The following is a 138,265-nucleotide window of genomic DNA, read 5'->3' as shown; positions in this document are numbered from 1 at the left end:
CACCGCAGTGCAGCTCACCAACGTGTCCACACTAATGACAAGGAGTCATTTAGACTATGGGTGGCTTTGGGAGTGCCTGTTGGTCAAAGGAGGCGACTGAAATGGCAAAACGGAGATTAGTGGAGATTTTAGGAGAGCTAAACTCAACGTGAACACCTTTATATGAACGAGAAACGAAGGGAAAGCTGGTGTTAGATGTATGAGGACGGACAGAACACTTCCTTAATTCAGTCTTTTCTGAAAGCAGAACTTCTTTTCTTTACATTAGTTGTTTTCTGATCAACACCAGCTGGAAGTTACACATGCGTACTGGCTGCTTGTTTTACCTTCAGGTCAATCTTTTGTCAGTTTTTACATATAGGCGAAAAAAAGCAGCTTTTCTTATGAGGTTTTGCAAAAAGAAAAAGTTACAGATCAATTTCTTTACTTGATATTGTTGCTTTTCTTATAATGAAGTCTTACTTTAGCCCCCATTTGCCCTTTGATTGTTTTCAAACTTGTTTTATCTTCAGATCAATCTTTTTTTCCACTGTTTTATTTGTGTAGAAGAGCGTATGAAAAGCAACTTTTCTTATGAAGTTTTGCATAGAAAAAGTTTCAGATCCAGTTATTTAGTTTACATTGTTGTTGTTTTTATAATGGTCTAACTTTAGTCACTATTCTGTTTGCCCTTTGATAGTTTTCAAACTTGTATTAACTTCATTTCAATCTTTTTAAAGAGCAACTTTACGTTTGAATCTTTTTATATGTATTAATTATTATAAATAAATATACATGTATTACTCTAGCCATCTTTCTGTTTGCCCTTTGATTGTTTTCAACTTCACATCAGTTCACTTTTCCCACTCTGTGTGTGTGTGTGTGTGTGTGTGTGTGTGTGTGTGTGTGTGTGTGTGTGTGTGTGTGTGCGTGTAGAACAGTACATGAACACAAACAGCAGCTCTTCATGTGGAGCTTTGCAAACGTAGTGAACCTGGTGTAGGCCTAACATAAATGTCAGCTGGCCTGTTTTCAGATCAAATGAGAACGAGTTGTTTCTTTCAAAATTGCCACGAACTAGAAGTCAAAGTTCAGCCACATTTTTATTTACTTTACATCAATCATTTGTCGTCTAATCAACACCGACAAGAAGTGAAACTTTGACCACCTTTTTTATTGCCTCTATGCTGCAGAATGAGATTGTTGTCAGACTCGTTTTAACTTTTCATCAATCCCTTTTTCCACCTTTCTACCTGATTCTAGTGGAGAATCACTTTTAAAAAGTCGATTTTTTCATATGCATAAAAGTAAAGAATTCATATTTCTAACATCACTATGAACTGGGCCTATTTTAAAGTGAGTTAACAAAAAAAAGTTGTTTCATCTTATTATCACCAACTGTAAGTCATACGTCATCTACCTTTTCATTTGCCTTCATGCCACAGGATGAGATGTTATTAAACTTATTTGAACTTTGCTCTTAATTTCCCCCCACTCTTCCACGAGCATAAGAACAAAATGAGCAACTTTTCTGCAAAAAGTTAAGCATCTCAGTCTTCTATGAATCAGATAAGCTGGTTTGACAATAAGATTCTGCTCTCATGTTAAGTTTAGTGTCAAAAACCAGCCTTTATGACAACATATCATCCACTCACTATTAATACAGTGACGTACACATGACGGTAAACTGCTTTTAGTAACTATACTAATTTGCCATGAGGACAGACTTGTGCAAACCCTCTCAAGGCAATATGAGTCTCTATTAGACCTGCATGAAATTTAGCTTTGAGTTAAGACAATGTGTATATTCTTTGGTTTGGTTTGTTGACAACATTTGGATATATTCATAAAAAAACACATCAGACTTTTCAGGCATGTATATAATATTATATAATAATAATTTCATAGCTTGTGTATCCCAAATGAAGCTATTGGGTCTTTCAACTGTGAAAAAAAGACAGAGAGAGGAAAAATAACACGGTTCCCCTGTTAATAATGTAGTAATGGTTTGCTGCAGCGAGCACCAACTGGAGGTCATAAATTCTATTCAAGCCATATCAATTTTTTATCTCTACAGCATTTTCTTGATTTTTAAACCAACTATTCAACCCAGCCACAATCGCTTCTTTAGAGAGGCGACAGAGGAAAATAACTGCAGTGGTGTAATCAGTCAGATTTTTTTCTTTTAAAGCAGTTACTTGTCTGGGACCAAAATAGATAATTATGAGCATTTAACCTCATGTGCAGAAGCAGATTCCTGAGCTGTTTGAATACCAACTTTCAGAGCAGACTTTGGACTCCCTCACCCCAGCTAACCTCACCCAACCCCCACTCGTCACCCTGTAGGCTCCCAGAGGAAATTTGCCTTTAGCCTGCTTGCTGTCAATGCAGTTCAAAGAGTTCATTGAGTTCGTCTCTCCCTTTTCTCCTTTCTTTTTTAGTGAAGGGCATATTTTTTTTGTCGTTTACTTCATGCATTCCTGCCACCAAATTCTTCCCTTTTTTATGCCCTTTGCAGGGGAGTGTAAACAGTGTGTGCAGGGCAGGTCGTCTACTCTCAGTTATTTTTTAAGAACTGGAGGGAATGCACGTGTGAAAGGTTTTACACGCAATTCCACAAATTATTTGATTCAAGTTGAACGCTGAACTCAGGCCACTTTGACTGCACTGAGCTTTAATTCACATTCTGGAGGATTTCTGCCTCTGTCTCTGCAAAAGACCAAACAAGCAGTGGTTTTTGCGTTTTGCTCAGGCGCTTCATTCGACCTGTGCACAGATTTCGTTAAGGAATATTTCGAATCAACGAAAAAAAATACACAAGTCTCACAAAAGCACACGTAGGCCATGTGCTCCTGAGTTCACCACAAGAGGAAACCCAAAACTTGTAGGGCATTTGCTTCATTTTCTCGCCTAATTTCATAGAAAATGGGACTAAATTGTTCATTTAAAATCACATTTGATAGCTGTGCAGGCGTAATAAATGTTTTTACATTTAATCCGACACATTTTCAAGAGCCTGTGGACTTTTTTATTTTTTTTGTACCACTTCTTGACCCCAGCAGGACCATTTTCCATTCATTTAAGGAGAGAACAGCACGGAGAAAATATGAAAATGAACTTTTTTCTTGTAAATCGTGTGGTCTTAACTACTGTTTCTCAGTCCGAGTAAGTCGCCCCCCCAGCAGGAGTAAACAGGGTGAAAATATGTGAATGAAATATCGGTGACGTCAGAGAGAGGGGGAGGTTGGAGAAGAAGCGCCGGTGCAGCCGGTGCGCCAAAAACTGCGCACAATGGGACAAAATATCTGTTTACGCCTCTCGCATTCTCACCTGTATTCATTCCTAATATTTGTCTGTGGGGACTCTGCGGGTCAGTATGCTTTCTTTTGCTTCTCCTTGGTTTCATTTCACCGTTTGAAGTTTTCCACCATTTGTTAATCACATCACGTGAACAGCCTTCTAACCTGATACATGGATTTCCTGAACGTGCTAATATTCCTAGAATATTCCCACAATGATGTGTGAGGTTTCCAGCAGCGATCGTTCAGCTTTTTCCTCATTATTTCCTCATATGGACTTATGTTTTACTTTTGATTTCATTGTCATTTTTTTCCCTAAATCACGGGCTTCGATTTTGGGCATGTGCGCGCATCTTTAACTCCATAACTTTATCGAAAGGCCGTGATAAAAGAGCCGATCCGTCACTTTGGCATGTTACTAAAAGCCGGTCATTTCAGGTCAATGAAAAGCAGCTCCTGCAGCACCTCAGAGGCGAGCTCAGCTGCAACCAAATGCCACATTCACTGCTTTTGGAGGGCATTTATGCTGGGGAAAAAAGAGAATAGTGTGCGCAACGAGCGCCTTTTCTATAGAGAGTCCAAAAAGCGACTCACCTGTAGGAGAGGGAGCGGACATCCTCCTTTTTTTCACCTCCGAGGACGAATGAGATGGCACAGGCGGATGAAGCGTTTCTCCCGGTGTTCCTGTGAGGGAGCAAATGTGGAGCAAAGCAGAGTTCAGCCTGCTGGACCTGCAGCCCGCCGAGTCTGAATTACATGCTGACTTTAACCTGCTGTATGAAGCGGAGTGACCGGCTGGAATCAAAGAGATTTTCCATGGATGAATATTTTATAGTGACACTGTAACATAAGCTGCGGCAGCGTGAGGGCCAGGGCAGATTTGTTTTTTCTCTTAAATGTGTCCCAGTGAGCCAACAGATTGCTGGGAGCCCGTGGCACACATCTGGAAGCTCATCTCCAAAATGATCCGTAGATGAGGGACATTGCTCATCGTCAGCTCCCAGTTTTTCACAAAGGGGCTGCTCCTCAGCTCAGGAGGTCAGTCTACTGCTCCTCAACATTTAGCATTTCTCAGAAAAGCGTCCTAGAGTTGAATTAGAGCAAAGTTTTAGCAGCTCGTTTTTAAAGTTTTCCAATGGTCCAGATGATGATAAGTCAAAGCCAGCCCTCTGCCTGTCTCAGAGCTTTATCAGGGCTCTTCAAGCCATGTGGCACCCATGGCCTCCCCCATCAGGCTCCCAGCCTTCCCCCATCTCTTTCTCTCTTCTTGATAAAGGATCCATACCTCACAACCCCCACCCAGCTTGTTTACAAGCAGCATTCAATCCTTCCAGACCCTGAAAAAATATAGTTTCCTTGAAAGCATGACAAGAAGTGATTTCATCTGAGTCCACAGTCCCTTAGAAGGTCTGATTCTACACCTTAATGCAATCACATGAATTATTTTCTCCCCAAGCAGCCCCAAACTCTCCCTACTGATCTGACATCTGCTCTTCACTCACTCAGCCTCGTGTCCTCACTGTGCAGTGCAAGTAAACTGTTCCCAGACCAGTGATTGGCAGCTGATAAGCTCAAAGAACTGTGGGGGTTGAAGTGACATAAATAGCGCCATCCGTCGGTTCATTACGGACCGTCACCCGCACGAGAAGACAAGGTTCCCACGAGATCTCTGTTGAATCTGAACGAGATAGGTGGATAGATAGATTTTATTCTGTAGATGTTTTAAAAGTCAGTTATCTTTATATGAATGAGTAATAAGGCCACTGCAGATATAATGTGTATTATGGATGTAGAGGTTTCATTCAGCAAAATTTCCATAAGTTCTGGGAAAAGGCCACATGTAATACAAACCATGGACATTTGATTGACATTTATAACAAGCAAGGGAGGAAATATTGATAATGAATGGAGAAGGGGAAAAAATTAGCTGTTTGTATTGATGCTGGAGGTGTGTTTACTAATTTAAACACACTGCAACCCTCAGAATAAATCATTTACTCTCACTTTTCCTGTCAGCAAGTAAAAGTACACCAGGTGATGAATCCACGGTAAAACGTTAAACCAAAACTGCTGCCCAACCTGTTCCTTATCTTTCCCAATCTACTGTACCACTGAGATGAAATATGTCTGAATCATTCAATAACCAGGGGTCTTGATCCATGTGAGGGGTTTTCCGTGCTGTTTGTTTGAGAGCAAGATACACAAAATTATTATTTTTTTAAAAATGTTTGATGCTGTTGACTCTTTGCCCCAGAAATCAGATTTCAACAACAACAAAAAAAAAGCTCAAAAAATGTAATCATTCGCGGTTGTAACGCATTGTTTACTTGCTCTTCCGCCGAGTAATATAGTCCCCCAGCAGCGGCTGAGCAGCGATTTCCGGTTGGCGCATTAATATTCCAGTATGGTCACAGGTGTGTGCTCATTGGGTGCTTTAGAACGTCTTCAAATGTGGCAGCCAATCAGGAATTAGCACCCGTTCCACCGGTTTAACGAGACACTTTAGGACATAAGTGGATGAAACGTTAGTTTTATCGGACGTGTCGGTGATTTTCCCTCCGCTAGAAAGTTGTTTCATATCCGCGGTGAACCGCAGCAGCTTTGTGTCCTCGTGCAGCAGAGAACGTGGAACAAAACTCTCTGAAGCACTGTCGCGCGCCCTCTGCTGGTTCAGTATGCCCTCGCGCACGCCCGCGCGCACGCCCATACATACATACATACATACATACATACATACATACATACATACATACATACATACATACATACATACATACATGCATGCAGAATTAGCTTGTGTTCGGTGGTGAGGTGATCTGAAGCACATTGAACCTTTGCTGACTTTCTTTTCCCTCCTACTCACTGAGGATGTGATCAGCCTCTCTGCACTCATGATGGATCTTATTTATGTCACATTTTCTCCTCAGACCCTGTCAAGTTTGTTCAGTGTAGCATTTCCGGTCTTACTTTTGCTTGTTGGCTGGAGAATTATTTTTAGCAAATTTAAGTCATGTTCATACTATGTTTGCACTTTGAGGAGCTCACTGTGATGTGAGAGTCTGCAGGTGTATTTTGTATTTTTATTTTTATTTTTTTTAAATTGGCTTGTTTTATACATTTTTGACTGTACATATTATTTTGTCCACTTACTGTTCCTTTAATTTACTCTGATATTTGCTCAGTGAGTCCCAGAGACTGAAGCTGGGGGATAGCTGGTGGAGTAATATCCATGTGCAGCTGAAAATTTCAAGAAAATAACTTTCAAAGTTTGTAGGGAAATTGTTACTTTGCAAAAAAGTTTGTTTAAAGAATTATAAGTGATGTAATTTGCCTGATTCAGAAGAATTGGTTTGTTTTCTGGCTTCTTTTCATTTTCTTTAACTTTCAGTTTCTTATGCAGAAGCTGAGAAAACATAATGACACTTTTAAAATTTACATGTGCATTAAACAGATTCATCTCTTGATTTTTATTTAGTTCCAAAGTTTGTTTCACCACAACATTTTCCACATCGATTGATTTTAATTCTGCAGATCTTAAGAATCTGAATACTTTCATCCAAATATTAAAATCTCAGTCCCACAACTTTCATTAAAATGAACATTTCAGTTAAGATTTTTCCACTTTCATCTTTTAGATTCAAATCCAATTAAATATAACAAGCTTTTAAACTGTCCTAATTCTCACTGCCCTGACTTAAAATTCCCTAAGAAAGAAAAAACTATTTACTTACATTTATTGGACTGAAATGACTTTCCTCATGCAGTTGTAAAAGTTATCATATTGTCATGATTTGTGTCTGTTTGTTGTATTTCTAACCAAACAAGTTTGAAGTGAGCAATTAATTTATTTTTATAAAACTTTTCTGTGAAGCATGTGTGAAAACTGGCTGTTGTTTCATGTAATCAAAGTTTATTTGTGTGTTGGTTGTAAAGATCTAAAGAGCTTTGATGCCTTGACCTCTAAAAACTCAGCCAACAGAAAGAAATCATTTTGTCATTTCATCATTTTGTCGACTTTCATCCCTCCAGATTCTCCACAGCTGTCGAGGCCTCACAGCCTTTTCTCACGGGCCCAAAGTGACTGAAATGTTGTCATTTGAGAAAATGATGTCTGACTCAAGGGAAAGAAATCAGAGGGACGATTTTGCGTTTGAATACATTAAAATGGTGAGTTAAAGTCTAATTACTTTTTTGTTTTCTAAGCCTTTCACCTTTTTAATGTTCAATTTATGCTAGAAGACAAAGAGGAAGTTCTGCTTTTTAAAATGAAAAATAAATAAATGTAACACTTGTGAAAAAAAGTTATTTTGTTTCTTTTACTTATTACTATATTTTTTTGTGAATTTACTTTCCAGTTTGCAAGATAAAATAACTTTAACATGTAATTTGCGGACTCTTTCAAAAGTATTTGTACTTTAAAATTTCCTCCATAATCATGAAAGTGGGACATCAGACGAGTTCATGAACATGGAACATGTATGTTGAGTAATCCACATGGGGCCCTCTGTCAGACCACCCTCATTTTCTGCTCCTGCTGCACGTGTTGGTCGTTTTCAGACAGTCTGCCCCCTGCTGGACACTCAAAGACTCGCAGCAAGAAGCTTCAGGCGCTCGTGCTCACATCACTATTGTTGTCTGTAAACAGGATTTGTCACAGATTTAAAAAGCTTTGGGTAACTAAAAAATGCAAATAAAAGATGCAGATTTTAACTGATTGTTTAGTTTATGTTACAAATTTAGCAGAAAATGTGTATTTTCAGCATCGTTCTCATATTTATGACAGAATAAACTCACATGATGTTTAAAAAGTTGTTTATTGTTGTTGTGGCATTGTGTTTTGTTCCCTTTAAAAAGGTAAACAATCAGCACATGTCAAGAGGTAGAAATCATCATCAGTCTGACAGAGATTTGGGGACTGACCCTTAAACACACAAACACACACAAACACACACAAACACACACACACACACACACACACACACACACACACACACACACACACACACACACACACACACACACACACACACACACACACACACACACACACACACACACACACACACACACACACACACAAACTTTCACACGCACGCACAGTTTCCACACTCACATCCACAGCAATACTGTCGACTTGTAGCATCATTTGCTCTCGGTCTCATCAGAATTACACTCGCTGAAATCGCTGGACGTCCCGTAGCCTCCTTTCTGGGCACAGAGGAAAAATAAATAACATGCGTCGCGCTGGAGCACCCAGAGGAGGCACAAACGATCTCCAAATACACTTTTGCCACTTTGACCTCATGACTTTAACTGCTGATTGGCTGATTACTGTAACAGTGAAGGTACCCCCTCTCTTTACACATCCATTACTGATAATGTAGTCACTTTCATCTCATCAGGACTACAAACATGGCCTACAGGAGGAGAAGGAGGGCAAAACAGATTAAGACAAAAGAACAAGGTAGTGTGATGGGAGCTGGGTAAACATGAGAAAAAGGTTCCTGTACTAAGTGTTGGTGTAAAGTTATAAAGACTGTGCACACCTGTTATGAACAGTATACCAAAGGTGATTTGAGGAAAGGAAGAAAACAACACAAAAAACAAACACACACACACACACACACTTTAATGGGAGGAGCTGGTTATTTGACCCAGGAGATGTTGAGACAGCGGGCGATGAAGGCGTAGGTGTCAGCCACCTCCTGGATGACCTTGCTGGTGGGCTTGCCGGCGCCGTGGCCCGACTTCGTGTCCACGAGGATGAACAGGGGGTTCGTCTGCTTGGGGCTGCGGCCGGCGATGTGCTGCAGGGTGGCGATGTACTTGAGCGAGTGGAGAGGCACCACCCGGTCGTCGTGGTCCCCAGTCAGCAGGAGCACCGCGGGGTACTGGACCGCGTTGCCCTCTGGGACGCGGATGTTGTGGAGCGGGGAGTATCTGGAAAGAGACGAGAGTAGGGGAATATAAATAACCTGTGTGATGGTTTGGGCTGCGAAGCACAAACATTTGAATTAGTAACCTGCAGATTATATTCTTAATTAAGCAATTAATCATCATTTTATCAGCCAAAACCCCTAAAATACTCAATTTACTATCACATATGACAGAGAAAAGCAGCCAATTCTCACATGTGAGAAGCAGAAACCAGAGAGACTAATCATTGGATCACTTGTTTTCTTCTGCTTGGCCAAATGTTTTCCCTGTTTGCCTCAGTGTCTACTAAATCTACTATCACCTAGGGCTGGGCGATAAAAACGATAACGATACGTCTCGTGATAGACACATAATCAATATCAATAAAAAATGCGTTCGATAAAACATTCCATAATTTTTTTCAGCGTCGGAAGAAACCAAAGTTGCTAAGCGAGGTTGTTTGCATGAACAAAGGCACTCGCTCTCAGGTAACCGGGCAACGTAGGGAGTGATCACTGATCAGTGGGAGTGACACGCCGACGCGGTCGACGAAAATTGTCGATAAAACAGGGAAAGTCAGCTCGCCAGTATGGAGTTTTTTGGATTTTATAAGTCGGACCGTAGTTAGACCAATGTGGTCTGTAACTTATGCAAGACTGTTGTCCCCACCAAGACCGGTAACACCACAAACTTGTTTAACCACCTTAGCCGCGCTCACTCTTTGGAGCGCAGCCGTATTCGCCAACGTTTGCCAACCGCAGCACCACCGCACAAGCAGCAGACTTCAGTGCCTGATGACAAATCATCTAAAAGGCACGAAGACATAACGGAGGCAGCGGCATATCATATAGCTAAAGACATGCTTCACTGAGCACTGTGGAGAAGCCAGGTTATAAACATCTCTTACGCGTGCTTTTTTTTTTTTTTTTTTTTAAACACACTTGCAATAAAAATATAATTGAATAGTTCATGTAAGAGTAAGAATGTTTGTTTGTTTGTCTGTATGTTACTGATGTCAAGTCAACCTCAGTTTCTGCTATGTTTACAAAACACTGCACATATCTGAAAACATTTTATTCAGCAGAAGGTGAATCAGCTTGTGAACTTTCTGCACCAAACCTCCAGAAAAAAAGTTCTCAGGTTTCTCTCTGTTTACATTTTAACACTTTTTTTACATTTATTATTTGAGTGTTTTCCATGGTTGTGTTGACATTTCCTTTCCGTTCTGCCTTGATAGCTGAGGGGAAGGTTCAATTTTAAATAAAAATGTTTAAGTTTAGGCTGCACAGTGGCGCAGAAGGTAGTGCGCGTGCCTCACAGCAAGAAGGTCGCAGGTTCGATTCCCGGGTCGGGCCTTTCTGTGTGAAGTTTGCATGTTCTTCCCGTGCATGCGTGGGTTCTCTCCGACCAAAAACATGCTCATTAGGTTGATTGGTGACTCTAAATTGCCCCTAGGTGTGAGTGTGAATGGTTGCGTGTATGTGCCCTGCGATCGGCTGGCGACCGGTCCAGGGTGTAGCCCGCCTCCTGCCCATTGACAGCCGAGATAGGCTCCGGCCCCCCCGCGACCCCGAAAGGGATAAGCGGAAAATGGATGGATGTTTAATGTATTTTTCTCTTCTCTTTTTCTTTAATAGGTCATAAAAAATATCAATAATTATTGATTTCGACCGATATAAAACACTTATATCGTGATACAGTTTTCAGCCATATCGCCCAGCCCTACTATCACCCATATCCAGTATAGCCGAGAAGTGCGGTTCACCTGAAGGATCTTTTGCCACTGTGGGGGTGATTTTGGTTCTGCGGTCCTTCTGGAGCCCTTTCATGGCTCAGCTCCAGTGTCACAGCTTAGTCATCCCTTTTATTTAGGTCATTAAATGAAGACTGTCGGCCGTAAAGGCTGCTGCAATTACGTGTGAAACTCGCCGTCTCCCGCACTGTTTTATAGCAAAGGTGGAGCACTGCGCCTGAATCAAAGACCACCTCCACGAATATCATAAAAAATGGATACGTTTGTGAAATAAAACATTAAAGGGACAGCTCGGTGGGTTTTTTTGAAGTGCTGCTCATGCGTCGGTTTTAGCTACAGTAGGTGGCGGTCGGCATGAAACCAGTTTGTAGAAGCAGAGCTAATGTGCTGCTACACATGAGGCCAGCAGCAACACATGTTTCATCCACCTAAAACAAAAAGGCCTATTCAAAAAGAAAAAGGTTTAAAAATCCCAATCAGTTTAAGTGTCCAGTATATTTAGAATATTTTCAGCGCTGCGTGCCATATTATGCTGCAGATCAGCTGTTTGGGTCAAAGGTTCAGCAGTTTATGGAAGAGATGACAAATATAAAAAATAAAAATGAGTGATCATGACAGCAACCATGAAATGAGTATACAGAGGAGGAACTTCTCTGTGGTTGAGGAGATTCAAAGGAAAGTAAAGCTGGTAAAGCGTGGAAAAATTCAAAATATGGGCTGCACATAAACTGATATTGATTTCTTTTGGTGGACCTTTTTCAAGTGGATAAAACAGGTTTCACTGCTGATCCCGTCTACAGCAGCTCTGCCAGTTCTGTTTGCACGCCGACTTACTGTAGGTACTACACTACCTCTGTGTAAGTGCTGTGTGGCACGTTGGACAGTGGTCACCTCACAGCTAGAAGGTCCCGGGTTCGATTTTCGGGGCTCTGTGGGCACCGGGGGAATGTCTTCCACCATGCCTTCGATGCATGCTGCTCAAGGAAAAGGGGCCTTTCTGTGTGGAGTTTGCACGTTCTCCCTGTGTTCACCCGGGGTATCCTCCATAAAAACTCCCACTAAAAACACGCAAGAAGATCACCACCTGACCTGACCTGACCGCCTGAGAAAAGAATTTCACTAAGCATGGCGTGTGCAGTTTCCCCCTGTAACTCTGCATGTTGCGTAGTGACAATGAAGGGATGTCTGGGAGGAACCCCACAATCGCAAAATTCGACAATAAATTGACGAATCAACTGTGGAATATCACGGAAACTAAAACTACGCTGCTATATTTTGGCGTCTCTCTCACACACACACACACACACACACACACACACACACACACACACACACACACACACACACACACACACACACACACACACACACACACACACACACACACACACACACACACACACACACACACACACACACACACACAGTCATGTCAAAGCTCAACCACAACAGCAGAGTACATCATGCACTTACTTGATGAGCCAGTCAAACTGCTCTTTGTCTTCAGAACAGCCGAAGTCGGTGGTCCAGGCGTGGCCGATGGTGAACTTGTGGAACTTCAGCATGTCCATGACGCCCACCTGAGCCACAGCACAGCCGAACAGCTCAGGCCGCTGGTTCACGCAGGCGGCTGAGAGAGGAAACACACGGGCTGATGACTGCGCAGCTAAAAGGGTTTGAGGCTCGGCCTGAAAAGGATACAGCACACATACCTACGAGCAGGCCGCCGTTGGAGCCTCCATTTATAGTCAGTTTGGAAGGAGAGGTGTAGCCCTCTTTGATGAGATACTCAGCTGCACACTGGAAGTCTGTGAAGCAGTTCTGCTTGTTGGCCAACATGCCAGCTAAAGGGCAAACACAAAGTGTTGAATATGTTAATAAAGCTAAAAATTCTGCTCGCCACACATCATCAGCTTTTATTTTATTCGGTTACATGACGAACCCCCTCACCTTTGTGCCAGGTCTCGCCGTACTCTCCTCCTCCTCGGATGTTTGCAACAGCGAGCACGCCCCCAAGATGTCTGACAAAGATGAGTCTGGAGACGCTGTAGCTCGGCGTGATGGAGATGTTAAAACCGCCGTAGCCGTACAGAAACCCCGGGTGGGAGCCGTCCAGTTTGATGCCCTTCTTGTGAACGATGAACATGGGGATCTGAGTGCCGTCCTTGGAGGGATAGAAGATCTGGCGAAAACATGGCGAGAGACACACACACCCTCAGGAACACAAACAGGACTGGAAACAGAGCCAGGAAATGACAGGGAGCGGAGATATTGGACACAGATGGGAGCAGTGAAAATGGCATTAGCACACAAATGATTTTAATCAGTGTTCACCCTGGTGCTGATGAGGATTTAAAGCATTTTCGTTATTGCTGAAGGACAATGAAGCTGTGCTTGAATCCTCGTCTGTCCTTGTGTCTGAGCCAGTCGAGAGACAGAGAACAAAGGAACTCTGGTATAAAACTCTCGCTTATATTCACTTAAACAGTGTAACATCTGGGGTCGCCGTCCTCAGAACAGGACAATAACTCTCTGAGACTCTGCACCAGCAGGAGCTCGACTGCCTTTACTTTAAAAATAAAAGCATAAAATGTCGCATTGAAAACAGTAAGTTGTCAATATGTGACTTTCATCAAATGCCTGCAGTCACACCTCAGCAGACTGAGAAGGATTTGTTCTAGTCGAGCACACACCTCAGCTGATTCTGCTCTCGACAGCTTGATTAATACCTGTCATACGCTGGTTCAGTACTTTAACAACAGGGTCAAGGTTGGGCAGTCAGGCACAGAGAGATGAAAACGGAAAGAACACAAGAAGAGTTTCTTGTTAAAAGCATGGAAATTGCGCAAACTAAGGCTGTCAAGGAATAAATATAAATTAAAATCGACTATTCTTTTTTTCCATCCAAACGTTCAATTGTGAAAATGAATATTTGAATTTCTGTTGTCTGGTTTTTGTTATTTTTTCATACATGTGGTATTTTTTACGGCAACTTTTTTTAAACGGCAAAATCTGAAAATCCTTTAAGTTTGACATGTTTAAACCGCTCCATTCACAGTGTCTGGTGTTTAATTCAACCAATCCAGAGTTGGTGATGATTGTTGAAACAGTGGAAAGACGAACCAAGAAGAGTTTTATTTTGTTTTTGTGTTTTACGATGAGAAAATGACTGTTTCTGTAAATGGAGTCTGGTGGCTTTGGCCAGAGTGATGTAACAGCTGTTTCTGGTTTAAGAGAACAGATCTCACTCTTTAACAAGAAGGTATTTCTGTAGAGATCATTTCCATAATGTTGTCAGACACTTATTTTAACACTCTGAGCCTGTCAGGGGTCGCACATTGACGCTGTGCAAACACAGAGATGGATTAAATTGCATCGTTTTGGGGCTGCTGGCTGCAGCGCTCTCGCTCAACACTGTAAAAATGTTAAAAATTGTTGTCTCTAATAATCATTTGGACTTAAAAACATGGGAAAATGGGTCCATAATCAGACAATGAGTAAGTAATATGTCACGGGAATTCCTCCCGTTTGTCCAGGACACTGAAATCACCCAGGTCGTGTGGACCTGCACAACCTGCACACGGCGCGGTCGTGTATTTGTTTATTCTGAAATGTGTGGCTATTGGGCTCTTTTTGTATGTCTCTCTTTGTATTGGTTTGCCCTCTGACGGACATAAAGCACAAATACAAATATTTAAATGCTTTGAATCTATGTGGGGTTTTCCGAACAAACAAAAAAAATAAAATGAAACACTGAAGCTGCTCATTCTAGTTACCTGGGTGGTCTGGTAGTCAGAAGGGTTGAAGCCTTTGACAGTGACCTCTCTGAAGATGTGGGGCTGCAGCAGCTCCTTCGTCAGGTCACAGTGGTAAATGATGGCTGGATGCAGGAGAAGAAACGCTGTCATCTCATTTGTTCAACAAGCTTTAAATCACTTTGATAACATGCGGGGAAATGACATCAAATGTGCTGAGCGCTGCAGCAAGATGCAATAACAACAATTTGACAGCAGATTTAATCCCGTGGGACTAGTTTCACAATCATATCACAGAGCATCGTTAGCAGCCTCAGTCACCAGCTGGTGCATTTGAAATCTCTGGACATTTTGCAGCACTGAACTCTTTAAAGTTAAAGCATGCAGCATCTGCGACCATGGCAGGAGTTAGTCTCGTACCTGGGGAGAGGAAAGAGGTGAAATAGTAGAAGATCTCAGAGTCCCTCTTCCGTCCTGTGAAACCCACCACGGAGCCGACGTCAAGAGGGAAGGTCTTCAGCTCCTCCCCCGAGCTCAGGCGGTACATTTTCAACACATTCTTCACGTCGTGGAGGAAACACACAAACAGGTAGCTGGAGTATGTGCAGGTGGCGAACACTGCAGGGGGAGACATGGTGAAGGAGGCAAACAGAGGTAAGCAAAAGACCCAATCTAATATTTCAGTGGTAGGGGTCATGAGTGTTCGCCGCAGCTCACCAATAACGTCCTTGTCGTGTTGAGGGATGAGCTCTTTCCAGTTGCTTTGAGCCGGAGAGGCGAAGTCGATGTTGATGAGGCGGTAACGTGGGGCGTCCAGGTTGGTCTTGAATGTGAACAACGTGCCCTCGTTGGTCACGTACTCATACTCAGCGTCGAAGTTGTCAATTAGCTTCACCCATGGCAAAAGTCCTAATGTACGAGGAGGAGTGAGTGAAAGAGATGAACATGTACAGACAAACTGAGGATATCATGAACAATGAGGAGCTTCTTGGCTCTGATTCTCAAATTCATTCTCCTGTTTTTGTGGACATGTCATCTCAGTTCCAGTATAAAATTAGAACTTAAAACCCATCAATCTTACAATAGTTTCATGCAACTGCAAGTACAGCCCTGCTTTCCTTTAACAAAGTCACAGAAGTCAGATCCATAAATTGAAACTAATAATCAAGAGCGGAATACCTGTAATACCCTGAGGAGTGGTCTGAAGGTCACAATACCACAGTCTGTTGACCGGATCACAACCTTCCCTGATAGACAGCAGCACGTAGCGTCCATCATCTGACACCTGCAACACACATTCAATCACTAAACCGCATCTGGGTATCAGTTAACACGAGCACTCTCAGTCACTTTCTAGCATACCTCAGCTCCACTCATCCATTTGGGGTGATCAGGGAACTCAGCGCACAGCACGTCTTCAGACTGCGGAGTCCCCAACACGTGGAAATATAGCTTCTGGTGCAGGTTGGTCGAGGTCTCGGTGCCTAAGAGAGAAAACATTTTACTGCCATTATCGCCCCCTAGTGGTGACAACAAAACAGAATTCATCTGGGGGAAGAGGAAGGGAGATGTTGAGTGGGTGGGTCTGGACAGCAGAAACAACACTGATGCATCAAAGTTGTAAGAGCAGAGGGGGGCAAAGTTATACATCTATCGGACAAAAAAGAGGCAAAGAAAAACACCTAAATGAAGCATACAAAGCATTTTTTTCAGAGGATTTGTCTCTGAGGGATGGTGGGAGCAGCTAAGGCAACGTCTAGGATTTAAAAATGTCTGAGCGCCGTCCGTCTTGACCTCACCGTCACTCTTGCCTTCCTGGTCGGGGTAGGAGTTGTAGAAAAGTCCCTTCCCATCATGAGTCCAGGACATGCAGCTAAACTTGACTTGCTCCAGGCGGTCCTCCAGAGGCACGGCGTCTTCAACCCGCAGGAAGTGGATCTCCACCCAGTCTGAACCACTGGCACTGGTGCCATACGCCAGGTACTCCCCGTCCTCGGAGAAAGCATAGCCTTGAAGGAACCAGAGGATCAGAAACATAGAAATTAACAAAAACATCGGGGAGAGTTTATATTGTTTACTGAGCTGTCAATGTGGATGCTATAAATAGCACATGGACACATCTCTCGTACTGGCAATCTGTTCCACTGCGTTTGGCAAAGACATTACACAATGTAGGAGTTAAAATGAAATGCATACTGCAAATGTATAATTACTGCTTGTAGAGCAAAGAGTGCAACGGAAGAAGAGATCCCATGAAAGCAACAACCGTCTTCTTTGATACCTCGCAGGGCGACGGTCCCATCGTCAGAGAACGTGTTTGGGTCCAAGAAGACGGTGGGCTCGGCTTCCAGGCTCTCCTGCACGTACATCACACTCTGGTTTTGGAGACCTGTGTTGTAGAAGTGAAAGTACCTGAAAGTGAGGGGAGACACTGTTAAGATACAACGGCGCTCCACAGGTGTGAAATGGATACAATGGATGCCCATTAAAGCTTTGATGTCAACTTAAGTAACTTTTCCGTGTCTTTTCAGGTGTAAACCTGGCAGAGTCATGACTCTGCTGTGGCTCGCCTCACCTGCTTCCCCTCTTGAAGGGACAGCTATACTTGGGGTAGTCATACAGCTCAGTCATACGCTCCTTGAACAGGTCTCGCACCTCACAGCGCTCTAAAAACGGCAACGTCAGCTGGTTTTGAGCGCTGACAAAGGCCTGGTGGAAGAAGACAAAACGCCAGCTCACAGAGGTTTTCCACATCAATGTGTTATCATCTCTGCGGTCAGTTCCAAGAATCTGCTGTACCGACTTCTCAGAACAGCTTTGCTGAGTAAAACCAGAACAAATGTTTTTACATCACACCCCAGATTCAGCGGGGTCCCAGCTTTTACTCAGCAAGTTATACAGATCACTCAGCCAGCGGGCTTCTTGGAACAGCCCCCTGGTGCTATCAACAAGGCTTTAGGTGGGTGGTGGTTATCCGTGCCACGGATCATCAGGTGCTTTGGACACAACCAGCAGCAATGTGTTGTACGGCAAGAGTGATTTGCACCATTAAACAATTACAAAACAAGAGACTAAATAAGTATCAGTGCACACATTTTAACATTTACACACCCTATCATGTGTGCCTCACACATGCTAGCTGAATGGCAATGAAAAGAAATAAGGGCAGAGCTCTACCTGCGTCTTCTCACTGTCCGGGTCCTCCAGCCAGCTGTATGGATCCGGTACTTTGCAGCCATGATAATCATCCACCTGAGTCAGGTGAAACAGTGATGATAGTTATTTAAAATGTGTGCTAGCTAGGTGTGGCAAACACACAACAGACTTGTGCCACCTAGGCGGCACGTCCAGGCTGCTTAGCGCCGTTAGCCAAATAGCAAAGGAAATGTCATCTTAATATGAGGGCTGTAGTAAGTTACGGCTGACCGGGAACGTCTGCTCCTCCATTTGTCAACAAAGTCAGTCTGGGTGGGCTGACCAGGCTAAGCTAACTAGCATGCTAACAAAGCAGACGCCCATGTCAATGAATGAAAAAGCATGATGATTAAGCATCCCGGCTTGTTAGCACGCTAGGCTAGTTAGCTAGCCACATTTACTTACAACTGCATCGTCACGGTACGCCTGTGGGTACTGAAAAGCCATTTTGGAGGTCAGTTTTCGGGGACTGCGTAACAAAAAAAGCTGCCTCAGTGACTGAAATAGTGGTTTTGAAATGACTCTCTGGATCCTGTAAAACATCAACTTAAGGCGTTGAGGCTTTTGGCAGAAAAGATCCCTGCTTACACACAACCAACAAGCACTTTGAAGAGGTCACCGCTGGCTCATGTGGGGCAGCTAAAATACTATTGCGCCCTCTATTGACATAAAACAAGAACAGAACTCACGGAAGACCAGCTGGCAGAGTGCATTACTTTACTTATAAACTACAAGTGACATAAAAGTTATACTCCAAATTCTGATTTAATTTAACCAGTATAACAGCCTTGATGAGTTTATTGAACTTAATTCAAAGTTTTAATGAGGATAATTTGAATTGTCTGTGATGTGCAATGAAGCAAAAGGTGGAGCAGTAAGCACTTCAATAAAATTGAACTCATATAGGCATTCTCCTCTCGTTACATATACAGGCTTGCTTTTACTCAGCAAAGTTTTTATTCCCCTATGAATAAAATGAGAAACAAATGAAAGTGTCTGTGGCTAATTAACCCGTGTTTCTTCTACATGACAACTTTATGATACTTTACTCAATTCAAGCCAAAATGGAGACCGAGCTATGCAAAAGCACTTTTTGGAAAGTGCTGCAGCAAATTTAAAAGCTCCCTAAAATTGAAAGAAAGTTTAGCTTTTTGCATTTTATCCATGATCCAACATCAACCTGTAGTGACGTTGCTCTATAGACATTTCAGTAATTTATTATTAGTCAATATTTTGTGAATAATACCTATTTGATTAGTAATTATCTGACTTAAAACTAAGTTTATACAAGCAGCAGTTTTTCTCTTTACAGTTCATTTTAATCATCCAACTTTCAGATCAGAAAATAAACTCAAGCTACATCCCACCTCACTGACAAAGTTGTGAAAATAAACCATGAACACTGAGAAGTTTTACTTTCTGAAATGAGAACAAAACTAGAAAAAAAACTGAATAAAGCTAAAATATTTATGGCACAACTATGACCAGTTTCCAAATTTCTAGTCATACAGAGAAAACAGTGAAGTTGTAAATAGTGACATTGCACCTAAAGGTTATCTGGGTCCATTAGGAATCTCAATCATCACTCTTATCTATGTGACAGAAGAGAATAGAGGTCAACCCTTCGCTCCTCTTTCTCTCTGCTCATCACCCCCCCCTTCCTTCCTCTCCTTACTTAATCAATCAATCCTGATTTGACCACCATTATCACCATCAACTACTCTTAAACAATGACTGATAGCATGAGATAAGCCACCTTTAGGTGGCAGCTAACTTGAGGAAATATCTCCAGCTGTAGTCTATGATACTGAATGGTTACGATTCCTCTGTGACGCCACACTGTGACTCCAAGTCACTCTGCAGCTATGCAGATAGGAGCCTTGAGACCGGCCTAATTACACAGCAGCGTTTCGGTCGAACAGAAACACATTGTTTGGATACCAGTGCTGATCATACAGTCAGATGTCCTCCAGGAGATTTCAAAGTGCTGTTACTTTCAGATTCAGCTTGAAGCGTGTCAGAGCTGTCACGCCGCTGAGCCGGATTTTAGAGGAAGACAAGAACGTTCTCAACCTGTGGCGTCCTGTCACGCGTGAGCGCACAGTGAAAGTGGAGGAAAAAGAGGAGCTGAGTGCAGATGGAGGGAAAAATGGTTTTCTCGGAGAAGAGAGGACTTTTGTCAGGTGCTGATCTCAGGTCGTTACATTCTGCCTCTGATCCCAGGAATGACAGATTTCCGACTTTTCGCATCGGAAATGTTTGTAGGTGGATGTTCTGGGTCAAAGCATGGTCTCTGCCCCCCTTCCCCCACCCTCCATTCTTCTTCCCTTCCTTAAACTGGAGTCAGGAATACCCCTCTTTGCGAAGGGGATCTCTTCCTGTTTGCCTATGTCAGGCTCAGATATGGGTCATGGAACTATTGTCCTCTGACGCCTCTGTTTCCCGAACAAACCAGGGCGAGAAAAACACTGACAGTTTGAATGAGCATGTTTGTGTTTGTATTGAAATATGGACTTTTTATGCTCATAGAGTGGGTGGGTTTATGCATTAGTGTGTTTGACATAGCATTGGGCTGGGCTGGAGGCCACCACGCATGAATTAGACCTGCTTGTCCCCCTGTTTTCCCCCATTGTCCAGAGTCAACAGCGAATTGTCCCCCGTAGTCGGAAGCACCTGTCTCTGTTGCGGCGGACAAAGGAGGATGACCACCTGCTGTGTTTCACTGCGCAGGGTTAACACAAGGTTAACTCCTTCATAAATCTCTATGGCTTCACCATGAAGCGTTTTTTTATTGTTCTGCATCTGATGAACTGATAGAAAGGAAGGAAGCTGCTGATCACGCCAGTCAATGGAGATGACTCTAAATTCATCCCGGGATTGGAAAAACCAGTTTAACATACCAAGATGAAGCGATATGCCCTGTTGGTCAATCGAGGGCCTCTTTTATGCACACAGGAACCCTTTCTTGTCAGCCGATGCGTGTTCACATGTCTTGTCAGATCAAATTTGGAGGAACACACTGATGAGTTGCCAGCTCTCTGAAATCAATCACACTTTCGAAACACGTAGCCTCTTTCACACTTTCGGTGTGGCTGTTCAGACTCACACACGATTCTGGATCCATTATGAGTTCAACATCTTCAAGAGTCTAATCCAAATGTAACAGGCAGACAATGAATGCACGTCACTTATTACACTTAATAACCTCTTTATATTATAAGTTATTAGCTTAATAATACTTTCTGTGTTTCCATATTGCATGTTAATGCCACTTCTGTCTAATCTGTATATTCGTCCATCCTGGATCCCTCCGCTGTTTTAGCCACACATACAGATGCTAATGTCCCAAACTGAATGGTGGACGAATGGATTACCGTGAAACTCTGTATGGACATTCATGGTTTCCAGAGGATGAATCACGTCCTCGAGTTTTCATCTAACATCATTAATTTGTCCGATACTAGATAAAACTGACATTCCCATTGTCCTCAGCTTGTGTTTGGTGCTAATTAGCACATTTTAGCCTCACACAGCAGCTAGCGTGGCTGTAGATCCACCACCACCTCTGTGTATATCAATCTATGGTCAAAGGATTGAGGCTGTCCCATGTTGCAGAGACTGTATGGCTAAAAATGTGGTTCAGGGCTATATACTGTAAATAAATTTGACTTGATTTGAGCATAATGCCCCTCTTGTAGACTAGCAAAGATAACTTGCGCAACCTTTTCTGCCACCGGTTTACGCACAGCATCCGGGAGTCTGGGTTGCACATAATGTCCTTAATGTGGCAATTTCCTCCAGTAATATGCAATTTTATTTTTAATCACAAGCACTATCATCAGCAAAGGGGTATAACCATATTCCTTTTTCAATCTCACAACAAACCCCATCAACAATCTGCCAGAGTCAAGTCACAGTCCCACAACTTAATAACAGTAGTCTAAAGGGATCCCTGCGCGACAAAACAATACACAAGCAATAATAAGGACGCTTTTAAATACAGAGATCACAGGACACAGCTTCCTGCCTCTTTCTCTCGTTCGGCTGTCATTAGCCGGGGCCTGGATAATAGTCTCTGCTCTGTCCTGTGTGTGATGTGGTGGAGGGTCAGTCCAACCTAGCCCCTCAGATGTGCTCAGACAACAGGATGTTATTGAGGATCCAGTCAGGGAAATTACAGCATGCACGGAAGACGGATGTGATTGGTGCACAAATTATAGGAAATGCTTAATGCGTTTGTCATCAGGTATATACGGTATGTTTGCTCACTGAAGCAATGTCGGCTCATGTTCGAGGCTGTGCCAGTGTGGTTAATGCTCAGGTTAAGGCGAAATACGGTGACTAATATCGTCTGTTGATCATTGACAAAAGAGCAGTCATTCATTTTTATTTGAATTGTGCAAACAAGTCCAATGTTGTCCAGTGGTGACTTCATTTCTGTCTGTGCCAGGATCTAATGAGGTTCTGTCAGTATCTATTCAGACACACAGTCATGAGCTCTTTCAGCAGCAAAAACACATGATAGGAGCAACAATAAGACCAAGTCAGTCACCCTGTGCAGAAGGGAAGTTTGTCATTGTTTGTACTGATCATGTTGAAAAGGGAAAGAGAGTGCTCAGGTTACCTAAAGCCAACTTGGTGAAAGAGCCGAGGATAAAAGGACAGTTTTACAACAGCACAACCTTCAGGAGTAGAGTGTCTTTGATTGCTTGTGCGTGCACTGTGGCATATTTATACTAACAGTAAACCGATGGCACAAGCAACTCCAGTGAAAAGAAAAGTTGATGTCATCGCCTGAAAAGAGATCTCTATCTTTCACTCAAAGCAAGCTGTATCTCTGGTGTTTTTCCTCATCGTCAAACTCGTCTGCACGCTCTTTTCGCCTACACTCTGATCTCAAATCTGGCCAAAGTCTGACTGACACTTTTCTACACCCTCACCACAGACATATGGGGAGACTTTCTTGTCTTAATTAGCTAGGCAAGAGCGAGCTAAGTGGGAGAACAAAGCTGAGATCTAATGACACTTTGACTTCAGCTGGAGACGTGGCTTGTGATCAGCGAGGTAAAATCTGCGCTGGCCATAGAAGCAGGGCTGACAAACACGAGTCCCCCTTGTCATTACACAAACACACACCGCCAGTCTGCGTCCATCATCTCGTCTCTTCGCGTCTTTTTCTCTGGTTTGTCTTTGAACCTCACCTGCTTTGTTTTCTGGGTTTGTCCGCGAAAAGAAGAGGAGGAGGAGGGTGCAGGAGAGAAAATGAACGTATCGCTTTGCGTGCAGACGGATATTACCCTTTTAAAAGCAAAACAAATATGTGTGTGTGCATGCCCTGTAATTTTGCTGTTGACATGTGCACTTACAGTGGGGATCCGGGACCCTGGTAATGACTGGGGCAGGTAACACTGGAGACAGGTGGAGGACAGTGCTGTCTGACGGGTCCGAAAATAGAGAGAGTGTGTGTGTTGCTGCGTGAGTGTGTAGGAGTGTCACACACAGGCTGAGATGTGCAGACAGACATGGTGGCACCTGGTGATGTCATTGATATTGTCACTCAGTGGTAGTAAAGTTCCCCTTTTATGATGGACACCATTCCTGAGCAGGCGACTCAAGCCATTTAAACACACTGTATTGTGCTCTTGCTCAATGAGCAAATATGGCACAGGGCCTCCAGCGACACACGGCACATGAATGCAACACATATGTCTTAAAGGAGTAATTCGACATTTTGAGACTTACACGAGAAGATCGATACCTCTCTCGTATTTGTCATCGTATCGGCTGCAACAGGGAGAAAGCTAGCTTAGCTTAGCACAAAGACTGGAAGCAGGGGGAAAGAGCTAGCCTGGCTCTGTCTAAAATACCCCTTTATGCATTTTAAGCGCTCATAAAGTGAACTTAACGATCTGTCTACATGATGCTGAAAGTATCTCTGTAGGTGAAAACTCTTTTATCTTCTGGAGCCATCACGTTTGATGCTGCGGTACCGCTTTGCTGAACAGGTTTCACTTGACTCTCTGTCCGATAAGGTTTATTTGAAGAGCGGGAGGAGATCGGTGTCACTCACACAAGACGAGGTGGCACACAGTAAGGAATGTGCACGCATGAATACGCATAGACACAAGCATATTGCATCAAGACATGCAGGGGTCACAGTCTGCCTTTCTGTGTGTCTTTATTTGGGATGCCAGGAAGTTGTGTGTGTGTGTGTGTGTGTGTGTGTGTGTGTGTGTGTGTGTGTGTGTGTGTGTGTGTGTGTGTGTGTGTGTGTGAGAGAGAGAGAGAGAGTTAAGGGAAACTCTACCCCGTGCCAGAGTGTGACAGCATGGATCAGGTTTACCTCTGTTTGTTCAGTGGCCGTCCAGAAATATGGCAGGAATCTGAGAACAGCAAGCTACCCAAGGCTGACTGAGCTGAATCGGCTTGCTGCTCCTGAGAGACAAATGGACACAGACAGCCACATATATAAAGACGGACACGCTCGCACACACACTCTCAGAGGAAGAATGTGTATTTCTACCGCGTATGTCACCATTTCTCACTAGATAGTACCAGTTTTTTCTTCCGTCGGATAAAACATCTTAAGCTCTGCAGGAATTGTAGGAGAGAGTGTGTGTTTGTCGGAGTGACTGAGTGTGTACGAGTTTGTGTGCATCCTTCCCGGATGATGCGTCTCACTGGTGGTCATTATTACAGTCTGCCTTAGTAATCAAGAGGAAGACAAAACAATGTGAGGAGACTTTTAATGCAGGCAGGTGTGGCTCCTGGGGGTCAGACACTTCCTCAGCTGCACGGCTGAGAATCTGGTGTTCAGTAGAAAACCTTATTTATTTTACTCCTTTTAAGTTTTCAGGTGACTCACATTTATTTGAGAAACCTTGAGCTGGTAAAAAGCAGAAAGGCAAATAATGGGTGTGCGGTAAGAGCAATAATTATATGACGTGTTTGGGCCGATGGTTTTAAAGTGCACAGTCTCTACAGTATTTGTTATTAAAGGTCAGTTAACCAGACAGCTTACATCAGTATTAGTAATCTGTTGAGAACGGCTGATAAACAGGGCTGACAGAACCGAAAGCAAGTGTGGGAAAAAGGAAGCACTTCACTCGAGACCAAATAACCAGAAAGGATGTTTTTCTTGTTACAGTAGCCATGATGAAATCGAGGGTCAACCGCAGTGGGTTGAGTTCTCAGGGCAGGACGGTGGTGCTTTTGTGTGTCTTAAACACAAATACATCTTTTTCTCATGCTCCAAAATTATTCATTGATATAAACTTTTAATTGTCACTGGTGTACTGCGCAGGACAAATACAAGAGATGAAGCTGTTTGAGGATACGTTTCATTTTACTCAAAATTAGGGTGAAAAAGTTGTGTGTAACGTTTTCATTTTATTGTGATAATAAACAATTAATCTCAGATTATTATCATGGAAGACCAGGCAACCAGAAACAGTGGCCTTGGCATCTTATACAGTGGTGGGATGTAACTCAGTACTATACTTAAGTACAATTCTGACATGCTTGTACTTTGTTGTTACTTTATACCTCTACTAATATTGTACTTTCTACTCCACTACATTTATTTGACACTCAGTACCTACTTCTAACTTAAAGAAACATAATATGATTATGTGATATAATGCAGTATTATGCTAGTATTACACAAAGTATCTAAAATTGGTCCCACATTGACGAACTACAACATTAAAAGGCTCTTACATGCATCCCTTGGTGACAAAAACAGAATAATATAATATTTTACAGTAAGAAATTTTGTATTTCATGACAACTATGAAATCTTCCTGAGGACCAGAGTGAGAAACAACTGTTTCCGAGCTCATTATCTCAGGATCAGAACCAGAAAAACTTAATTGTCCACTACAAGATGATGTCGAGCTTTGTAGAGTAAAAACACACAAGATGCTCAAAAACAACAACATGTCTGACAGATGGGTTTCATGGTAAAAGGGTAAAATCTGTCTGCACGAGTGAACAAACAGCTGGAAAAACATCTCCACTGACCGTGCATGTGGTTACTATGACATAATGATTTCTATGTCACATTTGTGGTCATTGTACCTGATCAGTACAGCAGCAGCTGCTCACCCGGTTCATCCAGACAGACGGTCTTCAGACCTGATCCCAGGACAGCCTGTGTGTTGTACGGTGTGTTTGGTAACTTTCTTCTCTGCCGCTCTCAGACTGCGTGCACACAACCCATCTTCACCTCGCACCAGTGTGAAGCCTACAGCGCACTCTGCCAACAGTAATTACATTAAATTAGACCTATCTAATTTAAAACCTGAAGAGGTAGTGCCGGCCTCAAATTGAAGTAAAATTATAAAAAAATACACCCAAGGTGACTGACTTGATTACATTTCCTGGCATTAGATTAGCATTTTAGTCTACTGGATGGACATTAAAATGTAAACACGGTTTGTGCAGGTGACCGACCAACCTTTGGGCATCCATGTGTCTGCAGGCATGGACATGTCCTTATTTTGTCATCAGTGTTGGACATCTATCTGCCTATCGTCCACAGGTTGCAGACATCTGCACTGTGGGTCAGCTGAGTACATTGATGGCGCTTTCTCCTCATCTCTGTGGGTGGTTTTGTCGGGATTTGAATAGACATCTGTTGTGAAGCGCAGTAGCATTCCTCTTAGCCCTGAAACCATGATAATAACCCTTGGCCTGTCAACAGGAGATCATCCACCAGTTGAGTGGAGATCGTCGGAGGACTAGGTGGGTGGTGGCTGCGCCGCAGTGCTGACATTTATTCACACTCGCAAATGAAATGGAACATGGGGGAAAAGCAGATGGAGAAAGACAAATTACATCTCTGTGTTTCTGTATTCATTAAGTTCATATTGCTCCTGTCATATCAATAGAGCGTCTGACCTCAGTGGAACTGTCAGACAGGAAGAAATGCATGTCTGTGTGTGTGAGTGAGTGGTTTCTCCACCACAGACTGAACAGAGTGCAGTGTAATGCACAGCAAAGGAACATGACATGGACGGGGAGGCGGATGAGGCTGACAGGTTGATAACAGCACAGCATGGCGGGGGGAAAAGTGAGGTGAGAGTAGGGGGCTGTGACAACAAGATCGTTGTGATAGAATGCGAAACATTTCTCCTTGAGTCGGCCATAAAACTTTCGCAAAGGCAGAGGTGGAGGCAGCATCAAGGATTTCAGCTGTAATGGGTTATAAAATGGGCTCAGTCGCAGCCATCTCTGCCAAAGATCATTGTCCTCGTCCTCGGGGGAGGCGACAGGGAAGGAGTGGTCGCCTTTGGTGCCGCTGTGAGAAATGACCCAAGGCAGGTACAGACTCAAGCCTGGAAATTACAGGGCTTAAGATATCTACGTCATTTACAGAGGCCCCAGAGGCATCCATAGTATGTATACAAACAGCTCTCTGTCTTCTAGGAAGACAGCTACTGTTGGCTAACTGCACGTTCTGCACAAAATTCCCTTTCCTTTTTAAGATATTGTTAAAGTAATGAATCGAACAATACAAAACCCCCATATTCATATTTAATTGCCCAATATTTAACACAGCCCTCCCTGAGATTTCGGCCTTCACCCCAGTGCGATGGGGTAACAACATTTTCTTTCCCATAAAAACTATTGTCCTCACTACCCTGGATAATCCACAGAGTACACTGTGGATTACAGTTTTCTGAGGGACTATTTATAGAAAGTAGCTCCACTGAAGCCTGCTGACGTTGAGGTCTGTGGATGATTCAGAATTACAACGTCCCTGTCAAAGAAAATATGGAAATTAATAAATGTAGTTTTTAAATATTATGAGCACAAGATAAGAAAGTCCATTTAATTTCACAGTGTTGGGCTGAAACACAGTAATCTGGACGAGAACATGACGTGAATAACGGAACAGCACAGACACTCTCTTACGAATGATTCAATACCCTCAGCTACTACACTGCTAGTATTCACGCACGTGCACATGCACATGCACGCACTTATGCGCACATCATGAGCATTTTCATCAGGATTTTATTTTAGACCTAGTGCAGCCATGTACTGCGGTGCATTGTTTTTGCTTTAAAATGGTAATAATGAGAGGGACAGAGCATGACAAATGTCTGTCTAAGCACTGAAGAGAAGTATAATGTTTTAATTATTACTTTAATTGTTGTAGTGAATGTGGAAAACCAGGACATTTTAGTGTTTTACAGATATTTGTCGTGACTTGGGACACCCAGCTTGAAACTGGGACAATCACGGACAAACTGGGACGCCTGGTCACCGTATCGCAGCATTTAGTGTGATACGGTGTGAAAGTAGTGTAAAAGAGTTTCCTCTTTCAAGCAAAAATGGAGGTGCTGCCTCGCTTCAGTGGGCATGGGCACAGCATGTACACGACCTGTGTTGCGTGCCACCTTTCTTTTCTGTCACTGTCGACAATGCGAACTAAAAATACATCCCAGTGTATCAGCATCTGAGCCACTGTCTGCTTGTTCTTCTTGTCCCACATACAAGTAAACTACATTTCTTCCTCCGTGTGCCTACTCATCGTTCTGCTATTCTAAGAAGGTCATGTCAAATATCAGGTAGTCAACTACCAGCTAGCCACGTACATGCCCACGCATCAAAACATCCACCCACGAGTAGCCAAAGTTCTGAGAGCAGTTTCTGGCCTCCACACAAGTCATACGAGAAGCCTTGTTGTCATTATGTGAATTACTCACACAGCTCATATGAGTAAAAGATGCAGTAAAGAGACGCTTCTGATAGAGAGGAAGAGGAGGAGGTGGAGGAGAGAAGAGCTGAATGGAAGGTGATGAATGAGATGACTGAAGGCACAAAGGAAGAGCGACACAGCCTGAGAGAAGTGGATTTTAAATTACACGGTGGCTCATGTCAGCAGCCGTAATTAGTAGTTTGGTCAGGTGTGATGAGTGGGACAGGAAGTATGAAAAGAAGGACAAAACACCGCAGAGACGAAGGAGAGTCTGCATGGAGCAGAATGCGCTTGACGCACAGCAATGCAATGCGAACTTCTCTGAAGTGGAGAAAGTGAATGAGAACAGTGTCCCTGACAAACGCAATGGAAACAAGCACACAGATAAGCATTCAAGGCCGTTGTTCGCAGTACGTCGCGTGTCAAGCGCGTGGGTGACGGCTCTGAAATCTCAGGCAATTCTTACACTGGCTGGCGGCGTGCCAAGCCAAATGTTGCCTTTGGAGAAAAGAACAAGGGGAGAGCAGACCGGGGTGAAAGCAGGGCTACAGATAAACTTACAGCATGTCACAAGTATCAACACATTCTGGATCTCACCCCCACTGAGCACTACAGAAGGACAGCTGGACACATGTGTCCTGAAAGGCAAAACACAGGATGAAAACACGCCTGCATGCACCAGAAAACAGACCGTTCCTTTCTTTTATTTTTCATTTCAAGTGATGGCATGTTCCAGCTCTTCTCAGCAGCTGAGCATTAGGAGCTCTTTTTTAATAGCGATGCTGAATGACTTAATTAAGACCAAGATTAACCCAAAAGCCTGAAGGCCAGGAGATAAAAGTTCTTATTTTAGCTTAGTTCAATAGTCTAAATGTTTTCTGGGCAGTACTACAAAGTATAAACCTCCTCTCACAGTGTCCTAATTATGCACTTGTGTGTTTAAACCAAAGGAAATTCTTATTATTGTCAATTTCAACAAGAGCTGCAGTCAGTAGAAACAACATTAATCAGCTAGTTTTCAGGTACAAAAGAGCAAACATTTGACAGTCCAGCATATTAAATGTGAAAATTTTCTTTTCTCTCTCTCTTAAATTGAATTTTGGGCTGCTGATGGCATCACCTTGTGCTCTATGATGTTGCGATGCTTCATCAACCAAACAATTAACTGAGAAAATAATCATCAGAAAGGAAAAAAGAAGGAAAATAAACATGAGCCACAACCCTAATTTTCACCCCAAATTTTTGTTGTTTATACTCGATTTGTTGATTTACAAGAGACTAAAAAAAGTGCCTCTTTTTTTTGGTAGACGATGTGTTCAAAGACTTCACACTTTTCACTGTATTCCAAGTATTACTCTGATGAAGAGATCATTTTGGTAAATTTCACACAGATCCGTCTTAATGCTCTCCTCTCTGAAGCTCCACAGTTTCTGTAGCAGTGAGTCAAACAGGCAACACTCATACATGGAGTGGAAATGTTGCAGCTGTTGCTGTGATGAACAGTTGGATATTGAATTTCTTCATATTCGCAAAGTGTCACTTTACAAGCTGCATTTTAGTCATTTTGAACTGACAATCTGATCAAGCTGCAGAACATGCAGAGGAAATTGGCCAAACTTGACTTCTCAAGCACGACAGTCAATTATTCCAGGAAATGTCTTCATGTCTATGTGGTGACAATACAGTCTGCTGCATTTAGTCCTGCACAAGCTCTCGTATTTAAACCTTAAATTGAGTTGATTTGAAATGCTTCCTTCACGCTACACAAATGACCTCATCTCCTCTGTGCTGTGTCCTTGACATCCAATCACAACACAGGTATGTCCAAAGATGAAGTGGGTGACTGTCAGAAAATGAAGATGTATTTGTCTGATCCGGACATAGCTGTGTGACAGCCACTGCACCCCCCTGGAGAAAGCCTCACGCCCCGGGGCAGGAGAATGACACACACACACACACACACAAAAACACACACAAGCAGTCCAAGGAGGAGTCATGGGGCAAAAGGGGAGGAGGGGGAGGAGGGGGAGGGAGCACTATAGAGGAAAAGGGAGTGTATTTCTCTCTCTCGCTCTCTCTCTGTCTCAAACACACACCTTCCCTCCTCCCATGCAAGAGGCAAGAGAAAGAGACACACATTCAAGTGTTCAGTCACGCCGTCCGTCACACACAGGTAGACAGGATACCGAGGCTGGACGAGAGAGGACAAGAGACAGAGAACAGCCACTGGTTGCTCATAGTCTCTCAAGCTTTCAAGGAGGGCACTGACAGCCTGCCCTATGTGTGGCTCCTCTAAAGGCTTCACGGTAAGTGTGCAACATCCTTCTCAAATCATCTTATTCTGATGTGGAATAGAGCTTGTGCTAATTAGGAGTGTGAATTGAAGTTTTTTTTTTTTTTTTTTTAGTGATTTATTCATTGGTATTTGCATGACAACACTGTCCCACGAGAGGTAACGTCAAAGTAAGAGTGCTTTCTAGAGTCAACCTGTTACATGGTAGTCGTGCGAGCCACAGCTGGGCGTCTGTGACTCATGTCTTGATTTTGAAAATATATTTTATGCTGTGTCACTGGGTTTGATGGTTTCGCACTGAGCTGTCATGCTTGTGACAGTCATTCCGAGTCAGCTGCGGTGACACACTTCAGAGAAGAATAGGGTGAAACATCGTCCATAAATCTCATCTCTCTGCACTTTTATTTGCCTTCTTTTTGTTTTTTCTTCTCCCCGCAGAATAACTTTCTGTTACTGCATATGTATGTTGGATTTTTGAGTGAGTCTTGAAGGATTTACCTCTTAAAGGACATCAAAAGGGGACAGCTTGGAAAAGCTTTGTTCACGTGTAATTGTGCAGGATTTAGGAAGTTTTCAGTTAAGTTTTGAGTTGAGTTTGGTCTCACTTCAGGAGGGAACACGAGTCACATGAGCGCTTACTAAATATTACCAGCCGCAGACCTTATCTGTCACTATCTGAGAGGCAAACTGATGAGTCTGAAAAAGGAAGTTCTGAGCATTGTCTTCTAATCACAAGTCTTCTTCTCTTTCACTCTTCACTATTTCACTGTTTCATCCCGTCAGTCGGGGCGCTCAGCCTTTGTCAGGTACCTGACAGCAATCTTCCCGAGAAGGGAGGGACAGTAGCGGGGTAGACAGAAAGAAAGAGTTCGGACCTGGCTGAGAGCCAAGTCCCAGGCAGTTCAGAGGAAGTCTGGTCGATTCACTGGGAGCGCTTATTTCCTTGTGAAAGTGGTCCTGCTCCGGGGCTGACGTGCACAGGAACCTCCCTTATAGCCCAGGGGCTGTGATTTGGAGAGTCACAGGATGTGTGAGACAGTGGGGGCAATGGGGCAGCAAGCATGAAGGTTCCACTTTGAAGTTTGTTTGTCCGGTGGTAGCAGTGGATGGGAAAGTTAGACTCTCCGCCACTTCTCCTCCTCCGTAACATCCCCATCTTGCGCGCTGCCTCCTCTGTGTCACATCTTGCACTCTGGAGTCTAATTTTAGCTCCATTCAAAACTTGACTTCCCTCAGTCCTTCAGCTGTTGCTTGTATTGTCTGTGTTTTTCCCTTAAATTGCGACACAAAGGGAAAAGGTAAAAAGTTGTCTCCCAAAGCCGGAATCATCTATTTCACGACACGTTTCCCTACTTTATGTCTCCATCTTTTGTTTAGGCCTCGCCCTCTCAGTGCACCACAGCGATGCTAACCTCAGAAAGGTCACCGCCAAGCTCAGGGATCATCACAGCAGCGATGGCAGAAACGCAGGACGTAGACATGACGTCATGGAGAGAAGCAGACTTTGAGGAAAAGTGCACTTACATCGTGAAGGACCAACCTCTGGAGGAAGAGTCTGAAAACAACGGCCGGACACAAGCTGAGAGGTCCTTACCCAGAAACCTGGCCCTGAAACGCTGCCACAACTCCGCAGAGGTAAGCACACTTCCTTGTTTGCGTGTTACTCAAATTGTCCAAGAGAGCGGAGCATAAAGGAGTTGTTTTTTTTACAACCAAAGAGGAAAATGATGCAGAAAAACAGACCCCTTCTATATCTAAGTGGTGCCTAAGCATTTGCTGTAGTTGTTTACATTTTGTGTAACCCGCCGACTCTTTGCGTCACGCCAACATCCTTCCATCCACTCGTCCATCCTCAGGCGGGAAGTACTTGACATGTTGTTGTCTAATTTCAGCCTTTCCTTTTCCAAAGAGAGAGAGGCGAGCCCCCCTCAGCACACAGCCTGGGGTCTCTATGATTAGTAGCTACCTCAGATTCCCAACCCTTTGTCCCAGGACACAATTACACTGTAAAGTGGAGCACCCTCATGGATAACACCATAAACAATCTTCTGGATTGAATGTGTGGCAGTTACAGCAACTTAAAGTGGATGTTAGTTCATGTTTAACTGGATGGACAATGGCTAGGAAATCACAGGTAGTGCGGGAGATAAATGATAAAAGATTAACCCAGGTGACTATTCATGAAAAGGAAACATTCAAGTGAGATTCAGGTCGAGCCTCTGGACTTGAGGAATGGCAGTCAGGCGAGATCAGAGGAAGCAGACTAAACGTCTTCAGCAAAATACCTGTACTACCACTTTGACCTTCTAATGAGGACTGTCTGGAGTCTTGTTGAAGGAAGAGCAAAGGGCAGGTTATGTTACAGTAATCTGTGACACAAGGGCACCTCAAACGGAGCTCAGACAAAGCCACTGAAAGCAAGGGTAAATAAAAGTGGAGAAACGCTGCGGCTGAGCGTGCAGCGGTTGATACAGCGGCATACACCATGCCAGCATTACTTCAAGATGAAAGAGAAAGCACATTAGTATTGCTTTAGGGGATCTGAGGACAGAGCTCAAGGTGCAGTTGACTGGTCCGGGTGTGCCCGTGACACCTTATACTCTCTTCCACACCCTGGAGGCTTGAGGCAGAGGGGTGAGTTTCACACCTGGAGGTAACCGAACAAGAGTAGTGGTGAAATTTTAATATGGCAGAGAAACTAAAGATAAGTCGGGCTATTGGCTCATGAAATATTCAGCGTGTGAAGGAACGGACACATTCTGTCACAGCCTATTTTCTCTGCGGGACATTTGTCTTTGCAGCCAATATATAATAATAACAACATGTAATTGCTTGGTTAATTATTTCATTTTTCTGGAGACTGTCATTCTCTGGGGACAATTTTCCAGTGAATTGACCTGATCCTTTTTGTTAATCACCAAGAAACAAGCCAAGGGTGGAGAGTCAGATAAGAAAGGCTGTATTCCCAAGAATCTCATCCCTCTAATTATGTTTTTCAACCCTGAGTGCATCCGACTGCTTCCTCAGGCCTCCAATTTGTGAGCTACTCTGTTGTTTGGTGATTTCATGTCCTGCTCGCTGAACAGGTGCTCGGGGTGACCAGCAAGGAGCTGATTCCAAAGGGGACGCGTTTTGGCCCTGTGGTGGGCGAAAGCTACACCAATGAAACGCTACTGAAAGATGCTGACAGGAAGTACTTCTGGAGGGTAAGTGGGCTGCATGTGACTCTCTGGATTGTGTATGTGTATGCATGTGAAATTCATCAGTGTTTGTGTGTGTTCAAAAAGCGCTCACATCCTGTATCTCCATCTGGAGACGCTGCTGTGGCTGTGGTGTGGCACGAGTTAGCAGTTGTGGTCAGCGTCTGACATCCTGTGAAAGTATGACTCTGCTTGCCAGTGCTGGCCTATCTTTAAATGCAGCTAGATCAGATGGGTTTAATGTGCATGCACGCTTTGCCAGTGCTCTGCATGGCTGTCTGAGGCCACACAGACAGCTGTTTGGTTTCAGTGACGCAGCGGTCCTCCTCTCTCTCCGCTTCTCTCGGCAGTGGTATCACTGCCAGTAAATACACCATGCACATGTCCGCACTTCTCCAGATTCACAAACTCTCACACTGACTAAGCAAGGAAGTGGCTTTGAGCCTGAGAACTGCTGTGTTACAAGTCAGCCGCATCAGGACATCTTCCATTACACACAAGCGCCTGTGACCTTACAGTTTAGAGTCAACAACCTTGAAATCATGCAAGTCCAACCAAAACTTGCAACAGCCATAACACAAACTGTTAGAGCTAAGATTTGGGTGAAGAGCAGACAGCAAAAAGTTCAGTTTTATAGACCTAAAGAGAGGAAAGGATGATTAAATAAGCTAGATTTAAATTGCTTTTTAAAAGGTCAGCAGATGCAGTGACGATTCCACCGCTAAGGCGACAGGTGAGAGTATCAGTGGGCGAGATAGTAAACCCAATACTACAATCCAGTCATACAGTGATTTTCTTGTTCAGGGTTTCATACCTCTAGATGCTACTCTCAGCTGAAAGAACATACAGTATTTACCATAAAGGCTCCAGGAAACCTGACATCATGGTTTCAGATTCAGAGCATGTCACGATGATGATTTGTCATCGTCAACTGAACGGACTCTCATCGTCTTACCTCTCACACTGCAGGTCTTCTTGGAGGGGCATTTACACCACATCCTAGATGGTTTGAATGAGGAGCGGAGCAACTGGATGCGCTACGTCAACCCAGCTTGTGCTGTGGAGGAGCAGAACCTGGTTGCATGTCAGAACGGGTTGGATATCTATTTCTACACCATCAAACCGCTTCAGCCGGGCCAGGAGCTTCTGGTGTGGTACTGCCCTGAATTCGCCCAGCGCTGTAGCTACCCTCCACTGGGCCAACTGGCTATTGACAGTGCTGGTAAGTATGTGAGTCGCATTAGTGTCAATTTAGGAAGGTGCAAGGACTGTTTCTGGACACCTTGAGGTAACAGGAACTATTCTTGTGCCCAGGCTTTGGGACATATCTGTCATTGTGGAGCAAGGCCCCAAATCAAAGCGCCGGCCGGCCGACGCACTCTTTGTGTGGGTGTTTAAGAAGCTGCTCAGTCACACCCACAGCCCTTTTGTTGAGGCTGGAGACAAAGGAGGAGAGTGGGGTCCTGAAAGCAGAGAGGCTCTGGATCCAGGTATAGCTATAATACCTGAGTAAGATGAGCCCAATTTCAGGACTTTAGGCACTGTTTCAGTTTTTTCTTTAACGCCACATAGAAACACAGCTGGCAGCTCTTTGACACACAAAGCATTTGGCTTTCATTCACAAACACAAAGAGCGCACATGCTAGCAGAGAGACCGCATGCACACACCAAAATACTCAGGCTCACACACATGCTCGCACACAAGAGGCTGCCTGAGGTGCTGACAGCATTCTGGCACGACTCCTCTTATTTATTTGGCTCTTAAGGAGGAAGAGAGGTAGGAAGCGCTCCAGTGACTACTTGAACTTCCTGACAAGGCGGCCTGCTGACAGATTGATATCTCACTGAGTGCTGGCTGTTTGTTTGCTGAGAGCTGGCCTCTCAGGAGAGGGGGATGGGTGACACAGGGGAGTACACAGTTGATAGGGGTTACTCTGTGTTTGAGTGGGCTGTGGTTAATTCATCCAAGAGTAGGTGAAATGTACAAGCATACTTCTGTATTTTGTTTTCCTCTGTTTGTCAGCTCGTGTCCTTTGTCTCTATTCTGAAGTCAGTGAAGCAGAATCTCTTCTCGTGACTTTTTGGGTATAAAGTTGAAGGATTTGCTCAGATTAAATCCAGATTTGGATCAAGATTTCATAAATGTGACTCATGTGTACAATTCAGGGGGAAATAAATAGAATTTAGAGGTCACTGAATGTGCTGTCAGTGGTATATTTTCCACTCCATGAAGCATCTTTTAGGATTATTTATGTCGGGGTGAAATCTGTGGGTCATCAGTCACTTTCAGATAAAAAGCAGTTTCTTATTCTGTGTATCCTGTCCTGCTTGTGATGGAAAATACTTACATCTGGCCAGCTCTCTAATGCAAATAACATACTGTACCGGGTAACTCCACACTATCTGTTTCCTGATCAGATGCCTTGTGTTTCACATGCAGTGTCTACTTTCATAGAGAACCAGGGCACGTTTGGGAGACTGATCACAGATCTTATAGTCTTTAAAGCATAAAGCAACAAGCTGGACTGCAAGTAAAGATGCACAGTGACTTCAACTAGGAACTTGCGTGATCACGTCAATGTCATGAGTGTATGCATCACTCAACTGAACGATGACACTGTTGCTAAAATGATTTCCCCTGTTTCTGATATCATGTCTCCACTGTTCATTTGTCCCACAGAACAGGAGAAGACAACAGGGAAACGAGGACACAGCGTCTCTGAAATTCTCAGAAAGGAGCCTTCCAAATCCCTGTCAACCTGCCCCAGAAGACCTTCGTCTCAGACCAACCGCTCGGCTGTTTTTCCCCTGTGCCCACGTGTTGTCTACCCAATCCAGCCACACTCAGAACCTATCCATGGCCACACATATGCAACTCTACCATCTCTGCCATGCGGTAGCCCTCCAGCTGCCAAAAGGCCAGCTTTAAGTAGTCCTGTCCCCTCCAATTTGCACTTCACCTTTCAGCACGGTCAAGGCCCTGTTACAGCCAAACCTTACCAAGAGCCATCTGTGCCTGATCGAGTCCATCCCGCTCTGAGGCACGCCCCCTATCTGCTGCCTCACTACTCACTCGGCCTTAACAGCATTCTACCTCACTCATACCCATACTACAGCGATCGACTGAAGCCTCACTTAGCACTCTCATCTCATTTACTGCCTTTTGACGGCTATGCACACTTCCTCCATCCTCTGGCCAATGCACACAAAGACTTGGCACTTGCACTATCCAACACCAAACGAGACCTCATTCTTTCACCAACCAGTGAGCACAAAGACAACAAGGACCTCACATCCAAAAGGACAAACTACCTCAGGATGCCCTCAGATGACCTCAGAGATTTCAAACACTGTCCTCCCAGCAATGTCAATGCAGACTTCCCCATACCTGCCACATCCAGTGCCTCATCCATGGTCACCTCACTCCGCAGAGCATTGCCTTCCCTCACGCCCGGAGGATGCTCACCACCAGTGGGCATGGCAGCCTTTTCTGACTGCCTCCCTTCCAAACCCACCTCTGCCGCTCAGAGAAACACTGAGGATGCAATGGACCTCAGGAAGACCAAACAAGGGGGGCAGAATATTGGCTATAAGACCCTGTCTTACCCCCTAACCAGGCAGAATGGAAAGATCCGGTATGACTGCAACATCTGTGGGAAGGTCTTTGGGCAGCTGTCCAACCTCAAGGTTAGTTCTTCTTCATCATATTAGGAGGAAAAGATGGCAGCCTCCAGCTAAACATGTGACTGCAAACTGACTTGCACAATATTTTGAGTTTAACAGATGAAATAAATGTAAATGCTCATCCCTGACATGCTGTCCTCAGGTCCATCTGCGAGTGCACAGCGGAGAGCGTCCCTTCAGGTGTCAGACCTGCAGTAAGAACTTCACTCAGCTGGCCCATCTGCAGAAACACTACCTGGTTCACACAGGAGAGAAGCCTCATGAATGCAAGGTATGGCTAAAGCCGTAAAAGACGTAGTTTCACATTTGTAATATGTAGTTGGAGCCAGCAGTCAGTTATCTTAACTCAGCGTAAAGACTGGAAACAGGGGGGAACAGTACCAAAATCCACCTCTAAAGCATGTTATTAACACGTTATATCCTGTTTGTTCAGTAAATGTGACTGAGACCAAATCTAAAAGGGTCAAAAACATGTTCTCCTTGGCTCTGTTTCGACACAGGTGTGCCACAAGCGATTCAGTAGCACTAGTAACTTGAAGACCCACCAGCGGCTACACTCAGGTGAGAGGCCGTACCAGTGCAAACTCTGCCCAGCCCGCTTCACACAATTCGTCCACCTCAAGCTCCACAAACGCCTCCACACCGGAGAACGACCTCACAGGTGTCCTCACTGCCCCTGTGCCTATCTCCACTACTGCAGCCTGCAGGTGCACCTCCAAGGCTTCTGCCCTCTCTCCCCCTCGGCCTCCCACAGACACTCGCCGGAGGAGCTACACAGAGTCAACTCAGAGATTGAGAGGTTTGACATGAGCGAGGCGGCAGAGCAGCTCGAGGCCATGGCTGCAGAGGCCGAGGACAAGGGGAACGTTGTCGACCTAATAAAGAAGATGGAGGCTCGTACATCTGACCACCAGGAAGGTGTCAGAGAGGAGACTGAGCGGAGCATCTGCAAAGCAAAGGAGCGTTCTGCCGTTCAGCTGCATCATGGCAGCTCTCTACCTCTGCATCCAACCAGCATCAAGCTGGAGTCACGCTGCATATCAGAGCCCTAAGACAGCCTTGCTAATCCAGCTATATAATCCTTACAGGTCAACTCAGCAGCTGTCTGTTACTGCCCTATTTGAAGTAAAGCCTTATTTCAATCATGGATGCCCTAGACTATACTCTACGGAGGCTGCAGTGTGTGAAGAATCAAGACTTTACCAGCACGGCCTGGGACCAGTGGCTTGATTGATTTATTAATGTAAACGACTTTGTTAATTTATTCCGTTGCTAATAATCTAAAATGCATAAAAACAGAGATTTGTGACATTTTATGCTATTTGTTTTGTATCTCTGGAACATCAAGGAACAGCAACTAAATATGTGATTATGCATAAACAAAGTTTGTCTTTTTTTGTGGTTTCACCGTGCGAGACTGTGGGTTTCTGTGTGTGTGTCGTAATTACACTGACACTCAGCGTACAGGCATGACATTGTAGTGTTAGTGAGCGAAGTGTTCAGATAATAACACAGAGGAAACCTCAGATGTTTGTGTGCCACATATTAACTTGCTTTCGTGTGTGTGTGTGTGTGTGTGTGTAGTGTGCTGGTGTGGGGAGTTGGTGACGTAGATAAACATCCTGTTATGAGTGTGGGGATGCTCACCACCAGTAAGTGTGAACCTTTCACCCCGTAAAAAAAAGCAACACTCAACAGAATCACCTTCAGCATTAACAAGGTCCTGCTCCTAATTTTGTTCATGCACTTCCATATTTTAGTTTCAGTATTAATAAGCTGCCAGATAGTAAACCCACACCAGATGACTGTGCTGTTTATTCCGAGATATAAAAACAAAGGTGTTAGATTATTTCTGAGAGGCGTTTCCAACCGTGTCTAAGAGAAACCTGTGAATGCTGCACAGGCACAGCATATTGCAACACATTGTGACAGAGGGTCGGTCACGCTTGGTGACTTCCTGTGCAGGCCTGGGATCCTCAGATTACAATTTAAACAGGGTGTCAGGTGGTGTATTGTTCAAAGCAGTCATCAAAAGAGGAGATCACAACTTACAGGGGATCTTCAACGGCGATGACACACTCCTGATCAGGTCACAGCGTGCCTACCAGCTGGCCTGGAAGTGACCACGGCTATAGTAGAATGGGAGAAGAAAGCTCCAACAATAGAATATTATTTATCTGTAAACAGAGTGCTGAATAATAATTATAATTATAAAAAAAACACACACACACATACATACACCACACCCTGCAGACCCTGAGCTGACCTTTATCTGTATGGGAGGACCTTCAGACTGATCAATAAGTATCAGTCTATCATGAGGAAATAAGTACCTCCAGCGGAGCATTAGGCCAATTATGACTTGTTCAGAGGTGGAGAGGAGGTACAGTTTGCAGGTGGGAGGAGGTGAGCTGCGCGCGGTGACGGTCTGCAAAGCGACGCTCCTTTCAACCCGCGCGGTGACGTCATGCATTTTGACGGGGGGCAGGCAGCGGGAGAAAGGAGGCAGCGGATGTAGCCGAGGTGAAGGATGCCCAGGATAATGTCACGGCCGCGCTCGCTCTCCCGCCGATCCCGACCATGATAAACGCAGTCGGGGCGGTCGCCCGCAGGATGCCGTCCGCGGCTCGGCGGAGCGGATGCTGGATAGCGTGGTGCCAGGCGGCGCTGCTCGGCGCGTCGGCGCTGGTGATCGTGGCCGAACGGAGCGCTCGTAAGTGGGCATGGAATCCCCGTCGCTAGCGGGCTGCTAGTGGGCTGAAATGTGAAAACAGGGCAGGGGGGTGCTGTATGTGCGCGGGGTGTTTTCACTGAACGTAACACGCTGTTGCTCGGCCATGATGCTTCGTGCTGGATCTTTCCCGGAAGCAGTTCAGGTCAGAAACAATCTAAATGGTGATGCTACAGCTCAGGCGTTACTGCTGAATTGGCAAACCTTGCTTGTTCTTTTCATTTGACATCGGCGCTGGCTAGAACAGCTGTGGTGGCCAAACTGGGGCCCCAGGACCCCCCAGAGGTCATCCAGAGGGGTCATAGAGCCGAAAATGATCAAATTTAACAATTAACCTCTGCAGCAAAAAAAACTGTCCTTGATTTCGATAGGAGTGATATTTTAGATTTCTCTTGCAGCCATGCACCCTCTAAAACAAAGAGTGTATTATAGGAATTATAACCAATGCTCTTATTATTGAAGTATTTCAGTGAGTGCACATCTGGAGTCTGCACTGAGGTGTGACGATTCCCTGACTAAGCAGATCAATGGGGCAAGGGCAGGACACAAGAGACAAGGTGACTGCATGGGTACAAAGTGTGACTTTGCCTTCGGCAGGTACACCGTTCCCAGAAGATAAAAATAATGTGCTGCTGCATGCTGGAGTCAGCCTGTCACAGAAAAATGAAGCGTTAGTTCAGATGATTGATGCAGCGAGATGCACTTTCTGCTTGGTGACAAGTCATTATTTTCACGGTGCAGGACGCCTTGTGTAACTAAAGACAAATAATTGCAGGCTTTGTTGAAGCCAGGAGTCTGGCCTCGTCTTGGTGGAGCCTGTATCATCTCATTAGAGCGGCCTCCTCTTAAATTAAATTCACACAAGGTGCTCTTTCATTCCTCTGCAGCTCTCCGCAGATTTGATGCCGGGTTTTATGTGCTGTGTTTCCTTTAAAAACTGCATGACTTTACAATGAATCAGACTGGACTGAATGGTGTGAATTCTTTGCTGAAAACAAACAAATCCCACTTTACACAGAAACACAAAGTACTTCCACCACCCTGAATCTGCGTGTGTGTCTGTTGTTTGTGTTTGTGTGTCAGTGATCTATTGTATAGGGTTTTACCTTTGGAATGAGGAGACGCAGTGGGCGGGCCTCACTCTCGGCCTCTTTCTACCAGGGACGGCAGTTCAACTGCTCAGTATGAAATGGTACTATGATGATGGCGATGACAGGCGATGCTACCTCTCTGTCATACACATACTGCACTTGGGCATCTTCAAAAGGTAAGATCTGTGCAGCTCTGAGTATTATATTATAAAATACTGCATCGTTTACATATATACAGGAACACAAATAATTCTATTAATATCAATCTGTCATTGAAAGCTTCACCAGGAGGTTACAGCGCATCCCGTCTGTGGTATCTGTCTCCCTCTTCTGGCAGGTTATGGGACTGCATGAGGGCTGTGTTGCGCAGGCATGACTCCGTGGCCGAGCTTGGAGCTGCCGTCATGCAGCAGGCAGACGTTGCTGCTCTTTGGCTGCTGGAGGCCCTTGTCCTCACGCTGCCTCAGAGCCTGCTGCAGGCATATGTGGTTGTTTCCACTGATGTGGGCATCATGTCCCCAGGTAAACTGATCTCAGCGTGGCTCTATACGTCTTGTTTGTCGCAAAAATTGTTCAAGGCGGTGTCTTAATATGAGATAATGTATTTTTTCCGCTCCCTCCTTGTGTTTTATACCCTCAGTGGCCTATTGCTGCGGCCTGTGTGTGCTGTCCATTTCCTGGGCCCTGGTGCTGTACAGCAGAGCCTGCTGCCTGATACGACCGGGCCACCTGGCCATGCCTCCGGCTGCCCTGTTGTGCCAGCTGGTGTGGAGGGCGGGCATGCTGGGTGCAAGGGTGACTTGCCTCATGTTCTTTGCCAGAGTCTTTAACTGGTGGGTCTGCGGAGTGGCAGGTGAGCAGCAAGCGCCGTGTGTGCTTTTGTGTAGCTGACATTTAAGTTTGACGTCTTGGAAGAGAAGGGCTGCAATTAATAAGAAATTATTGCAGTATAGTAACATTACGCAGATCACATTTTTACTCATGTACACTGAAGTTAATGAGCGATTATCCTCAGTGTGATGCAGCATGTCCTCCTAATCCAGTTTTTCCACTCTGCATCAGTGTGAAACACTGTACATGGATCCCCTATGTGCTCTCCTAGTCTATTTTTACGTTGACCTCCAGGTTTCCACTGGCTCACGGCCTCCTTCTGGCTGGTATCGCAGCAGCCGGACATCTGCACTGGCCCCTGGTGTTGGCGTGCCTTTAACGGCATCATGGGGCTCGTCCACGTCTTCGTCTTCCTCAACGTCAAAGACGGACCCTCGCGCTTCCGCATGGCCAGCTTTTATGCAGTAAGGATTCTGATGAAACAACTGTCTCTCATCTGCTTTTGTATTCCATGTACAGCACTGCCTCGTCAACTTGCACACAGGGGAGCTGCACACACACACAGATATACAGTACGCACGCACGTGGGCAGACAGTTTGCGTTGTCATCCTCACCTCTGCGTCCTCAGCTTACGGTGACGTAAAGCTGTCCGCAGAAGACTGATGGTGTGACCTTCTCTCCTCCTTCAGTTCATGCTCATAGAGAACGCCACTCTGCTGCTGGCCGCCTCTGACTTCCTCAGCGAAGCATCATGGGACAGCATGACCCTTCCCACCACTGTGCTGTGTAGCTTTCTCCTCGGTGAGTCACTCTCTATCTGCCTTCCCTGGGTTTTGGATTTGTCTCCCGTGTTTTGATGTTCAGCGCTTGTAATTAGACTCATGTGAAAACGCCTCATGGTTTCTGTGGTATCTGAGTAATACATCCCCAATGGTGATTCAAAGGGGTTAAAAGTGAGCAGCATCACAGCTGCCCGCATCACTGTACTATGCATATATTAAGTGCTACTTGTTAAGTAATAGTACAAATGTAATTGGTGATATGACGAAATTTAAGATCTTAAATTCAGGATATTCATGCGCAGGATATTCTGCTATTTCACTCATTTTTGCTCAAGTTGAATATGATGGTAAATAAACAGTGAGGCGCAGGATACCAAAGGATCGCAGGATATCACAGGAGAAGTGAGAAGGTCAAATGCTGGTAAATGCTATGCAGTTACTGTTCTTGTCCATATCCAACACCGTAATTTAATTCAGGCAAAACCGGAGTGGATGCAGCGCTCTGCTGCAGCCCTACGCTGTGATTTGGACTAAATATATCTCCATGTTTTTCCTGACATCAAAACCTTGTACTTAGAAACTGTTTATTTGCCTCAGCCCAGCTGATGGAAACCCACCAGGTTTGAATTCTTCTTGTTGTGGCGTTTCTAATGCTTGCCAAGTTTCCACATGAAAATCTGAACCGAATTTACTGAAAATCAGTCACAGAAAATGTGAATTAATGCGTGCTTCCATCCAGTACCATTATGCGAATTTTAGCAGTTGAGCAGATCGAGATAAACAGCTGGAGGCGCTAATTCTCCTGTCAGGTGCCGTTAAACCGTTGCAGAGGAGGAGGGCACGATGAGAGCGCTCCAACTGTGGAAAACAACTTGGAATATGGCATCTAAATTTGTTAAATGTATACAAAAACATCCTGAATGTGTGCAAATCAACTCATTTCTGTTCCCTGCTCCCCAGGCGCTACCTCTCTTGTCCTATACTACCGGTTCCTCCACCCCAAGTCAACAGAGATCTCCCAGGGGACCAACCACAACCACATGGGCAGCACGTGTATAGAACGAGGGGAGTCCTCCTTCTCTCTCGGGGACAAAAGCCTGCCAGCTCCCTCCATTCAAAACCACGGCAGTTTCTCCCTCTCAGGTGTGCCTGGTTCTCTGCTGGAGCACCCCGGAACCTGCGGGGGCCGGCCTAACAGCTCCTGCCCCTGTTACCACCACCACTGGCTCCTAATCCGCCTGGCTCTGAAAACGGGAGACCTGGGGAAGATCAACAGAGCGTACGGGGCCGGCGGAGCGGCAGCCATACTGGACATGGAGGAGTACAACCAAGAGTTTAAGAGCAACGAGGGCATCACCATCACAGCAGGAGGCAGCTGCGGGGGCGTCTCCACCTCCGAGTCTCAGGGGAAAGGCCTGGCACCTCTCTCGGACTGCAAAGACGAGTTCCAGAGCGTCAGCGAGCCCACATCCACCGAACAACCGGAGGAGGAGGATGACAGTCTGGAGATGGAGAGCCCGCTGGAGTCGCCCGCATCAGATTTCAAACGCAGCTCACCCGAGGGCAAGTCTGTGTTTGGAGACAGTCCGGAGCCGTACTTCTGCCCTACAGAGTCAAGTTCAACCTTATATTTCAGCGCTGATCCTCAGTCTCCCAGCAGCGCCAGTAACCCCCGCTTGGACCGGGACATTGGGGGTCTGGAACAGGGGGTGCGCCTCAACTCGATCCCCAGCGATCCGGCCCTTCACAGAGATATCCGTGGGCTCATGGGCCGGGTTGGGCCACGCTGTACTTCCACTCCTAAATTAGACTCTGGAGTACCGGACTCCCCGTCGTCTGTCCCTCATCTCACAGGTCCCAGGAGGCAGCTCATAATGTCCCGAAGAGATGACGACGATAACTTCTAACTTTTAGACAGCATCAGGGAAATAGCAACAACTACTCGTCCAACGTTAAAGGAGTACACCAGCTTTTTGAAAGGCGGCTTTTTCATCTGCTGTAGGCATTTCGCCTCTGTATGTCCATATATTTAGTACACTGTGGGGCATTTGTGGTATATGCAACAGTTCTGGGATAATGCTAAGCTAGCCTTCTCAAATCATAAGCTATTTTCTAAAAGCTTTGCCCAAATGCTCGACACAAGGAGGTGAAACCTTCAGCGGGTGTTTTCATCAGACACTAAGGAGATCATTAAAGAGCCACAGAGGTGGTGTATGGAGCTCAGACACACCTTCTACTTCTCTACATCCAACATTTTTCCACTCTTTTGGCAGCGATTAACTTTAAGCCTCACGAATCATACTGTGCAAAAAAAAAAGCGAATACTGGTTCTGCCAGATTGTAAGTACATATTAAAGAAGTAGCCAGGAGTTATATCAAAACGTAAGTAATATGCAGCTGTTTTATGATCTCGGACAACTGTTGATCACTATATCACATGCTGAAACTGCTGTTATTCATGTTAATAATTGCCAGCAGTTATATCTAAAGGGGGCAGGAGTGTGTGACCAGCGTTAAGCCAGAGCTTTGTTGGCTTCTTACAAGCACAAGTATCTTCTGTACCATACATCTGTTGCTGTGATTATTTTTTTTGTTACTCCCATACAAAAAAAAAACTCCCCGGTCCCCTCAGAGAGTAATACACTGTATTTTTTGTATAATCACATCAACTGGCATTGCTTCCAGCAGGGCTAGTCAACCTGGCAAAACTGTGTTTGATGTTTTACTTTAATTTACATGTTGATCATGTAATTGCAAAAAAAAAAAAAAAAAAGTTTTTTGGATTTACATTGTGTTTGAAAAAAAAAATATCATGTCTCAGGCACCGACTTTAAAAAGCTTTGAAACGTCTTCTGTGTAACAAAATGAAAAGATGCTCATGAGGTAATCGTGGTGACTTTTTTTATGTGCTCTTGATTGCTATTTCTAAGGGGACAAATGTTTTTGCTCATTACTGTTCTGTAAAAGGGATGAAATCCACTGACAAAGCAGTGAGGTGATGCTGGGTTTCTCTTTCCCAGGTGACTGCCTATATATGAAACTTTGAACTGTGAAGTGCAAGGCCACTGGTGGCTTTAAATAAGCAATAAATAGCCTACATATTGAGGTGGCTGGAATATGAATGTCTCTTGTTATTTGATCAGTGTTTTTACATTTATGGTATCAGTCAGTGAGCGTTTAACACGTGTGCTTCAAACTGAGCGTATTGTGTAAATGGCCCCATAGAAGGTATTTATGGCACTCGCCCTTTAAGAGGCCGCGCATGCGCAGCTCAGTGAGAAAGTTAACTCCTGAACTTCGTAGTCAGAAAAATTCTGATTTATAAAATAGCAGGGAAAACAGCACTGAGTTGACATGGCATTTCGCCGAAGGAACAAGAGTTACCCTTTCTTCAGCCAGGAGTTCTTAATTCAAAACCATGCCGACATCGTCTTCAGTTTGGTGATTTTCATTTTGATTGGATTGATGTTTGAGGTGAGATGAACTCAGATTCTTTTCTTCCCCCCGTCTCACTCAGCTGTTTTAAGATGGCAAAGCCTGCTGCACGTTCAGAGATGTGACCTGCTGTGAATTTGGCTCTCTCTCGGTCGACAGGAGCTTTTTTGCCTTTTGGGGAAAAAGGCGCTTGCATGTTTGACTGCATCTGTGAGCAGTTTCGCGGATACGGTGGCCGCTTGCTGCAGTTTTTACAGGTTTTGTGAACAATGAATGTTGCCGCTCTGTTCGCAGTCAAAGCAGAAACGTAGGATGTTATACCGAGCCGGAAAGTTGCTGAAAACAGCAGGGAACAAACTGAAACTTTACACGTTAGTTGCTAGTTTGGTTACAGTTTTCGTTGTCCTGCCACGCATACTTTTATTTTAAAGGAGGTTCTTTAACCGGAATGCAACTGAAAATTCCTATCGTGGCGTACACATAAGTGGCTACTCAAAAACAACTTAAGGTCACTTATTTGTTTCCTAAAGGTCACATTTTTTTACCCTCTTGACAACGACTTGTTCCAGTTTCCAGTCCGCTTCAACATTTGATTTCAAGATTTGTCAGTTAGCACAGACAGCACAGTTCATACAGGAAGTGATGAGTTTTCAGCTTTCAAATTAAAAGCATCGCAGTTGCTTTAAGCGAGTTCTGGCGCACGTCGCAGTTCAAGGACGGTTTATTTTGAAAAGCGCATACGGAAGCGGCTCCCCTTTTCGTCGCGAGCTCGACGGTTGTAGTTAACTGCCACGTCTCAATCTTTGAGCCGATGCTGCTGGCTGCCGTAGGCTCAGTTGAACTAAAGAGCGCTTTGACCTGCGGGGATTTCACCGCTGACACACAGGGACCGAATTCATTAATTGATTAGCTGTCTCATTAGTTAACAGCTTCCCCTGCGTGCGCACAAACACTCGCAGGTCGCCCGAGCTTTTAGCGAAGTTTCAATCCGGAACCGTGCTTGTGATCACACAGCTGGCCGAGTAAAAAATAAGAAGGGGATTTCCTTCATATTTCTCGTTTCAGGGGAAAAAAAAAGAACAACTGAGCTGTAGCTGCTTGAATCCGGCGTTGACAGGCCACCTGTGGCCTCGGCGCGCAGGGAATGACTGGTGACACCGTGGTGCCCAAACTGGGGCTAGGGGACCATCAGGGTCCCGTGAGGGGGGTCTCAGGAAGGATGACCCTTAAATCATTATGTGCCAGATCGTATCTAATAAGATGGGATTGCTTGAGATTAAATGTTTCAGCTTCTCAGATGTGATGATTTGCTGCGTTTCATTTTGCTGTATAGTGAATATTTCTGGGTTTTCTGACTGTTGGTTGGGCAAAACAAGCCATTTAAAACATCACATCGGGCTCTGGGAAACTGTCCTGCCCATTTTCTTACACTGTAGAGGCTTAACAATGAATCAATTAACTACAAAAATAACAGATTCATCAATAATCTGTTGAAGCTTCAAATATTTAGCCTTGTGAGATAATGCATAGCTCTACCCCTGCAAACCGTGCCGAGCGGCTGCAGCTACAGTTCATATTGCTTCATTTACAAAAGCTGGGAAACGCCGCTGTAACGCGTGTCTCTGCGGGGATGCTCCACATCAAATAATCTGGGAGGCTCTGTGAGGCCAATGCAAGCCTTGTCATGCCAGATTTTTTTTCCCCCCAGCAGCATTACTGAAGGAATTCAGCTCCCAGCAGGCAATTACGATGCCATGACGAGGATTTACTGGCATTAATCTAAACAGCTTTATATATTCTGAAAAGCTGGGATCCTCACCCTCTCTGGCCCTCCACACAGTCAAACACCTGCCACTCACAGACCTCTTGAGGCCGCATTCACACACTGAAATATGTCGCTAATTACCCTCTTGTCTAATTTCCAGGCAACAGCCAAGACGGCCATACTGTTCATTCAGCCTCAGTACAATGTCACCACACTATCACCAGGTATGCAGTGCAGTTGAGGAGATGAATTCAGTTTTCCGCACTTCATACATGTCACAGTTTCACTTCCTCCCCTGCTGTTCCCGCATACTGCATCATCATATTACTGTCACTGAATTGTGGGTGCAGTGCTCCAGGGTGTTTTAACACGCCCTCTGACTGCAAACATTTGCTGTGTGTGTTTGTGTATGCATAGAGGGAGAGGTGACGTTTTACCATTACGGATGGAAGGACTGCGCCACCATCCTCTTCTATTTCTTCATCGCCATCATCCTCCACGCTGTGGTGCAGGAGTATCTCCTGGATGTAAGTACCCAGTCACCGTGGCACAATGCATCAGTACATACTGCGATTACACTGGAGGCCTGAGAGCGATGTACCCTGGCATCGCGTCGCTGTTTTGTCACAGAACCATAATTTCCCAGGAAGTTTCCATGTAATTTGGTGCTAATCAGAGGGAAAATAGGAATTTCCTAGAAAGAAATGCTCAGTTTAAACTCAAGTGTATATGTAGTAACGGTGGCTCAGCGGTCTGCACTGTCACCTCACAGCTAGAAGAAGGTCCTGGGTTCACTTCCTGGCTGGGGCAGAGCATTTCTATGCTGGGTGTGTGTGTGTGTGTTCTCCCTGTGCATGTGCAGGTTGATCAGGTGCCCTTACTGGTGTTGCATGTTCAGCTGACCTGATGTGCACTGACTGAACGTAATTAATTAGGAAAAAAACATTTACAAGTATACAAATTAAGCACCGTCTCTATTTCCATGTAGATGGTGATTGGTAATGAACCAGAAACAAATGAAATATCTATTATGTCTTATCCTCTTTACCATTTCCTCAGACACATGAGAGTATTTTATTATATATTATATATATTCAATTAAATCAGAATCGGCTTTATTGGCCAAGTATGTGTGCACATACAAGGCTCCAGTTTAAACACTGCACTCAGTGTACATGCTTAGGAAAAAGAAAAAGGGACACACAAGAGACAAAAAAACCCCAAAGACTTAACAGTAAGTTAAGGAGTGCAAAAAGAAAAATGGAGATACATACAATGTGTATGGTGTTTGCATCCAGCTGCACTTTCTGGAGCTCAAAAGGACATTTTGAACAGAGCCGAGCAGCATACTGAGTGTTTTTCAGGCGGAATCAGACAACAGTCTGACATTGCTCCAGTTCTCTTAGGATAGAGCTGTGGAGAAAGGAAGAGAGAGTAGCATTTAATCCATCTGAAAGCATGAGCCCTTGTGTCATTGTTTAGAAATAGGCCAGCGAGGAGGAGTGATGTTTTATTTTAGCGCCGTCACGGCGGTTTCCAAAGTGTCTTGAGCGGAATACTTCTTCAGAGGAACGTTTTCACAGCAGCCATAAATAGTATCTGCTGTCTTTTCTTGTCCTAGTTATATTTGTAGTGCGGTGACACTTCCTTGTGCACAACAATGACAGAGTCAACATGCCACCCATTACGACTGGATCCAGCTGCATTCACATGATCTGTTGTTTTGTTCACGTTGCAGAAAGTGAACCGGCGTCTCCACCTCTCCAAGAGCAAGAATACCAAGTTTAATGAGTCAGGCCAACTGTGTGTGTTTCACTTGGTGTCGAGCGTGTGGAGCTTTTACATCCTCATAACAGTGAGTGAGACTTTTAAATCGTATTCAGTTTCAACTTCCTACTTCAGGGAGTGTCACCTCAGTGCTCAAAAGTTATCACCCACTAAAGAGCGACAGTATAAAGTGTCCTTTTCTCTGACTTCTTCACACAGGAGGGATATCTCCTGCATCCCAGCAGCCTTTGGGAGAATTATCCCCACGTACACCTCAGGTATGACTGATGTGGATTTAACTCCACATATTTACATAAGGTTTAGAGCTGTGTGACTACAAGAATACAGCAGTGTTTGTAGATTGTTTTTTTTTCTAGGTCAAAGATGCACTGGACTAACATTAGAAGTATCCACAGATACTCCTTTGTCCAGAGAATCAAATGTTTTTAGTCTAAAAAGTAAATGTATTCAGTTTAATATCATAGAAATACTAAAGAAAAAACAAAAATGTTCACATTTGAGAGGCTGAAAGCATCTTTTTTTGCTCAAAAACATTCAAAAAATTAACAAACATTATCAAGAGAAGGTTAAGAAATAAGTGAAGTTAGCATGCTAACAGCTAGCCCTGGCCCATCCTGTCTCATAACACCACTCTGTACCACAACAAGCAATGCTCTGACAGCAGAGCTCCGGTGGTTTCAGTTGGGAGATGTATGTGAGCGGCCATCTTGTTACATTTGACAAGCTGTTTCAGTTTTTTGTTGTCTAATAAATAAGCAAAATAAACTCATGAAATGTCAAGAAAGGACATATTCTCACACCTGTTTTCCAACAACAACCGTAAACCTTCTTTCACAAAACTTAAATGCGCTGAATTGCCAGGTCAACGCATCTTGACCATCATCAAACACACTTCATTCAAACTCGACAGAAACAAAAGTAAACTCACCCAAAACTCCTCGTGTTGTCTCTCCACTGCTCCACAATCACCGGCTCTGGTTTTGTCAGAATAAACCCTGAATTCACTGAGTTAGATGTGAAAATATTCTGTCTCTACACGCTGCAGATGTTTGACCTGCTTCAGTAAGCTAATCAGGCCACTAGCTGCACAGCTAACTGGGCTAACTAGCAAACAGCAGCTAGCAGCTGCAGCCAAAGACAGCTACAGCAGTGAGCAGCAGTTAGAGCTTACTCTGGTGATATGCTGCCCCCTATTTGTTTGGAGTCTTATCTTATGCTTTGCACCTTTAAAACACACCTGCCCTTGTGTGCTGACATATTTTAGTCACTTTAGAGCACAGTGATGACTACTTCCTGTGTGGGCCCCAATTTAGACACCCCCCCACCCCCAGTGATTTAAGAATATGCACATATACACTTAATATCGACTTCACAGAGGTCGTTTTAAACCATTAACAACTCAGTTTATTGTACTTTAGTGGTTCAGAAGAAGTTGAAATGAATCAAAGTGCTACAAAATAATCATCATTTCCTTACATGTACTGCGATCTAAACAGCCAGAACCTGCACATACACACTAACCAGCTGTGCTAACATGCACCGTACAGTTCACAGTCTGATTATGCTCCAGTTTGGGCAGCCACCTGATTTCAGGTCCATTCACGTAAATGGGGAAAAGCAGTTTCCTCTGTAAGCTGAGGGGATTAAAATAACTCATTTCACACTGTTAAACACAGATGTGTTTGCTGGGTCACTTGGCTGTGTCTACACTTAACAAGGTTTATTTCTTTAACAGCTTCACAGTCAAACAAATCAAACCAGGAATGTGTCACTGCGGCCGTACTCAGCCTCTCCCTCTCGCCTTTTCTCCTGCTTTCCCTCCGTCTGTCGGTGTCTCTGCTCCAGGTTTCAGGTGAAGTTCTTCTACCTCACTCAGCTGGCCTACTGGCTCCACGCCTTGCCAGAGCTCTACTTCCAGAAAGTACGCAAGGTCAGTAAGCAGGCCCTGGGAACTGGAGGAGTGCTGGAGTGTGACTAGATAAGCTGTGTGTGTGTGTGTGTGTGTGTGTGTGTGTGTCTTGGCTTGTGCTCGTTCTGCATATTATGTGAGGAAGAGCAGAGGAAGTCCAGGATTTGTGAGTGCCGTACCTTTCCAAACGAAGGCTGTTTTTGTTTTTCAGGAGGAGATTTCTCGTCAGCTCCAGTACATCTGTCTGTATCTGCTGCACATCTCTGCAGCCTATTTGTTAAAGTAAGCATCCAGCTGCAAATTCAAAGGCCTGTCAAGGAAAAATGCACGCATAGTGAGACAAGAAACGCCCTCAATCAGTTGCTGATCTTTTGCAGCTACTCAGCTTTACCGCTGATATTACATAAAATGATCTGGAAACCTGACATGGACTCTTTTCTTTTGTCACCCTCATCTATCGGCTGCTTCTCTCTCCTTCCTTGCGTAGTATGAGCCGTGTGGGTCTGGTGCTCCTCTTCCTCCAGTATGTGTCAGAGCTGGGCTTCCACATCGCCAGACTCTTTTACTTCACTGATGAGAACCATCAGAAAATGTGAGTCTCCTTGCTGGTTTTAATGGTCTTGACTTTTTTTTTTTTTTGCCTCTGCGCCTTCTCTGCTCACCACATTTTCACTGTGCCGTGCCTCAGGTTTGACATGTGGGCCGTCAGCTTTGTGTTTACACGGATGGCCACGCTGACCCTGATGTTCCTGGCTGTCGGGTTTGGTTTGTCTCGCGCAGAGAACCAGGGCCTGGACTTGGAGCTGGGCAACTTCAACACTGTACTGATAAGGTAATGACCTCTGTCCGACGTCTGTGGATAATGATTCATTTCACGTAACGCTTTTTACAGCTACTGTAACAATTGTATTGTAAAAAAAAACACACTTTCGAGCGTTTTATTGCTTTACAACATAAATTCACCGTGGATGTAGCCAGGAATTTTGACAATGATTGACAGGATGGGACTCAACTGGACCAAACTAGACTGTGCTCCACTTGTAGTCTGAGGTCGCACTGACAAATAGACCTTAATATAAACACACACATCAGGACCATTAAGTCATTTTATTAATTCAGCACGCAATGGCAAGTCCTTTTCCCCAAACATGCAATTGCACTAATCTTCTTACCTTTGTGCCCCTTCAGGATGACTGTTCTACTGCTGGTATGTTTGACCCAATCTTGGCTCCTGTGGAAGTTTATCCGCTTCCAGCTGAGGCGCTGGAGGGAGTTCAGACACGAACAGGCCGTTCGCAAGAAGGCTGCCACGAAACAAGCCCTGCGGCCGCTGAAGAGAGACTCACGTGAGTGTCAACGCCTGCTCAGACATGTTTCATAACGTGCCTCCATCAGCGTTAACAGCGGTGTGGCTTCCTTACCTAAAACACTTTTCACCTCTGTCCCTCCTGCTAGTTGGTCACCATGAAAACGGAGTTCTCAAAGCGGAGAATGGAGCCTCTCCTCGGACCAAAAAACTCAAGTCCCCCTAAGACGGTGCACTGACTGGCCTGAACAGTGGCCTTGGCCCTCGGCTGAGGTTTCTCATCAGCACAGCAGGGAAGCTGGCGGCCCCTGGCCACCGTGCTCCGTGTTGAGTGTGTCCTGAGCTGTTACAGGGACTCAGTCACTACAGACTTAGGCTTGAATGCTGGAAAATGAAATCCAAGGAAATCCCTCGAGCCCAACAGACATTTACTCCTCTCATCATATCAGTATTTTTTTATACACCCATGCAGCCTGCTATCCCAGCCCAAGGAGCACCATTGTATGCAGAATGATTAAAATGTAAAGTGAACGCAGCGTGCGGCACGCGCGTTACGGCGTGTCCGTGTTGAATGTGTCGATGCGTATCCTCATACATAAGTACTGTACTGGTTGTAGCGTTGTCTGATGTTGCAGCTGTTTTCAGCTCTTCCCATTGAGCCGGCTTTGCTTGTTTTCTTGTCTGGTCCGTTGGAGCAGAAAAATGTTGCTGATGATGTGGTTTGATATGAGCTTACTGTATGCAGGCCTTAATATTATCCCTCCACTGTGTCAGGGAAGGGATTTTGGCCAGCCAATAGAGTGGTCACCTGGGCTCCTCCCAATGAATTCTGTCTGTTTAAAATCCTACATTTGTCACTGGTCACTTAACAGATAAGCATCGAGTATGTATGTTGGATATTAGCGCATGCCATTCCATGTTTTGTTTTTTGTTTTTCTTTTATTTGTTTTGTTAATTACATTATTAAATAATGCAATTTTCTGAAATAAGTTGTGACTTTATTGTAACTGAAGTCATTTTTGCACAACTTTGATTCCAAAAGTTGAGACTTTTAGCTGAATGCTAACGGCAGCGTGCTAAAAGTGGCCGTGGTCTGGTCTTCTGTTAGTTTTACGTGGCACAGGGAACATAAATGTTCTTGCCTGATTGCTCATCTCCTATGTGACTGGACGGCTGCTTGATATAAGATAGAAGAGTATTTTAAGGTCCACAACACCAAACAACTGTTGTATTTGATGAATTTCCACAAGCTCTCAGATTCTGCCAAACAGACCACCTTTCGTGCTTAGTGTTTATTACGATCAGAAACATTCTGCAAAGGCTTTAATTCATATTCTTGAGGTCACACACAGCAATCCGGCCTTGACATCATGAAGATGGCTCTGAATGACAAAAGAACAGGCAATTGCTGTGTAAGTCCCAAATTTTAAAAGGGTGACATCTACTGGGATAACTGCATTATTGTCGGACAATTACAGAGAAGCATGTTTCGCTAAATAGCTGTTTTAGTTTTTACCATTTTGGTCAGATGGCTGATTATTTGGCGTCTCCACACCCAGCTTCTGCCGCAAAGACTCCAGTGTCTCACAAGGGATCTCGCTTGAGACGGACTCCAGGTACGTCAGCACATAGCGGTCAGCATCGGTCAGTACAAAGCGGTGGCTGAAAACTAAAAAAACAGATGAGAAAGATGCTGAGAGCTGAGCTGTTAGGCTTTGTTATCTCTTAATCCCCGACTGGAAAATGAAATTTTACTTTAATGAACAGAGGCTGGTAAAAGGAGAACGTTACCCTCCACAGTGGCTCCAATAGCAAAGTCTGCAGGTGAGTAAAACTCAGGATTGTCCACTGTAGAGCCCGGCTTGGGGACACGTGTCTTTTCCAGGAATCTGCCGCCGAGGATGCCCGAGTTGCGAGTGGCCTTTTCAAAAATACTGATCATGTCATTGGCCAGGAAGTAGGACAGTATGAAATGTCGGCCCTCATCGAGGGGATTCTGGGAGTCCTGGAATGTGTTAACACAGAACAGCTTCAGCGAGAGGAGAAATGATGTCTTCATATGACCAACCAATAGTCACAGAGGGTTCACTCACCAGCCTGGCAGTGTAGCGCAGCACTACGTGGCTGTTTTCTAGCATCTTTCGCAGGTTCTTTTTGGGAGGCTCGGGAATTAACGACAAACAATTCTGGAGAGAGTCTTCAAGTGAACCAAAACCATTGTAGGGAGGAACCTCCTGGACAGATGTGGGCAATGAACGAGAAATAAACAATGATTTCCAACAACATAAAGTCACACACCCTCAGGTAATATGGTTTGCATCAGCTTCTCACCTTCTCCCTCTTGAGGAACATGTCAGTCTTCTTTGGTACCTCGATGGGTTTCATCTCCATGTCAGGGTGGTTCTGCTGGTAATACTCTTTAGTGAAGTCATCACAGTTGTACAGCAGGAAGCGGCGACCCATCAGCTTCATCGTTTGGCCCAGCTGGAAGTCTTTGGGGGAGTAATACTCGTCCACTTCCTCTGCTGAAACCTCCAGCACGCTGCTGGGAAAGGTCTCTGGAAAGAAATAAGACAACAGCAGCGAGTTAAGGGAATGCAGAGGGCGCTCAGGAGAGGCAGATGTGCTGCTAAGAAGCGTCCCCGGTGGAGCTCGGCCGTAGAGAAATGGTTCACAAACATGGCAGTTATGGTGGCCATAACCACCGCTGGCCACCTTCTGTATAGAAAGCTGACACAGTGTTGCCTCTCACCATACTGTGGCTTAATTTTCTTGGGCAGCTTCTGTCTGCGCATCAGGACGGGGAAGGGATCCCGTCCGCTGTTGGGCTCGTGGACCTCTCTGATCTCCACCGTGTCGTTCGCCAGGAAATACTGGATGGTAACACGCCTGATGTCCCCGAACAGCGAGTCAGTGTCGTCCCACATGGCAAAGAAATGCAGCACCTGACCAAGGAGAGGTTAGGAGCCTGGAACCAGACTTGGTATGCAATGCATATATTTCCTGCCATCACAAGATCACTTACTCGATTACTTCGTCTACTAAGAGTGGAGACTGGTATTTGCTTAAGTGTAGGGCATGGTAGGTGTAAAACCTATGTTATCGTACTCCTGCTTCTCTAATGGTTCCCCATTGAGTGTGGAAAGGAGAGAATTTCCTTTACCTTACGATCCATGGTGAGAAACTGGTGCGTGGGGTTTAATCCGGAGGGTGTTGTGTAGACAGGCGGAGGGTTTTTGTGGTGTTTGGTGTAAGGATCCACAGGCATCGGCTCGGGGTCGTTCACAATAATGCCCTCCCTCTCCAAGAATTCCTACACATGATGAACGAGAGGCACAACAGAAAGTATAGAGTATATTTAAGACCGCATTTCCATGTTTTTATGTCAGCGAGAGCATTCATACAGGTGAGTGCTGTACCTTTGTAAAAGCGTCACATTGTGTGATGCGGTACTTGACCCCGTACACCTTCAGGTCCATGCCAACGTTGAGGTCTTTCCACAGGTAATGCTCTCCACGTTCATTCTTTGGCAGACGCTGGCGTTTGAGCCGTTTCCCCTGCGGTATCCCAGAATTCTCCACCATGGGCTCAATGATGCACATGCTGTCATCCTCCAGGTAGTAGTAAATGACCACAGGGCGCATGCGGCAATCCTCATCAGGGGAGTACAGGATATTTTCCTCAAAGTATGCATTGAAGCGCAGCACCTACAAACAAGACGATCAGACAGTGATACAGCAAAAGAGAAATCTCCAGATGCTGCTCTTACACTTCTTGGTGTTATTGTACCTTCTTGTCGAACACCACGTGAGCTGGGATGAATTCTTTGACCAGGCTCTGGTCACGGGAGCCATAAGTAATGTCTGCTATCTCACAGGACAACTCGTCCATCTCCTGCTGGATCAGCTGTTCTGACAGAAGAGGATCCTGTCCGATGCCCACAGTGGGGCGACGGGGCAGAGCGTAGCCATTCTTGAAGTACAGCGTCCGGGGACGATGGAAGGCAGACTTCTGCAGACAAAGATCATTGAGGAGGGAGTAAATTCACTTTGGTACATCACAACAGGAATACACATTTGGGTATATTAAATATTTTACACTGATGCAGGTGAACTCCGCTAAAAGGGCAGTTTTCCTGTGAGTCTTCTGTGCTGCAGCAAGTATGTGAGACGTAGAGGTGGTCAGAATAATATGAACACCTGAGCATGACAATGCTCAAAACACAACCGTGGAATAAACACCTGAGAGTATTTTATCTCACATATCTTACTGAAAATACATTTCAGAAATGCATCCTAAATAAGGCCTGAAAGTCACTTAAGACTTCGAGTTAGTCGACATAAAGAAGTGGAGGAATGCAGGAATTACATCTGCAATACACACAGAAAACTATGGAGCTAATGTCAGTCAGCCTAACGTAACTTAACTTATAAACACCTTAAATCAACCTGGCTAGTTTTATCTCCGTAACGTTACTAACTTTAATTGTATTCTCACCGTAACATCCCGAAAAGTGTATCCTGGTAAAAATGGTAATCCATGGCTATTCCAGTTCCGAGACATTGCTGGTCCTGACGTGTGTTTTTCGACGTCCTCCGCTCAGCAAGACGTTAAAACGGGTTTTACGTTATCGGGCTAATTTGAGGATTTTTTACAGGAGGTTTTGTTTGCGCGTGAAACGACACGACGGCTGCGCAGCGGTAAGTTTGTGGTATCCATGGAAACGGCACGAGAGCAACGATTTCATAAATAAATAAATAAATATGTAAATTTCTGAAAACTAAAACAAATTACGAATGAAAACTCAAGAAAATTTAGTAGTGTCAAAATTGGTCAGAAATTGATTGACAAACATAAAAAAAAAGTAGAAAAAGAAAAAGAAGCAGCATATCCTTGAATATTTCGGAATGTTTATGTTCAGTAAAGTTCTGTGTCGCTTGCTACAATCAATAATCAATAACTTATATCTGGAAAGGATTTGTCATAACTATAAATAAATATAAGAGGCTGATTTTTATTCATACACTCAATTAACACAAACTGAAGCGCTCCCATTTCACCACCAGGGGGCGAGCAACACCAATAAATCTCACTGACAGACTTCCCACAGGTCATCAAAAACACACAATCTAGTGTTCATGATGATCTTATTGTAGAGTGTTAACTCAATATTTGTAGTATTAGATTATCATGAGATTAGAGCTTTTCCTTTTTTCTACAGTACAAACAAAGTACTGTGCACATCTGGGCCCTGCTACAAGTGTTGTGCACATTTTGCACAACACTGAAAATGCAAAACACAACATCAGGAGAAAATGTGCAAGACCAAACAAAACAGTGGACAAGTTATTTTTGAACACAGTTTAATCCAAGCACAGGAGTCATATTTTGGTCTCACTTTACCAGCTATTGGAACATTGTAATCCCATCCAAATTTAAACACATCTGAAACTGTCTTTATGAAGACTATATAGAGTGGCGGTCTGTATGTGGATGACCCTAATATGTCCTGTGTCCTCTCAGTTAAACTCTCAGTCAGGAAAATACCAAGCTTTTTCTGAAAACTCTAATAATTTCTATGCTTGAATCCAGGGCAGCACAAACAGAACTGGACTGACAATAGCTTATTTCATTAAACTGGCAACATGGTTGAAGAGACGCGGTCTGCACGTCCTCTGCGAACCTTTATTCAGTGCTGGTTCCTTCTCCAGACGGCCATGAGCAGCGATCACCACAAGCATCTGGTTTAGCACTGGTGTCTTTGAAACAGGGGCACAGTTGACACAAGACGTGAAATCTTTTTTGCAAATCCACTGGTACAAAATTGCTATATTCTGGTTATGTACATTTACACGTGGGGAGACAACAAGTGCAACATGTGACAAAGACAGTCAGATTTTACAAACGCTCCACTTCAGCAAAGCAACAGTAATAATAAAAGGGAATAAATATAGAATAAGATAAATTTGAGATATCCAATTGATAAACCATTTGACCACTTACGGAGTTAAACGCCAGCTGCACTCTTGACAACAGTGACTTAATAGCTAGAGAAGGCACTGCACTGTGAATTAAACATACGGTATCAAAAATAAGGTTAAATCGCTAAACCTCTTTGAGGCTCTTTATATGATATTTCTAACTCTTCTCTTTAAATGCTGACATCGCTGTTTAAACGGGCCGATCCCCTTCTTTAGGAAATACATCAACCAAACACAGAAACACTAGGATTGCATCCCTGAGGTGCCAGACAACCTTCGCCAAGTATAAAAATATCTCATAATAAACCATACTTGAGAACAAAAATACACAACATCAATAAACTATTAAATATTATAAAATAGATTTCATAAGGGTTGAGATGAATTCCCCCCAAAAATATCTTTTGGTTTCATGAAGTTCAAAAGGCAGCATGGTTATTCACTGTGGAGAGATTGTCTTACATTGTCCCACTGTCCCAGCTCACGTCTTCCTGCTTCATGCTGCAAAGTCCACACTTGAATACTGGAGGGCGATGGGCATAAAGCTCTAAGTGTCACAGTCTTTTGCAGCTGCCTCACGTTCTGCATAAAACAGCCCCGTCTGAGGCCTTGGTCCTTCAGTCATGTCGTCTCTACAGGCCTGTGTGTGTCTAAGGCAGCCTACCCATAAATCCCCACTTCAAAAAGGCCCGTTGAGGTCACGGGCGAGGCAGTGTAGCCTTTCACCCCTCGCTTCCGGCAGAGAGAGGCAACTAAGAGGTGAGCTTACCATGCAGAGCGGGAGCTTATTCTCGAACTGAACGGGGTACAGCTTATGATACCCAGAGGAATATGCAAACCAGCAGAGAGGGAGGACTTTCTTTGCAAGTCTGCAATGAGTCACTTTTGCATGCTTGCTTGTAAAGCTTCATAAGGGTCTCTCGGCCCTCTCCAACCCAAGTGCGTCCTAAATTTTTGTTCAAGTCATTCTAGATAATAAAAGCCCCTCAGCAGTCCTCAGTAATACCGGTTGAGGCTCCGTGTCCCGGGGATGTCCGGCTGCCCGTTCATCCAGATCTCCCGGATGATCCGCTCCCTCTCCTCCAGCCTCTGCGCTCTCTCCAGCTCTTCCGCCGACGTGAACACGTTCATGTTAAGCGTACGTTCGAATCGCCGGTGCCGCCGCGCCGACAGGTCCGAGGTGGTGTCCCAGTCCGAGTCCGAGTCACTGGAATCGGAGGACGAGTCGGCGGGGCGCGCTCGTTTCTTGGCAGGAGGCCGCTGGCGGGGCTGGCAGTCAGTGCGACAGGAGATCTGGACCACCAGGGCGAAGAGGGTAAGGAAGAGGCCCAAACACACGCCGCAGACGAAGAAGAGCGCTGCCCTCTCTGGGTGGTCTGTCATGAGGGGGGGGGAGTGCTAGGTTTAGTTGATTCTTACAGAAAACATGTCAAACATTTAATTGGATCTTTGTGACTGATGTTGGGTCTCTTTTATTTCCCTCTGACCTGTTCAGCCTGCTTTGTTATGAAATATTTCACTTGATGGCTCACTCTCTCTAATGAACACTGACCGCACACTTCCAGCTCATGTTACTCACTTCCTCAGCTGGGTGCTTTGGTTTGGCCAACATGTCTGCTAACCCCAATAGGTCCTGCACTCCTCCCTCCCCTGGTCTTCAGATATGTCTTTCTGCATGTTGTTAATGCTGGTTAATGTGTCCCACCACCTCAAGCTCCATGTGAGCAAGACTGAGCTGCTCTTCCTCCTCGTCCTCCTCTCAGTAAGACTTTTCTTTCACGACTGACAGAACCAAAGTGACACCTGTTCCTTTCATCTTTGGTCTGATCCTACGAGGCCCTTCGTCCAGCCTTAGAACAGGCATTGTAGGACATGACCCTGCACACATTACAACGGAAACTCTTTCAACTGTTCTAGTCTCATAAATATGGCTGCAGTGCATGTGCAGAAGGACACTCTTCACCCTTCGTCTTGGTCCCAACATGTGCTGAGCCCCCGCAGATTTCAGTATTTTTCAATATTTTCCACCACTTTGATATCTTAGCACTTTTTATATGTTATAGAGGAGACTTTTATGACTAATAAACATTTGTCAGGTTTTCTGCTGCAATGTGTGGAGGGCTCACTCCCCCTTTATCCTCACAAAATGCCAGTACAGGATCAACTGCAAATATCAGTAACTCATGTTTTAAACAGACTCAGTTTAGATTTTTCTAAGTCAACGCTTAAAGGTCGTACATTATTTTGATTGGTGTAATATTCCTCAGTAAAATACTGTCTATAAATGCAGATCTTAAAAGTTTATAGCAGCTTATGTGTGAGTTCAGAGCTGAAAGTTGAGCTAGCTTCCATTACACATTCCAGTGCATGCACTGTATGTTTATTTGACTGCATGACGTGCGCATTTCACTATGTAGAAACTGTTTATTTGAGGTAATCGAGCAGGAAGTACCCGAACTACTGCAGCGTCTGTGCTAGCAGCTGGCTGAAGCAGGTGACTGACAGTGTGTGTTGTGTGTGTATGCAGCCGTTTATCTTTGCCTCACATCTGCATTCCTCTGGCCCACATCTACCCACCTTTCAGTCCCAGGAAAAAGGAAATGGGGGATATTACCCGAAAGATAGCCACACACGTACAACACATGAAAGCGTGCACTCAAACCCTGAAGTCACTTACTCTGAGAAGTAACCGCCCTACTTCATGTGATTGGACGTGACACAAGATTTTATGGACGTTGTCTTACCTGATATGTAAGTGTAGGCGGCCAGTGCGTTGCTGATGAGGGCCATGCTGCTGCCAGAGGTGGAGTTGATGATGGGATTCAAGCCTGGGGGCTGCAGTGGCCTTTCTCCTCCTCCTCCTCCAGCCTCTGAAAGTTTCTCCTCGTTTGGGTTTGTCTCCCGAATCTTCTTCCTATCTGCAAGATACGAGAGCAGGAAAGTTCAGTTTAACAGCACAGAGCAGAGGAGAGTGGGTAGATCATTTAGCATTCTTCTTAAGACAGATGTTTTTTAAATGTTCCACTTGTAGAACATGACTGAAGTATGAGATCCAAATCTGTGGGCCCACATGCAATGACACACCAGGAGTGGGCTCATTACCGCATGTACAGTCAGACACTGACGGCGGTGATGGGGTCATTTACAGTAAAATAGGAGCGTATTGTCTCTGAGGTATTGTGACTACAGCATGCAGACCACTGAGTCATCCGCAGCCTCTCAGCGGTTTCCAGTTTTTAGTCGATACACTTCTGTAAAAAGATGCATCACGCATAAACACACACACATGTTCACAGAGAGCTGTGTGATTCAGATGATAACACAACATCCGCTTCTGTCAAATTCATTCTGACTCAGGCCATTAACAAACAGAGCACCACATGGGAAATGTTTGCACTTTGGCAACATTTCAAAAACTCCCCCCCAAAAAATCTCAAAAACAGTCTATTTATAGTTGGGAACAACTGTTTCCTCCTCTGGATTTTCAGCGCCGTACGACTCCTCTCGGTGTTTACATGCTGGCTTGTGTTGAGCGGAGGAGTCGAGATCAGAGAACAGAGTGATTTCATTCCTCAGACGCTCGTTTTCTGAGCGCAGTCGCCTCTAGTTAACCTGTAGTGTAACTACTGTAACTGTAGTTCTATGAATAAGCGATGCGTCACACACGATGAGGAAAAAAAAAACAACGTGTAAGCTAAAAACAAACAGGACCGTTCAGTTCAGTGACCTAAGCCTCAACTCTGGGCGCATGTGTGCACAGTCATGTTTACATGCTTGATTCCTTGTCAGTGTAAGTAAGCATGCTTCGGTGAGCTGTCACACACACCAGTGACCTCTAATTGCAGAGGCTCTAAGGTGTGTCGGGCTTCTCTTTATCTGATAAAAGCAGTTTAGGCTGGGATTGCTCACCGGGGAGGTAAATGTTTCCACCTGGGCCCACGGCTGTGGTGCACACATCAGCTAACATTCAACCAATAGACCACAAACTCTCGTCCTAGCGTACGTTAAAATAGGCAGATGAATCGGCATGTTGATCATATGTTTTCAACACAAGGTGAAATTACTAATAATCCAATTACTATATAACATCAGTAATCCCTGCATCTGTGGCAGACATAACTGGAACTGGGCAGTTAAAGCTGGGTTTACAGTATACATCATGGCTGAAGGGATAAAAAAAAACAGCACTTTAGTGAAAGAAAATACCAGGAAGAAGACAACTCCATTGTGGCCAAACAGTCTCTGGGAACTGCAGCACAGAAACGCCACAGTAACAAGCAGTTAGGACCAAAGATGGAGACAATAAAAAGTCTGGATCTTGTGGTTTCTGACTTTAACCTCCGTGGCCTTTCTAATGGGTGGGACAGTTTCTACAGAACCATCTCGTCCTGCCAAGTAATTCACTCAGGTTTATTTTGAATTCTAGACGAGATCCTGATGTTTTCAGAGATAAAAATAAATGAGACAGTCAGTTACTTGTTTCCTTGCCGAGAGGTGGATGAGATACCAACCAAGCGGCTGATTAGCTTAGCTTAGCTTAGCTTAGCATAAAGACTGGAAGATGGCAGAAACAGCTAGCCTGGCTCGGTCCAGAGGAAACAAAACTGAACTACCAATACCTCTAAAACTCCCCAATTAACATGTTATATCTTGTGGTTTTATGGGGGTTATGTACTGGAATACTGGCAGAAACCCACCTGAGAAATAGTTCCTCATATGTCCCTGTCCTTCTGACAGAGCCAGGATAACTGTTTCCAGTCCTCATGCTAAGCTAACTGGCTGTTAGCTGTAGCTTCATATGTATTTTCTGATCTGTATTTCAAAATGCGGAACTATTCCTTTAAGACACACAGTATGTGAAAGTATGAAACTGGTGACCCAGCTGTTTAGTCAACTGGCAACATGCTGGTCAAGCAGAAAGATCAAATCTGTTTCTTTATGCGCAGCCTTTTGTCGAGCTGAAAAATAAACAAACACCAATGAGACGAACGAAGCGAGAAGATCAGGATACCGACAGCGCGTTTACAGTAAAATGTTTCTTGTTCCGCCTTCATGCTCGTCCCTCATGTCCCTCCTTCTTGTGTTTCATCCCCTATCAGTGCATCGCAGATGGAAACAGGTTCTAGACGGTGCGAGGAAGTGAAGCCATTCATGCGTCAGGAGCCGTCAGCACAGCGGCACACATCTCCTGTCCGCTCCCTCTCTTAACTCCACACTCGCTCGTCCGTCCTCCTAATTAGTCCGGAGCTGGTAGCAGAGCAGAGTGCTGAGCCTGCTGGACGAGGGCCACCATTCCCCATGAATAAAGCTTTGTTTAAGTTTCTGTCCTTGCTGGCGTCTCCTTTTTTTTTTTTTTCACCCTTTCATTTCATTGTTCTCGCGCCATCTTCTCCCTCTTTCCCTCCATGGGACTTTGACCATATAACACTGATTTAGACTGTGGTCGCATATAAGTGCAATCACTGGAACGCAGTATATTTTTAAGAGTGATGATCATAAATGGTTCAAACCGATGGCTCTGCTCGGATACATATGGAAACAGTTGAACCGTGTCACTTTAAGTATATATATATACATACATACTTGCCCTGACTTGAGACCTGAATTACTGTTTCTCCTGATGCCTGGGAGGCCTTGGGACTGTTTAGTGTTAACTGCTCTCCATGGGAGGCTGCGAGTGTGTGTCAGTGTGTGTGAGAGTGAAAATGCTTATATCCTCACCTGGGACAGAGTCAGGGCTTTTGACTGAGCTCCCCTCTGGAGGGCTGTCTCCCACTATGTTGGGGTCATGGGCGCTGGGCGGAGGGGAGTACACCGGCGGTCTGGGTCCCTGCTCCTGGAGCAACTTCTTTGGGACTTCGAAGAGGAGGATGAGGGGAGCAAAGAAGGGGAGTTTGGGGACGAGGGAATCAAAGAAAGACACAGAAGATAATTAGCAGCTGATTCTCTGCTGTGTGCATGTAAAGTTGTGTTAATTTCTCACACATTTCACTGAAAAATGAAAGTGAAAATAGTTAAACTCGGTGTAAATTGTGACGGGACAGAGAGCAGGAGTTGTAAACAGCAAGACGGCCGTGATTCACACGCTCCTCCTGAACTTGCACTCTGATTCCCGAAAGTTATGCCGCCCCCTCCTCCTCCTCCTCACCTCTCCACATCCCCCAACCTCACAGTGTCCTTTGAGTCAGGGAGTCTGCACTCTTTCCCCCTGACACAAACCCACAATGCAGTGGGCTATACATTCCTGCCCGCTCACATGTGGTTTTGGAGGCCGGGCCACGCTCCGGTCACTGTGTTCGTCTGCCCTGTCAGATCAGGGGTGATTTACAGCTCAGCAGATGACTGCCCGTCCAGCTTTCTCTCCCTCTGCCGTTCTTGCATTTTCATTGCTCCGCACAAACAAACAGGCAGTGACGGATAATCAGCTGCCCGGTTTTGCTGACACCAGTAGCACTAATAGTGAGACTGTGACATGTGATTTAGGGTAAAAATGGACCGTTTGTTTGAATAAACACACTGATCAGATTTCCAGAGGCAGTGTTTTGGCAGTGGTCCAGGAGTCGATCAAAGCGCAGGAAGCAGCAGAGCAGACCCCACAAAGCTCCCCTCCTCTGGAGACGTGGATGAGGCCGTCCGCGCCAGAAAAACGACCGTACAGGTCGACCTTGCAAGTGGGTTATTACAACCCATATTTACATCGATCATTCGGCGGCGACCTCCAATGGCTGTAGTAATTATGACAGGAGCAAAGCAGGTGACATAATATAAAGAGCAAGAAAGTCTGCATGTGGAGGACGGTGGGGTAACATATCGTACTTCGGTCTTTGGTGCCTTCACCTGAGTGACATGAGCACAAAGTTTCAGTACAACGAAGACCCGCCAACAATAACTCAATGGCAAGGAAGGAAGTGGATGAACGAATGAAAGGGAGAGGCTGTGTTTGTTAATTGGAGCATGCACAGCTGCATGTACACTAAACCAGAGCATTAGTGGAAACAGTCATTGTCATCGGCCGTGTAAACAGCTCAGTAGGAACAGCCTTTTTTGGGCAAGAACCTGAATAGTTTGTGCATGTAAACGTAGTCAATGCGAGCAGCGACTGATCAACCTTATTAAGAAAGAGCCTTGCACACTTGTGCTCTCTAGCTGATTTCACCATGCAGGTCATATTATCGCCTGCCATCTGAACGGAGGGAGCTGTATGGAGCGATGCACGCGTGACAGGAGTTTCTGATGCTATGTTACTGCAGCCAATCAACAACGCTGGTTTACTGACAGACATCAAAGAGCTCCGCTGAAGCTGGTTCCAGCTTTTTGCTTCTCTTCATGCCACGAGCTAAAGGGCTGCTGCCAGACTAATAGAAGCAGCAAATGATTTCTCATTCCCCAAATGTGCTTCGACAGCTTCGCCTCCCTGCATCAGGAGAGTTCAGATGGTGGCAGGTCGCTCGCTCCCTGTGGAAACATATACTCTTACATTTAAATACCTGCCTGTAATTGCATCATCTCGCATGGCAAACCGCACCAATCTGTCGCCTAAATGCCTTAAAAAACCAAGAACTTGAAACCCCGTTTTAGCCAGGTCTGGTTGGCACAAACTAAATAAACAGAGCTCCCCACATGTGGAGGTGAAAAAGGCAGAGAGATGAAGAAACAGGATTCAGCCTGGCAGCTCCCCCTGTCCCTCCTCATCAGCCTGACACACTAATCATGGGTCTTAAAACTCCCCCACTGCCACGCTGCCACCATCCCCACGCCACGCCCTGATTACAGCCCTCTGATTGGACATAATTGGCTGCACATGTGGCCCAGGGTCACAGCTGAGAGACGCCACGATGTGACACACACACACTTTTTTTTTTTTTTTACACAATCAAGGAACATATTTCTGAGATACACCCTTGCATACAATGCCCGCACAGGACACATATAGACGCATGTCCTGGCACACACACACAGTCCAACACACTTGTTTACCATCAGAATATCTAAGAGCCGCTTCTTAGGTTATGTTTTTCTATGGGCTTACTTTGTTGGCAAGAGCGAGTACAGTACAGCAAATGCTGTTTGTCTAAAAATAATTGTCAAAAAGCTAAAACCTCTCGAAGCAAACGGCCGCAAACCACGCGTAAGGAGCCAAGCAGTAAAAAGTGTACCAGTAAAAGAGAGAAAGAGGGAGAGAGACCGCAGACATAAATCACACTCTGCAGCCTGCATTATAATGGCACGGTCACATGAACGCATGGCGAACGAGCCCTCGCGGTTCTTAATATAACCTCCACGAAAACGGGACCCGTGCCATCGCTGCACCTCTCAGATTGCTGCATCGCCACGGGGAGCGAAGATACGAGGCGGGAAAAGAGTGCCCATAACAATGGGCTGTGTTTACACTGGCAGAGCCCGGCTTTGTTTTCACTCGGCTCCGCGGGCCAGAGTGTGTGTGTGTGTGCGTGCATGTCCGTACGTGTGTGTTTGCGGGCCATGTGCTGACCGCTGCAGAACACAGTCGGGACAAAGCCCCTGTAAGCCAGAGGGGATAGAATGAAATATTAAACCACGCTAAATCTGAGATGAGATCAGACCTGGGCCGATAATTTGAACAGACTTTAGCCTTTATGAGTACACACGGGGGGCTGCTGGGGACTAAATATTTTGAGGATTGTTTGAGGGTATTCTTTAACGCGCTCTGAGATTTTGGCCCTTAAAAAGATCGAGCTTAATCGACACTATGACTGTCTGTGACGCGCTCTAAGCTGTCATAACGTGGTGACCGTCATCTGAATTATCTCGGGCGAAGTAAAAGTCAAGAATTATGTGAGCCGGGACAGGGAGCGTGTGAGAAAGTGTCTCACACTTTTGACAGCTGATGGGATTCATTTGCAGCTGCGTGAAGAAAGTTCCAAATCAGATATCCACTGCTTGACAAAATTAATTATGTCGTGGATAGGCGCTCAGTTGACAAAATGCATAACACGTTGGGTAGTAATTTCCCATTAAAGGGGCATTAGGCATTTTGGAAAAAAGGGTGTGCTGAAGCAGTGTGCTGGTATATGTGTGTAAGAAGTCTGAGCAAAAGCGTCTGGTTTCAATCAGCACACAGCCAGTGCCGACTTAATCTACAACATTAAAGTGCTGTCTAAGGCCCGGCATTCACTTCATACAGACACACACACACACACACACACACACACACACACAGAAAAGGCAGTGCCTCAGAAACTCAAATCAATGTTTACAGACACACTTAAAGTCATAAAAATGCTTTTTATTCTGCTTCAGCTCTTTGCCGTTTCCCCACTCAAACACCACACAGGGAAGCATGCAACCATCTGCCTGCCCCACACACACACACACACACACACACACACACACACACACACACACACACACACACACACACACACACACACACACACAACCATTTTTCACTTAGCTAATGGCATTCCTGCAGAACAACATGCAAGGTGAATAGGGCAGGAGCTGAAGGTGTCGAGATTGCATTCCTCCTCTTCCTCCTCCTCCTCCTCCTCCTCCTCCTCCTCCTCCAACCCCCAGCGTAAAGCCCTAACAGCATCCAGCTGACAGTAGCTGATTGGACTGTGTGTGTGTGTCAAAGTTTGTGCACGCAAGAGATGGAATGTGTATTGTTTAGATGAGGATGGCACAGTAGAGGGATGTGAGCGTGTGTGTGTGTGTGTGTGTGTGTGTGAGCGGCAGAGCCAATCGGAGGCATTACCCTCGTGTTTATCTTCCCTAAATGAAAGCACAAGCGCGACCTCACACTGTGCAAAGTGAACGGATGCATGCAGTGTCTACGTATCTAAGCGTGCTTGTGTGACCGAGAGCGTTTGTGTCACAGGACATGGTTAACACACTCATTCGTGTCTTGTGTATACAAAGTGGACCAGGTTTAAGGTCTGGTAATGTGAACTCTATCGAGGGACCGGTGGTCTGAGCTGAGGGCTTTTTCTGGTTCTGCTCCATTTTTATGTTAGTTTGGGCAATCTACCTACTCTACTACTTCATGAGGTTTTGTTCTGTGAGTGTGTGTGTGTGTGTGTGTGTGTGTGTGTGTGTGTGTGTGTGTGTGTGTGTGTGTGTGTGTGTGTCTACTCGAGAGTTACAGCATACACTGGGACTGTGGTAACCTTAAAGGAGCCTTAAAGGAGCATACCGGTGGCTTTCAAAGTTTTAGCTCATTAACTATAAATGACATCTGATTTACATGATCTGTCTGCAATTTCCCATAAGTTTTAAATTTAATTCCCACCTTCAAGACAGCCATCGATTTACTTTCTTTTTACTGCACTAAACGAAGCACAAGACATGCAGAGAGTTGCCTTTTTCATCTAATACTGCAGCCATAAAAGCATCGGGGGCTTGGATCAGCCAGTGTGAGCATCTTAGCGCTTCGGTGAATACAGATACAGAACATATGGATGATATTTCAACATACTTGTCTGACAAATTAAGACATACTTTAGGGAACAGTTAAGGGGAAAATCAAGAGGTTGAAGTTATAAAAAAAAAAAAAATGGGAATGAACCAGTAGGCATGCTGCCATCAATGTGTCCTTAAGCAAGACACTTAATCCACCCAAAAGCCCTCCTGGAGCTAATCAAAGGCCGCTGGTGGAAAACTGGCTATGTTAGGAAGTTGGGTACAGTGGTTGTTTGTAATTGTATGAATGAGAAGCAGGCACAGCTCAGAAAACCTTTACAAAACATTATGAGAACCAAGCCTCAAACCCTGGAGATCCAGGAAAAGTTCAGCTTTGTCTTCTGGCCCAGATGCATGAATGCTTAATCAAATCAGCGGTCTCAAGTTATCCAGTCAGCGTGGACTGTGGAGGCTAGAAAAGCCCTTAGCTGGCAGGAGCTTCTTGTGACAAGATCTCTGTGTTAAAGAGGCTTGTGCTCATGCAGTATTCTTTAATATAACACAGTTCTTCTGTATGACGTTCACGCAAAGCGAGACATACATAGCTGGATGGTGACACAGTCTTAGTGAGGGTTGGGAGTGCATTCCAGGATGGAGAGAGTGGAACGGCTCAACCCCCAATCCCGCCTCACTGAGCCCCCTGCCCTACATTCAGCTGCAGAGCATAGACATTTTTTTTCCCCCCATTTACTTTAATGGATAACACACATCCCTCTGCTGTGAGACATCCACAAATGCAAATGTATGCACACACACACAGAGATGCCACAGCATGGGTCCTGAACATAATCACTCTCACTTCACCACAGCCATCAGTTATGCTCCAAAATCCCAGCTGTTTTGGCTATTTAAACACTGCTCACACACCGCACGTGTGCACGCGCGAACACACACAGACACACACACAGTTGGCGTTATTAACATAGATGCAGAGACAGGAATAGATGCTCTGCTGACAGTGTGGGGTCAGAACAATCAGTGAGAAAATCACTCAGTTCTGGAGCTCACCCTCAGACCCCACACAGATGCCTCAGCCGCAGCTTGAAATATGTGCAAACGGGAGGTGCTGAGCACGATAATCGCGTTACACAAGCAAACATCCATTCTCTCCCTGATTTTTATCATCAGTGAATCAAACCTAAGCATCTGACGGTCGTTTTGTTGGCCTGTAATATCACTGACTGTCAGTTTGCATCCGTCTAATTCTGCGGTTACTGGCTGAACGCTTGCAAAAATCACTAACTACAGCTTCCACAGCTTTGTCGGAGTATCTTACAAAAAAATCTGGGCTCATAGTTTATCAGCGTTCAGTAAAACTCACTGCTATATATCTACAAGGAGTCCTTACTATAATATAAATCTGAAAGTCTTCTTTCCACGCCTAAACATGACCTGTGGTCCTGCCTGCTTGAACGCTGCCCTCAGATAGCTCTAATGTTTGCGTTTCCACGTCTTTATCGGCTGGACGTGGGAGAGGCGGGCCCGCTGCCGAAGTCAGCACGGCCTCGTCATTATCTGATGTTCCACTGGGTCAACAGGGATGAGACCAACGCTGATTCATCAAACCATGCCGCCCGCCTAAACTCACTCCTTCATATCAGAGTTATGAGGTAATGGGACGCTGAGTTTTGATTGGGTCAGAGAGCTGCTGAGGTCGTCAAATGACTTGTGAAAACAGCCAAGCCAAGGCAGACATCGTCATTTGCTGTCGCTGCCGTGGAGCAGAGAGGGAGAGCAGATAGCGGCAGGACTTGTCGAGATGCAATCATGCCAGAAATAAAGGCTGCAGCATTCAACAAGCATGTTCCAACATATGTCACGGCCGATCTAAACAATGGTGCTATCTTTAGCGGACGGCAACAACTGCTCGTACGCGGCAGTTCATAAAATCAACACTTGGCAGCATTAACGTCTACTGGGACCTGAGGAATGACTGACATGTTAGTGGGAGATAATATACGATTAGCTTAAAGTAGCCCAGTTCTTTCTCCACCACTCATACCAATACGTAGGTTTACCTTTTCTGTGCAGTCACCTTTGTTAATGCGAGACAGTTACGAGCATTGAGATGAATGTTGACTGTCGACGTTCTTTCTCTGTCGATCTCATGCGTGGTTCAATACATCAAAAGGCTTCTGATAAGGCTTTTGATCGCTAGTGACTGACAAAGCTCTGAAGTGACAATAAGGTGGAGCAAGGTTCATTCACATCTCTGGTGTGATACCGAAGTATCCATACCACCTAGTCTTGTTTTGAGTAGCCATGCTAGCGCCGATAAGACTGATACTAAAACAATGTTAGCTCCTCTGCTGCTGTTGTGTGTACACATGCAGCAATCACCTCATTAGCTCAGATAATGCAAACAATTAACATTTGTTATTGACTAAAAACACTTTTAACTGGTTAGAAAGTATCTGTGATTCTGGCCCTGGTGTTATTTGGTACTGGCTCAAAATCTAATTCTGTGGCCTCAACCAGCCCCTAATAACAACAAAGATGTGGGTCATGTTGAGACACTTGAGATAGAAACCAGTAAAGATGACGAACAAAATGTGGAAAATCAACTTTCACTATTGATTAACCGATCCATACTCGAGTTCAGACCAAAATAACTGAACCAAGACCCCTTGGAGGAAGTGGTCTCGTTCCCAACCGGACCACAAATTGTGGAGCGGTTCGTTTGCGGCGGGAACATGATCCGATCCGACTACGAGGCATACTCTGTAAGTTTGAGCAAACGTCAAAAGCCTCAAAAATGATTAAGTACGTACGTGCCTTAAAAATGTAACTGAAGCAGGAACTTCACTGTGATACAACTTCACAATTCAGAAGGTTATCACATGATCAAAGTGCAATATCCAGTCACTAAATAAGAAAGCAAATACGCGATGTCGGCGATGTCAACAAAGCAACGAGTGGACGAGAACGAGCTGGTTAAAAATAACTTATGACAAGCTCTGATTCACTCTGTCCAATAACAGAGAATCGTCATGAGGTTCAGGTTTAGGTCAGCACCTAACTTGCTGAATGGGTTCTTTGATAAAGCTAACTTCTTCACAGAACCTAATTGAGAAGCGCAGGGACACAGATTAGACGAAGACAAAGGCGTGGTTGTGGCATTGTGACGTACATGTGCTACCCCAAATCCTAAAAAGACTGAGAAAGTTGTGGAATGCTCCAAAAACACCTGTTTGGAACTTTCCACAGGTAAACAGGTTCAATGGTAACAGGTGATAGCATCATGTACATTTCAAGTGCTGCGTTTCCAAAAGAAAAACCAAACATATCAACTAGTTGGACAGTAAAAACTGTTTTACCACAGAGCTTAAGCACGGTCGAGATACTGCAACAGCATGAGTCACATGCAGTGTTTAAGACCCTCTCCATAACAAACCGGCTTTTCAGTAAACAGCAGACATGACTAGATTAGATTATGACCCATTGTACAAAATGACGGAGGATATACTCGTCGCAAAATAACACCGTAGAGTCTGTTTTAGCATCTGTGTGTCATTCCGCGCTCTGTGATTTGATGCATCCGTCGCTCCCTCTTTATCATTTTGCTAAAACACTACCACCTGCCTCATGTAGCGCTCGTCTATCATAGGTGCTCCTGCGCCCTGTCATTGTCAGGTAATTAGACAGGGCCTGAGTGAGAGTGAATCACAACCAGTAAAGTTCTGTCTACGTTATTCCTCGCCTCTTCCACAGAGGAAGAACTGATGAAAACCTAAGCAGTATGTGGAAGCTGGCGTGTTCAGATGTGTATAAGAAAGGGAGGCATGTTTTTTCTCCATGTGTTGACAGGGCGCTGGGCCGTATTAGCGGTCAGGCCTGGACAGAGGTAATGATGGAGAGGTCTGGGTCAGCCTAAGTCTGTCATCACCACAAATATACATGGCACACGCAGACAAGCATATTACCTACACCTTTTTTGTGTCTGCTACCACAACGCTGGACTCTAGCTTGGTATTGTTTAATACCAGACTTGCAGGACTTTGAGAATAAGCACGAATGTGATGAAGCACTTGATTCGAGCAATTTCTGACACTCAGTACTATGAACACAATTCAGCTAGTCCCCAAAAAAAGCACTGAGGTTTGATAGCCAGCCCTGCGCTGGGCTGATCCTGTCCCATCTGAGCAGACTTTTGACATTATTCTGCGATGAGCTATTATTAGAACCACCTCTGAAAATAGACATTAGCAGGCGGGCGCTATCACGGGCTACACAGAGCAGCTGGTTGTGATCAAGAGAGAAGACAAAGGGTGATGAGAGAGGAAGAGAGAGGAGAAGCCTGCATAAACATTTCCTTTCACCCCTTATGGCTTGGTTTTCTTGGCATACAGGAGCCTTGAAGACATGCAGTGCACTTGCTGGGCTTCTTACATACACACATACACGTGCTGCAATTGTGCAGACTTTCCACGTAAATTGCAGTACTCTTACAGGATCCAACTGTGTCCCATGTGGGTGCAACGCTTTGGCATTTCCATCTGAAGACTTCCTGGGCGCACATGGTTATCTGTTTGTCCTGCTGTGTCCTGTCCTCTTCTTCTTCTTCTTGTGCCCCTGTCAACTTAGACGTGGTCTTAAAACGGCTTGAGCTACAACAGATGCAGATGCACGTCCTCAGGGTTAAGAGCGGAGAGAGAAAGAGCACGAGAGAAACAGACAGAGAGAAGAGTGACAGACACAGAGGGTACCAGAGACTCTTTTACAACGGCCTTTAAAACAAACACCTGCTGCCGTGTCTGAAGCGCCTGGACAACGTCAGAGGTCCTGCAGCCTGTAGGCACATGGCTGTGATTAGATAATAGATAGAGCAATCAGAGTTACGCACTGTCTCTCAAGTCCTCAAGTCTCATTTAGATATACTGCATGAGCACAAGGAAATGCACAACTCTGGAGGGTATACGTGCACAGCGTTTACACCGCCAAGGCCAAATGTCCTATTGCACAACGTTAACAAAAGTGAAAAGTAATTCATGCATCCGCCCTGCGATTCGGACGTGCTCCAAAATTGAATGGCTTCGTCCTTGGCCAGTGCGACATCCTTCCACCAAGTTTCGTGAAAATCAGGCCAGCAGTTCTTCCGCAATCCTGACAAAGAGGCGAACAAACCGACAATCATCAAACCGAACCGAAAACATAACCTTCGCGAAGGTTATAACTCTCTACGCAACAGGAATCTAACCCTTGTCGCAGTTGGGAAGATCTGTCTTCTCAATCCCCAGGCCAGCCTGCTGTGTTTTCATTCCAGCTGTGCTGTAAATCTCCCTGCTATCAAACGGCTGTAGTAGTCCTCCGACACCGGGCCAACTGTAGCTTATAGAGTTAGAAAATGCAATTTGATCCCAACGGTCGTGTCTTTTTTTTCAAACTGGATGGCTGTGGGGGGGTTTGGTGCAGATTTGACATGAGGCAGACTCACACAAGCATAACCTGACACACGGGTCAACACTTGACACTTTAACTTGCGCACACATTAGGCAGAACACCTTTCCAGCACAAATATTCAACCCTGAGACAGAGAACGACAGGAAGTAAGAGTGGGAGGGATGGAGAGAGATGGAGAGAGGAGAAAAATGATGGCTTACCCTGAGGCCTGATCAGCTTTAACCCAAGCAGGCCAACACATTTGTATGTATTATGTCAACTACTGAGAGAGAGAGATGAGGAACATGCAGACAGAAATTTAAAGTAATAGTTCAACACTGTGAAAAATAAGCTTATTGGGTATCTCGCTGAGAGTTTAGATTAGCCGGGAGTAGTTCCCAGGCAACCAATGGGGATTCCAGGAAGTTCCTGCTCCCTGCCAAGAAAGAGTCCAGCTCATAACCCCCCGTCAAACAGCAAATGGTTTGTTTTTAGACTTTAGTTTTTCCTCGGATTAGACAAATGAGACGACATGTTAATTAGTGAGCTTTAGAGCTGCTGCTGGTTGGATTTTGTTATACTTGGACAGAGCACCGCAAGCTGTTTCCTCCTAATTCCAGTCTTTACGCTGAGCTAAGATAACCTCCTGACTCCATCTACATATTTATCTTTCAGACGCGAGAGCTATATCAATCCTTTTGTCTCGCAAAATGTTGAAGTATCCCTTTAAATATGTGCTATACATCGCAACATTCATGCATTTTAAGATTATGTGCAGCATATTGTGAGATGGATCCGGCAGGGTCAAGGATATGCTAACGTTTTGCGGAGTCAGAGATTAGACTGAAAGCATTCTTCAGAGGTAGAAGACCACCCATGAATTCATCAGCACTGACCTTTATAGGGCAACTGTCATATTAACACTGACAGGCATTTTATTAAACAAATGAAAGAGGAGAAACCTTGTGATCAAAACATAGAACATGTGGTTGTGTGTAACATTTCTGAGGTGGGTCTGTGGGTCCTCAGAAACTCTTTGTTCTTTTATCATGCAAGAAATCACATGCAGTTATTGGAACCTTTGTTCTGACATGTCTACTGTTTCTCTGTCGATGGCGGTATTTTTATTTTTGTTCTGGAACTATTATTAACTGCATTCATCCATAACAAACATCTCAGAGCCACACTGTCCATCAACTTTGCTGAAAAGGGCTTAATTAACTCCACTTAAATGCATGTTATTTAACAAGCAGAATGCTACTTCCCCATGATATGTCAAACAGCTCTTGGCAGTCCACTGGTAAATGATTTCTTCTCCGCTTTGCGCTTCCAAGCAGCCTACCCTGACCTGCAGTGGATCAGAGCCCTGATGAGTGTTTGCCTTCATCAAGAAGCTATCAAAAAATTTGGGTTGCACAAAAGTAGCATCCCCAAAATCTGACTGGTTTGGCTGAGGCTGCAGCCAGACCTACAGAGGCCTGGATCAACAGTGGCCTCGCTAAACAAACATAACTTGGAGGTCTGGCTTCGCTTTAGCTGACGAACGTCATTATGCACATCGATTAAAAACAAACACACTGGCAGAGAGAGGCGTCCAGCTTTTCAGTGTGGGCGTATGGGTGGAAAATCCCCATCTGACAGGGTGAGACAGGGGAAAAGAGAGTGAAAGAGTGAAAGACAGAGACTAAGAACTGAAGCTGCTTCTGGCCGACGGACAGGACGGTCTAATTTTTCTCATTTGTTGCTTTAGCTGTCTAAAGCACAGATGCCAACTTACCACTTAAACAGAAACTGAGCTGACAGTGAAGCTGAATGAGTAGACCTTCATTTTCCCTCTTTCGCTGTGCTAGACAGCAAGTGAAAGAAGAGAGTGGGGATTATCCAGGTTCATCCAGCCAGCTCTATTACTGTTATTAGTGGAGAAAGGCCAAGATCCAAACAGAGACTGCCCCCTCAAGCCAACACAGGACCTAACACTGGTCAGACAAAACAGCCACCATCGCCAAACCTGATTAGACAACCGAACACTTCGAGAGTTTAGATATTAATTACATTCTCTGCATCGAGTAGACAGATTTCGATTTAAGAAACTGGCAGAAAGAGCGTTATTTCAAGCTGCTCCACACAAACAAGGGTGAAAAAGACAGTGTGTCTGCATGAGATGCTAAGACAGAAAATAATGCATTACCACATCACATCAGCCACTGAGAACATTCAATATGATTTGATGTTACAGCAGTCAGCGGTTCCCACACAGCGCGTCTGCTATATCACACTCCAATCACATGAGAGCACATGGGCCCGTTTGTTCCAACATAAATGACGAGCTGTATTAGCATAGAGGCTAATCATAAACCCTGCAAAAGCACACGCACACACACACACCTCAGGAGCACCAGAACCCAGTCGGGCACTGGTGTCATGTTGCAGACAGGAAACAGATGGCCTGCTGGGAAAAAAAAGCAGAAAAAAGCATGCCAAAGTGGGCCAGGGAGAGAGCTTCCCTCCCTCCATCTCTCCCTCCATCATCCCTTCATCCTCGGTTGGAAGGGAAAGGAAGACTGAGGCCGTGGTGGTGTTTGGAGGCTAGATCAGCGGGCTCTGGCTCGAGATCAGAGTGATGGAGTTCTCTGGGAGATTTTTAAATAACAGCCCAGCATGGCTCTACTGTACCGGGCTAAGCCGGGACTGCAGGCTATTTAAGAGAGGACACATCCCAATGGGTGAGAATATATTTTGAGCCTTCAGGAATTAATATTGCTGCTTTAATAATTAAGTGCTGCATTTCACATTTACACTACAAATATAAACGCCACATTTGCAGTATGTGTGAGTAATAAAGGCTTAAGTTAATTAAGTTTATGTTAAAGGTACACTGACACTCTCACTGCTTCCTTGCAGGGTTAGATGAGTTGGTTGACGCCAGTCTCATTTCTGTATTTTAAGCTAAGCAAGAGCCAGGAGGTGATTAGCTTAGCTTAGCATAAAGACTTGAAACAAAGGGGAAACGCTAGCTAGGCTCTGTCTAAAGTTAAAAAGTACACCTACCAGCACCTATCTTGTTTCATCCCTCCACAAACAGAAATGAGCATGGCTGAATATTCACATTTTGGCCAAAAATATTACAGTTCGGCTGCTTTTTTTCTTTCAGCTCAGTTTGGCTAACCTGGCGGCTGGTGTTTCTTGCATCATCTGACTTTTTTTTTTTTTAGCTTTCTCACCACATTTCCAGTGATTAACTTGGTGAGTGCAATGTTACAAAAGTTAGAAACAATAGCCAAAGCTACTAAAAGAGACCCAAGGTATCCTTTAATTGTACACAGAGACAAGTTGCACATATCAGAGGTACCTGACCACTACCAAACACATCCAACAGATATCCTGTAAAGTTTACTTCCTCCTAAAAACCTCCTGACCTTTGCCTGGTGCACAGAGCTGACTCATCAGCAGCTAATGACAGATAACCTTCGACCCTTGAAACAGCAATCAGAGATCAATATTGTCTTGAGTGAGGGCTGACCCTGGCTGATAGAGGTCGTGATCCATCACATGCTTGCTTGATCTCTGTGGCCTGTGTTTTCTGAGTGTCCGATCTCAGATCTTAATCGTTGTGAAGCATCTCATACTGAGACCTTGACAGATCATCTGACGTTCAGACAGCCTCCATAACATTTGAAGTGTAATCGATTAAATTCGACTGATATCAAGTTCCTCTACTTGATGCTTGAGCATATAATACAACTTTACTCCAAGTAGACGATTTTAAATTAAGGCCTGTTGCTCAAATATGCACAGAAATGTTAGATTTTTTAAACTTTCCAGGTCATGTATTCTTATTATTATACTTCAAAGCATACTTCAAGCCAACAGCAGCAGCTATTTCTTTTATATAAATATTACAAATCTTGGATTTTAGACAGTAATACGATCAAATTCAGCCCTGAAAGCTCACTGCTTTATTAGATATCACTTACACAAATCACAGCAGATGTGCTTCCTTTAACCGGCAGACATCTGAAAACCTGCCTCACATCTGCAGCTACTCATTTAATGCTTCATTCAAAAACCCTGGGCTGTAAAATCTACAGACATCATTAAGCATGTCTGCTAATTTCTAAAACCTGAAATACAGCAGCGATAAAACTACTAAGGCAACGCGACCCGAAACACATGTTTACTGTATATTCAAACCTACTAAATGTGGGCCGACGTAAAACACATGTTTAGATAGAAACCTCCTCTCAAAGTCTCTTCGTTGAGATGTGGAGTCTTCATTAAATTTGCACCCTGTAATCCTGCTGCATAACATTTCAACCTTTATTGGACGTTTTGCAGGATTGTTGAGGAGTGTTTGGGCTTTTTGAAAGTCTCCAGACTTCTAATAAGGAGTCAAGCAAGCCAAAACATAAAAAAAAAAAACCCTTCTCTGTTTCTCTTTCTCTTGCTGTGTTTCTCTCTCTCTCAATTCTGTTAGTTTGTAAAAAAGACTTTAAGTTGTTGGCAAGTTAGCCAAAGCATACCAACAACAGTTCATAGTCAAACTATATTTTGATGATTAACTGCTTAAAAATGTACGCTATAAATGTCTCCCCGTGTCTTCTGCCAACCTCTGTCTCCACCTCTGAGTCAACACTCGTTTCTTTTTCCCCACTATGCCACTAAATCCTCCTTTAAGTCAAGTTTCTCTGCCTTCTTGCGCCCGTGCAGCACATGTTTCAGGACTCGTAGCCTCTCAGAACAAATTGAGTTTAATGGGGGTGAGGCAGGGTGAGCCGAGGGGGAGGAGAGGGGAAGGCGAAGAGAGGGCTGTAAAAACACACCACATGCTACTCCATGCCAGTCCCTATGAGGAGAACAGCAGCATTGCTGCCTCTGACATTAGTGCTTACAGCAAACAGTAACATACGCTAGCATGGCAAAAACCAACACACACTCGCGCAGGCAGCCGCTGAACGACACATCTTAACGTCATTGAATGAGGGATTTAGTCAGTTTCTTGAGTTCTTTTACACTAGTATCCTTCGTTTTAGATAAATACAGGATTCTTTGCATTAATCTAAAAAGAAAACAATCGTTTGTATTCATGTGTGCGGACACTGTTTGGGTAGTCACTGCATTACGGCAGCTGTCTGACTTTCAAACCGTCTCAGTATAAACAGTCTATCTTTTCTTCCCAGCAGGTTATAACAGTCACAGTTGAGGGCAGATACCAGTTCAACCACGTCTCGTACGCACAAATCCGGCCGGACAGGCATGTGAGCAAACATACACACCTTTGGCGAAACTGGGGCATGAACGCACGCAGTCGGTATGCACCTGAACACTGCACTTTCTCTGCCCCGCTCACGGTGCAATGCTCTGGTTTAATTAACTGACCCACTGTAAAGTTTCTTCTCAGGCCAGCACGCCCAGGAAAACACGCACAGTCAGAGGTGCAGCGTTCTTCGCCCTGCCTCGTACAGAAAATTAATTTTCCTGGGTCGGCATGGCTTGCTAAAGGGCAACTAACAGGGCAGAAAGCCTGCTGAATCAGGCCACTGAAGAGCTTCTCTGGCATCTTCCAGACCTGAGCGTGACCCGGCCACTGCACGCTGCAGCTTCCAATCTGCTCGTATTTGCTTCTTATCACTGCAAATAAGACGAGCAAACACACATACAGAGCATGTTAAAGATCCCCCTCCAGACACGTTTTACGACATATAAAAATACTCTTTGATACTTGAGGTTCAGTTACCTCATTAAAAATGATTAAACTTACATTTACCCCTCCCCCATTAAAATATCCAGAGTTTAGAAAGATGAAGACATTGTTCATTTCTTCAACTACTAACACACAATGTTCCCATGTCATGTTTTAATGACTCTGGAATAAACACTTTGGCTGTTTGTTTCTCTGTCGTATCTCGACTAAAGCGTCGCTCAGTGTGTATCTTCACAGCAGGACAGAGAGTGAATGTGCAAGTGTGTCTTTTGGATCTTCGTGTGTTTATTTCTGCGCCCTCGGTCCCATGTGAGCGACCCTCTGGCGTTTTTTCCCCCCTCTCCCACCTCGCTGACCTTTTAAATCGAGCAGGATTCAGCGGGCTTACCCCCAGAGTCTCGCTGGGAGATAAATGACTCCCCACAGCTACGAGGCTCCAACAAATCCCTCCATCCAGGACCAGTCCGGGCCATAACACAGACATCAGAGGAGCGATAAAACGCTGCTCCTCCAGGAGAAAAACTTGGCCCAAGAGGAAAGGAAAAGTGAGTTGTTGTAGATGAACTGTACAGTAAAGGGCTCTATCTTTTGGAAGCAGAGCGACGGTCTGCAGAGTCGGCTTGTTAACAGAGAACTGTGGTGTATAATAATTGAGACTGAGGGCGCCTGGCAGCTAGAAGAGACGGGGGGGCTGGGGCCAGAGCCATACAGATAATGTGAGGATGAGAGGCATTACGGAGATGGTGGTGGGGTGAATACAGGGTGTGATATGGGGGCCAGGAGACCCCAGCACCCCCTGCAAGCAGCTGCATGTTCACGCTAAAGAATGCCTGGAAGTTTTTTTCTTTTTTGGGGGGGGGGGGGCACATCTGCTTTAGCTATCAAGAGACCCCCACACCCTCCCCATGGACTTCAAAATGACTTTTATTTTAGATTTTTTTTTTTTAGAGAAAGATTAAAGGAAGTAAGGAGGGAAGGAAGGAAGGGCAGTGGGAAGGAAGGAAAAAAGAAAACACCCCTCGAAGAGAACTGAAGCCATTAGGAATGCATGCTGAGTTTCAAAAACAGAGAACAGAGAAGAAAAGGATAAAAATCAAATCAGGGGTAGAGAAAAAAGACGGGGGTTGGAAAGGAAAGAGGGCTTTTGCTTTTCTGTGAGAGAACCGGGCCAAAGCTCAGAACAGCGCCAGGTTCCATTCAGACTAGACAAAGTAAATAAAACCACTTGATGAAAAAGAGCAAAAGTAAGCCAAAGGATGGCGGAAAGAGCGCTCCGAGCAGGGGGGTACGAAGCTGCACGGAGTCATAAAGATGCAGGGGGAGAGAAAGAGAAGGTCTGACTTTCTGTTTTCACAACTAAGCAGCCGGCTTTATCTGATGGCCGGACGCAGATTTACACAGATTATCACAAACCTGTCAAACATGAAGTCACATCTCCGTGTGTGGGGTGCAAACGAGAGGAAGGGGAAAAACAAGGCGAAAGAGGGAGAAAGACGGCCATTAATCATTTCTACTGTCACTTCAATCTGTCCCTTCATCTTCAGAGCACATGCAGACCGCTAATCTGGAATAATAAACAAAAGCGTTAACATACAGCTAATCAAAATGAGCGCTGGAGCGGGCCGGGCTTATTCCCCTTCCTGTTCCTGCGCCGTCAGCCTCTGGCCTGCCCTCCCTCTCGTAACCCAAACCACACACTAATTCATAAATTACAAACAAAGAGTCCCTTGTGGTTTGGGAGGGACAGGGCCGGCACTGCAAACTGGCGCTACAGGGGAACGGCAACGCGTCAATTAGAGGGAAACCTGGCTGACAGGGAGAGGTAGGTGTGGATGCATGCACACACTTAACACTAAGTCGCACACTGACAGTCTCAGGAGCGCAGGCCTACTGTATGCACGCGTCCACAACAGGCAGGAAAACACACACAGCATTCGGAAACCATCTAAGCAATCATTCTGGTGCCCGGGAACTGACTGCGCCATTGTCCGCCGCAAGCCGCTCGCTGGGCCCGCTTTACGAGGGGTGGCGCTCAGGTGTTGTGCACACAGCGCTGGGAGTTAAGCCTGCAGCTGAGTTGAGCTCGAGGCGGGCTCCTGTGGAAAAACACGTGCTGAACGGCGGGAGCCATCGCTACAATTGTGCAAGTGGATTGAACGGGAAGCATATTTTGAGTTCAGAATCAGATGACGATGATAAACAAAGTTATTGAATGACCACATCTCTTTAATGACTAACGTTTTCTCATGAGTTTGCAATTTTACAGGAAGTACAGCAACCAGAGACAACCACCAATCAGCCTAACGTCTAGTCCAGAATGTTTAAAAGTAATTAATCCAGACAAACATATAAAAAGGAAGGCGGCGTAAGAAAGGAAATGTACATAACTATTAAAAAAACTTACTGTTCGAGCTAAATTGTGGCATAGATTTCCTCATATAACAGCCCAAGTGACCTTGTCAGATCAGAAATGCAGCATGGGAGGTGAAACAAGTAATCGATTAACTGTTGGCAGAAAAATGATCACCAATTAACAATCAATTCATCGGTTTAGTCACTTTTCAAGCAAAACAAATGTTAAGCGTTCCTGCTTTTTATCACCGTTAACTCAGCATCTTTGGGAAACTCTGGGAAACAGCTTCTCTGACAGTTCACAGACCAAATGATTAATTGATTAATCAAGAGAAAAATCAGCAGGTTAACCGATAATGAAAACAAACGTTCACAGAAAGGGGCGTCGTGGGGCTTTGGGCTTCAGTGACATGTTTTGGCTGAGCCGAGCCGAGCCGCCTGCTCTGAGTCAGCACCAGTATTTGCAGTGTGTGAACGACTCGCTGGCCCTCTTAGGTTTACTGTATTATGCACCCTGTGGTTAATTAGTCAGACTCCTGCCAGCAGGGCTCATTAGGAAAAAGCACTGACCATCTATGGAAACACACACACAGGCAGACACATGGAAAAAGGAGTTTCGCTGCTCCTGCTAAAGGTGGAATACAATACTGAGGGTTGTCAGGTATCAGTCTAGCATCTGTGTGTGTGTTTGTGTGTGTGTTGTCTGTATCTACGTGATCTCACGCGGTTGTTGTCCACACATGATCGGTTCCCTGTCCAAGTCTAATCCAGTCAGTCACCCTGGTACATCCTGACATTTCACAAGAACCCTAACACACACACACACACACACACACACACACACACGTCCAAATACCTCACACACACACCCATCTACCCGCTCAGACCTTCCTCACATCCTCAACAGCCAGAGCTGAGGCAGCGAGGACATTCCTGAGGGCAGCACAAGGTGAGGCATTTAAACTTCCACACTGAGTCTTATGACAGCTTAAACATGCGGAGAAATGACTCCTAAACATCCAAAGAGCAAAAAGAGATAACACAAAACTGTGACAGAAGCAGCCAGACTACAGCGGAGATTTAAAAGCGTGTTCAGGCAGAAGGCGAGATGACACTTACAAACACATTGCTGAATGGAAAATCCTCCGGAGTCCAGCCAGTAACTTTCTCTCTGACCATGTGTTTGTGTGCGGCTGTCTGGCTTGTCAAACACTGCCCTCCTCCTCCACCTCCTCCTCCTCCTCCTCCTCCTCCTCCTCCTATCCGTCCCGCCAGGAGAGCTGGGACCAGCTTTGCCGTGAAAACAAGCGCTCACGTGAATAGTCCACCGTGGGTCCGACCAGAACGAGAGAGCGCGGCCCAAAAAAGGAAAAAGAAGGAAGGAGGGAGGGAGGAAAGCGAAAAGGATAGCCCCTTTAAGAAGGTACGCTCCTTTATGGTGACTCCCCCTTTTCCCCCTCTTTTAGCTTCCCCTTCCTTCCTACTCTCAGGGAGAGAGAAAGTTAAACCCGGCTTTAGACAACTGGAATGTGACAGCAGGAGAGAGCGAGAGGGAGAGTATGAAGCGGCGAGGGAGGGAGTGTGTGTGAGAGAGAAAGAGAGAGAGAGAGAGAGAGAGAGACAGAAGCAGTGTCCACCTCCACAGCCCACTGCTGTGTGAGGGAGCAGTCAGAGAGAGGTAGAAAGGGGGAGGGAAGGAGCAGGCGAAGAGGAGGAGGGGGCTACCAGTGAGTAGGAGAGAGGGAGGTGGGAAAAAAAAAGAGAGAACGAGCGCAGCTCCAGGAAATTACATGAGAATTTCATTCAGCTCAGTTTGGGAATCTGGGAATGTGGTATGTGAGAGCAAGGCCAGCAAAGATCCCAATGCAAAAATTCCCATTCCCACTAACACCGTGACTGTGACAAAATAACCGCAATATGATATCTTTTGTCTTTGCATATCACTCAGCAGGATTTTACAACACGGGATGGGTTAAATTAGGCCGCTGTGTTGTAAATCAACAAGCAGGACTGCTTTATTGCAACACTGGCTTTTTATGGAGAAGTGCATTGATTTGTCAGGTGTTCAACTTGCTGCATTAGCTAAAGACAGACAATACTGTCAATTAGTTCTTGATTGATTCACTGCAAAATCTAATACATTGTAACATACAGTACATCAATATTTCAAGATAGAGGACTGAAGCCGTCAGCAGGACTGCCGCGTGCATGAGATACAAACAAACAGGAGCCCGGGGAAAGCAGACGCCATCTCCTCTTCAAAGAACAGTAACGCCTTTAAAATGAGATTAGAATGAACTCTACATCACGACCCCAATTCAAGTTTCACCTAACCACCTTCATTGATTGATGTAATTTGATGCAGCAACATGTTTCAAACAAGTTGGGACAGGAGCAACTAAAGACAGAAATATGTGGAACGCTCCAAAAACACCTGTTTGGATCGTTCCACAGGTAAACAGGTTGATTGCTAACAGGTGAGAGTATCATGATTGGGTTTGAAAGAGGCATCCTGGAAAGTCGATGGAGCGAGGTTCATCTCTTTGTGAACACATGATGACAAACGATGTTAATACATGCACTCAGATCACTTGTTAAAACCGTTTGTTTGCACCCTGTTTTCATTTGTGTTTCACAGCGTCTGACCTTTTTTGGAATCGTCGTTGTGCGTCTTTGTATAAAGGCTTTTCTTCTGGCCACTGCTCATGAAAAGTCACTGTAAATACAGCTGAAACAAAAAGATTTAGGAGGCGTGCGCGCATTGACTCCTCTGCAAGCCCATAGTTACACCCTTTGTCTGCATGGATCCACACAGACATTTAAATGCATCCTGCCGGACTATAATTCCAGCTTCAGATGCCCTGGGAATTTCTCCCCTTGGTTCCCACCCCCTAGACTGCCTCTCCACACACACACACACGCACACACCAGCTCTCCCCTCTCCCTTTCTCCCTTCCTCTCCCTCTATCCTCGTCCACCGCAGGAGGAAAACTGAAACCAGCCACAGACTGGAAAGCATTAGTCTGCCCCCCTTCCTCGCCGCCTCCTCCGGTTCAACACACCACTCTACACACAAACGAAAACAAGCGCGACGGATCACAAAAAGAGCGGAGGGCCGTTTTCGCCGTGAGCGCAGAGGGACGCGAAAAACAGTAGCGTACACAGTTTACGACTTCGACAAAGTTGGCAGCGAGTTCTCGTCCGGAGCTTTGCTTATTTTGCAGTTTCTACCCCAACAAAGAAGCAGTCGCTCATTTGGGAAAACAGGCCAAGCAAAAACCACCGGACTGGTGTATGTGTGTGTGTGTGTGTGTGTGGGGGGGGGGGGGGTGTTTGTGTGTACAGTTTGTGCATTCAGTTTGTGCATGCACTGTGTAATCTATCTGTGCTTGTTTTTTACGTGTGTCGGTATGTTCGTACATGTGTGCACGTGTTTGTCTCGCTCTGTGAACGTTAACTTGACTGCATGCTCCTATTATCCTCCGTTTGTAAAGCAGACAAACAGCCTAAAGCCAAACGCAGAACATTCCTCCGCTCTGGAAAGTGCTTCCTATGTTGGGGGCTGGAGCGGTTACAGGGACGTAAGTGGTTTTGACTCGCAGCAGCAGCAGCAGCAGAGCGACAGATCCTAAAAATGATCATCAGAGAGGCCCTCTGTCTCTCATTCCCACACAGACCACTGCTGATGAGACCTATGGCCTCCATAGAGGAGCCACAGAGTCCAGGTCGGACTGGCCGGTCAGTACTGGGCCAGTAGGACAGACAGGAGAGGAAGACAGACATTGATTATCTGATATCATGAACAAAGATGATAAAGGCAGGAGGGGAGGCAAAGCAGGAAGCAAATAAGAAAATCAAGGAATCAATAATTAGCTCAAAACTGCTAATCTACACATAATACTCTCATATGATAACTAACAACCGCCGATTAATCATTTTCTCAATTGATCAGTTCATTGCTTAAAATGTCCAAAAATGGGGAAAACTGTCAATGAGAGTTCCCCAAAGCCCAAGATGACGTCTGCAAATGTCTTATTTTATCCACAACTGAGAGATATTCAGCTTGCTGTCATAGAGGAGTGAGGAACGAGGGAATATCGACATTTAAGAAGCTGGAATCAGAGAATTTGGACTATTTCTTCTTACTCAAACCAATTAATCGCTTATGAAAACAGTTGCAGATTAATTTAACAGTTGAGAACGCAGCAGCTCTACTGATGACACACACTTAGCAAAGACAACACATCAACCACAGAACAAAATAAAAACAAGTAGTCCAAGGATTTTAACAATCTACATCTGGATCCTGAATTATGCTGATACTGCAGGACATGACACTTAATAAGCAAAATACATTAAATATGTCAAAAGTATTCAACTATTACCACCAAAATGTACTTTAAGTATCCAAAGTAGAAGTACTCATCATGCAGAAAATGCCCCCTTTAAGGCTGATATATATATATACATTACTGGTTAGCGGTGGAGCTCATTTTAACCATTTTATATAACATGCATCATGTTTTATAGGTGATTTATAAAGTACAGTACTTGAGTCAGCCTGGTGTCTTCTGTTTCAAGAGTTAGTCAACTGCACCACCATAATTAAAGCGAGTTTTCGCATATATCATGTTTGTGCATGTTTGTTTTGCAGCTGGCGTTTCCTCTGAGCTCTGACTGGACTTCAGGTCATCATCGAGACGCTCTGAGGAAGGTAAACGTACTCGATCGACCCACTAAAATCTACCACATAGAGACATCACACGGCATTATCTCGGCACGTTTTGACAGAGCGGATGCTGAATGCCTCAAACCCAGACAGAGCTAAGCTGGCGCTCGCCCTATCGCGCCGCACTCACCTGTGTTATCAGTGCAGCCCTCTGTTGTTAACTCCCCGTGCTCACTAAACTGTCGGTTGATAGTGGAATCAAAGCGTCCGGCTGACACACAGTCTAGTTTCCGTTTCCAGTTTCTATTATCTTTAAAGGGGCTTTTTGTGGGTTTGGTTCTGTGCACAAGCGAATAGCGATGATACAAATCACAGCTCGGCTGGCTCGAGACAAAAAGGAAACTTACTGCATACATTAGTCACGGATACTGTGCTGAGATATGAGGCTTTGTCGACGTTTTTCCGCACCTACGGGCAAAATGATTAATAACCCTGAGCCCGCGTTAACAATAAATCTTTTCACTGTAATTCAGTTACTTTGCTGAGAAGTCGCAATCAGTCATTTAGTTTCCTTTGCCAGAAGGATTTGCTCAATTTTTAACTGCATAGTTTACAAGAACAGATTAGAGACACTTCATAAGCGCCACATCAGAAACCGTAAGAAGAGCCGCTGACTCATTGTTTATTTCACTCATCTAGTTTTTAATGGAAACAACCCAGGTCAAACTCTCTCTTGTTCTTTTTATCTTCCATTTGAGAAACTGCCGCCTCTAATTTTGAGTGATTGATCGAGTAATAAACTTTTCCTTTCAGATAAAACAAGAAGACTTCAAAGGATTTGAATCTCAACAATGCAGCTTCAGTGACCAAAGGGTGGATTTAGCTGATAAGGTTGTGTTGCATACAATTATATGAAGCAGGTGACACCTGGAAAAAACTATGGCACTGAGCAACTTGGGAAGCAGTTGGTGGTTTATTGCTCAAAGTAGGACCTGCATAACTCAGTTACTCAACATGAAGAAATTCCTCTGTCCTCAGACAGTCAGGGACACGAACCAGTCAACTTCCAGCTCTAACCTCTGGGCTATCGCTGAAACAGTGGACAGAGTGGAGACAGATGAGGAAGAGGGATGAGGTTTACAGCTCGCGAGCGCGATATAAACAAGTAAATGAAGAGCACTGAAGGGGACGGAGAACCAAAAAGACAGCAGACACCAACAGTGCGTGGTGAATAACGTGTGAGCGGTGGGTGGGAAAGGCCAGACAAGCTGCGAGAACTTAAAAGGGAATTAACACCTTTTGTTCAAGATTCATTTTAATCTCATTAAACTCCTTCCAGACTTTCCCCCCCAGGGCAGTGATCACACCGGCTGGGTATTAAACCAGATTTTTAATGCATGACGAGCGTGGATGTGCTTTAAAGAGGGCGATTTAACCTGCTCTCATTTGCTTGTGTGTGTGTGTGTGTGTTCCAGCGTGAGTGTGTGTGCGGGGTGCACCCAACAGCCAGACGCATGATGTAAGTCGATGAGACACGGGTGCAGGGCAGACATCAGCTGACTGAACATGCAGGCAAAGGCAAAGCCACAACTGCATGCATCAGCAAATCACCATGGCGACGGTGCGTTCCCGCCAAAAACTCCCTCCATGTTACTAGCGCCGCTCCGGGGACCGCGCCCTGAGCGGCTTCAGCGTCACTCACCGAACTTCAGTAAAGCTCAGAGGAGACGACTATCTGAGCCTTTTACGGGCATCGGCTGAAGCGACCACAGCCAATTATCAACGCAACGCGCCGACACACACGCGGGTCAGGTGAGGTCACGTGCTGTGTGTTTTCTCGCGGTGGCGTTCCCGACAGTGCCAGCTGCTGGCTGTTATTCCAGGGTTTCTGCAGAGTCAGGTTTGTGTTACGAGGCCGGGGAGCAGTCAGAGGGGCCGCTTCATTCCTTTCTGCTTGCTTTTCCACTCAGTCACACCACAGATCGCGTTTGGGTCAAAGACTGTTTTTAAAAAACACCTTTTGTCCCGGGTCTTTGGTTTGCTTTGCCCAATGAGTGGGGTCGGTCATATACCGGAGAGTGACGCAATGAGAGGAGACGTTAGCACTTAAGTATTTCAGGGTGAAATGAGGCCATTTTCCTGTGATTGACGCTCGGCCTGGTTAAACTGGATTTGGCTGTTTGCAGTAAAGCACACTCAGTTTGGCGGTGCATTCAGGTGAAAACATACTCAAGGAATTCTTAATGTCTTTTCAGCTAACAGGGCGCATATTACAATACAAAGCTTTAAACTTGCTAATATACAGCATGGCTCAGTTATCGACTTCTTCACAAGCTTCTTCAGCCACACTGATAATGAAATCATAAGCTGATAATCGACCATACTTAATCAAATCAAACAGCGTTGACAACCCTCGCATGGAAGTTCTGAAAGTTTTCCAAGAAGTTAGTCCGCAGAGACGCAGCAATCGGCAGACGGAGAAAAACCGGCCCCCGTCTCTGCTTCATAAACCAAAAGTCAACACAAAGCACACTCAATGAACAAAGCTGCTCTTGGGAGTCAAGGGCCATGACAACTGCACACTGGAGTCCTGAGTACAGTAAACCTTGCGAGCATTATTTCTAAACTAGAGAAGTAAACTTGGGCTCAAAGGAAAGCTTATGAGCTGCCAAATTTTCAGATTTTCTGAATTTTTATTTATGTGAGGATCAGGTCATATTTATATATTATTTGTCACATTTTTTTCCTTCCTTTTTAATCTTTTTCCTTGAAATAAAAGCACACAAAGCATAATGACAGTTGCAAAATAATAACTAACAATACCTTTATCATCAAGTTCAGATTGATCATATTTATCAATAATTGGCAAAAAATCCCTCACATATTTGCTTTTCCTTTGCTTTAGGATACATCCTGATTAGACCTCCATGACTGCTCATGACATTGTTGTGGCTTAATATTTGAATCTATATCCTTTTTCCAGATACTGGTCCTGAAAATGGGGTTTGGGCCCACTGACAGCAACAACTGGTCTAAACTGTCTAAATTCTGATGGCGGTCGTCAACTGATGGATGAAGGTTGCATGAGGCTTTCGGGAAATAACAGTGAAGATGCATGAAACAACTTGGCCTCCTGGCCTGCTGCAGTTTGGTGTTTTTACATGTGAAGCAGGGCCAGTGCGTCCCAGAAACAGAGCTGAGTCGAGGCTGTGGGATACATTAAGGAGAGATGAAGAACTCAAACTTTCATACTGACAAGAAAGCAAACAGCTTTGACCAACTGAACCTGAAAGCGGTCATATATCAGCTGCGTGTGCAGACCTGCGTATGTGTCAGATTGGAGTGTTTAATGTCTTCACTGCGCGGGGTGTAAACGTGTGTGCTTCTGCCTGTCCTCCAGTCCTGCAAATACAGGATGATGAGCGGTACGATGGGGCCCAGCAGCAGCTACTGCCTGCCCGGCTGGACTGCAGCTCCACACAACTGGGCCAAAATAAACATCTTCCCCACGGTCTCCTCTGCTGACATGACATGAATGTGTGCGGGGGAGCTGCAGGAGTGTGTGGCTTGCAGCGGCCACAAGTGTACCTCAAATATCTTTGTGCATGTATATTTGTGTGTATGAGTGTCTGCATAACCAACTGGGACAATCCGAACCCTCAAGCTTCTGAATTACATCTTTATGTTGCTCCATTTTCCCGTTACATCTAAATCAGAGCCCCCCCCCCCCCCCCGCCAACAAGTGGGGGCGGCCAGTGCCTCCTCCACTCGGACTGCGTCCATTGAAAACACCGGCAGCACAGTCCAGTGACCACACCTCTGTCAGTGCCTGCAGTTCAGTCTCTACGGTAGCAAAATGAATGAAACAAGCTCCTACAGCTGAGATCCTCTACTGCATTTGTCCAAGGGCACTATGAGCTCCACGCCTTCAAATAAAAAATTATATTTAAGCACACATTCCACATTTCTGTGATATTTAAATTAAACTTTCAAGCTTTATAAAAATACCGAACATTTCTGATCTTGAGATCTTGAGTGACTGAATTTAGGGGAAATCCATCCATCCATTTTCAATGCCGCTTATCCCTTTCGGGGTCGTGGGGGGGCCAGAGCCTATCTCGGCTGTCAACGGGCGGGAGGCGGGGTACACCCTGGACCGGTCGCCAGCCGATCGCAGGGCACATACACACAACCATTCACACTCACACTCAACCTCACACCTAGGGGCAATTTAGAGTCACCAATTAACCTAATGAGCATGTTTTTGGTCTGTGGGAGGAAGCCGGAGTGCCCGGAGAGAACCCACGCATGCACGGGAAGAACATGCAAACTTCACACAGAAGGGCCCGACCCGGGAATCGAACCTGCAACCTTCTTGCTGTGAGGCACGCGCACTACCTGCTGCGCCACCGTGCAGCCATTTAGGGGAAATGTCCATAAAAAATTAAGAATCGCACGAGCTCTGAAACTCAGTGGTCAGAAAACAAAATCCATCTGCTGATTCAGGCTGTGCGGATGTTCAAAAGCCATAAAACAGCGACTAAATGGACTGTTTTGTCAAAACGATGTTTACATTTAATACATAGTAATCCAGTAGATGGAAAATCTGTTGTTTTTGCATCCGAGCCAAAAGCGGCAGTAGCCCTATATTTGAAAACAGATATAAGGATATTAATGGTCTCATTATACTTTCATTAGGATTTTTTCTGGGATCTGATTTCCATTTTGAGGTTTCAACCCCAGGGCTGGAAATGCCTGAGTTGCTTGTTCCACTGAGTGCCCCCCTCCTTTTCCAAACCCAGATCCATGTTAACCAGCTAAGCACCGCAATTAATCCATTTCCTCCTCAGAAATTAGACCTGTTCATTAGGCTTTCCATAACCTTTCATCCCCCTGAAAGCCTGCTCTGGTTCAAAAGAGGCCGTGTGGCTTGTTGAGAGTGATCCATTACACCGCAGGGGAAGCCTTCGAGGGAAGTTTAGGAGGAAGGCCTCCTCGTCTTGATATAAAGTCTCAGGCTTTAATACGTCTCAGGGGAGGAAAAGAACTGTGCTCTGGGTAGGGAGGCCTGTGTCAGGGACTGACACAGGAAGGAGAGAAAGATTCCTCTGGATGTGATTTGATCAGCACGGCCGTGCTAAATCATACTTTGTTAAATCGGGTTTAAAGCTATCGCTCTGCTTTCTGGTGTAGAGACACACATACAGACGCAGGACGCCCTCTGGCTGCATCTCTTCGCTCACAAGGCAGAGGAAAGACGCCAGCAAATAGGAAGAAGGATATTTTGGGGCTGCAGGACAGGCCTCAGAGGTCTGGGTGAGCAAGCTGTATAAATAGGACCCTTCCTACAACAAAACACACCCTTACGCTATGCATACAACATCAGACAGAACTGAACTTTTTTTAATCAAACATTCAGATGGATACATGCTGCAAAGAGGCCGAGTCGTTCAAAAGGTGCAGGTCAAACCCCAACAAAGTAACCAACACAACATTACAAGAGAGGAACTACAAAGGGGCCACACTGCAACTCCGCTTTTTGAAGAAAGAGCCTCGAGCAGGCTCATTCATCAATCTCCAACAGTTGCACCAAGGGTAAATATTTAGGCTATGAATAATCTGCAAGACAGAGCTTCACCTTGTTTAAACACAGAGATGTCAGATATGCAGAGCCGCGATCGGACTCCTGGCTTAAGTGAGTTCTGACTAACAAACAAACAGGGATTTCCTCCAGGGGGAGCAGTGGATGTAAATGAAGCCTGACGGTGGCGGCCGTGTGGAGTGTGTGTGATCTGCTGGGAGACGGATGGCAGGTTCCGGGCCATTTGCTGCTGTGTTATTGCTGAGGAGCAAGTCCACCCCCGGGGCTGTGTGAGGAAGAAGCTGGAGCTCGGAGGGTTGATGGCTTTATAAATCACAGGCGAGCTGAGGCCGGCGGAGAGTCCGTGTACTGTGAATCAAACATGCACTTACGCCGGCGTGTGTGTGCATGACACCCAAACATCAATCCATACACACACACGTGCACACATTTACGCTCATAAAAAGCCATTTCCGAAATTATTTTATTCTTGGCATGCTGCAAAAGCCCCTAAAACAGCAGTTAGGTCATCATGGGACAGTAAAGATTTTAAGTGGGTTAACACCTCCTTCGGGCATTTAGTGGTACAGACAGACAGACACACACATGCACACACACACACACACACACACACACACACACACACACACACACACACACACACACACACTTACTATCCATCTAAAAATCCTGCAATTCTCAAAATTCTGTGCCATCAGTCACTTTGCATAAGCAGATGCCACATTTTTCTGCTGCAACGAAACACTGTGCAGACAACCACACACACACACACACACACTTACACAGAGATATGCACAAATGCAACCAATCATGTGGAGACAGACATCCTCCGTCCCTACTCCGACACAAATGGGGTCAATCCCACACACACTCAACCACCAATGAAAGAGGATCCCCCAAAATTACCACTTTGCTGGAGCCTGGAGCAGCCAGTGACTTCACGTCTGCAGCAGCTGGACTGATTTACTCACGTTCAACCCCTCTCTGGTCCCACCACAGCCCAGGAAACCCACCTCTTATCCCCCCCACAAACCCACACACAGCAAGCCCTCCCCTCTATCTGTTTAACATTTACACCGTCCCACATCCCCTGCATACCTCACACATTCACCGACTTGATTCAGCACCAGAGCTGTTAGCAGAGCACGTTGTGTTATCAGCAGCAGATAAGAGAGGTCAGACAGAGATTCAAGCCAAAACGACTCCATAAACACAGCTGAACGGGCGGCGTGTTCTTGTCAGCGCTGACCGGTTGTTGCTCAGATAAAGGACGGATGGATTCTTCTGACAAACAAACTCAAAGGACCGGGTGGTGGACCGTCAAAACCACACAATAAAAGCCATAAACTGTGATCAGAACTTCACAAAATACAATCCTCACACAGACTTTGGTTAATTTACAGTCCTATAATGGTGGTTTTCAGGCCCAATGGGGAGAGAAAGACATCCAAAAAATTCAGTCCTTTAAATCAGAACTCAAAGAAATACCAAGCGAAGCAGTCGTCCTGCAGTCTGGATCTCTGTGCCTGTTATTTTGGTGGATGTGGGGGGGCCTCCAGGCCGTGGCGCTGATCGATCAATTCCTGGTGCTGGAGGCGCCTGGATTCTAGCTGTGTGTGTGTGTGTGTGTGTGTGTGTGTGTGTGTGTGTGTGTGTGTGTGTGTGTGTGTGTTTGAGTGTGTCTCAAAGCGTGTGCGGCTAATGAATTACAATCTTGACAGGTCAGGATTAGCCCAGGGGTGGGGAACAGATAGAAAGGAAGACCATCATTCTTCCTCATCCGCACAGACGAAAAGTCAAAACAGAAGATACAAAGCAAGTTGTTTTTCTTGACTAAATCTTTTGGGGGGGGGGGGCTATAATCACTTTTTATTTTAAAAAGTGATTATAGCACATTGTCCTTTAATTAGATCCTTGCACTTCATTTAAAGGTGAATAAAGAAGTACATTAAATAATCAATGATAGTAACCAGAACACAGTATTTCCACTGAAGGCACCATAATACACAGTTAGAGGCACCTTAACTGCCCATTGGCTAAAAGAAATGAAAAGACATTAATTCTTCTGAGAGTGTAATAGAGGGCATTTTAAAGCAAGTAACTCTGGGACTCATTGTTTCAAGACTGGGATGAAGCTGATCAGTCGGTGAACATCGCCCCCTGGTGGTAAGAAAATGAAGCCCTAAGTAAAGGTCTATTGGGACTCACCACAGGTGTAGATGACGCTGAGGTACTTCCTGGTGCCGGAGTAACACGGATCTCCAAAGTCTCTGGTGGAGGCTCGAACCAGACAGCTCTTCTTCCCCTGACAGCGGGAGGTCAGAACCTGCAGAGCCACAGACGACTGGCAGTCTGACGGAGAGACAGCAAGGAGGAGAAACGGATTCAATGGTCTATTATCTGCAAATGAATATCAATAATCAAAATAATTGATAGTTAAAATGGGGACAGTGTTCAGCTGCTACACTTAATTCCAGTAATTTGGAAGCCTTAACCTTTGTGAGATAATGTTTGTTTGGTTTAAATGAATCTCTTTGACTTTTTCCTTTAAGATTTTAGCCATTCTATGAATGAAACGTCTCCGTAAAATACTGCTCATAAACTGCTCATAAAATTATTAAAAAAGAACCTGCAAAAATAAATAATAATTATCCATATTTTCCTGAACATTTGTTTAATTTTATTTGTTAATTTGAGAAGATATTAAACATAAGAGTTTGCCTAACGGTTAATTTTCCTGCTCAGATGACAGAGACACAAAGATCCATTTATCAAGTTTGTATTACTGCCGTGCTCATGCATGAACAATCTTTCATCTGATGATGAGTTTGCATGACGTAATATTCTTATTTAAGATGTGTTGACTGCAGGTGAGTCTCTCATTGAGTTGTTGTTGTCGAGCATTTGATGGACAAGTAGCACTTCAGGCACAAAAGGATTATAAGAGTTTCTGTCAGCCACAACAGAGATGCGCACACGCACACACATGCACACGCGCACACACACCTTACACACTCTGTCCCATAAAGGCTTTCTCAGCTCCCGTGGTGGAGCCTCCGTCCACATCAGACCCACATACAGAAACCTTACTGGGGCCTCACATTGTCTGAAGGATACCTGATCCAACATGTGTGTATCTGTGAGTGTTTGTGTATGGAGAGCAGACAGAGTAATGGATGTGGCTCTCATACATCATCGCTAAGCACCCACCAGCTCCTCCAGACCCTCTCCTCTGCAGCTCTCCTCCTGTGGGGAGCGTGGACGGACAGATCTCACATTAGTACCAGGACCACAGAGGATGAAACGCTGCCCTGCTGCGCTCGCAAACTGTAGAGCGTTTCTCAGAGCTCATAATGTAACACCCCAAACTGAGGTGTGAGGAGCACTAATAAAGTCAGAAGAACCTCCTGCCGAGTCTTGTGGGAATGTGGATGGGTCGGGGTTCCACCTGGATGCCTCCCAGGGCCCCCGGTGCTCCACCAAACCCCTAAAATACAACAAAAGGACATGAGCCTTTGAAAGTGGACACTGTGATTTCACACTGTCTGACCCCAAAAAGAGACGGCGAGAGAGAGGTCAGAAAGGAAGAGCGAACAGGTCGGTTAAGGCTTGGCTAACACGTCAACACGCAACAAATTATGGCTCAGGTCAAGGGGCAAATGTCCCAGTCAGGAAGTGAAAGAGGGCAATCCAGTGGTCATGCACAGTGTCAACATTCATTCACTGAATGGTCCACAACTGTGCACACTTTTATTTCCTGGTACGGACTGCGTTTGTAGCGAAACCAGATCAAAGACAATGTGGCGAAAGCTTCTGAAGAATGTGAACCTGAATCAGAGTCGGTTCGAAGGGGCAACCGGACACTCCCCAGCTGGAGCCGACACACTGGAATTCCCAACAAGGATGCAATGAGGCGGAAGCCTGTGGGAACCAGTGAGTGTAACTGGATAACTAGTCGGACACCTCAAAGGTTAGAAAGCTCCCACTGATTGTTAAAGCACAAGCGGATTCGTTGATGGTGACTGATGAGGACAACGCATTACCTGCAAAAGCGGTTCAAGAAAACACTCTTTGAACAGATTCTCGTGCTGAGGAGCGACACTGCTGCCCCACACAGGCACACATGTTTGCTTGTTTGCTGAAACATGTCTGAAACGTGCCTGCGTCAGTTTGCATAAAGCAATACAATAAAAACCACTGTGAGTACACGTGCGACAGAAATGTGGTTATATCAGTATAACCAACCCGAATGATTGTTCATTCGAGTGAGATAAAAATGGGTGTTCTCACACTCGATAGGGCCATTTTATCAGAGAGAAGTAAATAAAATGACTGAAATGCCAGTGTGCCAAAGTGTATCTACAGGGTGACAACAAGAAAAACAAAACAATGGCTGAACAGCAGCTTTGTACAACCTGAACCAAGGAAGCACTGAACGTATTATCCCTCAGACAAACCGTGCATCTGCATCAGTGTCTATGCACAGATGCTGCAGCACGGTGACCTTCTGGTCTGCCCGATGTGCTTTAATTTGTACCCCCTCTCTCTTTTCCTCCCCAGAGGGCTCGTTTGAGCTGCTGTGCCACGCTGAAAACGTTCCTCTCTGACAGGGGAACCCACTGACAGACAGGCCCCCATTAGCTGCAGCTTTGATTCCCTGACTGGGTGATTAGTACAGCAGGGGGGCCCGAGGAGAAACGGGGGGTTCAGAGACAGATAGAGACAAGAGGACGGAGACACACACATTTATTCTTTGTCCACTTGTTCTCCATGCTTATATGTGCATGCACACACGCACACGCAGGATTTCTCTGCAGTTTAAAAGAGCATTCCTCAGGGTCTGACCTCCCCTGGCGCTCATTAGCGGCTTTACCAGAGAAGGACAAGCATACAACAGTCTCTCTCTGTGCGCACACACACACATACACACACAGAGGAACAGGCATGAATAACCCCTGATACCTCTAACCTTTAGCCTCAACCACCTCCGAGCCTGTGCACCCACCCTCTAGCCTCCAACATGCCCAACAAGGGGAGGCCTATGGTTCAGAAGAGAAGGTCCACAGTGACTGAGGGAAAGGGAGGAGTTTCCTGGACACATACTCTGACCCATGAATGATCACAGACTGAGGTCACGTACAGAGGAACCGTAAACAAGAAAACACAAAGGTAGAGCTTCTTTAGATGACCTACGGTTGATCACCCACAGCTTCTTAAAGTTACTGCGGAGCGCTTCCAGGTCGAGTAACCTTCCGCTCATGTTTTCTTCTCTGTCTTTCATGCATTTGAAGTGTGTGTTGATACGCCGCCCCGTACCAGCAGCACCTCTCCGCCGCTCAGCTCCTTTTGCCTCATCAATCATCCGTCACATATCGAACTTTCTGCCTTCTCGAAAAAATCAGCATCAGCCGCGGGCTGTGCCCTTGCTGTGAGTTTGCCCATTTCTACTGAGTTATTTTAACACAATGCCATAATTTTACAAAGCAATAGCGTTACAACAACATCATTACCTGGTGGCTCTGGTGTGTTGTGGTGGATGCTGTTGAGTTTCACTTGTCACAGAACCCTTATATTAAGAGTAGGGGTAGGGTAAGTGTATGCTGGTGGACTGAAAAGAATGTCAAACAAATTTACAGGACAGCACTTGTGTGTTTGGGAGTGGATCTATTTTCCCAAGTTTCCCACAGCCCTAAGTTAGCAGGGACATGGGAGCCTTTGCCATGTTGTTCCATATAAGCCTGGGAAACATAGGAATGATTCTGTGTATTTGCCCTGAGACAAAGACGCCCTGAGCATGTATAAATCCAGACACACAAACCGACTCTCTCACACACGCACAAACACAGTATACAGTACAGCCACAGAGACTTTTTCCCAGATAATTTTCGCAGACAGTCCATGACAGTCCTCCAGGTATTCCACCCACGCACACCTTTCCTGGAATTTCCAAGACAATGGGCAGACAAACTTGTCGAAAGTCCTCTCCTCCTCTTCTACTCTGACTCACCTGTGACACGTATCGTTTCACGGGGAGGCTCAAGCCATTGTTGCGGGATTAAAAGTCTTTGTACGATAGAAAAGCGACTTTCAGATGCCGTGATAGGGTGAATGGACCTGCACACGCCAAGTGCTTTCTGTGAATGCCATTAATGAATTTGAAACCACACACCCACACCCACATTTACTGTAAATGGCCTATTCACTTTCAGTAGGATTTCATTTTATTGTAACACAGTGAATTCAATACTTGAATACTTATAGTGAGTAAGTTCTAGCCTTAAAGCGTCACACACAAACACCCTTGCACAGATGAACTCAAGCATACACACCAGATTTGTTTGTAAGTTCTAGAATCAGAGGCACCAAAACATTCAACACTACACATGTGTGTTATCACTGACAACCTGTATTCAAACACATCTGACTTCCAATCAATGGTGACGCTCTGCCCTAAACTTTCTGTGGATCTGTTATCCTGAAAAACATATGCACAGTGAAGCCAGAAAACAAACATCAGGGGTGTTATTTCAGAGAGGTTTAGGACAAACAGTCACCACCAAGAATTCAGTTACTGAAATCTGTCAACTGCTGCTACAGCTGTACTGTAATTACTCTTTCAGGACAGGTTTAAACACACAGGACTGCGCAGAATATTATCTAATCTGCAAAGTCCACAACAACACTGACATCCTGCTGCTTATCGGCCCTGTGTGCATCGAAGTCGGAGAGAAATGCAGATTGAGTTACAACGAAGCAGCTCGCGCCCTAACAACTGGAACAGGCCTCCAAAAGCCAAGTGTTAAATTTGACCTGCAGCTGTGCATGCTCAGCTTTTAAAAGCTACTGCGATCAGATGAGAGACCAGCCAGTCCGGGCTTACAGCTTCAACCATCTTACCGCGGGCCTTGTCCAAAGCACATACTCAAAAGTGAAAGCGCAGTGGCCATCAAAAAAAAAAAAGAGCCTGCGTGCCAAGCATGGGGGGCTATTTAGATGTCAAGAGGTGTGTGTGATGGTAATGGGGCAGATGAGAGAGGAGGGCTGAAGCAGGCCCCTCTGCTTTGAGGATTCTCCATCGCCGCCAAGACCTGTCCGACTCCACCACTCCCACCCCAACCCAAAACCAAGGAACAGAGGAGATCAAAGAGGGCTTACGTTTGTGTGCACATGCCTGTGTATGCACTTGTTTTGGTCTGTTCTACTTTTCCAGGGCAGTGGGTTCGAGCAACCCCCTACAGCTCTCCATGGTGGCAAATGGGCTGCGAAATTCACACGCTGAACATGGTTTGTAGTAAAAGAGCACCTCCAGACATTGGTTTGCTTTCAGACAAGAAAAATCTACCATTATTTGGCAGGTGGCTGGTGTTGAATTGCAGCCCTACTCTGAGGATAAAACATATATAGCTGTTAAGAGATTATACACAGAGAAAATACAAAATAAATAGCATACAAGCAATTCCCTGCTGCTGTACACTGTAATGCCTTTCTAACTGGCACTACGCATGCAGTATTTCACCTGGGCAGGTGCAACCAGCTGTGTGGGTTCAGCCGTTGATCTCACACCTCAGGCAGCAGCGAGGTTGCCAGGACAGTGCGGTTTAGGAGATTACTATAACCTACCTCACAGGCACATTTAAACACACATTTAAAGAGACATAAAATCAAAATACGCACAAAACAAACTTGCTCATAATGCGACTGCCAAGCCCGAGATTATTCAGACATGCATAGCCGCAAGCACACACACACACACACACACACACGTGCGCACGCAGGCACAACACCAACTCAAACACAAGGGCAAAAGGGGAGGGGGGGGGGGGGGCATTTTAAAATAATTAATGGTGTGTGTCTGAGCTGTCACTCAAGACACCCTCACTTCCTGCCCCTGGTGACATGGAAGCCACATGAAAGACGGAGCTGACAGGGGAAATCCCACTAGGCCACCGCTAGACTGTCTGGAACAGCCCGAGGAGGTGTTTGTGGGTGGTTGAAGTGTGCATATGCATATGTGTGTGTATGCGTGTATGCAATAGAGAGACAGTAAAGTGCAGTGTCTAATAGGCGAACAGGAACAACAAGGCGTTTGTGTATGTCTTAGTGTCCAGTTGATGGAAACGCACAAGAAAAACATGTGATTCGACAGTAAACATGGCTGCTCCTCTGCTCTAATCTGGCCTTTGTACAACTGTAACAGTAGAGTCCATTTTCCATGAGAGCTGGGGGAACTCAGCTACTGTATTTAATCCTGTCTGAAACCAGATATCAGACCAGCCCAGTCTCACCCACTACACCTACCTGTCGCACATTCCTGGTCCACCTGCATGCAAAGGACAGGCTGAGGTTGCTTCAAAGCCCTATATGCTTATATAGATACAATAACACACACACACTCACACAATGCCACTCTTTATATAGGCTTCTGATTACCCGCTGACTGACGCCTGTGTCACCCTTTCGACCCCGTCCTGTCACCTCGGTCATAAAGACGGTACACAGGGCATGTGCGTAGTACATTGTTCCCTCAGAGCTTTAAGCAGGTGCACACACTAGTTAACCTACACCTGCTCGGGCTACTTATTTACAAGCGCAAACCTCAGTGTCCATTTCCTTCTGTACATTAACGAAACAAAGGCAGCGCAGACTAAAGCGAAATAAATGAGCCGCCCAGCAGAGAGGCCACCACGGTAGCTATGGTTATACTAATACTTGTCATGGATCCAAGCTTAGAGTCATTAACATTCCCCTTAACAAGGGCGAGGGTACATCTGGATATCCCACGCACTCACACAGGCACACAAACACACACACGCATACTTGGAGGGAACTCAATACTGTCCCTTTCTGCAGGCCAAACACTGCGCTTTGGATGACAGAGACACCTGATCTACATTCCACCCCAATTCCCCTGGCAATGTGTATTTGTGTGTGTCTACCTGAGCTTGAGTGGTGGCTTTATATATCTCAGCATGCTTTGCTACCAAGTGAAAAAACAAAAAATTGTTAAATTGTGAATCCCCGGTTGGAACAGTGTGAAGAGCTGCCATCGAGGATGGGTGTGGCAGGCTCTGCCGCATCAGAGGCAAAGAAGCTGTACAGGAATTATAAAATCTTCAAACCACAAAAGGATCTGAAGGCAATATCAGCCAAGTCAAAGAAAATTCTTGAGGAGAGATTCAACAGGAGTTATGAGAGCGTGTCGTTTGTAGTTCTCCGTGTGGTTCAGAGGCGTTCCAGTGCTGACATGTAAAGCTCATTAATGAAAATGTTTCATTTTCCCCATCTGCCGGATGCATAGCGACGCCTGTGCCTATGTTTTGCTGGGATAAATCTTGGCAAAAAGAACAAACCAAAGCAGTGAGCGACCTAAAGTTCCACTCTCCCCAACCATTAATATGTATAAGCGCATTAGCAGGACAAGGAGACTCATTTTAACATCATTAAAACGCAAGCAGCCTTGATTTGCATTCCCAGCTTGTGTCTTCATACAGGAAATCTCATTCCTCTCCTGACCTCAGAGCAACCCCAAAACTGATGCTATGAAAAAGCAAATGATAATAATGGCAAACAGTGCTGATGTTAATGTAAACATTAACCTCTGAAGAGGACGATCAGCTAAGATGACTACAAAGCATCTTGCTGGGGCCTGATAGGAATAAAGTGTCTTGCAGCACCAGGAGTCAGGCTGAGCTGTACTAGCTATTCTTAAATGCATTACTAAGTTTGTGTGTAAAGTCCTCACTAAGTCCTAAGTAAATTCTAGCTAGTAGTTAGTAAGTTAGCTTAGTAGCTGCTAGCTAGCTACTAGCTATTATTATTATTAGCAAACTAGTGGTTTACAAAATCTAGTTCCACCATTCAAAGTTTAAAATGTTTACGCTAACAAAGACTTTAACAATGTGTAAATTTGTTGGCAGGAAACATTTGTGTGCCATAAAATCAAAACAAATCAACTACATTAAAAAGGAAGTCACTGAAGCATCAAGTTATATGCTGAACTTAACTGCCAATCTTTTAAAAATTTAGCTGTGACTTTGTTTTATTTAAGTACATGGAGACACAGAGCAGGAAACCTGATAATGCTAACGTTACCGCTGTTTAGCTAGTCAATTAGACAGACATCATTAGCATAAAATTTTAACTTTGAGGCATATTGTGTTAACTAGGTAAAATGTAATTTAAAATAATTTACATCATGAATAAGGACAATTTTGATCAAGTGACGGGTCAGTTATGTTGCTCTTAAATATTCAGGTCACAGATTAGCAAGATAATGCTAATTCTGTCAGCTAGCTAGCTCCTTCAGTTAGCTACACAACATTTAGTGACATCTTATCTCAATATAAGAACTACTTTGTGTAGTGCAAACCATTCCAATCTCCACTAAACACTGACATTATTATTAGGCAAAATGAAATGCAGCAACTTCAGTCACTGAGCTGTTCTTCTACCACCGTTAAAGTGTGAGGGGGGCTTACCTACTGACGGGGCCCTCCTGTGGTACAGGGGACACTCCAGGGTGCCCTGTTGAGTTCGACCAAACATGGCGGAGTACACAGCGATTTGCATCCCCCGTTTGCAGCTCAGCCTCATCCTCTCCTCCTCGCAGACCACCTTACTCTTATACTCGTCTGGAAATAGGGAGAGAGAGGATACACAATGTAACAGGTAACTAAAAACCTGCTGAGATTCTGTGATTTGAGGCACATAGAGCTGAAATAACAAAAAAATTAGCCCATAAATGTAATATATATAAAGTTTTTATGTGATTTGATCCCTAAAACACTGCAGTTAATCTATCTTTGAGCAAGCAGCCACACATTCACGTCTCGTCATCGTTCTTTTGTCTTCTTTATTTGATCAAACCTCTGAAGAGGGGCTTTAAATAAGCACAGAAAGCCTGACAAAAGGCGTCACTGGGCGTAAAGAGGCAGAAGCAGAGGCAGAGCTGCTCAGTGGACATGTAGAGCCATGCAGAGGCATTCCTCACACACATCCAGCCACAGTGACCTGTGACAGCCAGAGCAGCTCCACTGGCCAGCAAATAAAAACACAACAGCAGCCGACTCGACGTCCATGTGGGGAGTGGAACAGGAATGCAGAAAGAGGAGAGCAGAGAAAGGGGGCAGGACCGCTGTGCTGTATCTCCTGGTGACGGATTCACTCTCGCTCCCTCCCTTTCCCCTTCACTTCCTCCATCCTCCATCCACCTCTCCTTTCAGAGGCAGTGACACCTGCCCGTTGCACCTCACTAACACCCCATGCGGCCTTTCTCTCTTCCCCTGAGAAGTCATTGGTTAAGTGACAGTGAACAAAGAGCTGTTGATTGGCCCCGGGGTCTGGTGGAGAAGGAAAAGTGGGGAGGGCAGGGGGATCAGTGGATTAATGCCCACTTCTGGTCACTCTAGTGTGAACTGCTGCACAGCTCAGCGCGGCTCTGCTCAGCACAGCGCTGAGCCATGAATGGAGACTAGAATCTGGGTGGGATTACTGCACTGTTGTGGCTCCCCTCTGGAGTGATACTCTTAGCTTCCTGGCTCACACAGAGCGGGAAGTAGAGGGATAAAGAGACAGGCATGCAAAGAGTTTTTTTTTTCCTTTTAAACGAAGCACAGGAGATGGCAGAAACAGGAAAAACCCACATACTGAGACGCTTCATCCAGTGTAGCCTTTACAGTAAGGTTAGATGATTGGAGACAGAAAATGAGAAGTTAAACTAAAATAACTTGCTAACAGGCAAATTCAACAGTTTTCCTACTGTCAACAAATCTAATGAAAATACCAAATGCAATTCATTGATCCTAGCAACAAGTACGCCCTTACAGCCAAAGCCTGATATATATTTCTCCTTTCCTGCCTTACATAAACACATTAGCGAGCCACACTGTCGTACTAGATGACATATTCCTTCATTATGAAAAACGTGGGTATTGTCATCTTTGAAGTCAACTCATCCTGGTGCCTTAAATACTCACTAGCGCTCTCAATGTGTATTAATCCACTGCTGAAAATAGTTCCCCACATATATAGTGATTACTCCAGTTTGAGTAACGATGTGCATCTTCAGTAGGAACCAATAGGTTTATGGCTGACTGCAACAGAATAATGCCAACTTTACCCTTCAATTACCTTAAAATCGCTTTGTGAAATACATTCAAATGAGGAAAACATGCAGAGAACACATGTATTTTGTATAAAATGCATTTAAATGTATGGCGTGTGCAGTTCTCCCCCCCAACGCTGCATTTTGTGTATGTAATTGTGACTAATAAAGGATTTCTTCTTCTTTCTTCTTCTTCTTAAAGTCAGCATTATCAGCAGACTAATCAAACCTGACTTTATCATAGCTTTCTCATGCTGTCCCCTTTCCATTCTGCTTTGCAAAACTTAAACTATACACAATTAAAGCACACTGTGGACAGGGATTACCTTTCCCTGTTACTGTCATAATTGTCTGAAGTGCAAATGAAGTGACCCCACCCATGGTGTATTTTGGACTTATCGTGGAGGTGTGTGGAAAAAAAAAGATCCCAGCAGGGATAAGGACAGAAATGTGTGTCACTGTCAGGATATGAGGCGATGAGGGACTTACTAGGTCTGCATTTGTACCAGACAATGAGGTATTTACTGCTGCCAGGACACTGGTCTGTCCCAAACACGCGGCTGTTGACAAGGACTTGACAGCTCCTTCTGTCTTGGCACTCGTCCAGCATTTTCTAAAGAACGAAAGAGTGACAGAGAGCGGGAGAAGACCAAAGAGAGGTTTAGAGGGGGGGACAATAAGCCAACGATGTTGAGACCAGCAGCAGGCAAACCTAAAACCACTTCAAACAGGCTGCTTATGGCCATGGGAATATGGAGGAGAAGAGCAGGTAGGAGAATAAAGAGAGTGGGAGAAAGAAATCTCTGGAAAGCTCCACTCCGCTCATTTCCTGGCATCATTTTGCTTCTCTGGTTTCATCATCTCGAGCAGGCTGCAAACCAGGTGAGCACATTCCACCACAATACACTGTCCCGCACTGAGATCCCACTCTCTGTTCAGAGCCTTCGCTGAATTCAACATAAAGCAGAGGCATTTGTTTCAATAGATCATGGAATGCAGCAGGGGAATAAGGGATATCTGCGTCTTTCCCCCCCATAAACACACATAAACAGACCCTCACTCTGAGTGATCTTTATCACTATTGTCGTACATCTAAAGGATAAGTCTGGTGACATCCCATGAAAAGATCATGACGAACAATAAATGCACCCCATTACAGTAATAAGCATTGCCCACGTAACTCAAGTCATAGAGCTCCACTGTTGACCAGAAGCCATTAAAACACATCAAGGAGCCACAGTTGCACTGGCTGACATGTTTTCCTTCTATGACAACAAGCGTGCTGTGGTTTATTTTGAGTCAGTCCAAAATACACGCTGCTTCTGTGAATACTCACAAGAGGAACAAATGTCTATTCATCTGCAACTGTACACAAATAGTCCCTCATAAATGTGCCATTTAAACCTGTGTGGGTGACTTTTCCTGATAAGTATAGAGTTGGACTGTTTTAGGAAAACAGTTAGCCTTTTTTCATATATATATATATATATATATCTATATATAAGTGTATATTATTGACCTGTTTTGAAGGATCTCAAGTGGGAAAGAAGGTAACAGACCATCTATTAAAAGTATTGGAAAGCTGAAAGCTGAATGCTGCAACCAGATAGTTTAGGTCAATTATGCAATTAACCAATTAGCTGACTGACTTACTCACTTAAGTCCTTTATCAGGTAAAGTGCTAAATATTTGCTAGCTGCGGCCTAATTGAAGCATTTGCTGCTTGCTTTTTAACATCACTGTTACTCTAATGTTTTTGGCTTTGAACTGTTGGTGGTCTCTTTATGTCTACTTCATCTCTTTAAGGACATATCACGGACAAATGAAAACATAATCACTGGATTAACAGATAATGAAAACGATCATAGTTGCCCCAGTTGGGATACCCTCGATTTGAGCCTTTTTATATGGAGACATTCATACTGTAATACCAACAAATCAAGGGTCATGAACAGGTGGCACAATGGCTTTCTTCAGGGTTGTACTAATGTGGGTGGCGCAGCAGTCAGTCATTCTCTCACTTCAGCACAATGCACTCTCTGTGTCTGTGCATTCATGGCTGTCCTGTCTATTATGGAAACGGAGGGTGTTCGACGCTAGAAGGCAGGGGGACTAAGAATAAAGCAAACAACCGAATGAATGCTGAACAGGATGTGTTTGTATTGGTGCTGCAAAGCGGGGGTTCTAGTCCAGCCACATCCCAATTTAGGAGAGGATGCTAAGGCAAAGGCCCCATGAAATCGCTTTGTGTCATGGGAACATACAAGCCTGCTTCCCCTTTAGAGAGTGTAATTTGCCGGAAAACATCATCACAAAGCATTACATAATCAGTGGATCTCCAAAATATAACCCTTGGCCGATTTGACTATTTCACAGGACACTCAGAGGGAGGAATGCACAAAAAAAAAGATCCAGGTCGGGGACGCATGGGAGACACCTGAATTTAACAGACCTGTGCAGAGGCTTAGGAAGACATTTTGGCTGCTCGTTACCAAAAAAAGCAACCAAAATGATGACATGAGGACAATTTTCAGATACAAAACACCATCAGGGATGTGTGAGCTTGGTTATCTACCTGTAGTGCAGTGGACACTGAGCAATATCGATCATCCTCCCGAGTATTATAAGAACTTAGGAGGGCTTGGTATGTCTGAGGGCACTGTTGAGGGTCCGAGGCGCCTTTCCTTCCATAGAAAGCTGATTGGACGGTGATGGTGGTGCGGGGCGGGCAGCGAACAGACAAGAAGTCTCCGTCACAGGCCTGCTCGGTGTAGTTCCTCAACACTTTGGACAGGTAACCTATGAGACAACAAAAAGCCAAAGCAGCTGTTAACTCAGACACTTGGACCATCGCTGCATGAGCAAAACACTGATACTTCATTTGCAACCCCATAGAATAATTTGCATTATATGTGCAGTACAAACATCCTGAGGCTGTATACTTTAATTTCACTGCAGTAATGAGGAGGGAAATGCTTACTAGCCAGCTTAAAGCTAACCTCTGATTTACACAAGTTATTCGCTCTCATTTCATGCTATCATACGCAGGGACGGTTGCTGCCATGCTACAGTCTTCCAAGGTGTTTTTGTTCAATAATGAAAGCATTTCCACGGACATTTGGTTCCGCTGCATATCAGCAAGCCCCGACAGATCACTGCTTACATCTAAAAGATGCCTTCAGGCCGAGAATACCGCAGCAAAACAGACGGGGAAAAGCTTTAGCTCCTTTAGCTGTTAGCGTCGGCCCTCCAGTCATGGCTTTAGAGCATACTCTTGTGTTTGATATTAAAAAATACCTGCCAGGGATGATTTTAAAGCCTGACATTATTACAGTTTTTATACAAGGATAATGCGCATACATACCTACTTATTGGACTTTTCCCATAGATTTGAGTTATGGGAGGCAACGCTAGCTCAAAGCGCTGCCAGGCGGCGTGATGGTCAGCTCATGTATACACCAAAGAACAAGTGAAAAGCTACATGTCGTCTATTGAGACATCATGCTGGACCTCTCGCTCTTAAAACTTTTATATACCACTTCTCAGGCTCAGTTTCTATTAGCATGTGATTTGCTTGCCGTGTTTACTCGCATCAAACAACCAGCTGGTATCAAGAATGTGAACAGAAACATTACATAAACCGTTTAACGGAACAAGCGCTGCGTGAACTTCCGTTTAACCTCGGAGGCTGCTTCGAATCACATAAAAGCTCTCATTCTTTTTAAAGACGCTGAAGTATCTCGGCTAACTCCACTTTCCCATTAGGAGCCTTTGAGAGCTGCCAGTCAGCCTGTCAGTCACACAGGATAAACTGAACCCATCACAAAAGCCACCATTAACATTCCAGCCTGTGAGAAGGAAAGCACAGATAAAGGAGAGAGCTGATCCCCTGGCCACTGTCATATAATGTCTCTCTGGATTTATCTGGACCATTTATGTGCCGGCTGCTGCAGAAGAGACACAAACTCTGCTGAAAAATCCTAAAAATCCTCAGGCTGAAAGTGTTGGATGAATAAAGCCTGGCGGACTGGAAGAATTTTCGATTTTTGATGGTCATTCATCGTTTCTCACTCGTCTTCATCTCACTGCGAGTTGTCAAAGTAAAACATAAAAAAGATAATTCAGTGTTTCCAGGTTGAAAATGCAACTATTTTTACTTGTTCAACGACTGAAAACAACCTCCAGAGCGAGGCCAAGCTCTCCTCTAAGTGCTCTGCAAACACATTTACACGAGTAAACACACACATGCTCACACACACACACACACACACACACACACAAAGTGGACACGCTGCGATTCAATTAGCTGTATTTGCTTAGTGTTTGGTAAGGAAGAGGAAATAAACAGAGCTCCCTGACACACACACACACAAACACACACACACACATTAGCATGCATGCACGCACACACATAGATACACACAAAACACACACATTGTCCCCTTATCACCATGGCCACAGTTAAAAGGAGGAAGGGAAACAAGAGACATTCTCAGGCTCTGAAAGGTCGCCTCACTCTAAATAGAGATGGTTATTAAAGCACCATTGCGCAAAGTAACAGGTTTCCACCTGTGTCTGGGTTTGAAAATGGAGAGCAGGTGCACATGCAAAACCTATTTTAAGTTTATTTAGAGATTATTGGCATGCCACAGACCAAATGATCAGCTCTACAAACCAATCAATCACAGCAGCTGTCTTTACATTACAGCTCTGATTTCTATACATTTTCCAATACCTGCTTTTCTTTTTATATGCTTTTACTCGTTTGATCCAAACTGGGGTCATTTGTTGGTTACCAAGCTGCATTAACAATCGCAGAAACTGGAACCCTGAAATAAACTGCGACACACGAACATGCTGACGTGCGTACGGCTCAGTTTGTACGTGGAGGCTGCTGACACAGAATCCCCCTGCGTGATTTAGACATTGTGCTCATGGCGTGTCGACTGAAAACTGAATTCTTTCTTTCATCTGTCGAGGCTTCACTCATTTCTCCCCCTCCTGAGCAACCTCCCCCGCTCGCACACACAGGTCTGCTTTGCCTGCCACATTCCACACAGGGTGAGAGGGAACTTGGCATTTCCCCTGGCAGCGAGACCACACACACACACACACACACACACACACACACACAAATGTCAACACAAACAACGTGGTAGGAACAAGCCTCGCTGCTTGGCTCTCGAAGGCAGGGCGTGTGTGATGTTGGTGTAACAGTATCGCTTTATTAGGGCCAGTTCTTGGCAAAGCGCCAGCGCCATGAGACACCACGGGACTGCGCAGCCCTCCGGTTAACCAAGCCACGGGTGCAGCGTTGTAACCATGGAGACAGAGGTTATGAAGAGGGTGAAACGGAGAGGACTGAAGATGGATGATTTGGATTTGCTTGGGCCACTTGGAGGAGGAGTTTCTTGAGGGAGGGATCGTTGAGCAACAGCTTGAGTGCCGCGAAAGCACCGATACGCCTCCCTCCACCCTGCGAAGTGGGACTGTGCGTAAAGGCAAACAGATTATCTCACACGAACCCTCAGGTGCTTTCCACAGAATCCATTTCTCTTTTGCTCCGTTTCGCCATCCCGCCCTCCTCCCACTCTCTGCCTCTCTTCTTCAGGATCGTCACTATTGTTCCCTTCACGCTACCTGTTGACTGAAGCCTCCTTTCAAGGCCAACAAATCAGGAGGGGTTAAGGCACCTGTGTAAACCGCCCAGCCAATGACAGGTGTCCCTCAGAGGCAGAAGGCTGAACAATGCTGGAGGAACACCCAGGCGTCTCTCCTTCTCCCTTCTCCTCCCTGTTTCTTTTCATGTGGGGCCAGACTCCTTCCTTAACTAGCTCTCTGCCCTTTCCCTTGACAAAAGCGCCGCACTATTATGTCTGCTGGTTTGTTTATTCGGCCATTAAAAGACAGGAGGTTGCGGTCGCGATGCTGTTCCGTGTACAAACAGGTCGCTCTTGTCGTGGACTGGATTCAAAGGCTTGCAAGGTCCATTTAATCTGTGCCCAAGCAGCAAAGGGATTTGTTATTAACAACTGCACCTGCCTTTTGTACCTATCACCCAACACAGATGGGATCTCGTCATATGATGCGACTTAACCTGTCAGCGGGGAAGAACGTCCATGTTTCAGCTGCAATCGCAGCCTTTCAGCCAAATGCAGAGCTCGAAATCGGCCCTTGTGATTGTTAGCTCCTCATTCACGGTCATGTGATGACCCTAAAATCTGACCCTGCGATGGAGGGGGTCAGGTATGATGGAGATTAGTGACGGGCCGCTGTGTTGTGTCAACATGACACAGAAAGAGGCCAGCAGGAGAAGGGCTTTCCTCCTTGTGAGTCACAGATTAGTCACAACCTGGTGCAGCTCACATACCGATGCAAATCTACAGCCGAGTGTCAGTAAATACGCTGAAAACTATTCATTCATTGCTTCTATATAAATGGCCAGCTGGAGCCTCCACTGTGATCACACCTGCCTCTCCTTTAGGGTCAGACAGGGAGGGAGGTTTAACTAATTCTCCGCTCAGCTGAGGAGTTCGGAGTCTGCTGAGAGGACGACAGGTATTTCTGACATGAAGGGCAGGTGGGAGGCTGAGGAACAAGAGGGCGGTTTGACTCCGGTTCAGGTGGCGAGTCTCGCCTGTTACTCATGCTCAGGGCTTTCCCCTGCTTTTGAAACATGCCGCCTCCTCCTATTGGCCGAGCCTGAAGAATGAACAATGCACCTCGGCATGAAGCATTACTGACGTGTTATAATAGTACCGACTTAATACCTCTTATTATTCAGCTGCTTACTCATAAAGCCCACTTTTATGTTGCTTGTGAAGTAATGTTTGTAAAGCCCTTTGCATTGGGCAAGAACACGTAATATTGCAGAATATTAGAAGATTATAGCTTAACTTAATGCCACAAAAGTGCCTGTTTACATTGTGTTTTAGAGATAATCAACAGGCTGTATGAATAGGAGTCATCACTGCAACCTCTTCCAATGGATCATGTACATGTGATAAAGATATATCTGTAGCAACACCTCTAAACTGATTCCCCATGCCCCCATGACATTCTTGAAAGCTTCAAAATCAAAGGCTGTATCGTGTTTCATCTTGGTACATTAGGTATTTGGGCATTTACAGCTTCATGACTTTATTGGTGTTATTTTAAGCAAATTATAACCATCAAACCATCAAATCTTCAAAGATGCAGAGCTGCAGGCCTGCTGCTGGAGAAGGAATTCCCTTTAAGTAGTGATTACTGGGAAGAGCGGAGGTTTCCCTCAAAGGCGCAGGCAGCGCTCTGGCAAAACTCAAGAGAGGGCCGGCGGAGATGAAGAGGGGACGAGGAGGATGATGAAAAGTAAAGAAGATGAGTGACGGAGAAGCAAAGTGGTGCATAAAGACACGTTGAATCCATAAAGGACACCTGCTAAATAATCAAGTGTCGATTACACGTATGAAAGGACCTCGAGAGGGTGACGACACAGCATGCTGGTCATGAGAAAAAGAGCTGTACGGAGAACAGAAGAGAGATCTTTTAAAAGCGAAGCCGCTGCTTACAGGATGTGGAAGCAGAGAGTCCAAAGGCCGGAGCTGGTGGCTTTAGGCCCTGTAGTAATTACTCTCCTCCACAGACCACAGAGGCGGCACCGGGGCCCGGAGCACGGCATGACTTTTAGCCAAAGCAACCACCGACTCTAAATCATGTGCGGTCAGAACTCTTCATTCACCTCTCCAGACCTTCAGCTGAACATATGATACGCGAGCTGAATGAGACAGGTTGATGAGGTGTGCTGCCATGAAATGAGACCTCAAACACGCAAAGAAAAAAAGGAGCAAAAGTTCACGTGGACGCCACAAAGGACTGCTACACAATGGACATGATGTCAAAGGAAAGCTACAAGCGGCCGCTGCTGAAAACGTGCCAAGTACAGTCCTCGCTGCTAAGCCATTCAGATTTGGGTCTAAAAAAAAACGCATTCCTAAAATACACCACATTCCTCCGCTTACAATACATTAGTCTTGCTATTATAGTCACGTTCTGGATTAGCCTACTTTCTTGCTAATCGCACTGTAGGGCAGAAAAAGAGCACAGACACATTTGGCTAAAACTTAAGAAGTTCAATTTGACACAAGTCAGAGGAGGATTACCTTTTCAGCTACTCAAGCACTGTCAACGTGCAGCCCACTGAAAGCTCTTTCAAGTGCTGCGGGAAGTGTTCAGGGAAGCCATCAAAGATTTTGATTTTAATTTGAAGAAACGCGCAGCAGCTTGCCATTTGGGTACAGAGACTGCAGATATGCAAGGGATTATTGTCCTCATTGTCTGAAGATTTGAGGATATGTCTGTCTAATTGTCGCTTACTGAGTCATAATTATTCAATCTAAAGGTTGATGAGAGCAGTAACGATGAACCAAAACAAATACATCTTGGCAGATGTGGGCCCCACGACCAAAACAATGAGCTGATATATGATAAAACGCTCTGCAGAGCTGAGGGAAACTGCACAGTTAGTCACTATGAGCAACTCCTCTGACATTACACATAATCATTTGATCAATTGTTAATACATTAATAATACTGATTAGAGACGCTCTAAGTTCTGAAACCAAGTGAGGCGCTTTAACCCTCAGAGCACAAAACAACATTTGTGAAAACTTGCACACACTTTAAATACAGATTGATAAACTAATAAGAACAACTACTCTGAGAAGAAACATTTCAGTCAGCCTTTATGTTTATTTAGTAGCTGAGGGGATGGTTTCAATGAGGTCTGTGTATTGACAGCATCAATGGGTGGCACGTGACGGCAGACCTTCGAGAATACTTACTGAACATGTCAACACGCGCAGACACAAAGCACACATAGTTACAGAATGGGTGGGGGGTGTCAGCTGAGGGGGCTTACTCACATGAGGGTTGCTCCCCCTGGATTTAACCCCACTGAGGACCAAAACGACACAACTTCAAACCCAGTTTAAGAGTATCCTCCCCTTCTCCCCGGGATATAAACCCAGCATGCTTCGCTATCAGACTTCGCTGATCAAACAGCAGCTAATGGGATTGGGAAGAGTGAGGCTGAAAAGGAGACGGAAACACCACGATAGAGGACTTATTGGCTTATGACATTCATCTGAGCCTCCTCCAGCCAACAGAGCTGACACTGACATGTCATTTCCACACTCAGAGGGGTAAAACGACGTGCGCACACGAGCCGTCCGAGTGCATGCAGCTTTAAGATCCTGCATCTGTTTTCACTGTTTTCAATATGTCATCAGCAAGAGCAGCCAGATATGAAAAACAAAACATGTTTAGCTCTGGTTCACTGATGCACTAAAATTCTGCAGATTGGAATCCAGAGACAGACGATGGGAGCGTGCATGTTTACCCGAATCGCTTTTAAATCACAGCATGGGTCTGCCTCAAGCTGTGCATCGATATCCTCAAGTGATGGTCTCCTTAACTTGAATGTCAGAGTTGCTAACACTCCCCCTTCCTCCCCCGACAGACAGACACTGGAGCCCGAGCAGCTGAAGTCATTAAGACCGGAGACACAAACACAAACACTCCGCCTGCCCGGTCCTTTTCCTCCTCCCAGAGATGGCTTATCTTTCTAACACCTACACACACAAACACACACACATGTTTGCACATAAACCCACAGAGGCGTGCAGACACACAAACTTCAACCTGCTAGACATAGAAAACAAACTTCAACCCTCACCCCTGCCTTCAGCTAATTTATTAATTTACACACATTTTCATGATGTGAATACAAAGCAGCATTCTCCAGGGCTTATTATGGGCTGTGTGTATAAAAACAGTTTTCAATTAACCAACAGGAAAGATAATCTTAAGCGTGAAAAGACGAGACAGGAGAGGTGACATGCTGGAAGATTTACTCATAGATAAATGGGTCCCCTGTACGACCCTCCCCTATTGCCACAAAACAACATCAAAATTGGATGAGTCTGCAAAACATCACATGATCTTGCTTTCTGCGATATCGACGCATGGCAACCACAGGACGGTTATGGTTTGGGAAAAATTGTGGCTAATAATAGAGTTAAGGTAAGATTAGGGTTAGCCTGTTGGTTATTGTACTTACTGTCAACAATTTAGCCTCTGAGGGCAACGGGCAGTGATTTGGGACTTCCAGTTTAGCCAGCGGATATCCAGATAACGGATATTCAGGCCAAGTCTTCCTCTTGTGTGCCGGTCATTGTTTAATTGTTGTCAGACAATAGTTGATGGGTTCCAAGATTGCATTTCAGACAATGTGTTCTGCCTATTTTGCTCTCCACTGTTTACTTGCATTCAACCAAAGCCTGCTCAAATGTGATTGGTCAATACTACTCGGACGACAGGAACACTGGCGGTGCTACAAGCCATCCAACACACTGACTTCCCTGCCCTTACTACATCATTGGGTTAACTGCTTCATGTGTAAGCGCTGCCACTGGATCCAAATCGTAAAGCACAGAATTGTCTAATATGGCCAAAACTGACAGAGATGCATGAGACCGATTCTGTTGAGTTTGAATAATAAATGTAGAATATCTACATAATTAAAACAGAATTATCATATGATTAATATCAACTCACGGATGATTTGAGTGATGTGGTAAATGTGAGCTTCAGTAAAAACAAACCGGCTTGTCAAAAAGTGAATTAGCTTATGAAAGCTGTTATAGGTGAAATAATAGCTTGATGTTTGCAGTTTTACCTGCCAGGCAAAGAGAGAAGGGATTAAATATAGAGAACTGGAGGGATATCACATGCTAAGTCAGACACATGTCAGGCGGGAGGTGGAATTCATGCTCTGGAGGAGACCGCCAGCTCAACATGCTCCTCTTGCTTGTTCACAGCCACACACACACACACACACACACACACAGCCAAGGACACAGATCCGCATTGAACGGAGGAGCTTAAATGAAACCACAGAGAGGCTCAGGCTGACAGTCAAAGGCTAACTCAGTCATGTTAGCAGCAAGGCTGGCGGTTGATATTTCAGGTCACAGGTGTTAGCGAACGCCAGCAGACAATGGGAGGATGTCCACTGCTGGATGTGCTGTCTAAGCTCATCCTGAGGGGGTGAGTGGATAGAAAACATCTGCCGGCTTGGAGATGGCCTCACGGTTGGACAGTGGCCGCTGAGTCTACCCTTGGGAGTCCCCAAAAAGCAAACACCGGTCCCACCCAAGCCCTCCCATGACCTCTGTTAGCACGTGCCTCTCCTTACGACCCCTGGGGGTCAAAGGGCGCTAGGCGAGAGGACGCACTGACTCCCTGAGCATGTGTGTTGTGTGGGGATGTGGGGGTGACAGAGGGGAGGGTCACAGAGGCTCCGGGAACACCCTCGCTGGTGTTTGGATGCATGTCCAGACACCCACAGAGAAAGTGTGTGTGATAGAAAGAAAGACACGGAGGGACGGACAGAAAGAGCCACAGGAAGGGAGATCTGTCATTTTAATGGTCACTTTTATGGCCTGGGAGAGTTGGGTGGCAGCCAGACTGCCCATCACTAACCGCAGTCCAGCAGACCCCAGACAGATGCATCAGTGTGTGAGCTTTATTCTCACAAAGTGAACGACAGATGTATCCTTCTTCAGTCGCCGTCTCCGCAGCCGATTGGATTTAAGTGACTGCTGGGTGGGGCAGCGGTTGCCTCAGGCTGAGAGAAGTCGGCCTGTGACAGAGAGGTCATAAAGGAACAATCTCCTCCGCAGAGTCGGTCGCTGCACAGCTGGGCTCTGAACCAGCGATTGTGAAACATGAATGGAGCTTGAAGCGTGTGCTCTGCGTGAACTGATGCTATGCTTCATCGGCCGGGGAGCGACTGTGGAGGTGTGCAGCTGCATTGATGCAAGAGCATGACACCGGATCAAAAAGAGAAGATAAAGATGAAAACACAGCATTTGGAGGCAGGATGAGAACTTTTCCCCATTGAAATGAGCATTTTAATGTTTCTTTTGACCATATCCTCTTATCTCTTAGATAATTCAACTATATGTCGATAGATTAGGCCCATCAATTTGAATTATTTCCACTGTGACTCTCTGAAATCTGTTTTCAAAAGCCCACAAATCCCCCCAAAAACAGTAATCAGTTTTAATGGAATAACAGCAAGACAGCATACCTCTATCGAGGTTCAAGCATGCGCTGTGAAGTGAAGGGAGGTATTTCCTTTAAAAATATAGGTAGGAGCGGGTGGGCACTGAATGGCTGAGCTTTTGGGGAATTAACAAGCTTATCAGGGGGGCAGTTCTGTGAAAACAAGCAATAGAACAACTCCTGAGGAGCTGGAGGGGTGAAAAGCTGTCTGCAGCATGTCCAATGGGACTTAGCAGGGAGATCTCCTTCCATTTACGACATTAAGAAACGCACACAGGTCTGCAGGAATGACCAGACTAAACGTGAAAGCTTACCTTGCTCCATTCATTCAGAGTTTCACGCAGAGTTTGTTTCTGTAGCTACCAACAAACCGGGGTCTCTTTGGGTGAAAGTTTTTGCCTGCTGAACGCACAGCCACCTGCACTCCTGTTTAAGCGCTAATTAGCAAATGATGCATGCTAACACGCACCTGCTCAACATTGTCTTGTTACCGTGTGTGACCATGCTAGCATGCTGATGTTAGCATTTAGCTCAAAGCGCCACTGTGCCTAAGTACAGCCTCGCAGAGACACTTGTCTGACTCTCATTTGTAATCACTGTCATTGCGTTTGTTGTCTAACTCTGTTTTCCCAGTTTCAGCCTTGCTTTCAATAAGTGAGGGCAAAAGGATCAACCTCTCACCGACCGAAATGTACTGCAACACCGTTCTCGGCAATAAACTGGGCACAACCAATGGCATCCAAGCAGAAGCTCTACCAACCAATCAGCCAGCAGCCCAGGATCTTGAACTAGCTGCGCTGTAATTAAACAGGACAGACTTATTAAAACTGAGCCAACTCGCCAAGCAAGCCAAATAGTTCTGATCACATTTATCATTATCAAGATAAACCCAAATTCTTCCCTTCTATCATCAAGCTCTAACAAGATTTTCGCAATGACGCCACGCTGCCAGTGGAACAAATGAGGTCTGTCTGCTGAAAACGAATTTGGCCTGAACGTGGAAAAAACAAGGGAAATCTCTCTTCTCCCACCTCTCTCCCGTTCCCTCCCCCCTTACCTGAGCTAGCCGGAGGGGCCAGTAAGCAACAGATTAGCGGTGCTTTGGGGAGCAGGCTGCTGTAGCGTGCTGTAATGCAGACTGTCAGTCCGACACAGTTGGGGGGCTACACAATGCCTCCTTGTTCAGACTGGCCCTTCTGTGCCCCACCTCTCTACCTCTCCATCTCTCTCTCTCTCTCTTTGCCTCTAGGGGTTTAATCAAACCATAAATGTTCAAAATGTTCTTCCCCCTCTCCCATGCTAAAGAAAGCACAGGGTGAAGAAGACTGAAGGACGGAGGAAGACTAAAAAGGAAGGCAGATCAAGGCGGACATGTTGACTCCTAAACCAAACATAAATCAGCTCCCAGGAAACAGAGAGACAGACAGAAAGAAAGAGCCGGGGGGGGGGGGGGCATCAAAGCATGGTTGACATTCTCTGAGATGCAGGAGCAGGGAAGGTGTGTGCGCTGGTTTTTGCACGTGCACGCGAGTGTGTGTCGTGGGGCTTTGTTGAGCGCATAATTCAACAGCCAGCACATAAGTGGGGTGGACATGGGGAGATAATTGCCGACGCACACACCCACCAGTCTCTTTCTCAACACTTGTTTCTGTTTGTCTACAGCTCAGTTTCATCCTCGAGCCGGTCGGTGCAACGCTCCGTACCTGCAGCAGCAGGCAGCGCCACTTATCTGATTCTCAAATAAGCTTTCTGCCCGCAAAGAGTCTGCGTTCACAATATGACAAATGAGGCTGCATTCTCAATTAATCACACAATTGTTGCCTAAACAGCGATAGCTCGCTAACTGCAGCTGCACGCAGCAGCGCCGGGGTGTCACTCAAGAATCCTCTTCACACGTTTCGCAGTGTTTTCTTTGGGGCTTCTCGCACCTCCCCGATGCAAGAGAGGGCAAGTGCAAACACACACCAGCGATGCCGACATATACATCTTTGCAGTTTAGGAATTAGACCCCCTCCTCTCTCCCCAATAACAGTTATTACTATAAAACCATCCAGCTCAACATCTGACTGGGCGATTTGGGTGGTTTTAGGGATAGACAGAAATCTATGCAAAATAATGATTATCATATTAAGGGCTGGCTGGTTGAGCAGTTTTCGGCTGATTATAAGTCTTGATTACATCCAGCCTTATTCAGCAGGTAGTCAGAGCTCCTCCTCAGCCCGTGGAGGCAATTTTGAACGCAGTCTGGTTTTAATTTGGGAGTTTCACCTCAGGTATGAGACAGACTGTGTTTGAAAAAGTGACATCTGGGTGGGACAACAGCCAGAGCAGAGGAGTGTCCAGACTCCAAGTGAAAAGCATTAATTAAGCATTTCTCATATTTATTTTAATTACTACCTTTGTAGTATCTTCGTCTCTTACATTCCTGTGTTTAGAATTATTTAAAAGATAAATAATTCTACCAATAACAACACAACAGAGTAGCACAAATATAATAAAAAGAAAGCGTGCTTCCAAAAGTGGGATACACACAAAGGAAAACAACACACGTTGAAAAATATTTGTGGAACAGTTGGTTTGAATTAAGGGCCGCCTCTCGCTGGGCAGACAGCCAATCATACTTAAGGATAAAGGGTCGCCAGTCAGATTTCAGGGGTGCCCCGGCGTTTTCATCGGATTCAGACTACGTTGCCTTGTTGTTCTGGTCCGGTTTGTGTTCACGCTGACTTTTTGCGGTTACAAAGTTCTTCTGCAGCACTACGTGAACCCACATGAGGAAGTCACAGAGCTCGCAGACAGAGCTGACTCTGAGCATCGTTTATATTACGAGTCTGCTACTCAAACACATGTTAGGAATAACAACTGACAGGTAGAAACAGGATGAAAATGAGGCGTCTTGCACCGTAATATTAACAGGTGATAGTTAGCGTGTGGCCACTAAGTGTCACTCGCTACACAGAGGAGGCACAAACACATCTGTTTGAAGGCCTTTTCACTTTGTCCCAGGCTGCGTTCCAGCAGCAACGCTACCATACTATTTAGTATGCCAGAAAAAGCTGCAGTATGCCCCAGTACACCGTAAGTCAAATGCAGTGTGCCAAAAATACCAGGATGTCCTCCTGTATCCGGTCCAGCATGCTTTTGTGGCTATTCAGACCCACAATCCTCTGCACGGCAGAAGCTTCGTCACATCGAGAGCACAGACGCAGCACCACCCTTTCAGTTTTTGGTGCACACCAGAGTTCAACTGACACAGTGGGCAAGCAGGGTTAGGTGTGAAAGCACCATAAATGAGCAGAAAAGTATATTCTGCGATCAACTTTGCACCATCTTGTCTGCTTTTTTGCTGAACAGCAGTTTTATTGTGTGATTGTAAGCAGCATCAGATCTAAACGTAATGTTGCAGACAGAACAAAACAGTGGGGCCGCTTTTTATTGACATGTAACACACCGGAAGACAAGCCCTCACTGACACAGTGTGTGTGTGTCTGTTCTCTGTGTGGCACCCGGACATTACTGACATACCGCGACTTAATTTAGTGTAATATTGCCCCAACAGCAACCAAATCATTTATTAAGCATTACCTCAGTCAGGATGTGCTCTCTCCCACACACACATTGGCAAAGAGACAAAAACGTATTTTGATTGGTGCACGTCCGTACGGTTTATACGCCACGACTTGACTCGGCTGACACAAAGCTCGTCTTTAAAGCTCCGAGCGCATTTTCACATTAATTCTTGTCAACACTTTTCTATTCGGCGTTTTGTGTTTTCATCGAATTTCCTGCAGCGCGCTGTTGTCGCACTGCACCGCTTTGGTGGGGCTTCAAAGCATTTATTGCAGTGTGATGTGGGATAATCTAACGTCCTCCTGCTGAACTTTAAATGAACAGAGGGGAAGAGCTGTTTCCCACCTCTCATCACCAACACCGCTCTGCTGTTCCCCGACGTGATGCCGAGCTCTGCTTTATGTGTGTGTTTGTTTATGTACTTGTTGTATCCAGGGGGAAGGACTAACACAGTGGGTCATGTCTTTCATTGCTATCATGTTGTGTCAGGCCAGACTTCACGCACACACACAGTGCAATAAATGCACACAGACGCACACACACATATCTATCTAAGTTATCTACGCTACATCTCCAAGCTGTCTACACCCAAAGGCTCTTTGGTTTCACATTTCCTTTTACTACTTTGACTGCAAGAGGCGTCTTGTTAGCGCCAAACGTTAAAGATGGGACACTGCTATGTATATAACGAGCACCGCTCAGCTATCAACGCGACATGGAAATGGATGATATGATGTTTCCAGCCGTCAGCGTTCTAAATGTATATTTTTCGCCTCTGGGCTGAGGCAACCGTCTGTAGGCTGGTTCCGTTTTCTCTACAGTCCACCTTTGAATGTTGATCTATGAGTTGTGGATTGAGCTCTTAGGTTATCTATAATTTTTGTTACTTAACTTTTATGAAAGCAACACCTACATGGATTTAATAAGGGATTTGAGAGGATTTAGATTCGATAAGCGGATTCCGAACTAGTTTCAGATTTGCTAAAATGCAATCAAACCCCAACCAAATCCTTCTGCAACGTGTCTCCCCTCTATGTGTTTACCCAAAACAAATCAATAAATGGTTGTTGTTCAAACCTGAAGTCACTTCAAACACTGTGTATGTTCAATCTGTAGCAAAAACAACACGCAGTAGAAAAGAATTCTCTCTTATTGACACCCAACAACTGTGCTTTGATGCCATCATGCAAAGAATAGAAATGTCTTGACAATTCACTCCTTTGAGAGCCTCATTCACAGAGACTATCCTTTGAACACCCCCCCGCCCCCCACCCATTCAGCTGGAGAGAAAAGCAGCCTTATGCCAGGCCCTCGCTGCCCGCCTCGCCGCCTGCCTCCACCGCAGCAGACAAAACAAACGGGAGGCAGGATTTGTTTAGACAGAGCTCACCTGGCGCACACAGAAACAGTGATCAGCCGAGCCCTGAGGAGGTGGTGGGGAAAGGAGGCGCGGGGGCCGATGACCGCACGAGTGGGGGAGGGGGAAGGGGTCGAGAGAGTAGAGCGTGGGGTTCGGCGCGCTCCCCCTCATCCAGGACCACGCAAAAATCAGAGCGGATTAAGATCTGAGGGGCCTCGAGTGGCGCTCACAGGGGTGTGTTTGTGTGCAAGCGTGGGGGTGGGCGCTTAGGGGGTATCCTAATCCAGGACTTGCTCGCAGGGTGACAGCGTAGTGGATTTGTGGCTCTTTCTGGCTGCACTGTCGGGCAGCTTAGAGCAACTTGCCCAAAGAGAAGGAATCAGCTGATGCGTCACCGAGGAAGGATCGAGCCCTGCAGTGTTTCTACATCACAAGATCAAACAACAGGAAGCTGTTTGCATATAACAGTTATTTATAGAGCAATCTGATGACTAGTTCCTCCATTAATTTAACAGATTTGGCTTATAAATGTTGCTGAAAATATTGCTAACTTCCCAGAGCCAAAAGGGACATATTGTGACATGGATATGCATGACATGCATCTACTGAATCTCTGGGCACAAATTAGCTCCACTTCTCAGCCTGACTGTGGCGTCACCCAATCATCTTCATCCTCTTCTGAAGTGAATTCAAATTCATGACCTAAACCCAAGTGTTGACTTTCCTACATTTCCCGACAGCGGTCAACATGTGCTGCGAGGTTCGACAGGAGGGAACAAAGAGCAAGATGGATGGTAACTCCCCCTAACCACACTCACAGTTACTATGGGCTGACCTCAGTTGACCCCTTGGCCCCTCAACAGCCTCACATCCCATTGACTGGGCTTAAATGGGGTTTGGCCTATGGGGTTTTACAACAGAGAAAGAGAAAACGTGCTTCACTGTAACATTTTTTTGGCAGTCGACAATGCAGTGACTCTGAAATGTTCTACGGTTAAAGAAACGCACAATATGCGTGTTTTGTCAAATGAAGCGAGTCCAAAGGCCCGTTTGCAGCACATGCTCGATTCTTGCTATCATTTCTGAGGTTTTCCAAAGAGTCCAGCATTCATCGCTTCACTCTTCCTTCACAACTAAGTGTCGACAAAAACAATAATCTGTTTTCTGTCTGTGTCAGCAGATGACGGCAGCCAGCAGGAGACAGAAAGGCAGAAATAACAGCCAGTGCGGCAGCACTCCCTCAGGTACGAGACACGCCTGCCTTCAGGCACCAAGAACAAACATCATTTATAGTCATAGACATGAGTCAAGTGCAGGGCTGCCACAGTGATTATTTTCATTATCGATTCGTCTGTGGGTCTGTAAAATGTGCGAAAATACACATCGTAATCTCCTAAAGGCCAAGGTGAACTCTTCGCATTGGTTTAATTGTTCAACCAACACTCAAAAAGCCTCAAATATTCTATTTACTACCACTTCAAAGACAGCAAAGCAGCACATCCTCACAGAGGAGCTGGCACTCCAGCTCATAAAACACCGTCAACGACTTCTGATTTTCTAAACAGGAGCAGATCTGTTTTCATCGGTCTCCTTCTAAATGAATCAAATAATTGTTTCAGCTCTGTTCTGGCATTAAAGTATGTAGTGACTAGTGTTTTGGTCTGTCTTTGCACGCAAAAAGCACCGAAGCATGACGCAGAGTTCTGCTCCTGGACGGTTGGCTGCTAGCTGTCTGCTGAAGAACAGTTACATAACAAGCTGAGGTCGACACACGAGTGAACCTGAGCGAAAACACACAGGAGAGGAGGCGAAAAGCATGAAGTCCTGTGATCTGTCAGGTCATAAAATCAGCGCCGGCTTATTGATAACTTGTAATGTGAGGAGCGTTAATTAGCTAGCATGCTATGCCTGTTAGCCTGGGGGCTCTGAAGTGTTGCACAGCTCCCTCCATACCTCTAATTAGCCGTTCAGGCGGCTTTAAAATAGAAGATGATAACAGGGGAAGAGAGCGAATTAAATTACCCACCAACATACTGTAGTTTGTTTCCATTTCTGCAGCGGGCTCAAAGCCGCCGCTGAAATATGAAACTGCAATCGCTCCAGCTGTCGATGCAAATGCAACACACAGAGAGGCATGAGGTGAAAATAGCGTGTGATAAAATTAAATCTTTTACTGCCATAAGCATTCCCTCGGGAATCAACAGTTGGTTGATTCGCCGCAGTGACTGAGGCTCATGGATGGGACCAGGCCTCCGCCATCACTGACTGACCGACAGATGTGAGATCTATAGCCCGCCACTCCCGTCGCCCCTGCACCCTGGCACCACCTGCCAATCAGAGCGCTCCTCTCAGACTCAGAGGAGGCTCCAGCTGGTGGAGAATGTGAGGACTGTGGGGTTTCTTTGTCCCAGAGGTATTCTGAGGCAGTCCCCTTTCTCTCATTCCAGCCACAGGTCAGAGTTTCTGTAAATGCCCTGGTGAGCAAACAAAAGTGCATCTGGAGATTCCACATCAGGGCCTGTAGAGAAAAAAAAACTGATCTACACTCCATGTAAAGCAAAGGAGGATCCAAACATGACAGCAGTTTCCTCCAATCCCCTGCAGAGCTTACTGATTGAGACACTGAACAGTCCAGAGGTGAACGAGCTGCACCAGAGCTGAGATTTCAACAAATCAACTCCTGCCTCTGACACAGTGCATTTGCATAATCACATCTAATCCAGAGTGCTGCCACACCTGCTCCGAGCTGCAGCCGCTCTTCTCCCCTTCCTCCTTAATTAACCGCCATCAGATCCACTCAATCAGAGCATTTATGACAAAACCAACAACCGCGGACACATGCGTGGCAATTACAGAAATGCAACCTCGTTAACGGGCCTCCCTGCGCTCCATGATCCTTAGCAGCTCATTAGGCAGCAGCGTGGACACATGCACACACGATCATACACACGGGGCATGTTCCATACATCTGCTCTTTAGCGCCTTTCCCCACAGTGCTCTCTAGCCTGCTCGTTTCCAGCCATTAGACCCATTAGAGGCCAATTAACGCCGACACAAAGCTCCCTTCCTGTTTTATGGCACAGTAAACAAAACCTGCAGGCTTGCCTCTGGGCTCAGCAGAGCTCAACAGGCTGTAATGCAACACAGAATAACTCATTAGTTCACTAATATGCTGCTTTTTCTTTGCAGCCTGCGCATTCTGCGGCGGATTGCGCATAAACCGAACGTAATTGGCAGCTAATGATTGGAGCACTTGCATTGGCTCAACCTTTCAAAATGATTGTACACGAAGCAAATTAATCACGTAAAAACTGCTCTGTGGTCGGTTTGCTTTCTTCTCCGAGCTGTAAATCTGCAGCAAAGGACGGCATCTGGTGCAAACAATACTGTAGCTCCCATCTAGTAACACATTAACCACATTATCCCGTTTATCTCGGCAGCATCAATGGGATATGTGTTGCAGATATACGCTGCGCTGATAAAACAAACCCTTAATCCCTCCAGCCAGACGGCTTTGGTAAAAGGGGAACCTGTCTGAAGTGCTTCATGTGGGTCATTCTTCGCAAACTGTGTCAGAATTGGCGCAAAAGATAAGCGCAATACGGGTGTTTTCGGCGTGTTTAAGTTGTGTTCTACTCGGTTTGTGGTGTGTGCATGCTGCAGCACGCCACAGGCACGGGTCCTCCTCAGAGAAGAAGTTGATGCGACACTGAAATCACCTCTCAGAGTTGTTTTGGGAGTAGTGCGCAACAGTTTCAAAGCATGCGTAAATGACTAATCCTATATTTCATGTCCTTGGGTGCAGATTGTACACTTCTCAGGCGTAAAATTGGATGAAGCTTAAACGCTGGGAACACACGCAGAATAAAACAAATGCTGGTCGCACTTGTTTTAAAGCTTGGAAACAGGTTTTCGCTGCGTTTTTTCCCAACAGAGCTTGAACACACCGCGACAATTCCCCCACCTGAAAAGTCTGAAGAGCCCTTGGTGAGGTCGCACAGGACGGTCAGGCACGTTATTCCCAACAGGAGCGCAGAAGTGACGGCTGAGAGAGTCCCATCTGAGAAGAACATCCTTGAAGCCTCGAAGTTTGGGGGTTTCTCCGTAGCGTTAGAAAGTCCAGCGGCAGCATTGGCGTTCAGGTTCTGCGACGCATGCGGGAGATGTGCGGTCCCATGTCTCTAGTCTTCCCTCATCCTCCCACCGCACCGCTGCGAGACCGGGATCGAGGTTCCTCTGGGGCTGGAGCAGTGCTGCAGCTCTCTGAGCGCATTTCTAACTGCGTGTTGTGTTGTGGAGGCAGCCCACCTGGAGGACCGCCGCTCCCCTGCATGGTCTCAAAGACCCAGAGTTCCCTACCGGACACATGCAATAATCCAGTCCTGTCATTCTTTCACTTTTGATACCCTCCGTGCATTTTATTTTCAATACTTTCGAGCTTTTAGGTAAAAAATGGATGCAGGATTTTTGATTGCAATGGGGTGTCTGGTACTGCTGCTTTTACTGATGAAGAAAAAAAAGCTTAAATTCAACATACAGCCTACATTATACGTGCAAGCATTTTAAATATACAACATAACATCTCTAAAGGAAATAAGATAGGTAGCGTATTTATGCAGTTATCTGTTTAGTTACAGATAAAAATATGGAAGATGGATCCCATTAACTCTGACAAAATCAAAGACTCGTCAACTGAAGCACTTTAAATTTGATCATCATCCTTAAATACACCAGCATTAACACCGACATAAACTCTGCGGGCTGGCTAAAAACAACATCTTTGCTTTGCATTTTGCTTGATAATGGTGAACGCAAATAGTCACGTGTAATCATACAGGCAGGGTGGCTATGGCTGTCATCAGTAAGCCGAGCCTTTTAATTAAATTTCATATAATGAGCTAGATTTGTATTGCAGTATGTAGGCGTCACTTGCTTTTCTATCTAAGAGCTTAGTTGTGCACTTGGATAACATGAGAGTACCGGTATGTAAAACCGACGGCGCACTTGCGCCATCTTGTGGCCGGGGGTCTACATTGCGAATTCTGACAAATCGCGCTGCAGTGACATTTGGCTACACGGCTTCCGTAGGTTCGCATGTGACTACAGAAGGTCAGACATGGCCGCCTGTGCGAAAGGGCTCGACAAATTTATTATTTCACTGAGGTTGTTACGAAATCTCCAGTTCCAAAATGAACGTGAGTAAATCGAACAAGCTCGTTTTTATCCGTTGTACTTCATAATTCACTGTCAGGCTTCGGCCGTATGTAGCTAACGTTAGCACTAGCAATGTACTTCCACTATGAGCTAACGTAGCTAACGGTAGACAGTTAGCTAGCCAGCTCTCAACCTGGATTAATAGCAACTTAATTCTGCTTTAACCGCTAAAGTACTCGGCGAATGCCTAAAGTTCTTGTCATTTTCAGGGTTTCTGTCCACGTCTGCGTGTCGTCTGGCTGCGGGGAACAGCGAGCAGCCACCAAAATTCACCCCTCCATCTAAACCTGTCATCGTAGATAAAACACAGACTGAGGTGTCTCAGCGAAAGTAAGATCGACATCACGGCCTCACGCTGACACACACGTAAACACCGAAACCTGTGTTGTTGTTGTTGTTGTTGTTTTTTGTTTTTGACGTGTCGTCTCACCCTGTCAGGTTCCTGAGCCCAGAGTTCATCCCTCCCAGACAGAGAACAAACCCTTTTAAATTTGTCCTTGAGAGGAAAGACATGATCCGCAGGAGGGCTGTGCTCAACATCCCTGAATTCTACGTAGGTAAGAGCCGGGTGAAATGCTAAACAGGTGTTTCCCACTGTGAGGTGGGAGGCTTACCAAACTTACCAAGCTTTGAGTAATTGTATTGCTCTTTTTTTCCTTTGGTACAACATTGTCTTTGTCTCACTGCAGAACCTTGCAAACGTGCATAAAGTGTGTTTGTATTGTCTTTTAGATGTGTAAATTATTTTGACTGTGTTTCAGGGAGTATCCTGGCAGTGACCATGGCTGACCCTAATGCCAGTGGGAAGACTAACCGCTTTGTTGGCATCTGTATCCAGAGGGGTGGAACGGGGCTGGGAGCCACATTTATCTTGAGGAACATCATTGATAACCAAGGTGAGGTTTATTTATAATCTGTGCAAGTGCTGGTTTAATAAAGGGTTACTGAAAGCCACGCAGACTGTGGCAACAGTGTTTCCTGCTATGAAGGAATATAAAGATATTCTCCAGTATTATTCCACTTGATAAATTATATGTCTTTGGCCACTGATAGTGAACCAGGTGTTTTTCAGGTTAAACACCCGTTTCAATCCTCTACTTCTTTGTGTGTGCTTGGCTCAGGCATAGAGATCTGCTACGAGCTGTACAACCCTCGTATCCAGAGCATTGAGGTGCTGAAGCTGGAGAAGAGGCTGGACGACAACCTGATGTACCTGAGAGACGCTCTGTCTGAGTACAGCACGGTGGCCCCAGACATGAAGCCTGTGCCCTGCTCCCCCAGTGGGGAGGTGCCTGTCAACAAGGTGAGGGAGCGTCAAGATAGAGCTTACTTCATGAAACAAAACTCAACTTACTAAACCACTTAGAAATCCAAAAAGTAGATGAGGAAAAAGATTAGAATTTCAAATGACTGAGCATTTCTGTCTATTCACCAGATTAAAGTAAAGATGCGCCCAAAGCCATGGTCCAAACGCTGGGAACGACCCAAGTTCAACATCCAGGGGATCCGCTTCGACCTTTGCCTGACCCCAGAGCAGATGGAGCACGCCCAGAAGTGGGCAACGCCGTGGGAGGAGTACGACATGCTGAAGGAGTACGACACCTCCAAACTGGAGGAGCAGGTCCTTAATGAGGTCCAGCAGGAGATGAAGAAGTGAGGAAGATCCTCCTGAAATGTTTTTCGGTTTTACCATCAACAGACTTTTTCAGGAACGGAAAAACACTGGGATATGAGGAGTGCGTGGATGTGGAGCTCTGCCGGAGCAGCTTTAAGGTAGTCCAGATTCACACACGAGGAGGAGCCATGATGGAAGCTGTTGTATTCTGAGGAGTTATGCCTTCTTCTTCTTTTTGTCTGAATGTCGCTGGCCTTAGTTATGATCATGCAGACCCATGAAGTGGTTTCTATAATAAAAGCTATCAAACTGTCTTTTGAATTACTTTTTACATCAACGAGTTTGTGTTTCTGTTTTGGCTGCTGTCAGGTTTACGTTTTGCTCGTTGGTCAGTTGCATGCCTGTAATTGGGTTGAAGTAACAGAGTCTTGACACTAGGTGGCACTATTCCTCCATATATGTCGCATCCATCAGCGGTTGCATAAGCGAGCCTTTGTTGTGTCCACAGTGTTTTTAGGGAAAATCCTGCCATGCTATATAAACAGATGGTTTATTATTTCAGCCTGTTTCCAAACAGCGAGTTTACTGACTTATCTGGTTGTTAACCATAAAAAAGTCTTTGTTCGTGTTTCAGATTTGAGGGTCTTCCGGGTTTTAACCTAGTAAAGATTTCCAGATAAATCAGTAAACCTGCCTCTTGGAACTGGCCCCAGTGCGCCGCACAAAACCTGGTATTCTGGGACCAAACACCAAGGACACCCGGTAGTGTTTTACTGTTGTGGATGGAAAATTGTGGTGTCGAGACGGTATGTTAGAGCGTCAGTTGGGTAGTATAAAAACACTTGGACTCCTTATGTTATGTCTGCTCTCTGTGAATGTGTGTGTGTGTGTATAAACACGCTGAATGAGTCCCTGCACTCTAATTTCTCCATATTACAGGATGAGACGCGGAGAAAATGGTCTCTAATACAGGAGTAGCAGATGTTTACTGAGCTCATTATGGACCACACAGGAGATACAGCGGAATAAAGAGAGTGATTATTCCTGTTACGTTTAAGGTAATGGAATGGAAGAAATGCAGTTAAGCTTTTAATGTCAATAGCCAGAAATGCACTCAGTATTGGGTCGAGTTAATGGTTCTGATTATTTTAATCAAATTGCCAAATCTGCACCTGTTGAAACAACCGTACGTCTCAGCCTCTCCTTCAGTGTCGTGCACAGTGTGTTTAGTCCCACTGTTGACTCTCCACCTAATTTACTCGCTACCCAATCAGACCTGACCTGCAGCAAAGAAAACCAACTCCATCTGCTTGTGTGTACAGTAGACTGAGAGCCTGTCCTGCACATTGTCATTACACTACCCACTGAACCAGCTGGCCCTTTCACCTTTTCATTTCTCACTCTCAGTATTTCTGTTTGGGACTGACTGATGTTCACATGTGGAGGCGGTAACAGAAATGTTTATCCTACAGCACATTGCCCGAGTCTTTCGAAGCATTCCACGGCGACACCACTGGACTGGTAAACCAGTTTAAACCACAGAGTTACTCAGTCTGAGTTACTGCTGCAAGGAAACTTCCTGTCTGTGTGTGTGTGTGTGTGTGTCTGCGTGTGTGTGCTTGTGGATTGTGATCTCAACTGTATGTGCCTCCCATGCCCTCAGGTTGACTTCTCTGCACCTGGAGTGAAGTTAAAGCCCCGTGGCTGGGAAAAGAGATCAAACACCAGTTCCCACACACACACACACACACACACAGTCACACGGCGACTTGCAGACAGGCTATCATATCAGCCTTCGCAGACAGACACCTCAAACAGTGCCAACTGTAAACGTCTGGGACAGCCTTTCTGTCAATCCTCATGCGAAACAAGATACGCTCCACTCACGGTTGTCGTGGAGTCGGGGTGGGGCATGCAGGTCTGAGGAGCCCATAATCCCACCCCCCCAATAACAACCCACTGTGAAGCATGGTGGGCCGATGATAGCTGCAGCGCCACACCACTATGAAGGTCAGTGCAGGAATGTAGGGAGGGACACTCTCCTCTAATCCTTCTTCCTCCCCTTCGCTGGTGCCCTCGCGACCTTCATCTCGTTCTCTCTCTGAAGGGAGGATCGCGCCGGCTTTGAAAAGAAGCCAGGTTGATGAATTGGAGAGGATGTGATCCAGGGTGTGCGGCGACTCCCACGTGAGTGAGATTTTGGGGTAATGTCTTCCACTGGGCCAGTCCACTAAATGCAGTTTGACTCTCAACCTCTCGGCGCGTTGATCTCTAACGGCTCTGTCACCGTGTGATTTCTTACTCTGCTGTCTGCAGGCCTGGGGAAATTAGTTTCACTCTCTGTGTCTCTGCCGGCGAGTGTGAACTGTGTTTGAGATGTCTTTGCGTATGACAAGTGCAATGGGATACTGGGCCACCCATAGGCCCCAGGTAAATTACACCCTGTCATTGTGTGTGTGTGTGTTCATGTGTATGAGCATGTGTGTATGTGCTGCCTGGGGGCCACCCGTAGTCCTAGGTAAATTACACACTTGAGTTTCACCATATGTTTCCAGTGAAACGACACGACCGTCTGCTCCTCTCCGACTGTCCCACGGGCCCGACGGGGGGCTCCTGCTGCCATCACTCTCCCTTTGTTACACACTCACACAGGCAACCTGACAGCGCGACAGCTGTTAGGAAACATAACATCGCAAGCAGCTGATGCCTGAAGTCAAACAGACACATATCGCAGTCATTTTAATAATGCGGTCCTGTGTGTGCAGCGGGGCTGGCAGCGCTGCCAGTGTCACGGGTTCACTTCCAGTTGGGGCCAAGCATCTTAAAAATGTACAGATAAAAGCGTCTCCATTGAAACGGCATATGGTCACCACTGTCCGCAGAGCAAGGGTGACTGTAAAGGACAGGGTCACATGAAAGAGGGCTCCGGTAATTTAGCATCACACTTCACAAAGTTGAGGGATTTATAGCAACAAGGAGGTCAGAATGCAGCAGAGGCCCAGATATCCTGACTTTTAATGCCTAATATGAGTCAAGGTCCAAAAATTCTAGCTGCGACACCTGTTACCCTCTCCCTGCTCATGTCTATCAATCTCCCCGCCTCGCTCTGTGACGCACTGTTGGTCTTTTCAAGGGATTTGATTGTAATAACAAAAAATACAGAATATCATTATTATCCTTTAACACTGTCGACGTGAGATGACGCAGGATCACAGAAGGGGAGAATCCATCTCGGCAAGCTTCAATTTATTTACTCATAGCCGAACCACAGTGGTTTGGACCAATCAGCGTCCTACGAGGAACTGCTGGCAGCTGGGGGTGTGGTTTAGGGGTGATGACAGCGAGACAAGCGACGGTTCGCTCAAAAGAAGTTAGCCTAGCTGCTGCTATAGCATCAGTTACAGCAGAACTGGAGAGCAAAGAACAGTCTTTCCTTGGCTCTCCAGCTTTATACGATTCATCGATCTGATTGGTTGAAGTTGGCCTGTGATAGACAGATGTTTCATCCAATCACCTGCCAGTTATTTCCAGCTTCCACTGATGACTTCTCAGATGGTGCTCTGTAAGAAAGCAGGCTGAGTGAGGGGATGAACGGATCGTAATCTGTTTAAAGTCACGATTACTTGCACCATCGTTGCTGCGTATTACCCAGTGTGTTCCAGAGAAGTAAAAGCTCAAGCTTTAACAGCTCGGGCCTTGAAAAATAACAGGCCCTCGGTCACATGATCAGAGGAACACTGTGACCAGACCTGAGGTGAAAATAAATCTTAAACCTTTTGTTTGGAGGTAATCCAGTCAGACGTCGGGAAAGCGCAGCAGCTTTTTAAGTGTCTCGTGTCCACGTGTCCCGTCCTGTACTGTACAGCAGGTAAGAAAGTCTGACAAGAAATCTATCCAATACCGCCTTAAAATAAAATTCCTCGATTGTTTCTGTGCCTGCAGGCTGAAGTGTAAGTATCAAGATGAAAGCAAATACAAGTACAATAATATTTCTACCAGCTCCGGCAGCATTCCTGCACGTATTCAGGTCACAGCTGTCTGATTTTGTCCTTCATGTTTATGCGTCCTCTTCAATCATAGTTTTGTGTATTTTCACATTTTAGGATGTCCCTGTCCACATGCCGTCCAAGATAAGAGCACCCAAGGCTGTTTGATGCATTCTTCACATTTCCTTGGTATCACTGCTTGTTCCTGCCACAGTGCAGCGCGTCTGCGTTCAGTTGTTTAAACAGCTCGGGACATGCGAGCCGGGTCATAACACAGCACATTATTCCTTATGATGGGTTGTTAGGCCTGTTTGCTCAGGATGGCCCTGGCTGGTTCTATAAAAAAACAGCAATGTGGTCCAAAAGCATGCTTCTGCTTTGATGTGAGGGCGAAATACTGTGGTTGAAATGCAGGCAGTTTCATTTCCTCACCTCTGAGGGGCGCCCTCATCTTTTGTCTCCCCTGCCTCTGCTCCTGTAGGGCTCCCAATTCCTCTGCACAGCTGGTCTTCTTCTCTCCTGAGCTGTAATTGCAGCTCTGTCCTGGGAAATAGAGGGAGGAAATCCCAGAGCTTTTGCCGTGCAACAATGACAATAAAAAAAAAGAGGCGAGGAAGAGAGGAAGAAAGCGTTTCAGCTGAGATGAAAGGAGGAGGGAGGCTTAGGAGGAGAAGGGAGGTGGAGGAGTGCTGGCTCAGGAGTGGCAAAGCGCGGTGGAGGTAGAGATGAAGGAGAAAGCAGGGGGAGGAGGGATGGTGTTGGTGATGGTAGTAAACGCTTGAGTTTATTAACCTCATTTAGTTGAGAGGCTGAGAGTGAGGGGAAGGGGAGGAGTGGCGTGTTCATACTGTGAATGCAGGGCTGGAGTTTACTAATGAGGGCTGCAAATGCACACACTGCTCTTACACACACACACACACACTCACACTTTTCTTAGCTCATTCCCTTGCTCAGACCAGATTCACCTTGATCTGATGCCAAGTATGCAGGCAGAACACACATTCACAGGACCGGGTACTGCCAGCTTCATCTTACTGCCTCCCCTCATTTTTTTCCCTCATATCAAACTGCAGCTGAGAGGCTTTTTTACCCAAACTGCTAACGATACACGAGGAGGAGAGTGGATGGAGCGGAGCTGAGGCTTGATTCCCGGCCAAATCGCAAAGCTTTAGACTGTCTGACAATCTCAAGTGTCCGTTTTGTCATGTGTGGCTAATGTAGATGGAGAGGTATTCATATTCATGGGACGTTTACAGTCCACCTTAAAGGACCAGTGTGTAGGATTTAGTGGCATCTAGTGGTGAGGTTGCAGTTTGCAACCTACTGAGTGTAAGATCCTCTGAGGTAAGATAATTAGGCCTTGAACATTTGAAGACATCTATTCCTTCTCCCTTGTTGAAAAATATGCGTTCAGTTTCAAAAAGTTTGAACCAAGCAGGACGTCTCCTCCTTCACCGAACGGTCCATTCAGTGTTTGCATCACACGACTGGCGATGTCACAAATCACGCTCGTACATCCACTCCTTAACTAAGATTTAAGGTGACGCCGATAAACTTTCCGCTCGGGGCAGATGAAAGTGGAAACAGCCTTCTGCTGTCAAACGTACATTACGCTGCGCAGTGAAGGTCGAACATCCGAATGATTTAACGAGGAAGAAATGATTTTGACTGGAGGGCCTTCAGATATTTGTTATCTACAGTAGAAAAGTGGACTGTGAGGACAGTGTCACCTCTCTGAGTCATCCTTATGCATTTACAGCAGTGCAGGAAATCACTAATGAGTACTTTTACTTTCGGCACGTTAAGTATATTTAGACATTAATGCAATTTTGAATGCAGGACTTTTACTTGTAACTGAGTACTCCTACACTGTAGTACTTTCCTTAAGTACTTCTTCCACCACTGATTTTACAGGTGACAGTATAATAAATACTGTTTTGCCGCATGCTTTAAACTGCGGATGAAGAAGCTCTTTCAACACGGTCGTGTTAAGTTGTCCAACAGGAGGCAATCCTTCACATTATCCCGATAGCCCCCCCCATCCCATTCATCCATTCCACACACTGACCACTAATGACCTGAGATGGACACAAAGAATGCACACTTAAGACGCTCGCTGAAGACGAATGAGTGAAGATGCACTCTGAACTATTGACGAATGGCGTGAAACACACACACACACACACACACACACACACACACACACACACACACACACACACACACACACACACACAGACCGCGGACACACACCTAGAATTCAAAGTGAAGATGGATGACGCAGCGAAGATGCTCCCTGAGCTGAACTGTAGGTGACAAATGATCAGCCACCTCAGTGGGTGTACTGACCCCCTGCTGCGGCCGACCGGGGGGGGGCTTATTTTGTGATTTGACAAAGGTTAAGTGACCATTTCTTCACCTTCTCTCTCCTGCTGATTGGTAGACCCATAGATAAACTATGCACTCCTTTAGATGTTTAAGTTTTCTTAGGCTGAGTCATTTCATGTCGGTTTTATTGATACAGCCCAAACTTTCCTTCAAAGGGCTTTGCAGTCTGTACAACAGACACCGTTTATCCTTAAAGCCTCGATTCTGATAAATGAAGTTACAAAACTGATTTAAGTTAAATCAAATCAACTTTAATGAGCGTAATAAGGCAAATAGCCATCACCTGGAACTTGACAGGACTTTGATGCACGTCTGTTTGCTTTGAATACGTGTCATAAAGACTGATGTCAAACTAAAAATGTGGCTGAACTCCGCAAGTGAATAAACACGGGCTGCCTCTTCCTCGTCGTCCGTGCTCAAAGCAACACATCGGATGGTGAAGCAGTACTCGTGATTTATTTTTTTGAATTAAACTATTTGAAGAGCCAGATGGGTTGAGGGGTTTCCTTTGTGGGGAAACACGAGGAACACAGAAAAGCAGGATGTCAACTTACTCCTCTGTGACTGACAGCTCACCAAACACTCTTTGAGCTGCTCTGATACAGTAAACTCTTCCCCATCTGGAACTTCCAGCGGGTTGAAACAAAGAAGTCAAACTAATTTGCAAATATTTGACCCGAGCCTGATATAAAAACAAACCTCCAGCAGCCAGCAGACTCCACGTGGGCTTTGAGTCCGACGGATGATTCAGAACCTTATCTGACCCGCCGGTCCGCTGCTCGGATCTTAAAGAGCTGTGACCGGCCATTCGAGGCGGCTCTGAACCGTTTGTCTACATGCCAACGCTCTGCCCAGTTGCTTTGCTTCACACACTCACTATCATTAAACTTTTGACCCCGCTGCGTCTGTCACCCTCTGACAGAGCGCCGCCCTTTGAGGTCTGTGACTACCGTCGATGTAGCGGTCAGCTCTGTCACACTGAGTTTACTTGTCTTGTCTCCATTGTTTGGTTGTCCTTATCACTCCTGGGCCCACACACCTGATGGTATAAGTCAGCTGTTGTGTATGATAAACCGTCCGGCGTTCTGTACAGTTGAGCCTCATTCGCCGTCTGATTGTTCTATCTAAGCTGCCATCGCAAAATTACACCCCATTACCCTGCAACAGCCCAAACTGCCAAATTGCTACGATCTGTTTCACAGCTCATTACCAGCCGATAATATAAGACCATCTAATTCTCTTATTGGTGATGTTGCTCACCCTCGACGCGACCAAGCGGTGTAGAAATATAAATATCATAGTTTCTTTAAGATTTCTGTAAATGTGCCAGCGTTAGCCAGCTGGCTAATTTTCAGCTGCAGTCCTTTGGCGAGATGTTTTGACACCTATAAAGTGATAAAATGTGCATAATGAAGAGACCGCATGACGACAGCGAAACATAAGTGCCTTAACACAGCAAGAACAAACACCATTTTGGCACATAAAGGCGTGCAAGCAACATAAAATCATTACGTTAATCTTGATAAATTATTAAAGGATGCAGTTAAGGGTGAGTAAAACGGTAATAAACGCGCACGTAACACACATCCTGAAAGAATCCGGTCGATAATCACGTGCTGTTGTAGCATGCGGGTGTGCCGTGGTTTACAGCAGCTTAGCCAGCTGATAGCCCCGATAACAACGCCGTATCCATTACTCGATGCTCCATCCAGCCACCATTACGAATTACCTGGAGGTCACGACCTCTGAGCCACTCAGCTTCCTTGCTACTATCCCCAGCCAACTGCTGGCCAGCACCACTCAATACCCCAGGTCCAGTTTCCCCATCGGCATCAACCTCCACCCTCCTGTTCCCCACCACAGTCCCCATAGTAGCGTCTGGATGGAGGGTGGGGGGGTGTTGGCGCCTAAACAGCAGCAGATGTGGCTCCGCAGAGAACACCGGCCCTAATTAACTTCAATGGATTTCCTAATGCGACAGCTACCATATTTCATATACGGCGCACCCAGACCCCAGCGGACCTGACGGGGGCCAACTGATACCTTGCACTGCGGAGAGTGGTGGCAGAGGGGGTGTGCTGAGAGCGAGGGGTGAGGAGATGGGGGAGCGTGAGGCGAGGGAAGAGGTGGGGAGTAAGGGATGTCGGAAACCAGAGCAGAAGACATGACCCCTCTTACTGGGAGGAAATCAATTAATTCAAGCTTTTTATGGCGCGGCGTCTGCGATGAGGGGCTGCAGCCAAGTCAGCAATCTGAGGCAGAATGGATAGCAAAGGCCCGTATCATTACATTACATAAAAAAAAAAAAAAAAGGAGAAAGGGAGGAAGAGAGAAAGGTTGTGGAGGGCTGACGGGAAAGGATAGCGTAAAAGAGAT

At 45.4% G+C, this 138,265-nt stretch overlaps 7 protein-coding genes across 11 annotated transcripts; 4 read left to right on the top strand and 3 right to left on the bottom strand.

Annotated features, from left to right (window-relative positions):
- Positions 1-8,073: 8,073 nt before the first annotated feature.
- prep (prolyl endopeptidase) lies at positions 8,074-18,508 on the bottom strand. Its single transcript, XM_070988044.1, has 14 exons — positions 18,303-18,508; positions 17,880-17,954; positions 17,278-17,411; positions 16,984-17,114; positions 16,502-16,711; positions 16,065-16,186; positions 15,882-15,987; positions 15,420-15,611; positions 15,123-15,320; positions 14,724-14,827; positions 12,898-13,129; positions 12,660-12,791; positions 12,421-12,577; positions 8,074-9,218 (listed from the first exon to the last, which is right to left on the bottom strand). The coding sequence occupies exons 1-14, from the start codon at positions 18,438-18,440 to the stop codon at positions 8,924-8,926; spliced, it is 2,226 nt and encodes a 741-aa protein (XP_070844145.1). The 5' UTR covers positions 18,441-18,508; the 3' UTR covers positions 8,074-8,923.
- Positions 18,509-30,707: 12,199 nt separating this feature from the next.
- On the top strand, positions 30,708-39,163 carry prdm1c (PR domain containing 1c, with ZNF domain). 3 transcript variants are annotated; one of them, XM_070987358.1, is made up of 7 exons: positions 30,708-30,911; positions 32,276-32,533; positions 33,985-34,104; positions 35,068-35,320; positions 36,779-37,785; positions 37,925-38,053; positions 38,283-39,163. In XM_070987358.1, exons 1-7 carry the CDS (start codon positions 30,885-30,887, stop codon positions 38,832-38,834), a joined length of 2,346 nt encoding a protein of 781 aa, XP_070843459.1. In that variant the 5' UTR covers positions 30,708-30,884; the 3' UTR covers positions 38,835-39,163. The 3 variants fall into 3 exon arrangements, with proteins under 3 accessions (XP_070843459.1, XP_070843460.1, XP_070843461.1); XM_070987359.1 differs by having other exon boundaries at positions 35,068-35,328; positions 36,790-37,785; positions 38,283-39,002; XM_070987360.1 differs by lacking the exons at positions 30,708-30,911; positions 32,276-32,533 and having other exon boundaries at positions 34,028-34,104; positions 36,787-37,785; positions 38,283-39,002.
- A 1,068-nt stretch (positions 39,164-40,231) lies between these two features.
- On the top strand, positions 40,232-46,323 carry xkr5a (XK related 5a). Its single transcript, XM_070988159.1, has 7 exons — positions 40,232-40,495; positions 41,597-41,780; positions 41,942-42,126; positions 42,245-42,457; positions 42,730-42,899; positions 43,126-43,237; positions 44,179-46,323. The coding sequence occupies exons 1-7, from the start codon at positions 40,363-40,365 to the stop codon at positions 45,123-45,125; spliced, it is 1,944 nt and encodes a 647-aa protein (XP_070844260.1). The 5' UTR covers positions 40,232-40,362; the 3' UTR covers positions 45,126-46,323.
- Positions 46,324-46,491: 168 nt separating this feature from the next.
- On the top strand, positions 46,492-54,404 carry tram2 (translocation associated membrane protein 2). The gene is made up of 11 exons (XM_070987301.1): positions 46,492-46,692; positions 48,579-48,642; positions 48,836-48,945; positions 50,157-50,273; positions 50,405-50,463; positions 52,052-52,136; positions 52,327-52,397; positions 52,603-52,707; positions 52,804-52,947; positions 53,304-53,461; positions 53,571-54,404. The coding sequence occupies exons 1-11, from the start codon at positions 46,573-46,575 to the stop codon at positions 53,645-53,647; spliced, it is 1,110 nt and encodes a 369-aa protein (XP_070843402.1). The 5' UTR covers positions 46,492-46,572; the 3' UTR covers positions 53,648-54,404.
- A 297-nt stretch (positions 54,405-54,701) lies between these two features.
- On the bottom strand, positions 54,702-58,122 carry efhc1 (EF-hand domain (C-terminal) containing 1). Its single transcript, XM_070988124.1, has 10 exons — positions 57,919-58,122; positions 57,211-57,432; positions 56,841-57,128; positions 56,585-56,734; positions 56,174-56,366; positions 55,753-55,979; positions 55,515-55,655; positions 55,213-55,426; positions 54,938-55,090; positions 54,702-54,803 (listed from the first exon to the last, which is right to left on the bottom strand). Exons 1-10 carry the CDS (start codon positions 57,982-57,984, stop codon positions 54,790-54,792), a joined length of 1,668 nt encoding a protein of 555 aa, XP_070844225.1. The 5' UTR covers positions 57,985-58,122; the 3' UTR covers positions 54,702-54,789.
- Positions 58,123-58,775: 653 nt separating this feature from the next.
- LOC139348170 (protein eva-1 homolog A) lies at positions 58,776-127,025 on the bottom strand. 3 transcript variants are annotated; one of them, XM_070988125.1, is made up of 8 exons: positions 126,651-127,025; positions 108,224-108,447; positions 106,138-106,261; positions 104,024-104,176; positions 95,754-95,897; positions 65,124-65,258; positions 62,147-62,320; positions 58,776-60,778 (listed from the first exon to the last, which is right to left on the bottom strand). In XM_070988125.1, the coding sequence occupies exons 1-8, from the start codon at positions 126,757-126,759 to the stop codon at positions 60,399-60,401; spliced, it is 1,443 nt and encodes a 480-aa protein (XP_070844226.1). In that variant the 5' UTR covers positions 126,760-127,025; the 3' UTR covers positions 58,776-60,398. The 3 variants fall into 3 exon arrangements, with proteins under 3 accessions (XP_070844226.1, XP_070844227.1, XP_070844228.1); XM_070988126.1 differs by lacking the exons at positions 95,754-95,897; positions 104,024-104,176; positions 106,138-106,261; positions 108,224-108,447; positions 126,651-127,025 and adding an exon at positions 84,394-84,889; XM_070988127.1 differs by lacking the exons at positions 95,754-95,897; positions 104,024-104,176; positions 106,138-106,261; positions 108,224-108,447; positions 126,651-127,025 and adding an exon at positions 77,607-77,871.
- A 751-nt stretch (positions 127,026-127,776) lies between these two features.
- Positions 127,777-129,844, top strand: mrpl19 (mitochondrial ribosomal protein L19). Its single transcript, XM_070987481.1, has 6 exons — positions 127,777-127,881; positions 128,110-128,230; positions 128,339-128,457; positions 128,662-128,796; positions 129,022-129,203; positions 129,336-129,844. The coding sequence occupies exons 1-6, from the start codon at positions 127,803-127,805 to the stop codon at positions 129,555-129,557; spliced, it is 858 nt and encodes a 285-aa protein (XP_070843582.1). The 5' UTR covers positions 127,777-127,802; the 3' UTR covers positions 129,558-129,844.
- The last annotated feature ends 8,421 nt before the right edge of the window (positions 129,845-138,265 follow it).

This window comes from Chaetodon trifascialis, chromosome 19 (genome assembly GCF_039877785.1).
Source record: "Chaetodon trifascialis isolate fChaTrf1 chromosome 19, fChaTrf1.hap1, whole genome shotgun sequence".
NCBI classification, from domain to species: Eukaryota; Metazoa; Chordata; class Actinopteri; order Chaetodontiformes; family Chaetodontidae; genus Chaetodon; species Chaetodon trifascialis.
Note: the sequence above shows the minus strand (reverse complement) of the source record. Positions and strands in the feature narration are given on the sequence as shown.

Bases quoted from the DNA above. Each gene is read 5' to 3' on its own strand.
- prep (XM_070988044.1), bottom strand. From the start codon at position 18,440: ATGTTTTACAGGATCCAGAGAGTCATTTCAAAACCACTATTTCAGTCA. The intron at 13,130-14,723 runs GTAACTAGAATG...TGTTTTCGCCAG, and splicing joins CTGACTACCAGACCACCCAG to ATCTTCTATCCCTCCAAGGA. The intron at 12,578-12,659 runs GTATGTGTGCTG...TTCCTCTCTCAG, and splicing joins CAACGGCGGCCTGCTCGTAG to CCGCCTGCGTGAACCAGCGG.
- prdm1c (XM_070987358.1), top strand. From the start codon at position 30,885: ATGTGTGGCTCCTCTAAAGGCTTCACG. The intron at 35,321-36,778 runs GTAAGTATGTGA...TTTGTCCCACAG, and splicing joins ACTGGCTATTGACAGTGCTG to AACAGGAGAAGACAACAGGG. The intron at 37,786-37,924 runs GTTAGTTCTTCT...TGCTGTCCTCAG, and splicing joins GGCAGCTGTCCAACCTCAAG to GTCCATCTGCGAGTGCACAG.
- xkr5a (XM_070988159.1), top strand. From the start codon at position 40,363: ATGATAAACGCAGTCGGGGCGGTCGCCCGCAGGATGCCGTCCGCGGCT. The intron at 40,496-41,596 runs GTAAGTGGGCAT...TTTGTGTGTCAG, and splicing joins CGTGGCCGAACGGAGCGCTC to TGATCTATTGTATAGGGTTT. The intron at 41,781-41,941 runs GTAAGATCTGTG...CTCTTCTGGCAG, and splicing joins CACTTGGGCATCTTCAAAAG to GTTATGGGACTGCATGAGGG.
- tram2 (XM_070987301.1), top strand. From the start codon at position 46,573: ATGGCATTTCGCCGAAGGAACAAGAGTTACCCTTTCTTCAGCCAGGAG. The intron at 46,693-48,578 runs GTGAGATGAACT...TCTAATTTCCAG, and splicing joins TGATTGGATTGATGTTTGAG to GCAACAGCCAAGACGGCCAT. The intron at 52,708-52,803 runs GTGAGTCTCCTT...GCCGTGCCTCAG, and splicing joins GATGAGAACCATCAGAAAAT to GTTTGACATGTGGGCCGTCA.
- efhc1 (XM_070988124.1), bottom strand. From the start codon at position 57,984: ATGTCTCGGAACTGGAATAGCCATGGATTACCATTTTTACCAGGATAC. The intron at 55,427-55,514 runs GTGAGTGAACCC...AACACATTCCAG, and splicing joins TGCGCTACACTGCCAGGCTG to GACTCCCAGAATCCCCTCGA. The intron at 55,091-55,212 runs GTAACGTTCTCC...CTGTTTTTTTAG, and splicing joins TATTGGAGCCACTGTGGAGG to TTTTCAGCCACCGCTTTGTA.
- LOC139348170 (XM_070988125.1), bottom strand. From the start codon at position 126,759: ATGTTCTTCTCAGATGGGACTCTCTCAGCCGTCACTTCTGCGCTCCTG. The intron at 106,262-108,223 runs GTAGATAACCAA...TTCGTTCTTTAG, and splicing joins CAGTGTCCACTGCACTACAG to AAAATGCTGGACGAGTGCCA. The intron at 104,177-106,137 runs GTAAGTCCCTCA...CCCTATTTCCAG, and splicing joins CTGGTACAAATGCAGACCTA to ACGAGTATAAGAGTAAGGTG.
- mrpl19 (XM_070987481.1), top strand. From the start codon at position 127,803: ATGGCCGCCTGTGCGAAAGGGCTCGACAAATTTATTATTTCACTGAGG. The intron at 127,882-128,109 runs GTGAGTAAATCG...TGTCATTTTCAG, and splicing joins TCTCCAGTTCCAAAATGAAC to GGTTTCTGTCCACGTCTGCG. The intron at 128,458-128,661 runs GTAAGAGCCGGG...ACTGTGTTTCAG, and splicing joins CATCCCTGAATTCTACGTAG to GGAGTATCCTGGCAGTGACC.